Source organism: Rhinichthys klamathensis, unplaced genomic scaffold (assembly GCF_029890125.1).
Source record: "Rhinichthys klamathensis goyatoka isolate OS25496 unplaced genomic scaffold, OSU_Roscu_1.1 h1tg000373l_1, whole genome shotgun sequence".
NCBI classification, from domain to species: domain Eukaryota; kingdom Metazoa; phylum Chordata; class Actinopteri; order Cypriniformes; family Leuciscidae; genus Rhinichthys; species Rhinichthys klamathensis.
In genome coordinates this window covers 35,517-160,000 of record NW_026606880.1, presented here as the reverse complement: position 1 = coordinate 160,000, position 124,484 = coordinate 35,517, and the positions used below count along the sequence as shown (strand labels likewise).

At 37.6% G+C, this 124,484-nt stretch overlaps 1 protein-coding gene across 2 annotated transcripts; it reads right to left on the bottom strand.

The window, feature by feature from the left end:
• Positions 1–2,854: 2,854 nt before the first annotated feature.
• LOC130069640 (protein shisa-6-like) lies at positions 2,855–103,982 on the bottom strand. 2 transcript variants are annotated; one of them, XM_056233641.1, is made up of 9 exons: positions 103,909–103,981; positions 102,225–103,026; positions 87,285–87,433; positions 76,734–76,826; positions 72,761–72,829; positions 13,636–13,698; positions 11,230–11,250; positions 9,898–10,023; positions 2,855–4,057 (listed from the first exon to the last, which is right to left on the bottom strand). In XM_056233641.1, exons 2-9 carry the CDS (start codon positions 102,767–102,769, stop codon positions 3,384–3,386), a joined length of 1,740 nt encoding a protein of 579 aa, XP_056089616.1. In that variant the 5' UTR covers positions 102,770–103,026; positions 103,909–103,981; the 3' UTR covers positions 2,855–3,383. The 2 variants fall into 2 exon arrangements, with proteins under 2 accessions (XP_056089616.1, XP_056089617.1); XM_056233642.1 differs by lacking the exon at positions 11,230–11,250 and having other exon boundaries at positions 103,909–103,982.
• Between the last annotated feature and the right edge of the window lie 20,502 nt (positions 103,983–124,484).

The window sequence follows — 124,484 nt, the reverse complement described above, 5'->3', positions numbered from 1 at the left end:
TTTATCATCAGCCATCTGTTGATTATGTACGACACAGCGAGTTTAATCTAATATTTCATAAACAAAAAAAAAAGACTTAAGATAGAACATCTGTGTGTGAATGTCAGAAAATCATACATTTCATTAAAACCTTATTTATTGAGAACCAACACAACAAAACAAACAGCACAAATCCCCTTCAGAGTTGTGCAGACTATCATTGCCGTGGCAAAGCATCATGGGAAATCCTTGATAGACTGATAGTAAACATCATAGACAGAAGGCTGTTAATTAACATCCTTCTCGAGGGTATACGCAATTTGATTGTATATAATAGCTTATTAAAGGCATATCTTCCATTATCATTAATTTTCCGTCACTCATTTTCTTATATTGATTGCTTTTGATTGCCTTTGTCTGCTTGTTCAACATGTCAGAGATCTTGAAAGCAAAGGGAAAGATGATTCCTATTCAAAACTAGCAGACAATACGTACAAATGGCTGAATCAACCAAATTTATTCACCATTAGTCTACAAGTACAGTTTAAAAAACACACACACACACACACACACACACACACACATACACACACACACATGTTACTGTACACATTTGTGTCATCAAATATACTTCGGGTGGGTTGATGCTAGAAAATGTCCGAACAGAAGCAATGAAAACGCAAAAAGCAACCCATAATAACCCACAAAGCGAACTCACTGTTTAACTGCTGCTAACCGAGTGTATATTTACAATCACCTACGCAGAAGGAAACGACACAGGTCCACTGAAAAAATACATGAAACTGAGAAACCAAACAGAGATAATGCGACAAAGGAAAAGGAAAAGAACGTCAGTTTTATTGTGCTTTTAAACCCTTTCCCCACTTCGGTATCGAAGCGGGACGTGTTTTGAGAAGAGGCACTCGCTAAAGTGCTTACACAAGTTTATATTCAAGAAGAATCGCTATCGCTATGTTTAGGACTCAAGTTAGAAATCATAAATCTATAAACGCTACCACTCAAAAATGTTTGGAAAAATTACGATATTTCCATGTTTTTTGAAAGAAGTCTCTTCTGCTCACCAAGATTAAATAAAGCTGCCTTTATTTGATAAAAAATACAGTAAAAACAGTAAAACTGTTAAATATTATTACAATTTAAAATAACTGTTTACTTTGGAACCTTGTTTCCGCCACGGAATAAAACAATTTAAAAGGTAATTGTAACTTTTTATCTCACTATTCTGACATTTTTCTCTCACAATTGCAGGATATAAACTTGCAATTGCGAGTTATAAAGTCAGAATTGCAAGATATCAACTTGCAATTGTAAGTTATAAAGTTAGAATTACGAGATATAAAGTCGCAATTGCAAGAAATAAAGTCAGAATTGCGAGATATACATTTGTAATTGCGAGAAAAAAGTCAGAATTGCGAGATACAAACTTGCAACTGCAAGAAAAAAAGTCGGAATTGCAAGAGAGGCTTGAAACTGCGAGAAATAAAATCAGAATTGTGATTTATAAACTTGCAACTGCGAGAAATAAAGTAGGAATCGCGAGATATAAACTTGCAACTGTGAGAAATAAAGTTGGAATTGCAAGAAATAAAGTCAGAATTACAAGATATAAACTTGCAACTGCGAGAAATAAAGTTGGAATTGCCAGATATAAACTTGCAACTGCGAGAAATAAAGTTGGAATTGCCAGATATAAACTTGCAACTGCAAGAAATAAAGTATGAACTGCCAGACATAAACTTGCCAGACATAAACTGCGAGAAATAAAGTCAGAATTGCGAGGTATAAACTTGCAACTGCGAGAAATAAAGTATGAATTGCCAGATATAAACTTGCAACTGCAAGAAATAAAGTCGGAATTGCAAGATAGAAACTCAGAATTGCAAGAAATAAAGTTCAAATTGCAAGATATAATCTTGCAACTGCGAGAAATAAAGTCAGATTTGCGAGATATAAACTTGCAACTGTGAGAAATGAAGTCGGAATTGCAAGTCAGAAACTCAGAATTGCGAGAAATAAAGTTGGAATTGCGAGATATAATCTTGCAACAGTGAGAAATAAAGTCTGAATTGGGAGATATAAACTTGCAACTGCGAGAAATAAAGTCGGAATTACGAGATATAAACTTGCAACTGCGAGAAATAAAGTCGGAATTGCAAGGTAGAAACTCAGAATTGCGAGAAATAAAGTCGGAAATCTGAGATATAATCTTGCAACTGTGAGAAATAAAGCCAGAATTGCGTGATATAAAGTTGCAATTGCAAGAAATAAAGTCAGAATTGCGAGACAAACTTGCAACTGTGATTTATAAAGTCAGAATAGCGAGATATAAACTTGCAATTGCGAGAAATAAATTCAAAATTGCGTGACATTAACTTGCAACAGCAAGTTATAGTCAGAATTGCGTGATAAAGTTGCAACTGCGAGAAATAGTCAGAATTGCGTGATATAAAGTTGCAATTGCGAGAAATAGTCAGAATTGCGTGATATAAAGTTTCAATTGCGAGAAATAGTCAGAATTGCGTGATATAAAGTTTCAATTGCGAGAAAAAGTCAGAATTGCGTGATATAAAGTTGCAATTGTGAGAAATAGTCAGATTTGCGAGATATAAATTTGCAACTGTGAAAAATACAGTCAGAATTGCGAGATATAAACTTGCAATTGTGAGAAATAAAATCAGAATTGCGAGATATAAACTTGCAATTGTGAGAAATAAAATCAGAATTGCGAGATATAAACTTGCAACTGCAAGAAATAAAGTCAGAATTGCGAGATAAAAAGTCGCAATTACCTTTTAAATTTTTTTATTCAGTGGCAGAAACAAGCTTCCAGAGTTATCTTTGTGAATATATGTTAAAATGTAATTTATTCCTGTGATCAAAGCTGAATTTTCAGCATCATTACTCCAGTCTTCAGTGTCACATGATCCTTCAAAAATCATTCTAATATGATGATTTGGTGAGCCTCGGTGTGCAGAAGAGACTCTTTTCAAAACCATAAAAAAAATCATAATTATTTCAAGCGTTTGAGCGGCAGTGTAGGTTTTTTGATAATGAATGTATATAAAGTCAGTGCAGGTTCGCAACAGTTCAGTACTGATTCTGAAAAAAAAATAGTTTCAGGCCTCTGTTTCTAGTCCGGCGTCCGCGCGCGAAGCCCTTGCGTTTGCTCTACGTGCGAGGAGATCCGGGTCGCTCCGGAAAGTGTGGATCCTATCCCAGCTGACCCAGAACCGATGGAGTGTAAAGCTTGCGCTGGAAGCGGGAACAGGTCAAGGTTGGATGCTTAAAAAAAAGAAACCTGTCCACGTGGGACGCCACACATTTCCCGAGCCGGATTGTTTGTTGACATCATTCGTTGACTCTCCCGTCTTCTCCCGTCTCTCTCAGACAGTTACTTCGGTCTTACTCGCGGTTCTGTACTGATGATGGTGGTGTCCAGGTATATACTGCAGGTGGTCGACTGTGTGCATCCGTCGGTTGGCGAACGCCTGCCGTTTGTTTCCCACCTGCGCGCTGTTAACAGTCAGTGTGTTGTAGGACTCGCTGTTGCCGCTGCTGGGGTGCGAATGCATCTTCATCATTTTGTAGTGCCGGTCCATGACCGGCGTTGTCGGGATGAACATGTCCGTCTGGGAAAGCGCCCGCGACATGGCCTTCTCCCGGAAGTTGGAGCGCCGCAAGGAGAGCATCTTATCAGGGGAGAGCAGCGGATCCTGGGAGAGCAGTCGGTCGGCCGACAGCAGCTGCTCCTCGGAGAGGATTCGGCCGTGGTACGGAGACAGACCGCCGGCGCCCCCCGTGTACGAGGACAGGCCGTAGTCCCGGTGCGGCTTGGAGCGGGCGGGCGAGAGCACGTGGTCCTGGGACATGGCGCGCTGGACGCGTTTGGGCGAGAGCACGTGATCTTGAGACATGGCTCGCTGGACGCGCTTGGGCTTCTGGCGCTGCGCGGGCGGATCCACGTTCAGCTTTATCATGTGCGTCTGCAGGTTTCCCCCGCGAGGCGTCAGGTCGGACAAATGGTGCTTCCGTATGTAATACTCGTCGTCCTTGTCACCTGAGAACGAGATATCAAAACGGTTCTGTTATACCTTGAAAATAAAACTAACACTAGTTTAGGGTTCAATTCTCATTGTTAACTAGTTGCTTACACAGGTAAATCCCCAGAGTTAAATTAACTACTCTGCTCAGAGTACATATGGTCCCACTTTAAAGAGTGTTAAAGTAATTCTGAATCAGAGTTAAAGTTAATGAGATAATTAAGTGATTAATTAAGTGATGATTGAGTATTAGTGATGAACACCTGCTGTCAACAAGCAGAATCACGGAAGGAAAGAGAAACAACACGAACAGAAAAAAAAAGAAAAACATAAGAGCTAAAACTTACTTAAGCCATAGCCTTAGATGAAAAAACTAAAAACTAAATGAAACAATTTTTTTTATAAAAACAACAAAAACACAACAAAATGACTAAAACTGACCTTTCTCAAAGTAAAATCTCAAAATTTTAAATATAAATACATACTACAATGCTGTACTGGATCAGAGTAACATCAGCAGAAATGAAACGGAACAAAATCGGACTGATAATAAAATTGGGTTGTGGGTTTGAAAAAACATGAAACCCCCTGAAAACTGCAACTGATGGCGAAGCTACAGGTCCTGCAGAGACTATTCTGCTGATGTGCAATGGGGTTCTAAATTGTGTTTTTATGTCTCTGTTGCCTCGCTTTCTCTATTTGTATTGCTCTGTTAATCTTTTCTTTGTTTTTCTCAACAATGGCACAGGAAACACAATGTTTGGAATGAAACCGTTGAGACTATATGATTAGTCTCTGTGGAACAGGGAAATGTGTGTGGGTGTGTGTGTGTGTGTGTGCGTGTGTGAGAGTGAGTGTGTGTGTGTGTGTGTGTGTGTGGCCCATTTTGTAGTGTTTGTTGAGCAGCAGATGAACTCAAGGATAGGGCACTTCTCCTGAGATGCTGCTCTAGTCTTGTTAAAGCTTCTTTCTAGTTCCTCATGAAGCAGTAGGCGTCTGTGGCAGATGTTTGGGATGGTATCCTTTAGGGGTCTAACGGTAAATGTATTCAATCCTGAACTATCACGGCACGGACGTTACAGTTTGGTTTATACAGTCAGACGACGAATACGGTCAGTCACAGGCGATCCACACCCCAATCCAGAAGGGGGCGGCCGTAATGCAACACTGTTTGCTAACCACCACAACAGGAAAAAGTGCAGAAGAAGAAGAGACGATCTACGCACCAACCCAAAACATGGCTGAATCCAAAAATTGAGGGGACAGCTATTTGTAGTGGTGTCCCAAATCATAATGGATGTTATAAAGTGCACTCATTCAATCCCACATTGCACCGCAATAACGAGTGTACAACTGATGTATGCTCAACAGCTGTCCGAATTCCCTCACTCGTTTTGGATCGTCCTTCAAGTGACCTGTAGTAGTGGACTAATGTAGGGAATAGTGAATGAGGGTTTAGGGGGCTATTTCGAATTCAGCCCAGGAGTTGTACCACTGTCTGTTCAAAATAAATGAAAAGAAACATAGCATTGGGGATTTTGTTGCTTTTTCCTGTTGTACCGAAACTTTTCTAAAAGGGTAGCTTTAACAAATTAAAACGATGACAAGCTGCAGTGTTCTAGTAGATTCCCCACAATCCCTCGCCCGTTTCCTTTCTGAACAGCCTCGGACATAGAGCAAAGTTACGAGATACATGAATGTGTTTCAGTACAAGCCTAGATATCGATTCAGCACTGAACTGTTTATCTTTGAGCTAATGAAGACAGGCTTGTGTAGTTCAGAATTACCATCACTGACACGGCAGGGTTTTGGCAGACAAACTGATTCCAAAGGCCGAATGTGCCGATGCGAGGGCGTGACATTAGAGAGAAAAGGTCAGGTGAATGGGCCTAAGGCCTCGCGCTGGCTAACGGTCACTCCAGGACCCCAGAGCTCAATTACACACTCACATAAGAGCGAATCGAATGCCACGGGCTTCAGCCGAGGAATATGAGCTACGGGCCATCCCGCACTCTTCAAAATACAAGTTATTTATCGGAATCGATGGTTCCATGAAGAACCTTTAACATCCATGGAATCTTTCCATTCCACAAAATTCCATTATGAGCCTCTTTTTGTCTTTCTATTTTTTTATCATGCCAAATATCTTTGCATTTATATATTTTATATATATATATATATATTAGGGCTGTCAGTTAAACGCGTTATTAACGGCGTTAACGCAAACCCATTTTAACGGCGTTAATCGTTTTATCGCACGATTAACGGTCTTTTTGGCCTAGCAAACTTTGTAGTTTTTTTAACATGCTTTTGCAACAGGACGCGGCATGCGCGGCGCTATGAAACCCATTCATTTTGGCTTGCGCCGCGCAAGGATGTTTTGTTGCTTCGTTGACCAAAGCGCAAGCGGATCTAGCTAGACCGGAAACAAAACAACAGGCACGATGCCACACACACTTGTTTGGGCTTGCGAGCCGATGTTTTGAGTGGATGACGAGGCGCGAGACGCCGAAATGGATGCCAATAAGATTCTGAATGGAAAGTTTACTTTTAAAAAGTTGCCAAATGGTTCCATTGACAAGACCAAAGTGAAATGTGTGTTTTGTCGTTGTGAACTGAGCTATCATCATCGCAGCACGTCCAGTCTGAATACCACTTGACGATGGCCAAGCACACACACACACACAGCTGATGCGAATTCTCCGCCCCCTCGTCAATATCAGGACCTCGTCAGTATTTCTTTCACCCTTTTATTGATGGACAGTGTTACAGTGTGTGAGAGATTATTTGCTCCAAGTGAGAATGTTAGTGTAAAATTGAACACTGTATATACCAATGTTGTTTTCAATAAAAAAACATTTGCACAAAGCAAGCCGATCCACTTTTCCATGTTGATAAGAGCATTAAAATGAGAAAAAATAATGGGACAAAAAGAAATCAAGAGACATTTAGAATAGATAAAAATGTGCAATTAATTGCGATTAATCGCGATTCAATATTTTAATCGTTTGACAGCACTAATATATATATATATATATGGAACCTTTAGACAAAATATTTTATAAAAATGCCCCCCAAAAAGTTGCATATGTGTTTTTCTGTTAAGTATCACATTTGATATTTTATGGCTCATATAGTTAGAGATAATATATTGAGAATATGAAGCTCTCACTCTAGTATGAAAAACGCCTCAATTTTAATCAGAGGCCCAAACTGAGCGAAAAATATGCAATTTGTTGCAACTGCTGATATTTATATGGCCAAAAAGATAGATGAAATTCTGCAATGTAAATCACTGAGATCTTTATAGCAGTCTAGTGATTTACATAGTCTAGATACTTACATAGAAATGCATATAAACATCAGTCGTCACTATATATAGCAATAATGTCTTAGTAAGATAATACTTGAATGTTTAGTTTTATGATCAAAGCTCCGTAGTTTTAAAACATATAATGCAATACAATGATGATTGAGAGATGAACGAATAAACCTTCCTCAAAATCAAGATGATCATGTGTGAAACTCATAGATTTTTCTACACAAATGATGGATAATGAAGTAACCGAAGTTGCTTCAGTCTAGTAAGTGTTCATCTTGAAACATTATTAACAAATAGAACAGTTATTCTATACGTTTACTTTATACAAATCAGTAAAGATTTCACAGCAAAAGACACATGAACCACGAGCTGAAGGTTTTTACAATTACACTAAAAAGTTCTTTTCTTGCTAAAAAACTATCAATCAGATGAAAAAAGTAGATTATGTTTTGATCATTTAGAGGCCTTATAAATTTCTGTATCAAAATACGATATAGTGGGATTTATTGGATTAAACTTACGACAAAGATCCCAAAAAATTGCATGCCATCTTTAAATTGAAGTCATGCCAGCTCTCTCTCTCTCTCTCTCTCTGCCATACGAAGCGCCCCCCTATTAAAAACGAGACTAATTGTTCTTCATTACTGCTCATTACTCTCAGGTCCGCCTCACAGCAGGTGAAGTCCGAAATGACTCAAACCACACTGCAAACAGGGCTTGTGATTTAAGACACCCGAAGCACCATTATTCACTCCCCACTGGGAACAAAACCACGTCTGAAGCACTAAAACTGGGTTTGGCTCGCTTAGTATTCAGTAATATCATTGATTCGACTGCTCTGACACCATCAGATGAGAACAAAACTTCAACTGACTCGAGCTGAATAATGACACTATCGTCTTCTGTTTATTTGCTCCAGAATAGACTGATTTTGTAACAGTGACTCGGTTATTGATCCGAACTGAATCAACACTGAACCGTCTTGAGCTGAATAACAACACTATTGTCTTTTTAGAGCTGCTTTACAGCCGAATATGGATTTTTTTCTCATATAATGAAGTTTGCATAATTGATTCTGCTATTTTCCGGTTTATCACTGCGAAGCTGCTTTGAAACAATAGTGAAATAAATAGCAATAAAGGTGACTTGATTTTTCTTCTCTGTCATGGCAAGTTTGCTTTTGCGATCAGTGTCCGTTTGCACTTCAGAAAGAAGCTTCATTATTAATTCTTCTTGGTTTTCGATTTTGAATGTCATTCATTTAGGAGCCGTACAGTGGCATCCATCTGATCATAATGGTTTTGGACTATGTTAACGCAGCATGTCAATACTTTAATGTTTCATTTATCCTGCCCTTTATATTTAATGAAAGCCGTCCGGTTATTTGTCATTTAGCAGGTGCTTTTATCCGGAGAGATCCGCAGTGCGTTTATTAAAAGCGCAGTCCCTGTGGAGCCGAGCGTCCCGCACAAGGTCACTGGAGTGACAGGAAAACTTACTCATTTACTCAGAAATCATTCTGATATGATACATGATATATAAAATGCTTTGATGATTAAATATACAATTTTCCAACATTATAAATGTCTTTACCGTCACTTTTTTGTCAATTGAATCCATTCTTGCTGAATTAAAATTTCTTCCTTTAAAAATGTCTTTCTTACCCCAAACTTTTTAACTGTATTATATATATTACACATCAAACTGGGTTGCTAATGTGAATGTGAATTTACATTAGTGGCATAACCCAGAATAATTCATAAGATCTCCTTAAGAGCTTGACTGCTTCTCCTAAATATAATTAGTATATCTCCATATGATTTCAAACATGTCTCCAAAATCAGATAATCTTGAGCTGCTATGCACATCATTTTTTTATAACTCTATATGCTTACTGTATGACAAAACATTGTGTCTGTTTTTATCTCTCTGACTAAATGTGAATAAATATATTTATTATGCATTTATAACATGCCAATTAAAAACGCTTCACTATTTGTCAGGCATCGCGCTAAAGTCACCTTTTTTTATTCACGCAGTTTTAACTGCGTATCAATGATTCATAATGCATTTGTAAACGAGTCATAAGTAATTAATGAACACCTTTATAAACCCTTTACCAGAACAACAATTACTGAGGAACAAAATATTGCAGATTGCAGCCAATATGGAAAAATATTTCTACCTGAAAATATAAGCACTAATAAATGATCATACTTTAAACAAGTGTGCGATCAGAAATTGTGTTAGTTATTTGAAGTATCTCTCTTGCTCTATATATCTATACTTCCTCATAACCATAAAAGGAAAGCATAATTTTCCTTTACAGTACACTTTTATATTAGGGTGATTGATTCAATGATGAGTAGACATGTATGAAACCTACAGTAAGATATATGGCAAATCATATACAAATCCACCATCTTATATGATTCTGGTCTCATTTTTAAAGAGAATTCTGCTCATGAAAGTATGAATCTCTCTCTCGCTCACACTGGAAGTGTTGTGTACCGTGAGGAAGGGACGAGTAGTTACCTAAGTCTGCTTTCAGGGCCATCTCGTAGGACGGCGGGAGGTGAGCGAGGTTCTGGAAGGAGCGGGAGAACGACAGCTCGTACGGCTCTGTCTGGGATGTTAGGATGTTGTTCATTCTCGGCTTCTCTGCGGGGTGGGAAAGAAAAAGAGGCAGAGAAAGATGAAACGCATCCGATACAAGCTCTGTGTTTGTGCAGGCCACCGTGGCATCTGTCTGAGTGTGTGTGTGTGTGTAATCTTTTTTGAAGAACTTGTTGGGAATGTCGTTCCCTCATTTTAATTGTGTGCTTATGAGACTATGGACTGAGGCCTGGGATCTCCAAACTATTTTCAGTGGCATGTGTTTCTAGACTCGCATACATGACATATAGACACACATATGTCAGACCAGTTATACACCGCAAAAAAAAAAAAAGAGATTCTTATTTGGTATTACTCAGTTTTTAGACAAATATTTAAACATTCTTAAAGCAATCGACTTGAGAAGTCTGTTTTCTGGAAAAAATATCAAAATTAAGGGACTTTATGCTTAAAACAAAATCAAATATCTGCCAATGTTTTCTCTTTTTTTATTAATTTAATTTTCTGAGCCCATTGGCAGATTTTTTCCCCTCTTGTTTTAAGTATAAACCCACTGAATTTTGATAGCTTATTCAGAAAACAAGACTTAATACCTTAAGTAAATGTGTGCCTCACGTAAATGCATCTTGATTTAAAGGGGTCATCGGATGCAAAATTCACTTTTATATGGTGTTTGCATATAAATGTGTCTTTGCAGTTTGTGGACACAACCACCATACAATGGAAAAAAAATTAAACTTTTTTTTTAATCCTCAAAAAGTCAATCAGGCCGAGCACTATGAGATGTCATAATGCTCATGCTCCGCCCACGACCGCTGACGGACTGTCCCGTATTAGCATATTTCTGCCCTCAGCCATTCGACACGTCCCATGGAAGAGAGGGGTGGGGTGAGCAGTTGCTCATCATCATTTAAAGAGACATGCACCGAAACAAATGTGAACAAAGCTGTTCTTGAGGAGGTAAAAAGGGTGTTGTTTTACACAACCATTGAGGAATTTTAACCAAAGTATGTTACAAAATTTACATGAACACCCTAAAGAATCACACCAACTTGTGGAAAATGGGCATCCGATGACCCCTTTAAGAAAAATAAGTCAAAAATACTTAGAAAATATATATATTTTTTTGCAGTGTATATACCAACATAGACATTGTACAGTGACAAACACAGAACGATTGAACACCAACACTGGGAGATTATACATGAGAAATGAGAAATTATACACATGTGAAACATGTGTACTACTTACCATAGTGCTCTATTCTGTGTCCTAACAAACCCAAGTGAGAAAAACAAAATCAGTAACTTTTTTCTGCAGAATTTTAATTCACGGTGTCACATGAGAATGGTGCCATTCTGTGTCAGATCAACCACATTTCAGAAACTTGACTGGATACAATTTTTGATTTTGTTAATATTATTTTCTGAAGAAAGACCAACATAAATAGAGATGAAAGCCAACATATTAAATGTCATATTTATATTTCCTGACTGATCCACTATTTTGGAGAGGGCAGTAAAAAATGGCACTTTTATCATTTCAAAATGATTTTTTTTCCAATTGTATGCGGTTACATTTGGTTTTCAACCATTGAAAAAATTGAACATGGAGCCGCATTGAGATCCCAATATCTCTGGGAATGAACCATATTGGACCTCCACTCTAAAAAATGCTGGGTTATTGTGTCAACCCAAATGGACAAACCCAGCAAAAAAATCCGGGTAAAATATGTACAAACCCAGCTGTTGGGTTACATTTTTTAATTACATTTTTAACCCAACGGTTGGGTTTGTCCATATTTGACCCAAATTTGGGTTAAACAACCCTGCATTTTTAGTGTATTAAAAATGAAGCGTCCAAAAGAAAAGTTAGTTGAGAGGGAAAATCTAAGAGGACATGTTTAAAAGATATCTTTGATATTTCTTGAGTTACAGGCTTGCTAACTTTGGTATGTTGTATGCAATTGTTTTGATAGAGGGAAACAAGATACATTTCTAATTTCAACATTATTTGTTCTTCAGACATTCCTCTTTAAAAGGAAAAGCATCAGCTGTGTGCAAAAGCGCCTGACATTTGGATTTGGACCACTGAAAATGGATAAAATTCAACAATTTTAACATTGAGCCGCATTAAGATCCCAATATCTCTGGGACTGAACCATCGAGGGCCTTAAAAATGAAGATTACAAAACAAAAGCTGGTTAAGAACCAAAATCTTAAAGGATATTGTGATATATTTAATGTCTAGAGTTACAGGTGCATGTGCAAACTTTGGAAAAAGAATATTTTTGGCAGGAATGTTCTATTCAATTGTTTTGATAGAGGAAAACAAGATCGATTTCTAGTTTCAACACTATTTGTTCTTCAGACATTCCTCTTTAAATGAAAAAGTATCAGCTGTTCGCAAAGTGACCCACATTTGGTTTTTGACCACTGAAAATGTGTACAATTTATTCATGGAGTGACACTGAAATCCTTGTATGTCTAAAATTGAACAATATAGGGCCTTACAAATGAAGACACCAAAAGAAAAGTTTGTGAAAAACAAAAATCTAAAAGGATATTAAGATATCATTAATATTTCTTGAGTTACAGACATGCAAAATTTGGGGGAAAAACATGAAAAGATCTTCTCCCCATTTTTTTAAACTGTCACCGTTGGCATATAATGAGACAAATATTGCAAAAGTCACCAGACCTACCAATCTCTTTTCTAGTATTACCAAAAATACTTTCTAATCATTTTTACCCCCCTGTAATCTGGCTCCAAATCACAGGTGAAAATGGTCATTTTGACACCCTCAACAGAACGGTGGATTACTTGCTAAATTTTCAGCCTTGACATTCAATATTCTGGCTTTCTTCTCCATTTATGGACTTCTTTCACCAGAAAAAAAGAGAGGGATTAAAATCAAAATTTTGAGCTGTGGACCTCAGGTTGATTCGACACAGAATGAGCCTTCATTATTATTGGAGTGAGCTGATATTAACTTCCTCCAGACCAGTTCATTTTCAATGACAGCTTTAGCAAACAAAGTTAATTTAATTGAGTACAAAAGCTAATGGTATCGCCGCTCCAAAACGAGAGATGTGTGCTTTGCAGTCTGAAAAGCTTTTTCACACAAAATCAAATTTGGGAATGCAAGACATAGTCAGAATAATTACAATTGTGGCTTTTCAATAACGTCGGCAAACTGTGCAGATCCGATTAGCATACTGTTTTGTTACAGAAACCTCCCTGCTCGCGGGGCCATTTACAGGCTAAGCTTTTAATTTCCTGTCAAGAGACCTTTTTTTTTTTTTTTTTTTTTTTTAGTCAAAGCCATGCTTTTTTCCCCAATCAATTTTTCTGGTGAAAGCCGTCTCTGATCTTGAGGACTGCCGGGGAGTTAAGCATCTTGAGTAATGGAGATTATCAGTGCTCATTTGATGAGGCTAATTATGAAAATCTTTTCTGGAGATAAAATCTAGCTCCATTAATTTCCCAAATCTACACCGCACTGATATTATCCACCCTGTTTTTCACACTTCAAACCATCTGGATGTGGAAGACACTGGTGTCGTCATAAATCAATTAAACTCGGAGCGTCGTTTCATAACTCCGGACGGAATGAATGAATGAGTTACCTGCAAGCAAAGGTGTTAAACGACTCACCGATTTTAGGTGTGTGTGACCCAGTGAGATCCAGATGGCTGGTGTAGTCGTGTGGATGGTTATCTGTCAAAAGAAAACGAGGGAAAAACTGGTGTGGTTTAATGTATTCCATATTAATTAATCTGCGTGACGGAGCCGGTGCCATTTCTACACGGAAAACACAGCATTCCTGACACTTTATCCAGTCGGCAGATGCTTCTGGAAGACAATATGTCTTTGTTTACAGCCGAAAACATCTGTACTGCACTCAGAAGAAGAGCAGAAATCCCTCAAGACTTATCAAGAACACGTATAGAAAAGTTTTAGAGGGGAAAACAGGATGAAATCGAAAACTAAACTGTAAGAACTGCAGCTTTTAAGCTTTAAATAAACACAAAATAATAAAAACCAATTTTGCTCCATTTCTGCTAGACGTCAGCATTTACTCTTGAAACTAAAATTAAACTAAATGATCTCAGGGATACGGGGTTGATGAAAGGACTGCATGAAAACAACCAGATTTCTACATTTTCTGAAGAAGTGAGTGATGTTTACCACATAAATGGTTGGAATATTTAAAAAATACATTAATGTTTTTGAACAAAGTTTCTTCTGCTCACCAAGGCTGCATTTATTTGATAAAAAATACAGTAAAAACAATAAAATTCAGAAAAGTAACAGCTTTTTATTGTAATATATGTTAAAATGTCAATTATTCATGTGATCAAAGCTGGATTTTCAGCATCGTTACTCCAGTCTTCATTGTCACATGATCCTTTAGAAATCATTCTAATATGATGATTTTATGCTCAAGAAACTTTTATGATGATTATCAATGTTGAAAACAGTTGTGCTGCTACATATGTTTGTGGAAACAATTACAAACTTTTCACCGGTATAGTGCATGTGATGCAGGAAGAGTTACAAATGTCAATACTTTGAGCGAAAGCAATTGACCTTTTGCCAGGAGTTTGATTGACAGGTGATCTGACCAATCATAACGCTGAATCCGCCATTTTGTCCGACAGACAAACCAGACAGGAGAGTTAGTAGATTAACGTCAGAGGACTTGAACTTGAAAAATGGTGTGTAATGTGTATTGACGTCTTTCTGCGGTCGAAACAACATACCTTCTGATGTTCATTCATGTTTATTTTGTGCTATAGCTAGTAGTAAAGAGGAAGAGATATCGGTTCAAGTGCTGAACATAATCTGAACATTAAAGAGACACAAACGGTATGTATTGCTTCATTTCGTAAATAATGACAACATTTGATGGCTGAGACTTTGTAATATACCAAAAGTAACCTGCTCTGTCTTGTCTGTTGGCGTGTTGTCAGTGTCCCCTTTGCTCTTTGTGTTTTGCGAAGGCTCAATTGACATACTTATTATTACCACAGCAGGTAAATCAAATAATATTCAAAATTACTGAGCGTTTTAATGTTCTGAGGTTTGGAATCACACTTGCTCATTTTTAAGGGACTCATAAAATGGTTTTATGTAATGCTCAGTAGGCAAATAAAAGGTTACACGATTTAGACAATTATATCTCATTAGCCAACGAGATCACCGATAAAAAGAGCATGAAAACCCAGCGTGTTTATATGTGATTAACCTCAGCGGATTTGACTGGGTTTAATTACCCCACAATGCTGAAGCAAATCAGCAATGGCAGATTATCTGGTTACACCAATCCTCTCAGAGCAGTTAGAGTGAAAAAAGCTTGTAAACAACAACAACAACGTGACATTAATGAGAAGGCTCACTGAAAATCAGTCTAAAACAAAGATTTACTCTTCTCTCTGGATGTCCCGGCCATGCAACTCAAAACACAAAGAGGAAAAAAACAGGTTGTGTTTGGTGTAATCAGTGTGCAGCTTTCAAACATCACAGAGCTTGCGCGGTCTCTTCTGGTTTGTGGATTTGAGGGTGAAAGCAGAACAGACAAGCGCAGGTGATTAGGTGCATTTTCACAGCAGAAAACACAGTCCAATTACACAATGTAGCGCTGCATGCTAAAGCGCCAAGACCGCTAGCTGCTGTCCCACTCGAACATCCCGCTTTGATCAAGGGACCAATTATCCCGTCTCCACTCCGCTGCGTAAATTAACTTGTTTGGTGCTTTCAGACAGGAAACAGCTTTCCTTTGCTTCACACGGACACACACACACACACACACACTTTTCAGCTTCACTACACCAACCGAAAACTGCTTTTCATCCGAAATGATAATGAAAGTCAGGAGAGCGTTTGAAAGAAAAAATATCTCTGCATGGAACATTGCTGAAACAAACAAAAGCTTTACATGACGCCTGAAAACAGTCAGCTAAAGTCAAGCTTTCCGAATGCACGGAAGATGAGATGGGATCAATTAGCTTCAAATGGAGATCCAAAACATCTTCAGCTCAACGTTGACAGGACAAAAACACACGCTGTCAGACCACAGCAGTCCCTACATGCAATCTGTGCCAATATCTGCAATGCCTTTCAGGGTTACTGGATAATACACATCAAATGAAGCACTACAGGGACTGTCCACTGAAGTCTTTTTTACCACAGATTTTTTTCCACAGAGGGGGGAGTAACAGTCTGCAGTCTGTAACTTTTGGCACAACACTAGAGCAACTTTTGTAACTGCATGCGTCTTGCGGAAGAACATTGTAGCCGGATCTACTTCTCTGTGTTTATGAAGAACATTGTAGCCGGATCTACTTTTCTGTGTTTATGAAGAACATTGTAGCTGGATCTACTTCCCTGTGTTTATGAAGAACATTGTAGCCGGATCTACTTCCCTGTGTTTATGAAGAACATTGTAGCCGGATCTACTTCTCTGTGTTTATGAAGAACATTGTAGCCGGATCTACTTCCCTATGTTTATGAAGAACATTGTAGCCGGATCTACTTCCCTGTGTTTATGAAGAACATTGTAGCTGGATCTACTTCCCTGTGTTTATGAAGAACATTGTAGCCGGATCTACTTCTCTGTGTTTATGAAGAACATTGTAGCCGGATCTACTTCCCTGTGTTTATGAAGAACATTGTAGCCGGATCTACTTCCCTGTGTTTATGAAGAACATTGTAGCCGGATCTACTTCTCTGTGTTTATGAAGAACATTGTAGCCGGAATCTACTTCCCTGTGTTTATGAAGAACATTGTAGCCGGATCTACTTCCCTGTGTTTATGAAGAACATTGTAGCCGGATCTACTTCTCTGTGTTTATGAAGAACATTGTAGCCGGATCTACTTCCCTGTGTTTATGAAGAACATTGTAGCCGGATCTACTTCTCTGTGTTTATGAAGAACATTGTAGCCGGATCTACTTCCCTGTGTTTATGAAGAACATTGTAGCCGGATCTACTTCCCTGTGTTTATGAAGAACATTGTAGCCGGATCTACTTCTCTGTGTTTATGAAGAACATTGTAGCCGGATCTACTTCCCTGTGTTTATGAAGAACATTGTAGCCGGATCTACTTTCCTGTGTTTATGAAGAACATTGTAGCCGGATCTACTTTTCTGTGTTTATGAAGAACATTGTAGCCGGATCTACTTCTCTGTGTTTATGAAGAACATTGTAGCCGGAATCTACTTCCCTGTGTTTATGAAGAACATTGTAACTGGATCTACTTCCCTGTGTTTATGAAGAACATTGTAGCCGGATCTACTTCCCTGTGTTTATGAAGAACATTGTAGCCGGATCTACTTCCCTGTGTTTATGAAGAACATTGTAGCCGGATCTACTTCCCTGTGTTTATAAAGAACATTGTAGCCGGATCTACTTTTCTTTGTTTATGAAGAACATTGTAGCCGGATCTACTTCTCTGTGTTTATTAAAGAACATTGTAGCCGGGATCTACTTTTCTGTGTTTATGTCTATGTCGAGTCACGCAGGTACTGGGCTACTCCTCAGTGGTGAGACCCATACCAGTCTAAAATAGTCCAAATATAAACACTTATTATAGGTGTATCATAGTGATTCAGGATAGGACAAAAACACGGTTTGGAAAATGGATTCATGATGTAAAATTTTGTACGTTTTGAACACACACATACAAAAAAAAGTTACGGACTGCAGCTTAAATATACAATTTCAGAAAACCGGTTTTGATACTGGGGTAACACTTTACAGTAAGGTTCATTAGTTAACATTAGTTGACTACCTTAGTTAACATGAACAATAGGTCTGCAGCATTAATTAATCTTAGTATTAATTTCAACATTTACTAATACATTATCAAAATCAAAGGTTGTATTTGTTAACATTAGTTAATGCATCATGAACTAACACGAACAAACAATGAGAAGCTGGATTTTGCTCATTGTTAGTTCATATTAGTTAATACATTAAAGTGTTACCCACTGTTAATCACCTGGGGACTTTATGGTGATCTTTATTAGTTTCTTTTATTACTTTATTACTACTAATTCACAGTATTGAATTGAAAGGGAGATCATTTTTCAGTCCAACCCTGATAGGTAGAGTAGTGTTTAATGGGGAATTAAACTCAATTCCTAAGGACAAATAAGAAAAAGGATATATCATAACTTAACAACCTCGCAACTTATGGTAGGTGAGTCTATGAAACATTTGTTAAAAACCAATAAAAAGTTAAATCTCAAATGTTGTCTGTTTTTTCCCAACTTTTGGTTGCTTAATAAATGTATCATGTCTCACAAATACATCAGAAAACAAATTATTTCTACAATGACGATGAAAACAACTCATTTTGTATGATGCTGTATCCTAGACCAGTGCTGTAATGCCCACCGAAACATATAAACATTAATCAATTATTGTCACACATTTAATTAATGTGCCCTCCACCAGACATCAATTAAAGAATGGTGCTCTTCGTTGAGTCCTTTAAGTTGCTTTCAAGCGATGCATTCTCTGAATTAACATTTTTTGATGAAGATTCCCAGCCCTGATGTCAAAACCAAATGTCAAACAGCCCCTCAAGCGCTGGAAGTTATTTCTCCTAAAACCAGGGTCACAAACCTCGCCCTCCAAGTCAATTATGCGACACACATGGGTGTGTGTCCTCATTATACGATCACGCAGAGAAATTAAAATGATCCGTTTCAACGCCTTGTTATTATAGTTAACAAAAAGCACCATAGTAGTTCACATTTGTGCACTATATTGCAAGTCTTCTGAAATCATTTGATAGCTTTATAAGAAACAGACCCAAATTTAAATAGTTTTTGGCGGCTTTTTGGGTAAGAACAGCATCTCATTTTGTGAAAGTACGAGTTTGGGAAGATATGAGGGTGAACCTATTCCTTAAATAAAACACACAATGCTATTTTGTATATAAATATTACATTAATTGTGTGAATCATTCACTGAATTCAGTCTAGCCAAATGAATCTGCTCCTAAAAAGGCAGAGTTATTCAACCGACAGTCACAAAATTCCCCAAGGCTTGAACAAAGCACTTTCTGAAGTGTCCTGTGTGTGGCAAACACTTGTGGATGTTAATCAAACGCCGAGAGATCTCGGAGCGGACACTGAACAACACACTCCAGCTGACCTGATTAACATCAGCCTCGTTTCTGCATGGGGAATTTATTCATTTCAATAAAACACACAGCTGAAAATATCACTAAACGGCTCTCAGACATGATTCTGAAATAGTCATTTCTCCATCGTACTGCAATAGAACTACGGATACTTGATATTATCTAGCTATCATGGATAAATGATTTATTTTTGCTATAATGCCTGAATAATTATGCATCACATATTTCACTCTATTCGCTAAAAAGAAAACCAAGCAAGCAACCAAATAAATAAATAAACATTTTGGGCGTTACATTTTTTTTTTAGGACCAAGCTTTTTCTTATGTTTTTTTTTTCACCAGAATAAAGCCAAAAAAAAAAAATGTAATTAAATTAATAATAAAAAAAGTCAATAAATCAGGGTTATTATATTTAACTAAAAATACAATTATGAAAACATTTTTATTACTTAAAACAAATAAAACAAACATTAACTGAAATAATATATAAATAATAAAAATATAAAAATAGTTCATTTTCAGCTAGTTGCCAAAGCAGCATTTCTCATTTTCATTTCGTTTAAGTTGAAAAACTAAAATAACTCAAAATGAAACAAAAATACAATCTTAATAAAAACTATGCAAAAACAAATGAAAAAACACAACAAAATTACAAAAATAAAATTGCAAACAGAAAATATATAAATAAATTCTAATTTAAAATATTAACAAAAACTACAATACTATGCTGCGTTCACACCATGTCGTAATTACCATAATTTCTTAATCACAACCTGACGTTCCACTCAGAGCTGTTCACATCCTCGGGATTATGCGTTTCTATGGCAAAATGAATCTGCTGTGGTCCGGTGGTACAAGTCGGAGCACTCGGAAAATGACCAGTTTACAAGTTGTAATGACAAGTTTACAGGTGTAAACGGGGTCTCAACCGTTTAGAGCTTGTCCACTTTTAACCACTTCCAGAGGAAGTTGAAAACACATTCGACCGGATTGCTTTCGTAATGTAAATGCTCATGTGATCGAATGCCTTCGAAAGGCGGTCTACTCTCCGCCAACTGACCTAATGCGTAATCATTACGGGAAGAGCACTAGCCAGACGGGATTTAAACTGTCGGCTGTAGACCCAAGTTTGGTTTGAGTTGAAAAACATACCAATCACAATGTTCTCTCACCATTCCTGATTTCTAACACACACTCATTGCATTCAGCTGGGTTCGTGGCTTTCAGAGCTGAAACTTAAACTGCTGCTCTCCATAGGTTTTTCCGTCATCTCCCGGCACGTTCATATGTAAATTACGCAAGCTTATTTTGTCCATTAGACAAAACATCTGAAAAACGCATACATTCACCCGCACATAGACCCTCCCCTCAAAGAAATCAGGACAGAAGTGGTTAAAAGTGGACAAAAGAGACGGATTAAAACACCAGGTGTGAACGGGAATGTCTCCCTCGTCCACTTGTGATCCGATCGTCCAAAACACATCTTAACACCAGGTGTAAACAGGGGCAATGACACTAAAATCAACCACTATGCAAAAGAAAACCCCTAATGCTCTTAGGCTTCATCTTCTTAATGCAAAACATTTTTCTACATTTATCTATATGATTCTGGGGTGAAAAATAGATTTTTCATAAGCTTCACCCACATGTTTGATCATATGTGTTTAACTTTATACGACAACAACAACAAAAATTAATAATACCAAAATTCTGGGTAGAAATTCAAAGCTATTTCTAACATAGTCTTGAGTGTGTTGCTATGTGATTGCTAGGGTGCTTCTTACTGGCTCAAGTGAATCCTGCGCCCTTAAGTCTCTATGATATTCTATCTGTTTGCTTAATGAGTCAAATTGCTCATAAAACGAATCACACACCTCTCGTAAACAGGTTAGATTTCATATTCATCAGAGAACTGCTGGGGGAGGCCTTTACAGCATCACACTGGCACAGGAACCGCATCTGTCTGTTGCTTTAAGAGCGAGAGCTCACATCCAGGCCGCTTTCTAAATGTAAGTGCCCTACATTGCCGGTCTGCAGGGGGAACGAGCCATTTCGCAGCTCTCAGCTGGCAATGGGGATCAAACTGCTCTGTGCGGCTTTGCCTCCATCCCGCCAGCAGCCCTTTCAGAGGAGCTCTAGTTTCTGTCCAGAACAGATGGAGGAATCAACTTGCTTTAGTGTCAACACCAAACCAAAATTGACCCTATTTACTTTCTAAATTTCACATTCCTGGTCAACATCATGCACAATTCATCAGCGCACAGTATTACGAAGGATATGGTAGACTTTCATGAAACCATAATAGCGAGCTCTGTATCTGAAACAACTTTTATTTACAACATCATATGTTTCAAACCCACCAATCCGACCAATCAATTCCTGTACGCAACTCCCACTTCTGACAATCCAAACAATTCCTGCAGGATCAAATCTGATTACAGAAGAAATGGTTTGCAAATGCGTTTTTTTTGTTGTTGTTGTTTTTAGATGAATACTTTATACACACACAGAAATACAAGATATATCCAGTACCATTCAACGGTTTTGGGTCAGTAAGATTTTTGAATGTTTTTAAAAGAAGTTTCTCTGGCCGTCTGTCGGAAGCTATTTATTTTAGTTCATAAAGTTTTAAATATGGATATTTTTCTTGCTTGAGGGTGAGTAAATCATGGGGTGAATCCCTTTAACAAAGCAAATCTCTACCGTGAACTGCCAAAATACAGGCAGTAACATGTCCCAGTATAGTTACATGTCCCACCAGAGACAGTAATACACTGTTACACCACAATAAAGGATGCATTTTACTCTGTCCCGGGGCTCTCTGATCACTGTCTGGTTCATCTTATACGATTACCGACCTACAGGCAGAAACTGAAGTCAGTTAAACCTGTAATAAGGACTGTTAAAAGATGGACTAATGAAGCAGAGCAGGATATACAAGCCTTGCTTCGATTGCACTGATTGGAGTGTTTTTGAAGCTGCTGCTTTCGATCTAGATGAGCTCACAGAGATTGTAACATCATACATCCGTTTCTGTGAGGGTAATGATAATGATAAACCATGGTTTACAGCAAAACTCGAGACAGCTCCGTCATGCCAAAGAAGATGCTTACAGAAGTGAGGATGACATCTTGTACAACCAGGCCAGAAACAGACTAACAAAGGAGATCAGAGTGGTTTAAAGAAGCTACTCTGAGAAGTGGACAAAACAGTTCTCATCCAACAATTTGGCGGCTTGAGGAACATGGCCAAGTACAAGGCACCACCCCCTCGCTGTGGAGATTCAACAACTGGCCAAGGATCTGAATGTGTTTCACTGCAGGTTTGGAAAGCCCAGACTCTCACTCCACACCCTCTCTGATCTGCACTTCACACATAAACCGCGCGTTTCCACCGAAATTACCGGGAACAATTTGTCCCAGAAAATTTTACCCCAGACCTGTTGCTTTCTGCGTTTTCACCGCGGTCTAAAGTACCATGAAGATTAGGCAAATTAATCCAGTGAAGTAGGACTGCATTCACCGCAATTTTTATAAATGGTGATTGACATGAAATGGTGCGTGCACTCAACCAATCAGCATGTTCAGCGCTCAAGTCCCACCCCCGAAAGTTCCTGAACTTTTAAAAAGTACTACCTCGCAAGCAGGGACTTTCTGAAGGGGACATTTTTTTTTACCCAGAAGTTCATTTAGATCCTGGTTCCTGCGGTCGAAACACACAGACAGAGTCCTACCCCAAAGTCCCTAGTTCCTGGGGAAAGTTCCTACGGTGGAAACGAGGCTATACACTAACACCTCCTGTAACCCCCCCTCCTCCCCCTCCTGCTATTCAACCTGTGCTTAGGGTCTGTGTGGAGGACGTGAGCCGGTTTTTTAAACAAACTGAAGACTAGGAACGCTCTAGGCCCAGACAGTGTTTCATGGGACTGCGCTGACCAACTGGCCCCAATCTTCACGCAGATCTTCAACAGATCACTGGATCACTACATCACTTCAAACGCTCCTCCATGATCTCTGTACCCAAGAAACCAAAAATCATTGGACTAGAGGACTACAGACCTGTCTCTGTCACTTCTGTGGTCATGAAGTCATTTGAGAGACTGGTGTTGGTCTACCTGAAGAACATCACAGTTTGCATAGAGAGCAAACAGGTCAAACATTCACCGCAATTTTTATAAATGGTGAAATGCTGCGTGCAGTCAACCAATCAAAAATGCGGCAAGAACTCAACCAATCAGCATGTTCAGCACTCAAGTCCCACCCCCGAAAGTTCCTGAACTTTTAAAAAGTACTACCTCGCAAGCAGGGACTTTCTGAAGGGGACATTTTTTAGCCAGAACTTCATTTAGACCCTGGTTCCTGCGGTCAAAACACACAGAGTCCTACCCCAAAGTCCCTAGTTCATGGGGAAAGATCCTACGGTGGAAACGCGGCTTTACACTAACATCTCCTGTAACGCTCTAGGCCCAGACAGTGTTTCATCTCTCTGCTTAAAAGCCTGCGCTGACCAACTGGCCCCAATCTTCACGCAGATCTTCAACAGATCACTGGATCACTACATCACTTCAAATGCTCCACCATTACCCCTGTACCCAAGAAACCAAGAGGACTACAGACCTGTCTCTGTCACTTCTGTGGTCATGAAGTCATTTGAGAGACTGGTGTTGGTCTGCCTGAAGAACATCACTGGACCCTTGCTGGAGTTTGCATAGAGAGCAAACAGGTCTGTGGATGGTGCAATCTACATGGGAATGCACTACATCCTGAAACACCTCAGCAGACCTGGGACTTGTGCAAGGATCTTATTTGTGGACTCTAGTTCGGCCTTCAATACCTGATCTTCTCACAGCCAAACTGACCCAGCTCTTATGCCAACCCCAATCTGTCAGTGGATCACCAGGTTTCTGACAGATAGGCAGCAGCAAGTGGGACTGGGAAAACTCTCACTATCAGCACTGGTGCTCCCCAGGGTTGTGTCCTCTCCCCACTGCTCTTCTCCCTGTACACGAATGAGTGCACCTTTAAAGACCCCTCAGTCAAGCTCCTGAAGTTTGCAGGACACCACAGTCATCGGCCCCGTCCACGACGGTGACGAGTCTGCATACAGACGAGAGGTTGAAGTGTAGTCTGGTGCAGTCATAATAACCTGAGCTGAACACGCTTAAAACAGTGGAGATAATCGTGGACTTTAGGAGGAACATCCCAGCAATTACCTACACTCCCCATCATGGACAGCACTGTGGCTGCAATGGAGTCATTGAGGTTTCTGGGAACCATCATCTCTCAGGATCTGAAGTGGGACGATCCCATTGACTCCATTGTGAAAAAAGCCCAGCAGAGGTTGTGCTATATTGCCAGTTCTCTCGTTAATTATATCCCACCAAGAACCTTAAGATCATCTAATGCAGGTTTATTGGACGTTCCCAGCTATAAAGGAAAGAACATCTGTGATGTGGCCTTTGCAAATTATGCTGCAATATGTTACACACTACCATCAGATATTAGGGAAGCCAGATCACTTAGTAATTTTAAAAGAGAGTTAAAAACATATCTTTTTACTCTGGCATTTAATTAGTTACTCGATTATAATTGGTCTCTTATATGTTTTAGTATTTCCTATTAGAAGTACTAATTTTTCCTTTTATGTTTGTCCTTCATACGTTTTAGTATTTTATCCCATGTTGCATTTACATTTTTCTCGTTTGATGTATGTTTTTACTAAATGTGATGTCACTGTTGATATTTGACTATATTATTTTTATGAAAAGCACTTTGAACTGCATTTTATGCCTGCAAAGTGCTATATAAATAACGTTTGTTATTATTAATATGTTTTTTTAATAGAAAGTTCAAAAGAACAGTATCTGTTTGATTTTTTTTACATTATAAATGTCTTTACTGTCACTTTTGATCAATTTATTGCATCCTTGCTGAATAAAAGTGTTAAAAAAATCTTACGAACACCAAACCTTTGAACGGTAGCACAAGTACATACATACAGGCCTAAACATGCATGTTATGAACATGTAGATAATAACATGATTTATATTCCACAGTGAGAGAAACAGAATAAGGTAATCAGACAGGGGTGTTGGGCTGTGAAGCGGGACTAAGCCCCGATCCAGCCGTGTTATCCGTCATTGGCAGGTCTTGGCGTGATGCGGCTGGGATCCGGGTCTCATTTGCTTGCTTGTAGAGATAAGCACAGATTTAATTGATGTCTTCCTCAATTTGAAAGAAGTAACATCATTCAAAACTGTCTTTATCTCTACGCAGTGATTCCTCCGACCGCCGAGGTGCAGCGTGAGCCGACGTGACGGGACGTCCTGAAGGAGCTTGAGAAGAGCTGAGATCGTGTTGTGCAAAACACAGCAAAAAAAAAGGAAACTCATAAAAGTGTGATATGATTTTCATGCACTTTTTATGTGGCCTCACACTGTAAGTTTCACATTTCACAAGTGAACTCGAGCGATTTCTACGACTGTCCATGTCAAACCTCTCTCATTCAAGCCGAGAGTCTCTTAAAACGCACGGCACGCAGAGCCGTAAACTCAATCTCGTCCTCCCAACCCCTGCTTCTGGGAAAAAAATGGTCAAAAGATTGCAAAGCGAGTGAATGAAACTCCCGAGCAGCAGGGAATGATAAACTACTTCTGTGCGGCTTAATCAAAACTTTCCACACTGACACAACAAGCTTCATGTTTGGCTGGAGGTGTGTGTAATGGCACGAGAATTTAAAAATGCAAAGTGGATTATTTTCCTGAATTCTCATTGGCCCTAATTTTTGTTTGATTAATTGCTTTGCATGTTTCCTCCCAATTAGGCTTGTGTTTGTGGCACGGGGCTGCGGAGAACAGGCACGAAATATAAAACAGTCTAATGAGGGAGAAATGTCAGGCTTTGTGAAGACGCTGCAAACTGGAAAATTGCACCACAGATCTGTAAATGACTTGGCAATTATGGATTGCCTTTGACTGTGTACTGACATTTCACTGACTAGACTTGAATGCATAATTTACATGCTTAATACGGCAGTTGTTTATCCTGCGATAATCACACGAAACCTGTCAAGAACATGTCTGGGTTTTATTACACAGCTCTTAGGAATACTTCATTCTGATTGGTCAATCCTGACACTCTCGGGTCAAGTTTGCTTCTTAATGTTTTTGAATGGAGTCTCTTTTTCTCACCAAGTCTGCATTTATTTGATCAAAAATACAGAAAAAAACTGTAAAATTGTGAAAAAGTATTACAGTTTAACAGAAGTGTTTTCTATGGTGAATATATATTAAAATGTAATTTATTCCTGTGATCAAAGCTGAATTTTCAGCATCATTACTCCAGTCTTCAGTGTCACATGATCCTTCAGAAATCAGTCTAATATGAGGATTTGATGCTTAAGAAACACCTCTGATTATTATTAGTGTTGAAATGTTTTCATATCTTTGTGTGACACATTTTTCAGGATTCTTTGATGAAAAAAACGTTCAAAAGAACAGCTTTTATTTGAAATTGAGAACTTTGTAAATGTTTTTAATGTCACTTTTGATCAATTGAATGCGTTCTCATGGCAAATATTGGTTTTGTTTAATGTTTTTGAATGAAGTGTGTTCTGTATTTATTTGATTTTACTTAAATAAAGCCTTTCAAATCAAAAGAAAATGCACTTTTTAGCATTGATATGTGCCTCTTTAAATGCCACTGTTTCTAAAAATCTCTCAACCACCGAAGAACTATATACCTCTCACAACACGGTCTTCAATAAAGGTCACATCGCATTGGAGACTCAATAGATCCATACTAGTATTGATCACACCTTTGATGACATCACTCCGACATCACTTGACGTCTTGCCTCAAGAGATGGACACACACAAGCATATCTCCTGACGTATCGATTATTGAATTTACAATCAATGAGACATCCAAAACAACACATGACGGCCTGGACAACACGGTGATCTGTCGTCTCTGGAAACGTTGAATAGTCTAATTCAGTTCAGGAGAGAAACTGGAAGACCTAATGGGTTTAACCTAATTTGTCAAATTAACACCTTCAACCCAGGAGCTTTATGACAAAAAGAGCAAGATGTGTCATTACTGCCAGGACGCCTAAAAATTAATCACTGAGTCCTTCTGATGAGAACTGGTGGTGTTAAAGATCTGTACGTGTGAGAAAGACAAAGGAAAGTGTTTTCTGCCCTGATTCAGTCCACCTCCGATCCATTTGTTCTTGTTTCATGCCTACACAGTCCATTTCCTGTTACAAACCTTAAAGTCGGCATGAAACAGCTCTTTTCTTCCCTATTGTGACGTGCGTCAAAGTGAAACGGCGTCTGGAACAAGAACAAATGTAGGGCGGGGCTTGACTTTGTGGTGAATGTAAAATTCGAATGTAAAACAAATACGACTGATGGACCGACAACGAGGTTCAGGCTTTATTAAAGTCCCCCTGTGGTGAAAATCAAGCTTTTAATTTTGTTTATATGTCTATGTGGTGTTTTTAATATGCTTTAAGACAAACCAAGTGCAAATTCATAAGTCGACAGCATTGCTGAGTATTTCCTCCTTAAAACTGCAGTGAATCAAAGACAGTCTCAAAAACACGGTTTGAAATCGCTGGTGTTTCTGACGCCACAAACTACCTTGTAACCAATCAGATCAACGTGTGATCGTCAACCAGTGGATCTCTGAGCTGAGTGAGTGAGTGGAGGCGGGGCTCATTTGCATATTCATAGAACTGCGAATACTAAATGAGGCAAGGGTGTAGAGTTACATTCAAGCTATTTTAAGGCATGACGAATGATTATTTTCAATGAAAAAACGTTAAAATATGTAATTTTGGTGATCAAAGATGAGATTTATGCCTGGTTCAGATTACACGATTTTAGCCCGATTTTGGCACGATCCGTTTGACGTAGGGTGTCGTGGGGATTCGTAAACGACAACAGGCGTCGGGACGCAAGATTCGATCGTATCATCTCGTATAGTGTGTCATAGTGGGCGACAACCTACGTCGCGGCTGCGATGCTTCACGACATCACGACAAAAAGACTAGCATGTTTAATTTTTTTAACGGTCGTCCACGATGGGTTCCGTCACATTTATGAGGTTGACCAATAGGAGAACAGAAGCTTTTCCGTACACAACTTTCAAAAATGGCGAAACGAAAGAGAGACGATGTTGCTACTAGGTGGAGTTATGACATAGAGGAAAGGTTCGTGCACTGTTATAATTGACGTAATTTTTACAATAAATTTTACAACAACATATTGTATTTATGTTTTTATTGTAAATGCAAATGCATGATGGGAAATGTATGGACAGTCCTGTAATTTTATTGTAACTACACTGTAGAAGCATTATTTTACAGCCACCGCATAGCATTGTGGGATCGCTGCTGTTTGAATTTTGAAATTGCGCGGCGGCTGCCAACGGTACCAGAATCAAACATTTTAGGAAGAATCAGGTATGAAACATTAACATGAAATCTATTTTATAAGTCTATGGATATCCAGTCACAGCCTTAAAATCAGATAAAGATAAAAAGAAGACATTAAATCTCTGAAGATCTCAGCAGAGGAGGATTAAACAACTCCACAAACAGCATTAAGCGCTTCACTTATTACTAACCAGACTGACTTTATTTCAGTCATAAGTCTATGAACGGAGGTTAGATGTTGATGTTTTAAAATGTTTGGTCATCATTATGGTGATCAGTGTTTACTTTAGTTGGGCAGTTTGACTCTTAGCATTTTAAGTTAAATTTTGGTCTTTGTAACAGTGTTTACCAAAGCACATAATTTGTTACATAGGAAAACAAAACCAAAGGTGTTCAGGTGTTATAGTTTACATTATCAAAAAGGAGAATGATTCACTAATCTTATCCTGGACCCTGACCAAAAGTTGTAACTTGTTATTAATAAATAACTTTGACCTTACTTGACACAGGGCAGACATTCTGAATTTTTGTATACATTTTTTTTTTTTTTTTTAAACTATTTTTTTTTAGAAACAAACAGACATCAAGAATCAGCATATGAATCTCAACAATGGTGACATGCTTCATGCTACAATGCATACTGGGAGTTTTAAACTATGTAGCCTCCCAGAATGCATTGCGGCATACAGCATGTCACCATTGTTGAGATTCATATGTAGATTCTTGATGTCTGTGTGTGTGTCCAAATATTACATTCCCAATTTTAGGAAAAATATCAGCTTGATGTCTGATCTGTATAAAAAAAAATGTATGTTGTTGAAAAAAAATCTATTAATAACAAATAACCACTTTCGGTTGTTTTTTGTATTTTATTATGTTGTAAACTATACGCCTATCACTAGACCACTTTTGTTTCTGACTTTCTTTGCAACAAATGATGTATGATGACCATAAATTCACATAAGAAGTCTAGAGACAAATTGCCCAACTAAAGGCAACACTGTTCACCATGATGGTGCCAAAAATTGTACAATGGTAAATTTTTACCATTGTTGTGTTTTTAATTGGCTAATACGGAACTTAGTAAATATACAGTAAATTGTAATAAATTACAGCATTTTACTGTAATAATGCTTCTATAATCACAGTAGCACTGCTGTATAAATACAGTACTTTATTGTACTTTTTTTTTACTGCAAACAGTAAAAATCCTGTATATTACTTGCTGTAAATTTACTGCAATTAGTTGCCAGGAATTTCCTGTAAAATTACAATAAATTGTTAACACTGTGGAGCTGTGGCAACAGTAACAGAAAACAATATTTTACCTCAAGTTCTCTTTGGAGGATTTGACAGCCCATACTGTCCTCTTCGAGCAATCCAGGAACGTGTCCATTGTCGGGTTTTCTTTCTTTTTTTACGTTTTTCTGAACACAGGACAGCCAACACTCACCGCTTCATCCATTGTTTGTTTACGTTCGTTTCTAGAAGTCACTCGCTACTAGTTTCGCCTTCTCGATGACATCACGCGCGTCGTTAAAGACGGCACACGATGACTGGTCAGGAAGCAACGTGTAGTCTGACATGTTTCTTGTCCACGACACGACAAGATTTTAGGAGTCAAAATCGCGTAATCTGACACAGTGACTATCGTAACAGACAAAAAAAATCGTGTAATCTGAACCAGGCATTAAGGAACACAATTATTGACTACAGGGGGACTTTAAGCTCAAATGCGGAAGACGAAATCCAGCGGGAACTGGAAAGTCGTGTACAGTCCTACGCTACGTCACCGAACTAATTCGCCTAATCTTCCCGGTACTTCAGACCGCGATGGAAACGCAGAAAGCAACAGGTCTGTGGGTGAAAAAAGTTCCTGGGACAATTTACTCCGGGTTATTCCGGTGGAAAGCGGCTATTGAGATCTTTCTGACCTTGAATGGAGCGCAGCATTAAGTTTATTAACATCAGCTGTAATTGATTGCTTGGGAAATTCTTTTAAAAGCACTTCCCAATAGCTTGCCAAATGTAAAAGCTTTTTTAAAAGCCCCTCACATTCCTACACGACCTTCCCGTTACGTGCCTTTCCAAAAACAGGTCCTTTTAAACAAGCAGGTTATGGGTCCGGCGATTGATTCGGCGATACCTAATCAAGTGTCTCCACACACACACACACAAACACACACACACGGGGGAATGGAGCCAATTAACTCTGGCATGGGAACGTTTGTGAAATCTGTGACTGGCAGAAGCGTCCAGCGAGCGTCTCCGGGCATTTATTACAAGGCGTTTGATTTATGCGGCACTATCAGGCTCCCCAGAGTGTGTGTGTGTGTGTGTGTTTCCATGGCCTCTCAAACACGCCGTGATGGACTGGGAGTCTTATTGATTATCTGCCCGTATCAGCGCAGACGCCCAGAGATGAGAGACTCTTAGCGCTTCCCAAACACACACAAGCACTCCAGCACAGGTAATAGCAGGCATTAATTAAAGCCTGGTGACACCAGACAAAGACTTTAGTCTGAGAATGGGCCGCTAAAGCACCTTTATTAGCATATTGGGGGAAATAATTGGCACCTTGCACCGTGGAGAGGCGAGGGGCGCAGCAGCTTAATGCGATTAACAAACTGTGTGCTTTATTTAAAATAATACAATTATTATAACTTTATTTTTTTAAGGAATATCACACAATTTTTCTTCCTTGTTTTAATTAATGTTGTGCAGCACTCTGTTACATTTTCCGTTACATGTATGTTGTTACATTTTCATTTGATTATATTATAAAAGATTAATTTAATTGTTGATGTTATGTCTTTGTTGGATTACCACCGTTTTTGATAATAAATATGTTCTAAATCATAAGATCCAGAAAAATAATGGGGAACCCATATAGGGTCTAATAATGTAAAACAATTAATAATTAATTAAATGTTTAAAAATGTATGAATTTAATTAACTAAATATTTTAATATTCAAAAACCATGAATAATTAATTAAATGTTTAAAAATGTATGAGTGTAATTAATTATGCATGTTTTTTTATTGTTAAAATATAATTAAATAATTTAAATGACAGAATTTCTGAAAAGTAAAACATTTCATAGGGTGTTATTAATGTAAAAAAAATAATAAATATTTTTAAGGTTTTATGAATTTGACTGATTAGACATGCTTTTTGATAGTTAAAAGGTAATAATAAAAAAACAAGATTTCTGAAGAAATTAAATAGTAAAAATTGGAATTTGGAAAAAAAAAGAGAATAAATAAATATAATAAATAAATAAAATGGATTTCATAGGACCTTAAAATGTTTGTTTTTTCTAAAACATTTATTCAATTGTTGTTAAATTGTATTAGTTTAAAGATTTCAATAAACATCTACATAGACTAAAATGTAATGTAACCATTAAAACGGAATGCAAAAAAAAAAAAAAAGAATCCAGAAAAATTCAAACGAGAAAATGGAATTTAGGAAAAAATAAAAGAATGACGTCATTCAGACAAGTGTTTGCCAAAATAAAAACAAATGATGATTCTCCTTAAGCAAACAATGACAGCTGCTGGGCGGTCTGCGCTGAAACAGATGTGTGTGAAACGTGTCAGTTTGTGTGCAGACGAACGGCGTTTAACTGCATAAAACCGTAATCAGCCGCTAAACACTTAATTAGCCCCCAGCGGACGCTCGCATACACAAACAAGCACCGGCGTTTGATTTAACGTGACTACAGCCTTACACACTCCAGCGAGGGCTTTGATGTGGGAATGGACACATTCATGATTGCATGTGATGCTGATAATTATGTTAAATAATGATAAATACACCGATAATTATGCATAATCATCAATAATGATAAAAGGAATAATTCTAGTTCCACATGCTGATTGATCAAGCTGTGCAAATATACAGGATATAAACCAGCTGTGATGTGAGACACCTGTTATTTCACCCCAATACAAACCTTTGTTTGAATAAAATACAGCTGTATGACAGTGGACGTCTTAGAAGCGTCACAAAAACTTTTTGCTCCAAGATGCTTGAAACCACAAAACTAGTGAGAAGGGGAAAAAATGCTATAAAGTGAGGAAAGCAAACAAGTTTGTATTAGTTACAGAGGCCATATGCCCTTTTACAAAGTCTCAAAACACATTTTTTTCACACATTCTCCATTGTTGCGGCTCCTCTCTTCCCAGTCTGTCAGTAACGCTCGGTTTAGTTCCTGTCTCTATGAAGCCCCTCCTTCTGAAAAGCACAATGTGCTCTGATTGGTCGACTGGACTGGTGTGTTGTGATTGGCCAACATTTCGAACATGTTTGGGAAATGTCCCGCCCCTAATTACCATAACCACAAGTTTCAACACTAACTCAACATAACCAGGCCACGCCCCTTTATTTACATATGCCTTTGGCTGGAATTATTTAAATGAGGAATTTTGTGACGTGTTCGTTTCCGGAAGAAAACTCAAGACTACAATGGAGGCGTTTCAGGGAGTTCAGAAACAGAGACACTGATATAGAGAATAACTCCGGTTTGTAACTTTGCAAACATTTTTCATGCTCAAACAGCAACATTACACACTAAAGAAAGCTGAACGTTAAAAAAAGCATAGTTCTAGAAAATCGAATCAATATTTGGATTACCTTTAAAACAGCGTGTGCATCATTTTTATGGTGGTTTCTTCGATGCATTCATGCTTTAGTCTAAATTGCTTCTGTTTCTTCATGAATTCCCAGATGGATTCGATGACGGTGAGATCAGATCTCTGTGTGCTTCACATGACTTCGTTTCATACAAACATTTTTACACAATCTTGATTAGCACAACAATTGCAAAGGGAATGTAAAAGATTAAAATGTCCTGACTGATGTCGTCATAAATGAACAATAAATCCCCCCCCCCCCCCCCAAAAAAAAAGTAGGAAAACTCCCTGGTATTAAAAAAAAAAAAAAAACATTTGAAAGATATTTTCCATAAAATCATATTAAAGGACTCAAATGATAAACCTTTTACTTCTTTCCCTGTGGTTTAGTTCTAATATTAATCAAGACTTTTACTGTATTATTAACAATAAACTCTTTTATTTCAAAAGATCCAAAAGAAGGTTTGGGGTTCTCATGATAAAAGTGAAGAGATTTCTGAGTGTCTGTGAGAGACGTTTAATTCAGAAAGTCCATCTCCATTTACTGATCGTCCACTCGAGCTCATGATACAGAGACGCGACAGGAGTCAAAGAGCCAGAAAATGAGAAAAGCTCTGAAAGCGATGACGCGTGACACAGATGCACGCAGGTTTAGGAAGCGGAGAGGAGGACGCTGCTTATGTTTGGAAAGAAACTAATCAAAAGTGAATTTATGATGCTACCCAAAAAAATGACCAATCAGATCACCCTAGCAACAGCTTAATAATAGAACACCCTAGCGATGCCATAGCAACCACCCTAGCAACACCTTAGTAACCACCTATCAGAACATTCTAACATCTGCCCAGCAATGCCCATCCAGAATATCCTAAAGGAAAAGTTCACCCCGAATTAAAATTTTTGGTTAAACTACCCCTTTAAAAGTTACTACAACTGAGGACACCTCAACAACCACTTGGCAACACCCTAGTAACAACACAAAACACTATGACTTACCTAACACATCAGCAACATGCAGCACTCAACAATAATATTTTTTACTTGCTCAGATTTATACTTAATAAAGCTTGCTCACTCCAAGGATGATAACTACAGCAATAATGCTTTAATAATAGTTATAATTTGTTTTTATATATGCATGTTGAGATTTTCATAAAACAAAATATTCTGGGGTTTTATTATCAAAAACGCTGGTGGTGGCAGGCAATAAAAATGGGTTAGGGTCAAATATTTCAAATAGTCTCAGAAAAATACATTTATAAGTTTCATAAACCATTATTTTTTTTAAACTACAATATATTTACAACAAATAATTTATGTTTTCAGCAGCAATAGCTGGAAAATGTTATAGCACTAAAATCGACACTTGTGCCCATTCAAACTGATGCTTCCAAACTTCATGCGGATCATCATACACACTCTTTTATTTCAAAGCGGAGGACAGAAACCCTTGTTTGCACGACACAAGCCGCCTAGAGCGAGCGAGGACCCAGATCTGAGATGAATCGATGAGCGCCTCGCTCTCTCTGTGTGATGTGCTGTTCATTTGACCAGGACTCAAACAGCTTCGCCGGACACAGCGTGAAGCTCAGGCCACGACTCACGACACACGACACACAGATATATCAGGCCCAGAGCACACAACAGCAGCGTGTCCCTGATAAAGCCTGGGATTTCAGCCTGGGGCTCAGGAGGGACGGCGTGCGGCGAATGGTAATGCGTTTTATCTGTGCCTTTCAGAAACAAACATCTCAGAGGCAAAGCTGGACTCCTGCAATCTCCAAGACACGTTCAGACGTGGAACGACAGCGGAGGACCCGTTTAAGTTTCATCGAATCGGAAAAGACACTCCAGTGAAGCAGAAAAATCACAAATGAGATCTCTTTAATAATTCAACTGCTTCTCAGACACCAATACGATTAAATGGAAGGAAAATGGAGATGTCTACTGAGAAAAAAGATCTCATATTCCTCTCCAGTCTCAGACTGAATTTGCCAAGATGGTGAAATCTGTAATCAAAAGTCTCCGCAAACTCTCCTCATGTGAATCAAACAGGTTGGTGCCAATAGAATATTACACTTCAATAAAAAATATGCGTATTAGTCAAAGGTATCTTACAAAAATCCCATTCTTTTCACCTTTCAATAAAAAGATGTGTACAAGTCTTGAATAGGGATTATTTACGTTATTTAAACACAATATATCCAAGTACTCCCTCAAGTCTCCTGAGCTGTGAAAGAAAATCTCTAAGCAGTAAAAGTTGAAATACACCACACACACACACACACACATCTCTATACGGGTCAGAATAATCTGCAATGCAGAGGCTCTGAACTAGAATCCCGAAATGCAGATACTGGGGCAACTTCACACACGTCTGAAGGGTAAACACACCTGCATAACCGCACAGGTTAACATGCGCAGGTGGCGTCGCATAGCAGCGCGTTCCAGTTAAACACAACCGAGTGATGATTTACTTACAAATGGGAGCATACGACAGAATAAACACACACACCTGCCGGAGAGAGCAGCACTGAAGACAAGACTGACTCTTCATTCACGAGAAGTGCTTTGTGTTTTATGTTCAGCTTTACAAAGTCATAAACATCACTTCCAATCAAATTCCTTTGGTGAAACCCTGTCATTACCGAACGGACGATATTGTGTGATTATAATCAGCTCGCCGCGTGTTAGCACACATCCTAATGAACACACAAGTGTGATGGCACGACCTCCCGGAGCAAAGCTTTTCTCCTTCACTTAAATGCTCCAGGCTGTTAGACTGCAGCCTTTCTAACACCAGAAACACAGGCGACGCGATAACAACCTCATTACTTCAGACCTTGAGCTTTCGCTGGAGAAGATGGGATGTAAATCAAGCATTTATCGCCTGTAATCTCTCTGAAAGTGTAAGAGGGTGAACATGAGATTCAGCGCGAGCCACAGCTGCTCTATATATGATATGATACGCTCTTCTCTTCTATATGCGGAGATTTGACGCGCGTGTCGCTGCTTTAGGCTTCTAAGACTCTTTGAGGTTCGTGTTTAGATGATGATGAAATCGAGAAGGACACCAACGGGGGGGAAAACATGCACATCAAGTCTCGTTTGTGGTCTAATAAATTGCATAGCAATAAAATCAGCTTTGATTGTCCAGTGACAGGAGCTATTTTTCATGTTTTCATGACTAACAGGGAGTGTAAGTGTCTTTTTCAAGGGCACTACATTTTATATGCACACACAGCTCTCCCACGAGTGTTTATGGGTACTTGAAAAGCCAGTTAAAAACATCACAACAATATTTGAAGGACTGACCTGAGCCTTAACTAGAGGCAAGAATACCATAGAGACGCCTTAGCAACCCCATAGCAACACCTTGGCAAACTGACAGCATCCTATAGTAACTTATTATTAATGTGTTTTTATACATGTCAAAAAATTATATGAAGGGTATCAAAAATTGCATATATATGAAAGATAGATTAGATTTGAATCATAACTAAAGACCAGAATAACATAGAGACACTTTAGCAACTGCATAGCAACACCTTGGAAACCTAACAACATTCTAATTTATTTTTTTGCAATCTACATATGTCAAACAATCATATATATTTGCATATATGTCAAAAATTATATATATTTGTATATATGTCAAAAATTATATATATTTGAAGGATGACAAAAAATATATATAATTGTATATATGTCAAAAATTACATATATTTAAAGGATGACAAAAAATATATATATTTGTATATATGTCAAAAATTATATATATTTGAAGGATGACAAAATTATATATATTTGAAGGATGACAAAAATTATATTTGTATATATGTCAAAAATTATATATATTTGAAGGATGACAAAAAATTATATATATTTGTATATATGTCAAAAATTATATATATTTAAAGGATGACAAAAAATATATATATATTTGTATATATGTCAAAAATTATATATATTTGAAGGATGACAAAAAAATATATATATTTGTATATATGTCAAAAATTATATATATTTGTATATATGTCAAAAATTATATATATTTGTATATATGTCAAAATTATATATATTTGAAGGATGACAAAAATTATATTTGTATATATGTCAAAAATTATATATATTTGAAGGATGACAAAAAATTATATATATTTGTATATATGTCAAAAATTATATATATTTAAAGGATGACAAACATTATATACAAATGTATATATGTCAAAAATTATATATATCTGAAGGATGACAAAAAATAATATATATTTGTATATATGTCAAAAATTATGTATATTTAAAGGATGACAAAAAAAATATATATATTTGAAGGATGGATTTGGACCATATCTAAAGAACAGAATACCATAGAGGCACCTTAGCAACCACATAGCAACACCTGGGCAACATCACAACATCATTAAAGATATTTTAGTAACTTTTTTAGGAACATGTCAGAAAAATACATCAAATGCTTAAAAAGTTATAGTAATAGCTTGAAATATGAGCATTTTACATAAAAAGCTGGTTAAAGTACGACAGTGACATTTGAAGGACAGACCAGAATATCATATCACACTTTAGCAACCGCATAGCAACACCTTGGCAACCTGACAACATCCTACCATCACGCATGGGCAAACACCACTCACATTTTCTTCACAGAACATCTAGTTTTCTCATCCGCGCGTATGATTTGCATGTTTAATATAAGCGCACACGAGCTTTGGTGATTGGAACCGCGTTGGTCTACAGTTAAACTCCCGGCCCGATCGCAAACGGGCATCTCTAATTGCAGTCAAGCGATGCAGTAAACCTCTCCTCCCACTCCTGACCGTCACGTCACATTTAACGTCCCGCTGAGAGGGGTGCAAAAGACCCCCGCCGCCCCCAGGGGCCTGAGTCGGCACAGTTCGCCCTGCTAAATTGGATTTTAAATGCAGATAATTGTTGCTCGGTTGAGAATGGAGCTATTTCCAAAGATGCATCGTCCACACAAACACCAGACAGTGATTCATGATCATCTTCTAGGGGTTTGCAATTAACCGAAGGTGGTCCTGGCGGAGACGCGGCACTGTAAACCACTGTGTACTTTAGTTAATGCGCTCTACTTTCAGCATTGGTACGCTGTTGCCATTAGAAAGGCAAGCAATAAACATGGTAGATCACAAATAGGAGAATCGTGCCTCTCATCATATAAAAATGTACTATTACAGCACGACACAAGGAAAAGTGCAGCATTGCAGAGAAAACGTATTGCATTCGTATAGAACAAAGTCTGAATTTCTTTGTACTTTAAAACAAGGCTGCTTTTCCAGTTTTGCATTTGGAAGATATGGAAGTGAATATATTAGACATGCCATAATCTTTCTCTAACAGAACTTATTCAAATCTCTTAAACGAATCCGTTCTTATGGCTGAAAGGCAGGATTTGAGCAGGTTTTACTCCTGAAGGTGTTTAAGGTGCCAAGACTCAGAGCAGTTGAGAACGTAACCTTCATATTTCGCAAAAGAGGAATCTCTGCAATATTACCGATCAATAACGTTGGCTCTCTGGCTTGAGATCGACCCCTGTGCGTTTCTACAGACAAGGACTACTATAAAAGCAACTACATATTTTCCAGATTACTGGTCCTGAGAGAGAGAGAGAGAGAGAGAGAGAGAGAGAGAGAGAGAGAGAGAGAGAGAGAGAGAGAGAGAGAGAGAGAGAGAGAGAGAGAGAGAAATCTGCACTTGCTTTGATGGAATTTATTGGCAGAATAAGGCATTTTGCGTTTAGTGAACAAACAAATTAAAATGGACAAACCAAAGTAGTGTTATTTAGGATAATCATTGAGACAACCTAAAAATCTGAATGCGCATCAGGTTGCGTTGAAGTTTTAAGTTGTCTCAACAACTCCTTTCTTACAGTGTACAGCTTTCTGACACAAAAACGAGGGAGTGGAGAGGAAATTTACTGCTAGAGCTGTTTATTTAACACCCGACCTCATTTATTTGGCCTGAACAGTGAGTTCAGCGGTGCTGTATTGCTCTCTTTCTGAGAGACCAACCTACATGTTTACGGGATAGTTTACAGCACTGTTAATCTGCTAACAGAGATCTACCAGTGTTATGCTATTTAAACACACTTTCTGTTTTATTTCACTCTAAAAAATCTTGGGTCATTTTTTTTTTAGTATTTGGGTAGATTTCATGTTACCCAGCTCCTGGGTCAGATGTAACAACCCAGTGTTTGGGTAGTTTTTGTGTTACCCAGATCCTGAGTCAGACGTAACAACCCAGTGTATGGGTAGTATTTTTGTGCTACCCAGATCCTGAGTCAGACGTAACAACCCAGTGTATGGGTAGTATTCTTGTGCTACCCAGATCCTGAGTCAGACGTAACAACCCAGTGTATGGGTAGTATTCTTGTGTTACCCAGATCGTGAGTCAGACGTAACAACCCAGTGTATGGGTAGTATTCTTGTGTAACCCAGATCCTGAGTCAGACGTAACAACCCAGTGTTTGGGTAGTATTCTTGTGTAACCCAGATCCTGAGTCAGACGTAACAACCCAGTGTTTGGGTAGTATTCTTGTGTAACCCAGATCCTGAGTCAGACGTAACAACCCAGTGTATGGGTAGTATTCTTGTGTTACCCAGTTCCTGAGTCAGACGTAACAACCCAGTGTATGGGTAGTATTCTTGTGTTACCCAGATCCTGAGTCAGACGTGACAACCCAGTGTATGGGTAGTATTCTTGTGTTACCCAGATCCTGAGTCAGACGTAACAACCCAGTGTATGGGTAGTTTTCTTGTGTTACCCAGATCCTGAGTCAGACGTAACAACCCAGTGTATGGATAGTATTCTTGTGTTACCCAGATCGTGAGTCAGACGTAACAACCCAGTATATGGGTAGTTTTCTTGTGTTACCCAGATCCTGAGTCAGATATAACAACCCAGTGTATGGGTAGTATTCTTGTGTAACCCGGATCCTGAGTCAGACGTAACAACCCAGTGTATGGGTAGTATTCTTGTGTAACCCAGATCCTGAGTCAGATATAACAACCCAGTGTATGGGTAGTATTCTTGTGTAACCCAGATCCTGAGTCAGACGTAACAACCCAGTGTATGGGTAGTATTCTTGTGTTACCCAGTTCCTGAGTCAGACGTAACAACCCAGTGTATGGGTAGTATTCTTGTGTTACCCAGATCCTGAGTCAGACGTGACAACCCAGTGTATGGGTAGTATTCTTGTGTTACCCAGATCCTGAGTCAGACGTAACAACCCAGTGTTTGGGTAGTATTCTTGTGTTACCCAGATCCTGAGTCAGACGTAACAACCCAGTGTATGGGTAGTTTTCTTGTGTTACCCAGATCCTGAGTCAGACGTAACAACCCAGTGTATGGATAGTATTCTTGTGTTACCCAGATCGTGAGTCAGACGTAACAACCCAGTATATGGGTAGTTTTCTTGTGTTACCCAGATCCTGAGTCAGATATAACAACCCAGTGTATGGGTAGTATTCTTGTGTAACCCGGATCCTGAGTCAGACGTAACAACCCAGTGTATGGGTAGTATTCTTGTGTAACCCAGATCCTGAGTCAGACATAACAACCCAGGGTATGGGTAGTTTTCTTGTGTTACCCAGATCCTGAGTCAGACATAACAACCCAGGGATTGATTTATTGAGGTCTGAAGTTAGAAGAGATCCAGCGCCGTTACGGTGGAAACGGGACAACAGAGACTGGTCCATTACACTTGAATTACTTATAAATGTTTAATTTTTTACTTCTAATATTTGTTAAACAAGCTTAAATGTTGGCATTATGTATTAAAAATTATATAAAATATACTATACTGTAAAATATGATTGAAAATAAAGGAATTATCATGCAAGCCAGTGGTTGTATCGATTATTTTAAAAAGGTTTAGAGGATTTAAGTTAATCAGCAAACATTACATCAACCCATTATGCTGGGTTAAAAAAACAACCCAACATGTGTTCTGTCCTATATTCATCCAGCCCTTCGATTGAAAACAACCCAAATTGGGTTGTTTTTAACCGAGTTTTTCAGAGTGTTCATTGAGTGTGTCTTTCGGTTGGGGTTTCATTGAGACGGGTGATCCAGGTTTATATCTGTCCCCGTTTGACGAACGACACAATATAAAGCATGAGCTGTGATAAAAGATCAGGGAGATATTGGACCTTGTGAGATTAATGTCAAACTTATTTCGGAGCTCCCGAGTGCTCAGAGAAGTTGGGATGAAACGGCTCTCGGTAGGGCCATTACCACATCCCGCCAGGATGAAGTATTTCTGGATTTGGGTTATTCCACTCCTCCAACATTAATTTAATGCGTCTATCCTTCTGTTCTGTTAACATTGACACAGTATTTCATTTCTATTACCTTTCTGTCAGAGATAAATTCAATCAATGGAGGAAATATTGTCACAAAGCAGATTTTTGTCCTTGAAATATTGCAATTTTCTGAGATGTCTTTCTTTACGGGAAATAAAAACAGAAACACACGAGAGCACATTGTTGACATAAAGAGCGATAAATATTGATCATGATTACGTGTCATTGAGAATTCCTTTTGAATTCGAATTGAATTCCGTAATTCTAATTGAATTGGAATTTAGGGTTGCAAACTGGATTTATGAAATTCTTAAGAATAAAATTCCTCTTAACTACATTTTTCTTTTTATTAACAACACTTTATTTTGATGGTAGACATTCTATAAGTAACTTTGCAACTACATGTCAACTAACAGTCATTAGAGTATTAGTAAACCTTCTGCTTATTATCTGATAACTCTTTATTTTGTGTTATTTTGTCCTATTAGGATATACAGTCAGACAACATCATAGACTGTCGTTTTATTCTTTACTAAGCTTAAAAAAATAAAAGATAAGATAAAATATTTGAATTAAGAATTGGACTTAAAAATCCTTAATGAACATAGAATGTCTTAATTATTCTTTTCATAGAATATGTTTGTCAATCTGGCCAAAGGATGCAGAATTGCAATTTGAATGTGAATGTAAGGAAGTAGAACTGAAATTAAACGAAATTCTAAGAAGTTACACTTATTTGTAACTTAATAAAAAGTTTGTCAATGTAAAGTTATAACTGGTTTTACTGTATATACGCACATATTGGCAATACAATCACTTTTTGTAATTAATTATAGTAATTGTAGTTTACTTACACACACACACACACACACACACACACACACGCACACTCATTTACTCACTCACTCGCACGCACGGACACGCACACACACGCACACGCACGCACACGCACACACACGCACACTCATTTACTCACTCACTCGCACGCACACACACACACACGCACACTCAATTACTCACTTACTCGCATGCACACACACACACACACACACACACACACACACACACGCACGCCCCCGCACACGTACACACACACACACACACACACACACGCACGCCCCCGCACACGTACACACACACACACACACACACACACACACACACACACACACACACACACACACACACACACACACACACACACACACACACACACACACACACACACAGGGGAAAAGAAATTAGAATCTCGATTGTAAAACTTTTCAGATTCTCTCCACCAGAACTCATTGAATCTCTCATGTCTGAGAGTCGAGACTCGTCTATCAGTGAAGGTGTTCATGTTCTCAATATCACCCGACAAACCTCAGATCCATTCGCCAGGAAGTTTTCATAGAAACTTTATGACACAGTGGGCTGGAAAAGATGCAGGTCTGACGGGATTCATATCTGCACTATATGAAACAGCAGAAGTCTGGCAGCAGAGATACCAAATAAACACTACAGTGGGAAGGAAACGGGACGTCCTGTGGATTATTCCCGCTGGCGAAGTTGTTTGCACCTCCTATAGGCTGTAACCGCTCCGATTTCTCACAGCTTGCTATAAAAATGGACAGATTTACATAAATAGCTCCACATTTCGAATGCCCCAAATAAAACTCGCAGTTGTTATCATAATTGCTGATTATAGAGGACGAGTGTTCAGTGTGAGCTTTACGAATTTCCACAAGCGATGGGAGGTGTTTCCCTACGGCCAGTTTATGATTACACTCCTTCACCACCTGCTTTCTCCACTTCAGTCTGTGACTAACTGATAAACCCTCCCGAAAACACGCTCATCCCGCCCGGAAGGACCCCTGTTTGAAGTCCTGCTGTAGCACTTCATCCTTTCGTCCCGTAAGCGAATGTCCCCGCTTCCCTTATTTCCCAGCGCTCCGGGTCCCGAGACACACACATCTCGTTTAAAGCAAGCGTCCCAGGTGAAGGTGAAAGCATTATGAATACCAGTTTAATTTGCTGGGAGCTTCCCCGCGGGATCCGCCTGGGAAGTGCATGTCGGACAAGCAGTGCATCATGGGTAATGAAGGCTTTTACCTCCTGCCTGCCGGGGAGAGTTTCATAATAGAGCTTTTGATTTGAATAAATGTCTCTCGCCCGCTCAGTCTCTCTCTCTCCTCGACTCAAAGAGCAGCATTCGTCTCGTCGCGGTCGTGAGATATTTGGTAATGGTGACGAATGAGGTTTGACTCGTACAGCGTGACCACGCAGTTCTGCTTTCTTACACACACACACACACACACACACACACACACACACAGTCCAACGCACCTGCTCGTTTGTCTGAAATATTACACACTTGTGGATGCTGGAAGAGCTAGTTTCTGTCAATGGGGTCCAAAATCTATATAAATCTCTGTTCGAAAGCCCGGAGAGCTGAAGTTTAAAAGTACAGGTCTGCATGACTAAGAAAAATCAATGATCAGTTATTTTTTTGAGCTACTGTAATTATTATTTATAAAAATATATATTATTTATGTAATGGTTCCACTGATCTATATAGAATGACTGGATAGCTCATGACGTCATAAACAGTGAAGCCACCGCGCCGCCATATTGTGATTCCCTAGTGAGCTCACGCGTTCTATTGAATCAATAGGAAATTGTATGATTTGACTGAGAAAACATTGCATAACGAGACACCGTCTTTAAATCTAAAGTCTCCCTGAACAGTCTTACAACGCAAACATCCTAAGCATTTAAATGGGTATTTGTTTAAAGTCGGAAATTATTCCTGCTTAATAAAAATTAAGTATATGTGAATTGTGAACTTTTAAAATTTAGCTCTTTCTGATTGTGTTTTACAGATAGATCAGTAGTCTGTTCAAGTATTTGATTAGTTAGCAAGAACATGTCCAGGAAATGCATAATACAAATTGTATGGGTTAATGTACACCTGTTTCACCTCTTATTTACACCTTATTTACACTGCACACGTCTGCGGCGCGTTTACAGCTGCGACACGGCTACCGGAGCTGATCGCGCCCACAAATCGGCAAATTACGTGGAAATGCTCCTGGTGTGAGTTGACACCGCGTGAAGGTAGGAATAAAACATTGTCGGAGCCATAATGCGCCGCAGATGTGTGCAGTGTAAATAAGGGGTTTACACATAGGTCTACTCCGTTTGCAGTGCATATTTTTTACCATACCCATGTCAACAGGTGGAGCTTTCACTGCACGCGGATGCCCGTTTGTGCTGCAGGCGCTGAATTAAAGTGACAGTTCGTGGTCAAACTGAGCACGGATTGACATGAAAATATTAAATATATGCATTTAATTAAATTTATAATAAGTAATGCATTGAAAAATACGTTTATTGGGTTTAAAATTGAATACGTCTGTGAAAGAATGCATAGTAGGCTATACATTTTTTTTTTAAACAACACGGAAATAGCGACAATTGTGCATATAAATTACTATATATGGGCTTAAAGTACAACCTGTGAGCAGTTTTTCAAGATCCTTTTGTGATCTTCGTTTTACACTTGTTGATGCGCAGCGGGTCATCTTAAAAGTGCCGTCGGAGCTACCGATCTCGGTATAACGGCCGTTGGAGCCCTCTGCTGGTAGGGAATCGTAAGATGGCCGCTCGAACACTTCCGGTGGCTTCACTGCCTGGTGGCAGTTTAGAACGTCATGAGCTATCCAGTCATTATATAGATCAGTGAATGGTTCTGATTATTATTTTTGAATAATAACATTACATGTTTACTTATTACAGAACTAAAAAAAAAGAGGTCCACACGATCTTAATTTTTTGTAGACATTGTAATTATTTTTATATAAATAATTATTTATATAAATAATATTTTATTTATATAATTATGTGATTATTAATTTGATTGATAACATTATGTTTTTACTTGCGTCCAGAACTTTAAAAATAGGTCTGCATGATTGTAACAAAAAATAATAATTTTCAGTTATTTCCTGAGATATTCTAATTATTATCTATATAAATTACATATTATTTTTAGAATTGTGATTTTTAATTTTTATTTAGATTAATAACATTTCATTTTTACCCACAGTGCTTTAAAAACAGGTCCGCACGATTGAAACAAAAATAATAATGTGCAGTAATTTCCTGAGATATTGTAATTATTGCTTATATAAATTACTATTTACATAATTATAACGTCGTTGTTAATTTTGATTAGTAATATTACATTTTTACATACAGAACTTTAAAACTTTAAAAATAGGTCTGCATGATTGTAATAATTATTTATAAAAATCAAATATATAATAATTATGTGACTATTAATTTTGATTAATAACATTTGATTTTTCCTTACAGAACTTTAAAAATAGGTCCGTAGGACTGTAACATATCATCATTTTTGGTTATTTATTGAGATACTGTAATTATTATTTACATACATTACATATTATTTATATAATTATTATGTGGTTTTTAATTTTTATTAATAACATTACATTTTTACTTTTGTTTGCGAGTGGAATTTTGATTATTTTATGACTATAATCAAAGAATATAGTATATTTCTATATATACAAAATATATAAAAGCAATAAGCAAAAAATAAACTCAATTTTAAGTCAAGTCTCTCATGAGCTTTACATAAGGAGCAATATTTATGTAAAGTTGTTGCCTATATAGGGACCATAAGCACACTAGGGTTTGGAACAGAGTTAAATCTCTGTTTGTCCTGCTGAGAAGAAATGCAGCATATTTACGCTTCTGCTGCTCTGTGTTTAAAGCGGGCCGCAGGGTGTTAAACCCAATCTCAAACTGTTGTTGTATCTTTGGCCAAACATTACACCTTTCAGATGTGACACACATCACGATGGCCCATAGAGACGAGGGGAAATGTGTGTGTCTCAATCCTCACACACATTCACTGCCTTCAATCCTACAACAATAACAATAAATGATAAAAATAAGTAGAGATGCACAGATATTACATTTCTCCGCTTATACCGATAGCTGATTATTCAGAAAGGTTACTGAATCTGTTACTGTAATATCTGAGGTTAAAATTAGCAATGCAGTCCAAACTATTATATTAAACTGCTGTTTATTTTCAGATAGGGTACAGCGGGGCTTAAAGGAGGTTAGATTCAGATATCATATATTAAGTTGGGTGCCCAGCTAAGAGATAATCACCATTTTTATAATGAAACCATCATATTTCAAATATGATATTAATAATTTCATATAATACAATATTATTTACTGTTACTACTGTAAATCTATATTAAATTATTATGGGATCTCATTCGATGCTTTCAGAATTTTTACTTTTTTAAATCATTTTGTTTTTGTAATTTTAAAATAAACATATTTTAATGACAGTATATGTATTGAACAATGAATTATGTTTTTAATTAAAAAATAAACCCAATATAGTGCAAACCTCCCAGACAGCAACATAGCGTCGGCCCAGATCCGGCCCACATCTGGTACATTAAGTATTTTCTTAAACATTATTAAAAACATTTTATTTTAGCAAAAGCATAAGAATCAATAATGTGTGTCTTTTGCCCCGTGCTGGTTTCAGTGCATGTTATGTCCTTGGCAGCTCAGTAAATCTGTACTCTAAAAAACACTGGGTTACAAACAACCCAATTTGGGATGTTTTCAATCCAAGGGCTGGGTAGATGTAGGACAGAACACATGTTGAGTTAATTTTACCCAGCAAATTGAGTTGTTTATTTAACCCAGAATACTGGGTTGATTATTTTTTTCTAAAGTACTAGCTGCTTCCATTTTTTTTTTTAAATAACTCAACCCCTGGGTTGTTATATCTGACCCAGGATCTGGGTAACACAAAAACTACCCAAACACTGGGTTGTTACGTCTGACCCAGGATCTGGGTAAAACAAGAAAACTACCCAAACACTGGGTTGTTACGTCTGACCCAGGATCTGGGTAAAACAAGAAAACTACCCAAACACTGGGTTGTTACGTCTGACCCAGGATCTGGGTAAAACAAGAAAACTACCCAAACACTGGGTTGTTAAGTCTGACCCAGGAGCTAGGTAACACAAACACTACCCAAACATTGGGCTGTTACGTCTGACCCAGGAGCTGGGTAACACAAAAACTACACAAACACTGGGTTGTTACGTCTGACACAGGATCTTGGTTACACAAAAACTACCCAAACACTGGGTTGTTACGTCTGACCTAGGATCTGGGTAACACAAGAAAACTACCCAAACACTGGGTTGTTACGTCTGACCCAGGATATGGGTAACAAAAGAAAACTACCCAAACACTGGGTTGTTACGTCTGACCCAGGATCTAGATAACACAAAAACTACCTAAACACTGGGTTGTTACGTCTGACACAGGATCTGGATTACACAAAAACTACCCAAACACTGGGTTGTTATGTCTGACCCAGGATATGGGTAACAAAAGAAAACTACCCAAACACTGGGTTGTTACGTCTGACCCAGGATCTAGATAACACAAAAACTACCTAAACACTGGGTTGTTACGTCTGACACAGGATCTGGATTACACAAAAACTACCCAAACACTGGGTTGTTATGTCTGACCCAGGATCTGGGTAAAACAAGAAAACTACCCAAACACTGGGTTGTTATATCTGACACAGGATCTGGGTTACACAAAAAGTACCCAAACATTGGGTTGTTACGTCTGACCCAGGATCTGGGTAAAACAAGAAAACTACCCAAACACTGGGTTGTTACGTCTGACCCAGGATCTGGGTAAAACAAGAAAACTACCCAAACACTGCGTTGTTACATCTGACACAGGATCTGGGTAAAACAAGAAAACTACCCAAACACTAGGTTGTTACGTCTGACCCAGGAACTGGGTAACACAAAAAACTACCCAAACACTGAAAAAATAACCTCAAAAAATGTCCCCAAAGGCTCAACCCAGGATTTGGGTAGAAAAAATAACCCCAGAATTTTTAGAGTGTGTGAGCGCATATGAAATCTCAGTCCTACAGAACCAATAACCCACGCAAACCTTCTCAAACTGTCCCAGTTAAGAGAATATTTTAAGACCTCCCAGACGGGTTGGTTTACCCGCCACATCAGGACAGTCTCTCTCTCAAGACGTCAAGCACACGAGAGAAGGAAGACTTACAGAAGACTGAGTGAGCTTCAGTCTGGTAAATATCAGCTGAATGAGAGATGGTGTTATATATCCATTAATAACGGCTGGAGCAGAAACAGAACAAACTGCAAAATGACACCGGAGAGGAAGAGCTAAGTGATGAAGTCGTAACAGAAAGGGCTGTCAGGATGTCGTTGAAGATCTTTGCTAATGCGCTAATAACTCACGCGACACATTTAGCTGATGGCGGCTCAATGACGCATCTCACAACGATCCGGATGTGAAAACAACATATGCTCAAATAACTCGAATCATGATTCTACGCTCAGCTTATTTCGTGGAAACCATTTCAATAGAAATCTGCATAATAACCCCAAACAAACAAACAAACAAACAAACCAACTAATAAACAAACAGTGTTGATTATTCCAGCAGGAGGCAGCGACGCTCGCCTCCCACAACCAATTACTGATAAACAATCTTTGAAATGCTACCTACAGACATTTGTATTTAATTTATTTATATTTCATTATATTTAACTTGCAATTTAAGGACCATAATGGAAGATTACGTAGCTTTCATAAACATGCCTTAGATAAAAGAAACATTATGGGTGTGCATCTTGAGACAAAACTATGACACTGACATATTTACAAATTAAAAACATGCATTGTAGTCTGGGACTCGACTTAGGCCTTGAAACCGGCGGTTAATTTCTCATAATGCTCTAATTTCCTCAAAAGTTGCGTTTTATTTCACATACTTATGCACTATTTTATGTTCTAACTGAAAATTGCAGCAAGAAGTAGTGCTTATTTTACTGAAAAATAAATAAAAATGTGTGAATGTTGGACACTTCATGCATTCTACTGTAAAGTGTACAGTACTTCATTTGGTATGCAACTGATATATTCCAAAGAATAAAAGTCTTGAAGTCAATATTTATTTTAATAACAAGGTGGTGAATATTTTCTGCATGACTACATTCAAATCTGTTTTGATATACACAAACAGTTGGGATACAAATATCTATTTATTCTTCTAGAACTGATTAGTTAAAATCGATTATGCAATTTTTTATGCTGTTGGAACAAATCTATTTTCCTGTAATTCCAATGCATTAAATAAATCTAATTAAATTAATTAAAAAGGAGTTTGTGAGGTGCATGATATGCATTTTAATATGATATACATTTTTTGTAACAATTTATTTAAATGTATAAATAAATATATAAATACATGTATAAATGAATAAATAAAAGATGAATAAATATTTGTATTTACCCCTAAAATTATTTGAAAATATTTATTTATTTATTTATAAATAATAAAAGATGCATACAATATGTGTAATTACTAATCCCTATAAATGTATTAAAAATAAATGTATTTATTTATTCATAAATAAATAACAAAAGACGGTAACACAATTTCTATTTACTTGCCCCTAAATTAAATAAAAACAAATGTATTCATTTATTTATTAAAAAAAATAAATAAAAGATGCATAAAATATTTTTAATTACTTGCCCTTATATTTATAAAAATAAATGCATATATTTATAAATAAATACAAGATAAATAACATTTTTATTTACTCACCCCTAAAATTATAAAAAATATTATTAAAATATATATTTATTTATAATTAATAAAAGATGCATACATTTTTTTTTTTTGCATAAATGTATTTATTTATAAATAACTAAACAAATAACCAATTAATTTCTACATCTAAATGAGTGGTCATGTTACCACAATAATGTGGACTAAACTTTACATTTTCTCAAAGCGTGTAGTTTAGCATGACCGGGCTACTGTCAAAAGTGTGTGAGCAGAGTTTTGATTTGGTTTTGCAGTGTGTGTGCCACAGTCCGCAGCTCCTGACGCTCTTGCATGCATCAATCATCTTCCCCTAATGACAGACCTGTCTCAGAAAGAGAGCATTGTTCAACAGCGTCCGTGAAAGCACCCGCTCGTTTCATCACACACAATACGAGCTGCTGTAGTGTTTATTACTTACACTACAGACGTCATACTGGCACCATGAATAGAGATATTCTTCAAACAGACTAATAAAGACAGCTCTGCTAATGAGGCGCATGTTTTTCCTACAGTGCGTTCGGAGCATTAGGGCTTTGCTTTGGACTGTAATCTGCCTTCGGGAACGCCGGAGAGCCAATCCAAACCCCGCAGGCCCTTTTACGGACGTAATTTAGTTGTGTTTTCTGCACGGCCTGTGCTTTCATCATGGTTCTGCTCATTGTGGATATGACTTCAAGAGGGAGCTGGTCATTTCACAAGGTGTTGCGCTTTTAACTCCCCGCGCGCTGAATGATATACATGTACTGAGCTGACATCTGGAAACATAACACTGTTGATTTCAAAAGGATAGTTCGTCATTTAAATCACCCTCGTTTTGTTCCGAACTCAAATGTTGCTTTCTCTGTGAGACACAAAAGAAGAGCATTTACTGTGTTGATGTGGCACTTTTGCATTTTGAACATGTAAATATGTCTTTGATCTAGGAAAGTGGTCCGTTGTAAGAGGTATAGGAATGTGTCAAGAATCTGGAAAGGAGATAACGGATTCTACTGAGCACCAAAAGCAGAACAATAGGAGATGGGATGCTTTTGCATTCTTTCATAATTATATATTTGGGCAGAGTTGGAAAGAGTAATAAAACATTCTACTCAAGTAAAAGTACTACTACTTCAATGAAATTTTACTTAAGTACAAGTAAAAGTACTGGTCTAAAAATCTACTCAAGTAAAAGTAAAAAGTAGCTCATTTAAAATGTACTCAGAGTAAAAGTTACTGAGTTACTTTTTTAACAGCGGGTGGGGGAATCCCCCGTGTAGGGTTGTATTAATGGTATGAGATTTTCACAGTATGATAACGTCTCAGAAAATATCACGGTTTACAGTATTAATCAATTATTAAAGGTGCTATATGTATTTTTTAGCGGCCTCTATAGGTGATGTTTCAGATTGCAACCAATTTTTACAAGAGCGCGCGTGCTCGAACACAAGAGCGAGCACTCATGGTACCGGCCACACTGAGACTTTCAACACACCAGAGAAAGCATCACACAACATGCTGGAAACTCATGTAAACTCCCACTGCAACGTTACAATAATAGGCTACTTTTATCAGCTTGACGTTGAACTAATGCTCCATGCTCGTACCATGATAACGTTACATTTGTGGTGTTATCTAGCATAAGGCATTTCACTAACTATTCGTGTATCTTTCACAATCAGCAATGTCAACATAGATGAATGTATAATATGATAACGAAAACGGTTAGTGAACTAGACTGAACAATTTCAGTGTAAAAGTAAGATCGTAGGAAGTAACATTACTGTACTGAACGTGTCTGGAAATGTGTATTATAAAGAATATGATAGTAGTGGGATGAGTGGCGTTAGACAGTAGATCTAGTACATAAAATAAAAGTTACATCCTAAAGCACCTACTTTTTGTTATCCTGGAACAGTCTTTTGAATTAATTTCATGTCTCATGTATGTTGTAGTTTACCTTGCTATTTCATTATAGTTTAACATTATTTCAGCATATCTGAAAACTTGTAATTTATCACAATAAAAATAGCGGAGGTCTCTCCATAATTCAAACGCTCTGCCGATGTTGATCCGTGTTTTCGTCCTAAGTCGATCCGATTCACGTTTGGCCTGACAAGCTTCAGCAGATACATTTTTGTTTTGTTTTGTTTTTTATATTTTTGTGGAGTTTGTGTTGGAGTGTGTGTTGTGCTGGAGGCAGGTCGTTTGTTGGTGTTATCAGACTCCATGTCGTCAGCTGCAGTGCCGTCGCATAGACTGTATATAAAAGGAGAGAGGCTCGGGTGCGCGCATGCACGTCACATCCGATGGATTTCGCAGTAAATCCGACCCGGAGACTTCACACAGAAATAGGAATACTGGCCTTCAGAGGTAATAGCTAAACCCGACAAGTGGATCATTGTAAAGTGTGATTACAACCCCTTCACACACAGGCAATAAAAAAAGGATTCATTTTAGAAGAAAAGTTACATATAGCACCTTTAAATAAATAAACGGTATTATTAAATTATGGTTATTATTATTATTATCATTAGTTAAAATGGCAGTTAAATTAATGAAAACTGGGTTTTTTTTTGGTTGAACAAATGCTTTTACTATAACAAACTTGAAACTATTTGTTTGTTTTGTTTATTAAAATTTTTTAATAAAACATGTCTAATCAATTAAATTCAATAATTGATAATGAATTAGATTGACAACTTATTTTTAACATTAATAATTTATTAAAATGTTTAAGAATAATATAGTCCTATGAAATGTATTTTATTCAGAAAATTAATGTTTCATTTTTTGATTTAATCCAAATATATTATCAAAAACGGTGGTAATCAAATGTAAATTTAAACTTTGTGTCCTTTTATTTTTTGGGGAAGCGCTGCAAAAACAGATTTACTAAATTAAACCATGGACAAAAAAATGTGTATTCCTTTAAATAATGTTTAAATAAAATGTATTATTGTTGTTATTATTATTTTGAGAAGTTCGTTCTATTGTAGGCATATGCCCAGAATTTCTCCTTAGTAAAACCGAACTTTTATTTTGACAGGTTGTAGTGAAGACCCGTTTCAAAGTGTATTTGACAATGGTTTTTCTCAAATAAAATTATGAAAATGCTCATTAGGCGTTCTCTCAGAGCAGCTCTGGAAATATATTCATGTCCTCAAATTGTTTGTGAGACGCTGAAAACACCATGAACGTCACGCGTCCTTGAGTATGTAACGTTAGTAGACAAAGCGGCGCAGCTCAGCAGAACAAATATGTTATATATTTACATAGCAGTATTTTTGTGCTTAAATATTCACAGACCATGTCGCGATTGGATTTATTGCACAGTTCTACTTTCCATGTATTCATCCATCCATTATTTTGCGTGTTTTACGTGACATCTGCGTTATGTAAATTCCATTTTCATGACTGGATTCCGGGATTCCCTCTGCATCACGTAAGTCATTCGGCCTTAAAGGTTCTCTAAGCGATCCTGGGTGACATCACTTCTTGTTGACGTTCGAACTATTGTCAAACAAAACGGAGGCTAGCTAGACCCTCCCTCCTCCTCATCCGCACACTAACCCCCCAAACCCTTCTTGTCGGTCATTGGCTGGAACAGTTTGTTATGTTTCGGGGAGCGGGTCGCTGCAGTTTGTTTTTGTTGCTGTTTGTGGAGCCTGGGCTGTCTACAGAGATCGCGTTTCTTTACAGTGTGTTCAGAGGACAGGCAGCCCAGCGGATAGTGAGGAGATGTTTGCTGTATGTGACAAAAAATGTTTTGGCCAAAAAACGCGCGACATCGCTTAGAGCACCTTTAAGTTACAATCATCGGGACATACCTTTATCTGCAGGAGGGATGGTGTCCTATGTATCCTCCTTTTGCAGCCACTTTGCGTCCACATTTTTTGCAAATTGGATATCTATCCTCGAGGACAACCACTCGTTTTTTCTACAAAGTATTTCCATACTGGCCATAATTCGCTTCATAAGAATTCGAGGGCGCTTTCAGCTCAGCTGGGTCTGCGTCACCTTTCTTGCGCGTTTGTTCTCCCGCCCTTCAACCAATCAATGCAGTAGTTTCCGGAGTGTGATTTTTTTTTTTCTCCCTTATTATTTTTTACTCAGTAACGGATATGATTTCAAATGTAGCGAAGTACAATACTTCAAACAAAACGTACTTAAGTAAAAGTAAAAGTACAGATTTTAAAAACTACTTAAAAAAGTAGAAGTACACAAAAAAACTACTCAATTACGTAACGCGAGTAAATGTAATTCGTTACTTTCCACCTCTGTATTTGGGTGATTATATTGTATATAACTTGCGGGAATCAGGAAGCCGCCATCAGTATGTGGAGTATTGGAGACGTTTTTGAAGGCGCGTTTGCTTTTTACTTTCACTTTCTAATTCGCGATCACGAGTACTCTGTGTAGGGACTGACCGCACATTTTACACGATGAGATATTTGTCAATGCACCAAATCCACCAGCCACTGTGACTAGTGGTTTTCCAAAGTTAAGAGCCACTCAGCATTTTCACTGGCCACAATTTTCACATCAATACCATGGGGAACAACTGCAAAATAGATATTTTTAATATTATCTCATGATTTGGCAGCAGGAATATTAGGCTGCTGTCACTTTAAGAGTTGACGCACTGATCCATTATACTGTTACACATGCGTTTTCTTTCTCAACTGTTTATGTTCATCTAAAACAACTGGCTGTTTACATGTGAATACTCGCCAAGACCAGCATTGTGGCATTATTTTGTGTGTATTTGACTGTTTAAGAGCAATAAGCAGCAAAAAAGAGCTCAATTTAGGGCTGAGAGGCGGCTTTAAGTGCGCACGCTTTGAGTGTGAGCACAAAATCTGCGGGAATGAGTCAAATTATGCGCAATACATGCAATCCCACGCTGAAATTCTAGCCCTGTAACAGCAACAATATTTAATCTCTCTGCTGTCTAAATGAAACAATTGAGATTTTAAAATGCTTTTTCTTTCCCTACCTTTGAAAGGTTTGGGGTCAGTAAGAAACGAATACTTTTATACAGCAAGGATGCATTAAATTGATCAAAAGTGACCGTAAAGACACTTATAATGTTACAAAAGGTTTGTATTTCAAATAAATGTTTAGATCATCATATTAGACTGATTTCTGAAGGATCATGTGACACTGAAGACTGGAGTAATGATGCTGAAAATTCAGCTTTCATCACAGGAATAAATTACAGTTTAAAATATATTCACATAGAAAACACTTATTTCATATTATAATAATATTTCACAATATTACAGTTTTTACTGCATTTTTTATCAAATAAGCGCAGCCTTTAAAAGAGTCGAAAACATTAGAAACTCTCAGAACGGTGGTTTATGTATTCCTGTGCTGAAAGCTCGGTGTTTGTTCAGTATTTGGGTCGGCACAGATTGTGTCTGTGGGGTTTCGATTTGTGCTCAAGTTCTCCGAGCGCTCAAGCACATCCTCCTCTCCGCATGACTATCCTCTTTCCTAACCTTTCCACTCTTTTTATTTTTTCATCAGAGTTATTAATAAGCGTGTGGGAATCAGTGTTGAGGAGTTACTAACTGACAAGTGATACATCACTCGAAATATTTTAAAACAATGGAAAATAATAATAATAAAAATGCTCTAATCTGATATTTTTAAAGATATTGTTCCATTAGATAGCTCTAATGCAGTTCGCTGGCTTGTAGTGTATAGCTACAAGGACTGACTCTGGTTTTAAATTACATTTTGAAGTAGCTTCTTCAACTTTGTCTCTCTCTATCCGCTCGATCTCATTTCTTTAGCAGGTCAGCAGAGATGTGCTGGGTTATTTGCAGCTCTTTCTCAGTTTCAAAGGAATAAGGTAGAAGGCGTTCTGTGATTGATCTGTAACATAAGCACGAGAGAACGAAGGTAAGTTATGAAACGGACAAGAGGAAATGATGCTTCTGAGGATAAGAGGCCTTGGTCGAACTGTATGAATCCAACACAAACCATATTCATTCTTGCAACAAATGATACAAGTGAAGTCTGGTTTAGGCTCAAATCTCAAAAAAAAAAAAAAAAAAACTTGCAGAAAAGACCACAAAACGATGAAGGAGGTAGATGGCATGTAGGTAAAAAAAAAAAAAAAAAAAAAATGGATGGCTGACCCCTGAGATCGAGGGATAGTATGTTTCTGAACACTCTTCCAAGCAAGCTGTACATGTCTTGAGGAGTTTTCACACCATAAAGGACAGGAACGTTTCACAGCCAGAATGACCTGGTTTGGATGGCCAGCACATGCAGGCAGTCTCAGACCTCAGGCCCGCTCCTCAGACCATGAGCTCAATTCATTTCACAGCGGGACGTGCTCAGGGCTGTGGGCGGAAAACAGCTTCCCACCGGGGCCAGATCTGTTCAGATTAACACCTCCTCACCACATGCATGCAGAACAGCACAACACAAACCACTCTTACAAATAACTGTTCCACAGACATTCCAGAAGAACCTTTTTTTTTGGTTCCTCAAGAACCTTTCAGTTAAAATGTTCTTAGAACATTTTAAAAAAATCTATAAAGAACCTTTTGTGCAATAGAAAAGTTCCATGGATGTTAAAAGGTTCTTCATGGAACCATAGATGCAAATGAAATTAAATAAAAACAATCTAAACAAAAATAAACTAAAAGATGTGTTTTTTTTTTTTTGGAAACAAACCAAACTAAACCAAACCAAACCAAAAAACAAAAAACAAAAAACAAAAAAACAAAACAAAACAAAACAAAACAAAACAAAACAAAACAAAACAAAACAAAACAAAACAAAACATTTTGCACCGATGCCGTAAAAGAACCATTTTTGGTTCCCATGAGTAGGTTCTTCATGGAACCATATATGCCAATAAAAATAAAAATAACTAAAATAAAGACGAAGTCTAAACAAAAATAAACTAAAAGGTGTGTATTTTTTTAACAAACTAAAACTCAACTCAACTCAACTAAACTCAACTAAACTAAACTAAACTAAACTAAACTAAACTAAACTAAACTAAACTAAACTAAACTAAACTAAACTAAACATTTTGCAACGATGTCATAAAATAATCTTTTGTGGTTCCCAAAAGAACCTTTGAGTAAAAAGTTTTAAAAGAGAACCATTTTTTTTTCTCAGTGTGAAGAACATTTAAAAAATTCTAAAGAACCTTTTTCCACCATGAAGGACCTTTTGTGGAATGGAAAGACTCCATAGATATCAAAGGCTCTTAACCAACGATGCCAATAAAGAACCTTGCTTTTTAAGGGTTTACCAGAGAAACTAGATCAATGGATCAATGGACACTGCAGATGTGATCTAGATGTGAACTGGAACAGCAGAGCACATCATTATCAGTGACGTCACCTCACCGCAGTCTCAAGGACACTTCTAACAGAAGATCCAGCATTATCATCATCAAGAGAAACACATCCCAAACACATTTGTAAAACTATAGTGCTGTAGCCATTGATTAGCTCGTGTTGTGAACTGTGGGGAAATATGTGTGAGAATGTCATTCTAATTGGTTGTCTTTGACCTACAGAAATGCAACACCTTTGAAAAGGCTCTATTTACTTCCCTTTCCTAGTCCCACACACAACTACTGAAGCAGAGCAGATTTCAATTCCATGCTTAAATCCTCCCAACATCCTATGAGAGATGTTTTGTCAGGCCATTTTGGGTTCGTTTTCCCATCGTTTCCCTCGTTTTTTGATTTTAAATAAAAAAAAATGTATAAAAAAAAAATATATATATATAATAATAAAAAAAAAAAAAAAAAATTATAAAAAATAAATAAATAAATTACATTCTGCATTTCTGCACATTTGTTACTGTCAGGAATGTCTAAAAAAAATGAAAGAAAAAATTCTTGTTGGGAGGAACTGTAAATGTTTTTAACAACAAACATAATTTGAGAAATCATTCATGTCACAAACGCTTCAGGACGAGATTGTAGTTTGTTCAACTCACTAACTTACATAAGCAATAGCTTCTTGCCCTAACAAATACTCCTAATTGCATAGAAATTCTAGTTGTTATTTACATAATAAAGTGTTTGATGTTAAACATTGATAACATAGTTTGCTTCTTTTCATTTGAAAATATACCAATTCCACCGGCTTCATCCTGAAATGTTACTGATGACTAAAACTCAAGAAGGCAGGCTTTCAAAACGCCTTTTAGATTGCCAACTTTCTCTTTTAAAAAGTTCAGTTTAGTGCTCTTCATCAGAAAGCTGTCTTCATGAATAATTCATGGGTTTATTAATGAGCTTATGGAGCATAGTAAAGTAATGCAGCCCTTGAATGATGCTCTCCTCTTCTAAAGCGCACGAAATAAGCAGCCCTAAATGAATGCGTGTATGCCTGCACTCTGAATTAATAATTAAACCACTGACCTGTACGACTTTGAAACCAAACATCCCGGATATAGAACCAGACCGTATTCAGAGTACATTATGCCAAAACTTTCCAAAGAAACAAACAAAAACAAAAAAGCCCTGTGATATCATAAAGACACTCAAAAGGACCAGTAGAATGTCATGCACCATTGTGACTGTGATTACAAAACCACGAATCTTAGAATGTAGAACCCTGTTATAGAGCATCTGGTGATGATGTCACAGAGGCACACTGTCCTTGACCTGAACTCCTCTGGAGAGTTCTAGCAGTGATGTCACCTCTCAGCAGTCCATTTAAACGGGTCACGGCAGGGATTTTTTTAGTTCCTTGAGGTTCACTTATGTTAATAGTGTTTTTTTTGCACACACACACGGACAAAAGTTTCTTTATGAACTCTTCCATAATCTGTGCCTCGTTTACAAATCAAAATGTTCTGAACAAACATAAAATCCTCAGACGCAATTCAGGATGCTATTAAAATCAAGCATCTACTTGTTTCCGACGCTAAAATCTTTCTGAACAGAGAGACGCAAAAGAGCTGTTTAAACTGAACGTGTTTCAAGCTAACGTTCTTTCACTGTTGAAAGACTCTGAACTGAAGACACATCTGTATACTGTATCCAGTGTAGACAGCGTCAGGGATTATAATGGCTTTATTACTCACATGCAGTGTAGGCAAATATCAGCCGTAAATCGACCGATGATGCGATGATATATAGCTATTCATCGATGTCTTGCTCTGTAGGCAGTCATATGCAAATGTATTTGCCCGTTGTGACCCGCAATATCCAAACGAGCCTGATTAAATAAATGCTTTTTTAAAATGGAAAAATTGCTTCAGAGCAAAAACCGCTTTGAATTATGCAAGAATAATTGAACACAAAAACGCAACAAATTATGAATCTCACTGGACTGAGACGTTGCTTGATAATATATATATATATATATATATATATATATATATATATATATATATATTTCCAAGTTGTAAATTTAAAAAGATTACTGGAGTATGTTTTACAAGAAAATACTTTTTTATTATTTCTACTTCAAGATTTCAGGTAATTCAATGTATTACTTAGCCTGAGAAAAACCAGACAACTTCCGGCAAATTTAGATTTGCTCTGAAAGTTAGTCTGGCAAAGAGCTCATTCAAGCCCATTTCCAATCCGTCAAAATCGAGGCACCAATCAGAAACGTTGGGGCGGGCTTTACACGATGACGACAGCGCTGGGATTTTGAAGCAGATTTTGTAGCCTACATTACAAAGATGGATGCCGCCGTCGAACATCACTCGTTCGAATCAGCTATCGCGTCTGTTTTAAGCGATTTGAACGTTTCCTTTTTGTTAAAAACCGAGCAAAGAACAACACTCGGAGATGTTTTTCCGCCGCTCTGCATACGTCATCTCCTTCATCGCTCTGATTGGTTTTAGGTCTATCTGCGACGTCCGTTGGTGACGCCCCTCTGGAAATGATTTGTCTATGACGCTTTGCCAGACCATAACTCAGTTACAACTGAGAATGGTCTGGTTTTAACCAGGCTATGTATTACTTGCTGTTTCCTTGCAATTACTTGAGAAATTTACCAGCAAATTTCTTAGGAAATCTAACACTATCTCACAACAACCAATTCGTACGAGTGATTAAAAGGTGGCTAATTCATACGATTTGTCGAAACCCATGTGACGGTTAGGTTTAGGGGCAGGGTCAGGGGGTAGGTCATTCGCCGGAATTGGGCAACTCGTAGAATATGTACGAATTGCCGTGAGATCGGGTTGGTAAATCCCACACCAAATGTTGTTTGAGTGTAGTAAACAGCATCTGTATTCAGCAGAGAATCACGCCGCAGTGCTTTATTTGAAGGGTGCTGCACCTGAGAAGACTTTTCTGAATTCTGATCGCATGCTGCATTGGTTTATGCTTCTCCTTTCGGTCCATAACGCAGCATGCTATCAGAATTCAGACGGCATCAGAGGCCAAGCATGCACCGATACACACGCATGCATGCATACAAACACAGCCTGATGAGCGGTGGGATATAATAACAGTGCGCTTTCACTGAGTAAACGCTCATCTCACCGCTGAAAAATGCAGCAACTCTACAGTGCAAACCTAAGATTAATTATTCTAAATAGATTAAAAAAATTAAACAAAAACGATTCAAAATAGAGTCCATACAACAACTATAACAAAAGCGACAAAAACAATAGCTGTGTTTACATGGACCCTAATAATCCGATAGTACTCGGAGTACTAGCACTGTCAGAATAAAAAAAAAGTCACATGTCAATCGGAATGAATCCGATTAAAATTCATTTGGATTGTAAGGGGTGATTTAAACTTTTCTAATCTGATCGAGAGGACATGTAAACACTTGATCGGATTGAAACCCGAAATGGGAAACTTCTGCACATGTGCAATGATAGAAATAGTGTAATGACGCATGGAACGAGCAGTTGTTGTTGTTGAATGCAGTGTTATAAATGACTGACGTGCTGTTGTAAAACTCTCCTTCCACTCATCGTCTTTGAAGTGGAACAGGACAACGTCCCACCAGTCCTTGTTTCGGGCTCTCATCCACAGACGCCGTGTTTTGGGGCGAGGGAAGGGGCGTTTTTGCTGTGTGATAAATATAAGCAGCACGGCACAATGGTTCATGCACTTGTTGTCTCCTAATTACAGACATCCCAACCTGCAAGAAGTCATTTCAGGAAGGTATATCTTGGTGACTGGATTGTTGAGGGGGGGGGGGACTAGCTTTCGTGAGGCACACTCGCAAGGTCTCTCGCTCTCTCCCTCTCTGCCTTCCACGCGCCGCGCGCTATGTATGTTATGCGCGCACTAGATTCCGGGATATTTGAACTAATTTGCTGGGCATCAGGGAGACGCTAGCAATATGCGGGAGACTCCCGGAACTTCCGGGAGACTTGGGATGTCTGTAATTATTGCCTTGAAATAGATATATATTAAGGGCCAGATTTACTAACAGCTTGCGCCAGTGCAAACCCTCTTTTGCGTTGAAAAGTTCCTGTCAGGATTTACTAGACACGCTGAAAAGGCGGGGACAGGGTTATTTTTGTTGCCTATCTTTTTGCATATGAATTTGTAGGAGTTTCCCTTTCAGTCGCTAAATTTATGTGAGGAGTTTATTTCAATGTACTAAGGTTTGCGCTCGTCAATTTACTGGTGTTTGCACTATTATTTACCACCCTAATAAAGCATGTCTTAAACCAGACGCTAATTTGCGCTGCTCTTGGTAGATTGTGTTGGTCATTGTGGAAATGATACGGCTGTGTTCTTTCATTTGCGCGTCGTCAGTAGATCACGCCCTGAACTTTCCACGCAATTATGGGATTGCGCTCTCGCGCTAATTTGTTTAGTAAATCTGTCCCTAAGTCTGCTCTTTAAAACAAAGAGATAAAGCAATATGGGAAAATGGTTAGTATGAACAAACAGCGGTAAACTGAATTCGTACAGTGTCCGCTTGTCAAAAAATCAATTCCAGTTTGAAGCTTGTGACAAATAAACACACATATCAACCAGATTACTTTATTTAGCGTTCATGTACACACTTCATTCGGATTCATCAACAAAATGTGTCCATGTTCCCTATTTTAACATTCTAAGCACATGGTCTAAAGCACACAGCGCAAGTGCACTTAGTATCCACTTAGAGTCTGAATCCACATTTGCTAGTTTAACGACGGGAAAAATGGTTGGTGCGTCCGGCGCATGGTCTAAAAGGGTTGTCCCTATTCTCTTAATGAGTAATGGGTGTGTTTTGGGCGTAACGTGCAATAAACCAATCAGAGTCTCATCTCCCATTCCCTTTAAATGGCAGTTAGCTCGCGCCATGGCGGATTCGCTATTTACATGGGGGAATTTGCAAGCGGAAAAACTGAACGCGTCTCCAGAGAGCAAACAGATCTGTTTGTGCAAGCAGACCATCTACGCGACAAAGTGTACACGCGTTGTGGACCCGCCTATAGGCGCACATTACTAACGTGCTCTTTAAAAAACAAAAAAAAATATTGAAAACGAGGTATGTTCAGGTTCACCTGAAACCTGGTCTAAAGTCAATTGCGCAGTCTATTTCACTCACCTCAAAATAGCAACGCGCCAACAATGCGCCTGAACACACCTCGTTTTCAGACCAGCACACCCATGGGCGCACAAATGTTCACAAATCCATTCGCTATTTAAACAAAGTGTCGCAGGACATGAAAATGATAACTGCGTCGGGCTGAAACTAGCAAAAAACACTTACGCCTGGCGCTGCATTGCATATGGGTTCCCCATATGACAGCCAATCAGAATCCATCCTGCTTTAAGAGGTGGAACATTTAAATCGGCAGACGACATAACCACAGTGCTCACTTAAAATAAACAGAACACAGTTGGTGTGTACGCTAATATAGTTATCTTATAGTTATCATTATTGGTGTGAATGGGCAGGAAGTATACAGATTCAGGGAGAAAAAAGAAATAGCAAAAGACAAGAAGAGGAAGAGAGTAAAGAGACATACTGCTGAAATCATTTGCACACCATAAGAAAACCCTTTGCATTTGAACTAGGTCCTGCAGGGGTGCTTTATCTGCGCTCTGCACGATCCCAAAGGTACGGGGCAGTAATGATGACACAGGGCAGAGAAACCTGCTGTCCTTCGGACATATTTTCAGACTGAGCTCCCTCTGCTGTCATTAAACAGGTCATCTGCCATGAGGAGCCACTTCAAGTGTCACAAGTGTCCAGAGCAAGTTTTCCAATATGACCATTTCAATCTCAACCTTCTGACCTGATACTAACCAAGCAAACCGTTAAAGCAGCTGACCGAGAAAAGCAGAGCCGGGTTCCTTTCCAGTGCCATTTATGCCAATTATACAATGGTCAAAGGCATTCCCAGGTGATTTTCACACTGCAATCTGCCTCTCAGAATTTTTTTTTTTTTTTTTTTTAAATGTCCTGTGTATGAAAGCAGAAAGTACGTTTTGGTTTGGAACGATGTGAGGGTGGCATCGGGTAAATGATGACCGAATGTTCATTTTTGGCCGAACGATACCTTTAAGACCCAGTTTGGCACATGCTTGAAAAAGTCAATTCTTATTCTAAAGTCAATATAAACAATGCAGAATCACTGTGAATAATTCTGATGTTTATTATTCAGCATGTCACTGTTTCACAAATGAGCTGGATATTAGAAATCGGTCTTGCGTGAATGTCAACACAAACCTCACAGTTTGTTTCAGTCTCTCCTCCTTTTCAAGGACAATATTTCTCACATTGTTTTTAAGTATTTTTCTTTTCCACCCATATGCAATGTGCAAATATAATATACACTACCATTATTAGTTTGGGGTCAGTAAACTAGTCAGTGAAACTAGCATGAATATTTCGCCACTAAATGCACTAGCCTCTGCATTGCAGAGATACAGACTCGTTTTTGGCATCATGCCTCAAATTTGTTGATGCTGTAAACGAAAACGGTTTCGTCTGTCAACACGTAATCCATAACTTTTTTTCAGCAGTCTGAAGATGATCTGACTCAAATTTGGTGAAAATCGGACAAACAGTCAAAGAGAGTTCGAAAAAGTAGGTTTTTAAAGAAAAAAAAATGGCAGACAGGAAGTTCGTCCGACTATGGCAAAATCGATATATATGTTCTCGACATGACCCAAGGAGTCTATTAAGACCAGTTACATTTCATTATTACTTCTGACCACAAGTGGTCCCTGGTGGCCCCGAGTTTGAGTACTTTCAGGGCATGGTGCTGAAGACACATACCAAGTTTCGAAACGATACACCAATGCATTCGTAAAATATAGAATTTAACAACAAAATAAAAGATTTGGGCCGATATGGGAAAATTGGGTACCGTTCAACTCTGCATGCTGAACCAAATCAAATTTGTGATAACAAACAGAACACACACCAATTTTGTTCAGAATACGCTAACGAATTGCAGTGATATAGCCTCACATTCATTTTGGCGGTCACTTCGTTGAATTCGTTGAAAAAAAAAAAAAATTGTCAGCACAGTCTGAAGATGATCTGGTTCAATTTACGTGAAAATCGGAGCAATGGCCAATAGGAAGAGTTCGAAAAATGTAGGTTTAGCGGGAAATAAAAAATGGCGGAAAAAATTTTCATGACAGAAAATAACGTCATATAGGGAAATCGAATCGAAGGGAAAAAGATCCCTTAGCATAAACATGAGTGCAAATTTGGACAGTTGGTGGCGCTAGAGGATTGAGACTCAAAATTTGCTATAGTGACATTTCAGACTGTCCTCTATCCGTGTGCCAAATTTCATAACTTTCCCACAAGCGGTTTTATGGCCTGTCATGGATAGAGAATAGTAGAAACGCCAACGGACGCAATAGGTGCCTAATTTTATATTAATTATAAAATGTTACTACCATTTAAAAGTTTGCGGTCAGTAATAAATTCATAGTTCTATCCGGCATGGATGCATTAAATTGACCAAAAGTCACAGTAAAGACATTTATAATGTTACAAAAGATTTCCATTTTAAATAAGAAAGCTGAAAAAGTATTAAAAATTATTTTTAAAAAAGAGTCAGAAAACTAAATGTTCAAACGGAAATCAAGATTTTGGTTACACTTTACTTCAGTAAGTACTGAGTAATAATAACTTACTTAAAAGTACTTATAGGGTTTAGGATTAGGGTTAGTTGCATGTAATTATGCATAATTTACAATAATTACCATACAAACTACATGTAACGTTGAACAAGGACACTGTAAAATAAATTGTTAACCTTGTTTATTTTTCTGACCCCATCGGCTGATGTTTATTCTTGTTTTAAGCATAAAGTGACTTAAATTTGATGCATTTTTCAGAAAGCAGGACTTAAGAAGCAAAATGATGTGAGATAACAATTAAACTTGATTTATGAATGTTTAGATATTTGTACTTGTTTTTCTGCACCCAAAGAGGGAAATTCTTGACATTTATGAGGTGTTTAAAAACATCCAAACTAATCAATAAACCTAATCAATCACTCAGGAAGCCGGACCGCCGTTGGTCCCTGGTGACATATTTCCTGTTAAAATGATTTTCGGATGTGGCGAACAACATCAGAAAGACCACACAAAAGCTCTCGGGCCGCGGGCGAGTAAATCAGCGAGACATGATAAACAGACGCTCTGTCTGACGGAGAGCTTCTTGATCTCTCCGCTGTGTCATTTAGACGGATGGCTCGGATTGGCCCAGGTCGTTACCACCTGACGTCTCTTCGGCAATGCTGTCAAATAAATCTCCAGAAGCCCGCCGCCTGCCCCAACGTCCCGTAAATCACCCCGATGATGAAGTGACAGACAGGTGGAGGTGTCTCTCTGGTCAAAGGCTACAGAGACACACAGCGTTTACCTGGAGTCTCACACTCTATACAGCATCTACTGCAAGTCTGATGTATCAAAATTCAGTTCACGTTTATCTGAATTCACCTTGCTTTTAATGAAAGATCCCAGACGGCAACAAAGTTTTGGCCCAGATCCGGCCCACATCCGGTGCATGTGGATTCAATGCTTACTATCAAAATGAAGTGTTTATACTTAAAAAAATAATAATAGTTATATCTTCCAATGGGGTCAGAGAAATAATTCGATTCAAAGGGAAAACAAGTTGTATTTTTCAAAACTTTATATCCTGAAAAAGTCACTTTGCTTCTCGGGCAAATGTATATTGTTTTAATAACTGGATTGTCTTCTGTAGAGTTGCTTTAAAGCTGAATCAAATTAGTTCATAATTGACAGATTTTGCAACATCGACAGTGTTATTGAACTCAACTGAATCAATATTGAACTGACTTGAGCTGAATAGTTACACTGTCTTCTGTTATTTCATAATAGACTAATTTTGCAACATTGGCTCAGTTATTGAACTTAACGAATCAACTCTAAACCGTCTTGGGCTGAATAATGACACTATTGTCTTTTTAGAGCTGCTTTACAGCAAAATATGAATTTGTCTCATATTTTTATGAAGTTTGCGTCATTGATTATTTTCCTGTTTATCACTGTGAAGCTGCTCTGAAACAATCTGTATTGTATAAAGCGCTATAAAATTAAAGATGACTTTAAAGAAAAAGCATGTTACATTGTTACAATTATGAAGTATTCTGTTATCAGCCAGAGATGAGGGTATCATAGTAATGTTCATGGCAGTGTTATACATGTTATGTTACTCTGCTCTGATTGGTCAGATGGCTCAGTCTGTTGTGATTGGTCTACTCTGCTCTGATTGGTCAGATGGCTCAGTCTGTTGTGATTGGTCTACTCTGCTCTGATTGGTCAGATGGCTCAGTCTGTTGTGATTGGTCTACTCTGCTTTGATTGGTCAGATGGCCCAGTCTTTTGTGATTGCTCTACTCTGCTCTGATTGGTCAGATGGCCCAGTCTGTTGTGATTGGTCTACTCTGCTCTGATTGGTCAGATGGTTCAGTCTGTTGTGATTGGTCTACTCTGCTCTGATTGGTCAGATGGCCCAGTCTGTTGTGATTGGTCTACTCTGCTCTGATTGGTCAGATGTCCCAGTCTTTTGTGATTGCTCTACTCTGCTCTGATTGGTCAGATGGTCCAGTCTGTTGTGATTGGTCTACTCTGCTCTTATTGGTCAGATGGTCCAGTCTGTTGTGATTGGTCTACTCTTCTCTGATTGGTCAGATGGTCCAGTCTGTTGTGATTGGTCTACTCTGCTCTGATTGGTCAGATGGCCCAGTCTGTTGTGATTGGTCTACTCTGCTCTTATTGGTCAGATGGTCCAGTCTGTTGTGATTGGTCTACTCTTCTCTGATTGGTCAGATGGCCCAGTCTGTTGTGATTGGTCTACTCTTCTCTGATTGGTCAGATGGCCCAGTCTGTTGTGATTGGTCTACTCTTCTCTGATTGGTCAGATGGTCCAGTCTGTTGTGATTGGTCTACTCTGCTCTGATTGGTCAGATGGTCCAGTCTGTTGTGATTGGTCTACTCTTCTCTGATTGGTCAGATGGTCCAGTCTGTTGTGATTGGTCTACTCTGCTCTGATTGGTCAGATGGCCCAGTCTGTTGTGATTGGTCTACTCTTCTCTGATTGGTCAGATGGCCCAGTCTGTTGCGATTGGTCTACTCTGCTCTTATTGGTCAGATGGTCCAGTCTGTTGTGATTGGTCTACTCTTCTCTGATTGGTCAGATGCCCCAGTCTGTTGTGATTGGTCTACTCTTCTCTGATTGGTTTAGATGGTCCAGTCTGTTGTGATTGGTCTACTCTGCTCTTATTGGTCAGATGACACAGTCTATTGTGATTGGTCTACTCTGCTCTGACTGGTCAAACGGCCAACTGTTGTGATTGGTTAGTTAATATCATGTATTCAGTTAAACAGACACAATGAATATGTCAGGCAGCAACTACAACATAACGCTCATAACGATTACAATACAAGGATAATATTTGAGTTTCATATTCGATCCAAAGTTGGCGTCATCTGAGGTCTTCGCAAGTGTGGCGTTGGCTGAAATCAATCAATATTAGTCAATAACGGTAGCGCCAACTCTTGTGGTCTAATATTATTTTGGGATAAAGGCAAATTTGACACCTTAAAGAGCTTGATGTACTCAGTGCAACAAGACACTGTTTTGAAACCAAGCTGCAAAAGCGGCTGATTGGATTTCCAAAAACACATGATCCTGGGATCCAGTCACAATGCAATGGAGATTTGCAAAAAGGCTGTTAGTGATCAATGGAGGGGTTCAAAACTACATTTGGCACATTGGCAAACCCACAGCCTGTGGTCATGAAAAACTTCTCAGCTAACATTATAACAGGACTTCAGGGAGAAACATTAAAGCATCAAATATGTATGATATGACCCCTGGTTTGCCACTGTGAGCATATGAGCATATACATTAGGAGATGTGCTTTGAAATTCTTACAGCTAAAGAACTGAAGTAACATTACAACACATTAAACTTTACTTTTAAGTGTTTAGATGTGCTAATTGTTTCTACTCCAGAGGCATTAAGTGTGTTATTAAGATCTTGAAGTACAGCGCCTTAAGTGTTTGGTAGCTACCAGTGCAACATTCAGCCATTAAAAAAAAGAGTTGTTCAGGAACTAGATGTGTTAACCTGTAGGACATCAGAGGAGTTGAACGTTTAGGGATTAATAAATTAAAGTGTTCAGGGTTACGGATTTAGCGCAGTAGAAGTCTTTAGTGTTTATGCATCACATCATGTAGGCAAGAAAAAAGAAATGAAATCTCTTAAACAGGGCTCTGGGAAAAGCTTTCTGTTATGTTTTTGGAAGTGTTTAGGGTTAAGAGTTTAAGGGCGTTCGTGGAGATTAACGGCATGCGTTTGATGTGTAAATCGTTAAGACGTGTTGCCTTCACAACAGATGATTGATGCGAGCGGTATTACACGGTTAGGCAAGGTTATACTACTTTACACAAACCCTGTCAGTCACATTGGCGTATCAGTCTGCTGTTCATCATGACTGGCAGCTGTTTCTGTCTGACGTCTAAGTGGATCTGACCGATCCTTGGCACTGCTCTCCAAAACGCCAGACTCTGTTTGGACGTCAAAACAGGTGTGAGACTTCAGCTGCTGATGGCATCAGAGCTGAAACACTGCCAGAGATTTTACCTTTCTGCTCACGGGGCGGCTGGAAATCTGCTGCGATTACACACGGGGTCCTTGCGGACGGGAATAAAGCTTCTACCAGAGAAATTAAAACACAACACAGCAGCTGTATCACAGTCTATTAGCTCTGACAGGACCAATGGGATTTCTTTGACCTGCGCGTGAACACATGCATGCCAGGGTCACTATAGATAACTACAACCAAAACCAGTCACTTGAAATAAAATACATTTGATCTGAAACAGATTAAAATGAATAATAATAATAATAACTTTTGAAATTGCTTTAGGTCTCCTACAATAAGTTTGCATGCATCCAAGGTCAAAAAACACTTTTGATTTTCTCATAATATACATTGCAGCATCAGCTCTTTGCTTACAGTGTCTGAAACAGTTTGATAAAGAATTCAGTCTCTCTAAACCCCTACTTTCTGAGAACCTACTCTCTGATTGGTCAGATGGTTCAGTCTGTTGTGATTGGCATACTCTGCTCTGATTGGTCAGATGGCACAGCCTGTTGTGATTGGTCTACTCTGCTCTGATTGGTCAGATGGCCCAGCCTGTTGTGATTGGTCTACTCTTCTCTGATTGGTCAGATGGCCCAGTCTGTTGTGATTGGTCTACTCTGCTCTGATTGGTCAGATGGCACAGCCTGTTGTGATTGGTCTACTCTGCTCTGATTGGTCAGATGGCCCAGCCTGTTGTGATTGGTCAACTCTTCTCTGATTGGTCAGATGGCCCAGTCTGTTGTGATTGGTCCACTCTGCTCTGATTGGTCAGATGGCCCAGCCTGTTGTATGGTCTACTCTTCTCTGATTGGTCAGATGACCCAGCCTGTTGTATGGTCTACTCTTCTCTGATTGGTCAGATGGTCCAGTCTGTTGTGATTGGTCTACTCTGCTCTGATTGGTCAGATGGCCCAGCCTGTTGTGATTGGTCTACTGTTCTCTGATTGGTTAGATGGCCCAGTCTGTTGTGATTGGTCTACTCTGCTCTGATTGGTCAGATGGCCCAGCCTGTTGTGATTGGTCTACTGTTCTCTGATTGGTTAGATGGTCCAGTCTGTTGTGATTGGTCTACTCTGCTCTGATTGGTCAGATGGCACAGTCTGTTGTGATTAGTCTACTGTTCTCTGATTGGTCAGATTGTTCAGTCTGTTGTGATTGGCCTACTCTTCTCTGATTGGTCAGATGGCCCAGTCTGTTGTGATTGGCCGACTGCTTGCAGCATGTGTCAGAAACCAAACACCCATTACCATATCCGAATTTCAGCTCTGGATCTTCATCAGCGCTTGATACACAGTGATTTCAGATACACAGCGTCGGTTTTACCATATGAATTCAAGCTCGAGTCCTCATCCTTTGGAAGGGCATCAAAGTGGATTTGCTTTTGCATCACAAAAAACAGTGTCTTCTCGACACGACGGCAACACGAACCAAACTCTTCCAGTCTCAGCTACAACTACAGTATTTGAGGGTAAAAGTTGCCAATGCTGTAGGTTTGTGCAGGAAGTGAGACTGGATTTACTGACAACTCGTTTTGGGAGTTCACATTCTATTCTTTCTTTTAGGACACAATAACTTAATTTGTCATGTGTTTTGATCTCTGAAACTTTGCAGAACTTTTACATTCACAAATAGCTATATTACACACTGCATGAAAGGAAATATCCAAAAAAAGCATAGTAGGGGGACTTAAAAAAAAACCCAATATAATAATAATAATAATAATTATAATGACAAAAACTAAACAAAACTAAATTGAAAACAGAAAATGTAAAAAATAAAAACAAAAACAAACCATTGATAAAAAATATATAATGATACTAAAATAGCACTGGTGCATGAATGCATGTATGCATTAACTACTTTAGAACATTGTGTAAAATCAAAATTGCATTCAGTGTTTCCAAAACAACAGTTTGCAGCACAAACGATACTTCTGGGTTTGTTCCAATCATACTCCGAATATGAGCAATAGTAACAGCAATGCTTGCTAGTGAACAGCACTGATAATGTTTGTTGAAAGTTCGCAGTATAATTAAAGCTGTGATTAGTGCAGGTCAGCTGAATAATCCCAGGGTTTGAACAAAGAGGGATTTAAGCTGGTGTAGACCCAAACGTTTTTCTAGAATTATATGGCACAGTGGTTAAAAGGATCACCATGGTAACAGCGAGGAGAAAATCCGCAACAACAGTCATTAATAACCTAGAGATACTGTTCTGGGAAAACGGCTAGAAATGAACCAACACTAAACTGGCTCCTGCTGGTACGGGAGGTGAAATGAATCAAAAAGTTAATTTACGTGAAGCACAGGGGAGCACATTAAAGCAGAACCGCTGCACATAAAAGCCGTTTACCCAATAAACACCTGCATTAAACTATGGAACTATAAATCACTACATATAAGTCAAAACACACTCACGTACGGACACACAAACTCACAACCCAACATTCAGTTGAGCAAGATTCAAGTCTTTCCTCGAACTGACATTTGACAGAACATGTTCTAGACTGACCACTATTAATATAGCAAAAATGTCTTAAAATCGAGCAAAACTATCCTCTTAATGCATGGTAAAAATGACTAAAACTAGCATAATAGCATAATATATTTAGCCACTAAAAATATGAATACTGTAGTCTAAAAACTAGGGTGGGGGGGGGGGGGGGGGGGGGGGGGGGGGGTATATTGAAGGGTATATTGAAGGGTATATTATAATACCCTTCAAAAGAATGATTTTTAAAAATATTTTCATAAAGGATGCATTAAATTGATCAAAAGTGACAGTGTTTATAATGTTACAAAAGATTTCTATTTAAAATAAACGCTGCTCTTTTGAACTTGGATCCCCCCAAAAAAAAATTCACCGTTTCCACAAAAAATGTGAAGCAAAGCAACAACGTTTTCGACACTGATAATAACTGAGCATCAAATCATCGTATTATAATGATTTCTGAAGGATCATGTGACTCTGAAGACTGGAGTTATGATGCTGAAAATTCAATTACATTTTCAAATAAAATAAAATAGAAAACGGCTATTTTAAAATGTAATACTTTTTCCAAAATTTTACTGTTTTTACTGTATTTTTGAACAGTAGTGAATATAATATAAAAAAATTATTTTGAATTAAATCTTGAATTTGCATTGTTTTTCTTTAAAAAAAGGAAGAATACAACATAAGACATTCTAAGCTTGAATTTGAAAAGATCCACTAAAAGTGTTGTTTCTAAACCAATTAACTTGCATAATGTTGCACGATTTTTGCTATAAGTTTTCCTCTTCTCAAGAGGGGCGTTTAGCGCAGTTGTTTCATAAGCGTGGCTTCCAACAGATCGCAGAACATCCCAACATCAGTCAGGACTCAGGACACAAAGGTCATCCGCGAGGAACACGTGTGTGTGTTGTGTTTTACGTGCATGAATGAAGCACGATACATACTGTAGGACATAGGAACGTCCAGCTCGCCCTGCCACGAAAGCTGCCCGAGATCGTCCACAGAGTGCTGCGCTGCAGAAACACAAACACACACACACACACACACATCAACATATTTCATGCACAAACACTGAGGACTTCACGCTCTGTAAACATGAAACGCTCCTAAATATCAATACGAACACTTTCTTTGACATCGACCCGTGTTGTTATTGTAAACACTAAAACTGAAAACAACAACATTGCTGTTACTTAAAGAAATAAAGCTTTAATATCAATAATTAAAAAATATATATAAACCTTGAAACTAAAACTTAAACGAAAATTAGAAATGGTCCTTTGGCAACTTATTTAAATAAGTTTAAGTTTACACTCTAAAAAATGCTGGGTTGTTTCAACCCAAATTTGGGTCAAATATGGACAAACCCAAATGTTGGGTTAAAAATGTAATTAAAAAATGTACAGTTGAAAGTGAAAGTTGAAGTTGGGTTAAAATTTTAAATTACATTTTTAACCCAACATTTGGGTTTGTCCATATTTGACCCAAATTTGGGTTAGAACAACCCAGCACCGTTTAGAGTGTATGTAAAATGTTGTAAAACTAAGGGTTGGTTTACACTAAAAATTGTTTTATGCGTTTTGGCCATTCATTTAAAACATCAAAGTACACGTTTTTGAAAATTATAGCGTTATCGTCTCCGTGTAAACTACAAAAATGCGATTTTGTGATAACGGTGATGTCATGCGCATGCATGTCACGTGTTCAGTCTATAGGTGAGGAGTGTTTCTTTACAAAGTGACTTCGCCATACACCATCTACTGGCCTGACATGAACAATACAGTGTTTTAATGAAGGAGGATTGTTTTGACAACATTATTTTCCATAGTACACAGTTGTGGTGTAAATGTACCCTCAAACTGAAACTGAAAGCTTCAGTACAAAAATTACTAAAACTGAAAGTTAAATGTAAATATTAGCTAGAAAACGAATAAAAGTGACACAACGTCAACTAAAATTTAAATATAAACTAAACATTTTAGTGACAAATACATATGAAATTTAACAAATAAAAGCTAATTCTAAATATTAATAAATACTACAATAGTGTATAAATCATACTAAAATAATATTTTTTATCAACAAGATGTAGTGATAAAGATATTTATATACCCATTTACTTTTGCAATGCAAACTGAACAGTCTAAAGTCTAGATATTTGGTGTCCAGGTAACATAAATTTAAAAAAATATCCATCTAAAAAGTTAAGTTGTTTCAAGTACCTATAAAATAAATGACTAAAACTTAAAATGTTAAACAAAAATGTTCAAATAAAAACGAATAAAGTAATGCGATTACTGAAACAACGAGAATTAAAATGCAAACAAAAGTATTAAAATAAAAGCAAATTCAAAATATTATGAATTACTACAAAGCATATAAATAAATAAAAGATTCTTCAAAAAAATGTTAATGAATATATTCATAGATTTGATTGCAATATTTGAATGAACGTGTGCACAATGGACGTCCGCGGATGAATCCTTCACAACACGGTGCGTTAGGAAAGTAAAGTCAGATTTGATGTTGACTCTCAGTTTGAGTTCGAGGAGCAGAAAGAGCGGGCGAGCTTCACTCCTTCGCCTCCGGAGAGAACCGAGAAACAAATTCAATCAGGTGGAATTAAACAGGGTGAAGATTAAAGCCAATTTGCATGAACCGCAGGGGCTTCTGAGAGAAGTTGAATAAGCAAAAAAAAAAAAAAAATACTTAAGCAACTTATTAAACTCTTTCACCTTGAGGAAGTGTAGGGGTATTAACTTTATCCTCTTTTACAGTCACGTCTGAATCACACGGCCAAAATCTGCCTATAGTGACGCACAATTAGCTTTATCAAGAGATGATTCAACCAACTGACATTCTTCATTCGCCAAGGAAACTGTGTGTCAAAACAATAGCAGCAATCATCCCGTGTGACGAGTGATGTCATAGGTGAGAACGCTGATGTCACGGATGCTCCTCAGACGGCTATTAATGTAAATGTCCCTGTTGTGTGTGTGTAAGCGGGTCGATTATGTTGTTGTAGCGTTAACAATCGCGTGATTATGTGGGCCGCGGTGATTCACTCAGGAGAACAATGAGGAGCGCAGACGCTTGGCAGATGTTTTCTTTCCTCGGCTGTTCATTAGCTTCAGGAAACGTCATTATTGCACTGTCAACAGCTCAATCTCCCCACAGGACACGCACTCCACAAATGAAGAACAACTACACGTTTGGGGGCTTTTCTTCGGTCGTGTATTTTTTTTTTTTTTTGGAGTTGAGTAATTGAAAAGGGAAGATCCGTAATATTAATATAAATAGTTTTACAGTAACATGTATTTAAGCATTAACAATTGTTTTTAAATGACATTGAAAGTGTCGTTAGTGTAAACAGAATCTAAAACTTAAAAAAAAAAAAAATTCATACTTCAAATAAAGCTGAAATGAAATAGTCTAAATATTAGGTCGAAATAAAATAAACCTTAAAACCAAAAACTAAAAAAAAATTTTTTTTTAATTGAAATGATCCTTGGCAACTTACGGAAGCGTATTGCATTCACTTGAGGAAAAAAAATCTACTCTGTTTTTCTGAATTAACGAGTTAATTATCTCAGAATTACGAGATATTTTTTCATGGAAAAAAAGTTTTTGCTCTTTTTTTTCTGAATTAACGAGTTAATATCTCACAATTATGAGATACATTTTTCTTGAAAAACATTTTTTCACTCTGTTTTTATGAATTAATGAGTTACTCATAATTCTGAGATAATTAAGTCATTAATTCAGAAAAACAGAGCAAAAAAAATCTAATATAAAAAATAAAGTTATTTTATTTCAACTTATCACTTCAATTTAGTTTAATAGTGATGTACTAAAAAAACTAAAACTAAAAAAAATTATACAAATTCATAAAAAACATATAGACATAAAAAAAAGAAAAAGAAAACACTAAATGAAATGTCAAAAATGCACCACAAAATTACTAAATTTTTTAAATTGAAATAAAAATGGAAATTATAAAAATAAAAACTATGATGGTATCTCAACGATTTTAAAATACCAAAATACTAAAATTACTAAAACTGAAATAAATAAATAAATAAATAAAGCTAAATAGGAATGCTGTAAAAAATAGAAGTAACAAAAGCACATATGATTTTTTAAAACAGACTAAAGGCCTGTTCACACCGGGACGAATTTCGCGCGCGATATTCGCCGACGTTTAACGCCTCGTGACTAAACCAAGGGCGCCAATGTGAGTGTGCACACCGACGCGAAAAACGCCACGCGTAAAAGCGTCATTTTTTAAAAAACGCCTCGGGTTCGTTTTTATAGTTTGACGCACCGCGTCAAAAACCATCCGACCAATGAGATTGGCGCTTTTGCTCACGTGTCTGGAGCTTCTGAAGTTACAGTAAAACACAACTTGGGGGCGCTCAAACACAAAACGGTCTTGCCGAGCACACATACGTAACGGCGAAGAAGAAGATATACGCCAAGTAGCGTCTACACTGCCGAGGAGAAATAAGACGAGGAAGATGCAAGGCAAGATGAATGTAGAGCTGCTGGTCTCGTTGGTGTCGGAACATAAAGAACTATATGGCAAACGGGACAGCGACTACATCTAAATCTTAATAAAAGAGAATGTTATGGAGTGGTATTGCAGAGCAAATGGGCGCCATCTAATGTCAGGGAATGAATTCATGTTCACTCGGCTCATCGTCAGCGGAAATCGCTTGGGTGTGAACACAAAAAACGCGCAGAAAAACACTGACGAATAACGCGCGCCGATATTCGTCCCGGTGTGTACGAGCCTTAAAACTGAAACTATAAAAAATAAAAGCTAATTCTATATATTAATAAATATTCCTGAGCTCAAACCTGAGCTCAAACCTGAGCTCAAACGCCGCTCAAGCTTAACTTATTCTGTGTGGTTACCTTTCAGGTGACTCCTGCCGAGGGTCACGAAGCCAGAGGAGATGAAGTTGTGCATGTCTTGACCACTGCGGAAGTTTTCTTTCCCATAATGCCCTGCAAAGACAGACACACAGCATGTGTTATTACATGAAAACAAATCGCAAAAATAAATTGTCCCTAAAAAAAGCTTGTGTTTTACTAAAACCATGTAGAAATGATTCGACTTCCTTTTGAATAAATCATCCAGCCTGGGTAAAAAAGCGTAAAACTTAACTAACTAAAAAATGATTTACTAATATTGTATACAGTATACATATATAATCACAGGACATTAAGACTAATGTTTTGTATCATGTTCATGTTTTCTGAAATATTATGTTTAAACAAATGAGGCATTGTCTAATAAAATATGCACTAATTTAATATATTTCATACACTATATATATATATATATATATATATATATACAGTATATATATCAGAAATCTTGTTTGATTTTGTTGACACATTAGAGTTAAAGGTTTTTACAGAAGAGGGATTGGATATCTACTTTTATCACTCAATAAATCAGAAAATACTGTCAACAGCAAGGACAAAATACCATGTTTTTATGAATATAATCAGTTGAATGAAATATGAAGAAACCCCTCAGTAAAAACCTTCAGAATATAGACAGGTGTAAGACTGGACATGTTGGCGTGTGTGTGTACAGTAAGTGCTGCTGAAGTGGAGGAAAAATAATATTTTAAAGATGCGTATTGTGTTCAAAATCTACAGAGGCGAATTGATCAAAAGCAATAAAAGAAACACTTAAACGTGTACTTTGGATTTTCTTTCTTTCTGCTGATCTAAAAGAAGACGTATTATGAAAGCAAAAATAGATCAAAATCTCAAAATTGACCAGTCCTCAGACTCTGTATCGGCCAATAATATGTCCTCGATGATATTTAAAGTTGTATGATCAAATCTCTGTAAGTTTTAAAACGCATAATGCAATGCAATGCAATACAACGATGATTAAAAGAAGAAAGCCTGATGGATCATATTTGATACACCTGAACATGGATAATCAAGCTAGCTTCAGTCCAGTGTGCACATTCCTCATGTGTGGCATTACTCGTCTCAGCTGGTGAACGGCGTCCTGAGACAGAGGTCAAGACAAGGTGCTGCATTAAGTATTAATGGGGTGTGTGTGTGTGTGTGTAGCGGGGCAGAGGTTCAGTACAGGGACTCGACACACACACACACACACACACACTCAGCTCGTGTTCAGCCCCGCGGGGTTAGAGGACACTGGCTGTGATGGGAATCTTGCACTGGCCGGTGAATCCTCCATCTAATTGCACAGTTATTGACGTCCCTGACCAGGACGCTGACCCGAGGTCAGGAGACGGGCGAGTTGAGAGCTTTATCTGTGTCATTGCTCAGCTCTACAGACAGCCAAGGCAAGACAAGGCATCGAATATAGATCATTTTTCAATTTTTTTTTTTTACAGCTGAAGTGTTTAGAAGTATAAAGCCCACTGCATCATATTTGATACACACATTTCTTAAAGGGGTGATGAACTGAGAAACAAAATTTTTGGTTTTTTTTTAAACCAAAATTGGGTAGAAAATAGCCTATTACTTATTCATTTTGATGTTTTTGAATGTAAAAACCAAGCGAACGTCATAAGTTGACCTCAGACAACTATATAAAACAATTTAAAAAGCCAGTTCATGACCCCCTTAAGGCCTCTAAATGAGCAACATGATCAAAGCTTTGCTGAAAAACTTCACACTTACACACCTTCCGTCTAATTGATAGTTTTTAAGACCTTTTAGTATAATTGAAAAAATGTCCACCTTCAGCTCACAGTTCACATGTTTTTTTTTTTTGCTGTGAAATCTTTACTGATTTTTAGAAAGTACATGTAAGAATAACTTTTATTTGTTCACCTAGCAATCATATCATTATATGTTTTGAAACTACAGAGCTTTGATCATAAACTAAATATTTAAATATTATCTTACTAAGACATATTACAGCCATACATATAGCGACGACTGAAATTTATATGCATTTTATGTACAGTAAGTATTCTATTATCTGTTATAAAGATCTCATTGATTTACATTACAAGCCATCAGAATTTCATCGTACTTTTTGTTCATATAAATATCGCAAAAATATGCAATTTGATGCAGATGTTGATATTTTTCCTCCTGAGCTCCATATTCTCACTATATCTAAATACTAAATATACAAAATGAGCCATAAAATAATGATGCTCAACAACAAAAAAACATGTAGCCATATGCAAATATTTTGTCTAAATGTTCAATACACTGTTCTATCTAAAAATAATATATATATTTTTTTAAATCCTGACTATTATATATGTCAGGGATGAAAGGGTTAATATTTATCAGACTTCTCAATGCTAGTGAAAAGTACTTTTCATAACTGGAAAGTCACTCATTATGTCTTTTTTTTTTCTTTTCCTCAATTCAAAGGAAAAGCTGAAGAGAGATGCACACGTTATTGCTCCATAAATCAATTGTGTGCTGTGTAATTGTGTTGAGATATTTCTCTGTGAAGTTTATAGCGCTGAAGTTCAGGGTTCTGAGGTGGAACAGAGATTACGGTCAATACTAACAACAATCGAGAGAGAGAAAACATTTTCAGGCGGTCTCTCATTTTGAGCCCTATATTCCCATTTTGTGTTATTTCTGGCACACAAAAACCGTGCAAGGCTTTGTAAAAAGATAGCCACCATATGCGTCACGAAACATAAGCTCCTTTGTTTCAGTATTTCAATAATGCTCATTTTTCTTTATCTCCAAAAAATATCCCTACCAGAAGAGGTAGCAGAGCAGAGTAGACCAATCACAACAGACTAGGTCATCTGACCAATCAGAGAAAAGTAGACCAATCACAACAGACGTGGGTCATCTGACCAATCAGAGAAGAGTAGACCAATCACAACAGACTTGGGTCATTTGACCAATCAGAGAAGAGTAGACCAATCACAACAGACTGGGCCATCGGACCAATCAGAGAAAAGTAGACCAATCAAAACAGACTGGGTCATCTGACCAATCAGAGAAGAGTAGGTTTAGAAAGACTGAATCTTTAAACAAACAAACCGTTTTCAGACTCTTTAAGAAATTAGGTGATGTGCAATGTAGGCTATATTATGAGAAAATTAATGTGACGTTTGATGCATGTAAACCTATTGTAGGAGACCAAGACAAAACTGTGAACCTTTAAAATAGCATAATAGGGCCACGTAAAAAATGTATTGGAAAATTAAATGATCATTAAGATTAATTGATCCTGTAGAAGCATTGTTCATGTTAACTAATGTAGTTAACTAATGTTAGCAAATGAAACCTTATTGTAAAGTTTTGTAAATCTCAGATCTTTTGACTTCGGTTCAAGCATACAAGATTTTTCAATCAGATATAAGGAATCACAGGCCAATGCCTCAAGTAACCAGAGCACAATTAAAATACCCAGTGTCCTTTTCTACATGAAATCAAAGACACGGGTGTCGAGATGATCCGGGAACAGACAGAGATCAGATTACATTAAGGAAACCATAATGAGAAAGGCAGATGCGACCATTTGCCATCTTCATTACTCCGTCTCTCTCTTCATGTTTTCCTCACAGAGGCCGATCTGTCCATCATTGTGATTTTGGTACATTGCTGCATGAAGAAAGTTAATATTTAATGATTGTCTTTTATTAAAACAAGACCTCATTGGACCATTTTTTTCTCATCAAACCGAGTAAAACTGATGCAACATGCATGCTAATGTGTTAATGTGTTTCATTTGATAGATCTGCTTCATCTTGGCTTCTGATGTGCATCAAATCCTCATATCCGGGTTACAATAGCCTGAAGCAAGGCACAATTTTGCTATTTAATTTTCTAATCTGGTGTCCATTTATAACACCAGCACTAAAAACATCATAATTTAGTATTTCATGACTATTTTCCACCCCTGTGGTTGTTAAAATGAAATACGGTAGGCGGTTTTTGCTACTGTACCTTTAAGACTTTTAGGCTGATTTGCAAATGAGCTCTATTGTGATTGGCTAACCTCTGCATACTGATTTCTAAATTTTGAGTTGTGACGGCAACAACACATCAAACCATGAACAAGTCCAAATATCAACAAGTGAAAATGGAGTGTGACTATAATAATCCTGTCAGCTTATTTAACATTGGTTGCAACAACTGCAACCATAAATGACATTTCATTCAGTGTTTCCTGGAATCAAGTAAGTCCCAAAAACACCCTTTTAAATAAGCATGTAATGCGCTCAACAACAGGCATAATTATACGCTGTAAATCACTGAATACAAGGTCTCAGACTGTGTCATGCGACGCTCAAAAAAGAGAAAAGACATCTAATACCGCACGCCTTGCCACCATTTAAAAGCTTAAACTCAGCTAGGTTCAGAAAGACAAAAACCTGGCGTTGCTAATACTATTTTCTCCTAGTTGCACAACATAAGCACATGCGATATAATTGCGATTGCTTTTGGTTTGTTTGGAAATGTGTAAATACAGTTTGAATATTGGAACGAATGTCAGTGTAATTCATTCATGAATCCATTAAAGCGTCTAATTAAATTGAATGCATCAATTACAGGTATATACATTATGCATCATAATAGCGAAACGCTAATGGACAGAGCAGAGTGACGGGAGGAATGGAGGTCACGGAGGTCGAGCAAACGGAGAGACGGACGACCAGAGAAATGAAAGAAAATCTCAGCATGGGGAGATCAATACGGGAGGCAAAGAGATTGAATTTCTTTCAGCCAATTAATCAGGGGAACAAACATTCAAATTTCTTTTGGGTTTGAAGGCTTTTTATGAACTTTGTGCCCAATTTAAAGGCATTTAATCAATCACATCGGACATTTTATAGATCACAAGAGCACTCTGTCACCGGTTCTCAGGGGACGAGAGAAGATCAAACGCAGCATGTTCCTCTCATGCGGTCACAAGCTTGTATGTTGTACAGATTGTATACGCTAGAGAAACAACTTCTGTTTTTTTAACGATAGCTCTGTATATTTCTATGGCATCGCTGTCGAAGGGTGAAGTGGATTTACTTATTGTAGAGTTAACGATGAGCATTGAAATGTTTGAATCGAGTGTCATAACAAATGTCAGCAGACTGGGAAGATTTAGAAACGAGTGGCTCATTCATAAATCCATAAGATCTTACCTTCAAAAATGTAGTATATATATATATCGATCGGCCAGTGATGCATCTTCACGGAAGTCGATCATTTGCGCAGTTTTAAGCCTTTCCGATTTAAATATTCAAGCGCACGAACACACAAAAGTACTCGGGTCTCTCAGTTTTGTACTTGCGAGCTGTGTGATAAGTTTTGTGTGTGCAGCAACACACATCCAAAGTGCGCGGCAAGAACGCCGCGTCTCACAGCTCGCGAACACTCTTTCACGTCTTCATGAGCTCGAACAAACAAATTCATGTTGAGTATCATCGTAAACATAGTCGGTTATGTCTTAAGTGAACGTAAACGCGAGATAAGACGGATGTGTAACAGTATATTGGATCCGTGCAGCTCGCTCTTAAAGTGACAGCAGCCTAATATTCCTGCCGTTGTCTGTTCTTATACGTTAATCGAACAAAAGACAGAAATAATGCTCTCGGGTTAATCTATAGTTCTACAGTGAAGACTATGCAGTGATATTTTACATTTGATTTCTATTTCTGTATCTGAAAATCTAGTTTAGACCTACATGAAAACCTGAAAAGAACTATTTATTTCATTTGTATGTTTGTTCTGTTGTATTTATTTGTGCTATTGCTCATGGTTTGATTTTTTGTTCTTATTTTATTACTTATTACCTGTAATAATATTTAAAATTTATAGTTATTTTTAGGCTAGTAGTTTTTGGTGTCATAACCTTATCTATTAAGATTACATGGATCAAAAACAACTAAACCGATAAATAGGCCTACTTTATTCATTTATTTATTACCGTACTTTATTTGTGGTGGGACCAGTGAAAATTTTGGCAGGGAAAATAAAAATTTGAACGAACTAGAAAAAAATCCTTAGTGTTAAGCCCGCCCCCACACACACACATACACACACACACATATATATATATATATATATATATATCATGTTTTAATACATGTTTTCTTGGGAATACATATAAAATATATACAGATATTGACATTTACTAATTCAGTATCTATCGTACATATACATACATACATATGCATACATAACATATTCTAACATAACATAAAACATGACTGGGACATGAAAATATGCCTCAACATAGGAATGACCCACATTCAGTCTGGTGCAGCACAGATATCAAATTCATCAAAGGGTTTGATTATCAGTCATTTATTGCTGCCTTTTTACTGTACTTTATATGAAACGATGGGACAAACTTTATAAATGTCATTTTATAGGTTTGTATCCTCCTGTAAACTAAACTAGTATCTCACTCAGACAAACAGTAACATCCAGAGCTAATCCCAACCGCTGACCTCATTCAAACACAGCTGCATTTAGTTTATTCAGTAGCGCTTTGAATATTGATGTACAACAAGCCAAAGCACTGATTAGCTCAAACACAAACGAGACAGTACATCTGCATTAATGCTAACACTGAACTGGAGTCAGCAAAAGAGCATCAGGAGCGTGTCTCGATGGCTGCTTGACTGCTGCGCTCTGTGTGAATGGGGAATTCATTCAGATTTGATTTCTGATATTATGTTGTACGGCGTGGCGGCAAACAGCGTGTTGCTGAGCTTTAAATATGAATCAGAAAACACGCTCAAGAAGTGCTGTGGGAGAGATGTCACAGCAGATGTTTCCTCAAACATATCGCCGCAAATAAACTCCTGAGCATATGTACAACACCCACACACAGATGCACACACATATAACTTTTGCATTTATGCATTTTGGAGGACACTTTTATCCAAAGAGACTAACATTGCATTGAAGTTATATGTTTTATCAGATCATGCATTCCCTGTGAATCGAACGCATGACCTTAGTGTTGCAAGTGCAAAAGACTCCCAAACTTTTTTTGTTAGCCCTTTGACATAAAATATTTTTACACTGAGATTTTAAATTCATATTTTAATAATTTAACGACACATTTACATGTTCATGGTTCTCAGATGTCGGTTAATGGTCCACTGACAGGCAGAAAAACAAATAAAATATTTAATATTTTTTACTAAATGTTTTATTTGAGTTTTTTTTTTCATTTTAAATTATTTATTTACAATATAGGGCTGCACAACTTGGTGAAAAAAAAATGGGATTATTTGGTCTAAAATGTGACAATATGACCTCATCTCATTAGAAAACGTCTCATACTGCTGCTGAAACATCCGGGCCAAAGTTTTAATTATATTTATATTTTATAATATTTATAAAATTTGTATAATACATACTTTTATTTTACACAGGTGTGAATGACAAAAACTATAGCAATTTTTATGGTAAAATACTGTAAAAATGCTATGGTAAGTTCATTTACTCTGTACAGTGAAAAACTAATAGGTACATAGTTTTATTTTACACAACAAGATACTAATAATTCAATCTGTTCATCGTATAAAGCGATCATGCCTCTTCAGAAGCGTTCAGTCTTTCCGCTTGCTAATTCCTCCATGTAAATAGCGAATCCGCCATGGCGCGAGCGCAACTGGATTTTAAAGGGAATGGGAGATGAGACTCTGATTGGTTTATTGCACGTTACGCCCAAAACACACCCGTTACTCATTAAGAGAATAGGGACAACCCTTTTAGACCATGCGCCGGACGCACTGACCATTTTTCCCGTCGTCAAACTAACAAAAGTGGATTCGGTCAAGTGTCAGAAAGCCTGTCCTAGGAACTATTTGTTTATTGTTTCCTGCACGTCCCGTTATTAGTGACGCACCCCGGTAGAAGATGACATAGACAGTATAAGAAGTGGACAGAGCCATCTCATTGGAACTCAGTTGAGACAGTTGAAGCCCATTTTTAGCGATTTTTGAGCACTTCCGTTCCTGACGCGCAGACTCAAACCGACTCAAACTAAGCTTGATGACGTGAGCAACCTGTCTGACAGACGTTAATCTTCTAGTAGCTGTGCGTGAAAATTGCCAACGTTAATCTTGCAGAGACGGGGAACTTGAGCAAAGAGTTCTTTGGCGTGAGTGAGCAGGAGTAAGTATTCCGTTGCTTTTATGGACTCATTATCTATGGGCTTCTCCCTTGACGGGACGTCCCCCCGATTGCCTGCGAGCTTCTCCTCCTGTCTGTACGGTAATTTCTGTACAGCGCGACAGAGAGTCGAGTGGTTATGACGCAATCGTTATTTTTACTAAATCTGTTTCTACGGGGCCATAATGTAACAGAAGGTAATGGAGCCCTTTATACATTGTCGTGTTTCTTTAGAAATAAATAATGGACAAATGGAGTCTTTAAACGCCTCAGATGTAAAGTTATTCGCTGTCAAAGTGACGCCAAAATGAATGGGAGTCAATGGAAATGCTAACGCAAGTGAAGTTCTGCTACAACATGGCGGCACCCGGCCGGCTTCAACTTCCGGTCGATGGATTACCCCCTTGGAAGATGACAGTAAATCATTGTTTATGCTGTTGGTTTTGTTCTGTGTAAATGCGTCCGTTCATGCAATACATGTAAGTGCATATATATTAGGGGTGGAACGGTACACAGAAGTCACGGTTCGGTTCATACCTCGGTTCAGACATCACGGTTCGGTACGATTTCGGTACAATGGAGTGAAAAGCAAAGCAAAAATGCAGAAGGCATTTTTATAAATGTCTTAAACCTTGTATTTTTTTAAATAAGTTTTATTAATAAAGGCATAGAACCAGTTTATTTGTAGTGCACTGACAGTAGTTTTATATAATTAGTTTATTAATTAAATTATTAAAAAGGCGAAAACCTTGAGATATGTTTGGTAATTGTACCTGAATGAATTTAAAATTAATTTGCTATTTCAGATCAAGATATTTGTTTTCCTTCATTTTAATTAACTAACTTTATTCTCATCTGAATTATAAATAATTGATTTCCGTATAAAATAATACTACCATAAAAACTTTTGTTAACAGTTGTAGGTTACAGTTTGACAAGAGTTTAGAGTGTGACAAAAGCACAATGTTGTGTTTTATTGCCAGTGTACACAAATATAAGTAAACAATTTGCAGTTTTAATGATGTCCTGTATGAAAAAAATGACGGAGTATGTTTTTACGTTTCCACTGTTCGATCGCCCGTGCCTCTCTCTCTCACACACACACACACACACACACACACACACACACTGTTCATCGCGCGATTCGCGCCCGCGCCTCTCTCTCTCTCTCGCACGCGCGCGCACACACACACACTGTTCATCGCGCGATTCGCGCCCGCGCCTCTCTCTCTCTCGCGCGCGCGCACACACACACACACACACACACACACTGTTCATCGCGCGATTCGCGCCCGCGCCTCTCTCTCTCTCGCACGCGCGCGCACACACACACACACTGTTCGATCGCGCCTCTCTCTCTCGCACACACACACACACTGTTCATCGCGCCTCTCTCTCTCTCGCGCGCACACAGACACACACACTCCTGCATTGCAATCTTGATCGCAGCCTGTTCATTGCTGCGTTAACAGTCACACCAAAAGCGAATAGAGCGAAATTTATCGCTATTTAAGAGTTTGTTTTTTTTATTTGTACCGTGTATTCTGCGTGCAAATTCGTGCACCGAACCGTGACGCCCGTACCGTTTCGGTTCAATACGAATACATGTACCGTTCCACCCCTAATATATATATATATATATAACTATACCTTAATAGTATGTGTCGTGCATGTGATTGGTAATTCCCTATGTTTATATTGCTTGGATTTTACCGTTTATTTCGGCTGTAATCTGCCGAACTAATCTGATGAGTCATCACCAGACACGCGAGTGTTTTGCTCCGATAAAGCGCGAGTGTTTGTTTACAGCATTGTATTATGCTGTGTAGTGTACTACTGTATTTTCCTTAATTTCATGTGTTTAATATTGACATTTAAGTGGAATATTATTCTAAATTATTTCTCTTTATTCTTTTCTGTAGACCATATACAAACACAGATGCATACCCCAGCCCAGATGCATAGTCAAGATTGTAAATAAATGTCTCATTATCAAGAATCTCTTCTCCACTCCTGAAGTCTCTAATCGGAATCTGATCCATATTTGGCCGCCTCAATCAGCTGAAATTTCAATTGTAGTGGGACTTCGCTACACTAAGTGCACTTTAGACCATGTGCTTATATCGTTAAAATATGGCGCTTAAGCTTTAAAATTTACCACATTATCATAGCAACTTATTTCACATTTTTGGAATGTTCCAAAAAGAATTCCATGTCAAAAAAAGAACTCATCCTTTCAAGACCACATGGCATTTACACGGCAGAAAACGCCACTTTAATCGTGACCTCCAAAATAGCAAATAGTACAGTTTTGTTAGTGAGTAAAAAGAAGGCAGAACTGCCAGCACCTACCATGGTTGATTTTGTTGTGCACAGGTGTGTAGTGGTTCTTGGACGTCCGTACTGGGGTGTTCTCTTTGGACGAGGCGTCTATAGCAACGACGTTTTCATGCTCGTATACTGGAACGGACCCCTGCTGTCTCAATATGTCCGCCAGCGCTCTGTGAAAAACACACAAGTCCAAGATCTTTTCACTACTTTCCAGAAACAAAACCTGTCCAAGTGCGGTTCGGCTTTGAAATAAAAGCTTGTTTAGCATTTCATCCAGTTTAAAGATTCAAACACACCGGCCCCCAAGAGGTTTAGTCAATTGGCCCCGTTTATGCTATTGTTTCTGTTGTTTTCCCATTCGCAAAGGTTCATGCCTCTTGGAACTCACACACACACATACACACACACAACTTTAATTGCGCTTTGTGTTATAATGAACAGTCGAGGTTTAGTCTCACAGGTTTTCCAGACCTCAGGCCTGTGAGCTCTACAGGAACAAACACAAGCCATTAATCAAAGTTTGTCCGCAATATAGCGTTGGAGCAACACACCCCACCAACACCAGCCTAATGGGATTCAAATTCTATTAATGTTTTTGCTCTTTGGCCCTAAGGACACGGTTTCTGACTCGAGCCCCAACCGCCTCATGGATTTTCAACGCAGTTGAGATTCTGGTCGCTGAAGTTAATGGTGTTTCTTCACTAATGCAGTTTTCGGAGCTTGTGCAGTTATACGGGCCTTAACTTTTTCACTGCAGACGAACTTTGTAAGTTTGGGATTGTGTTGCCTAGTGGGTAAACATCAAAGTTGGTGATTAAAAGGTTGCAGGTTCCTTATTAAATTTTGCACATATTCGGTAGCACTTTATTTTACAGTCCTGCTCCCATGTATATAGTAAGTACTTATAGTAATTATAATAACTGGGTACTTAGGCTACCCTTAACCCACCTTATATTACCCAGTACTTTCTTAGGTAAGAACACGTAAGTGCACATACATGTACTGTAAAATAAAGTGCACCCCATATTCAATCTTGATGTGTGAAGATGCACCGGTTTTGACGTAGATTGTAGTTTTAACTGGTTGCAATGTGCAGAGTGTGAATAAGCACAGGTGTGAATGACAAAAACTATAGCAATTTTTATGGTAAAATACTGTAAAAATGCTATGGTAAGTTAATTTACTCTGTACAGAGAAAAACTAATAGGTCTACTTGGACATTCCATATAATTTTACAGATTAACAGTTTTTGGGAGTGAAAAAGAACAAGTCATTTTATAATTTACACTGAAAACCCGTGAACTGACATTCAGGCTTCACACTTGATGGTTTTTCATTGAAATAACTTTCTTCTTAGTTTTTTCAGTATCGGTTATGTACATTATGGTTTTATTCTACATCTCATGTTATTAAATGAATGTTAATAAAAAAATGACCAAATACTAAATAACTAAATAAATAGTTAGAAAGTGTATTATATTAAAGGTATATTATAGGTATATATTAAAGTCATAGTAACATTATTGCAGTTAATGAAATAAATATACAGTAAAAATGTACAAGTATTTAAATAAATATACATATGTAAAAAAAAAAAGATTTTAGAAATGTTGTTATTAACAAAATTTCAGTTAAAATATACATTTGAGTGTAAATTTAAGTTCATAATTAAATTAATAATAACATAAAAAACATTTGAGTAATTTAATTTGGTAATTAATATTCCTGTAATGATATATATATCTTTTTATTTTTTTTTTACTGAAAATTTAAGTTCAATATGTAAAACTTAAGTTTCCTACTGTTTTTTTGTTTGTTTGTTTTTTTACTGTAAAAGTTCTGGCATCCACAGCTGTAATTTTTTAAACGTAAATTTTACTGATTTTTATTTTATTTTATTTTTTTACAGTGTACAGCCGAGGGTAAATTACTTAAATCACATCCTCACAAACATATGGCTTTCAGAAGACTTGGAATATTGTGCAAAAGTCATTCCCACTACTTATGTGTTTATTAGAACCGCAGAGAAACTGTCCCCCCAAAAATTAATAAATGCTTATTCAGAACCAGTAAAAAAAAAAAAGGTTGGATTCGGTCAGACCATCAGTTCTCATGGCCAGCGATCTGAAACACGGCAATAGATCCAGCAGACCCGGAGGCCATCTTTCCTCACATGAGGAGCCTGAAATGGCGTCTTAACTGTGTCAATGTCAGCGTATTCGCTCTGCCTCACGGTCCACATCTCTGAGTGTGCGAGAGACAGATAGAAAGAAGGAGAGAGAGAGAGAGAGAGAGAGAGAGAGAGAGAGAGAGAGAGAGAGAGAGAGAAGTGTGACTTTGGAAGGATGTATAATTAGTCTTTCCCTTCCAGGAGAAGGCCTTTTTAACAGAAGTTGTTCTCACGTGGGGGCGACCTGGTTTCACTGGCCCAGTTGGCTGTAAGGCTCTGAGCTCAACTCTTCCGTTCCACCTCTTTCAGCTCAAACAATTCAGGATCGGTGAAACTTTCAGGCCCGTACGGCCTGGCTACATTAATGCACTTCAGTGGGCTCTTTTACTGTAGTTTGTGCATGTCACTTAGTCTTTAGGTTATTGCTGTAGAAAAAAAAAGGTTCAATGGGGTTCTATAAAGAACTCTAGGGTTCTCGACTCATTTTATGCCAAAAAGGTTCAATGGGTTTTTTATAAAGAACTCTAGGGTTCTTGACTCATTTTATGCCAAAAAGGTTCAATGGGGTTTTTATAAAGAACTCTAGGGTTCTTGACTCATTTTATGCCAAAAAGGTTCAATGGGGTTCTATAAAGAACTCTAGGGTTCTCGACTCATTTTATGCCAAAAAGGTTCAATGGGGTTTTATAAAGAACTCTAGGGTTCTTGACTCATTTTATGCCAAAAAGGTTCAATGGGGTTTTTATAAAGAACTCTAGGGTTCTTGACTCATTTTATGCCAAAAAGGTTCAATGGGGTTCTATAAAGAACTCTAGGGTTCTCGACTCATTTTATGCCAAAAAGGTTCAATGGGGTTTTATAAAGAACTCTAGGGTTCTTGACTCATTTTATGCCAAAAAGGTTCAATGGGGTTTTTATAAAGAACTCTAGGGTTCTTGACTCATTTTATGCCAAAAAGGTTCAATGGGGTTCTATAAAGAACTCTAGGGTTCTCGACTCATTTTATGCCAAAAAGGTTCAATGGGGTTTTATAAAGAACTCTAGGGTTCTCGACTCATTTTATGCCAAAAAGGTTCAATGGGGTTTTTATAAAGAACTCTAGGGTTCTTGACTCATTTTATGCCAAAAAGGTTCAATGGGGTTCTATAAAGAACTCTAGGGTTCTTGACTCATTTTATGCCAAAAAGGTTCAATGGGGTTTTTATAAAGAACTCTAGGGTTCTTGACTCATTTTATGCCAAAAAGGTTCAATGGGGTTTTATAAAGAACTCTAGGGTTCTCGACTCATTTTATGCCAAAAAGGTTCAATGGGGTTTTATAAAGAACTCTAGGGTTCTCGACTCATTTTATGCCAAAAAGGTTCAATGGGGTTTTATAAAGAACTCTAGGGTTCTCGACTCATTTTATGCCAAAAAGGTTCAATGGGGTTTTTATAAAGAACTCTAGGGTTCTCGACTCATTTTATGCCAAAAAGGTTCTATGGGGTTCTATAAAGAACTCTAGGGTTCTCGACTCATTTTATGCCGAAATGTCTTAAATGATTGCATAATACTTTCACGCTTAAAGGTTTTTTTTACTTTTTCCGAGTGTAAAGTATGTTTACGAGCTGCTTAATTCATAAAATGTAATGTTAATACAAATTTAATTCATTTAAACTAAATCCATAAAATTATCCCATGATGGAAAGGTTCTTTATATGATGCGCCTGACAGAACCTTTTAAGGTTCTATAACACCTTTTCTTCTAAGAGATTTAGAACAGTTTTACAAAATCCTCGTTTCCATCCATCTTTAATATCCGATTTTATCTGATAAGAAGAAATGCGCATAAACCGTGATTGAAACACATCATTACCGAAATTATTAACGAATCAATCCCTCAATGTGCAGCAGAAAACTAACATGACTTTGCCTCAACAGAGGATGTGACTGGATAACTGGACAAACCAACGGACCAATCACATTGTACAGGATCTCAAATGATGGTTTGGTCGTTCTGAAAAGCCTGAACCAAAGAATCATCAGAATGATTCGGTTTAATTCCCTCTCAGAGGTCTCTGCGTTCCCAAACACCAGACATCCGAACGAGAGATAACCTTTTATTGAGGTCTGAGACACATTTATGACGTGTAGCCAAATTTAGGATGTACTGTACAAAAAAAAAGAGCCACAGTGGCTTCCTTGATTGCAGCAACTTCCATTTTTATTACAAATACAGTATTTTGTGGCAACTTCCCAGTGACTATTCTGTTCTCTTGAACACATGGAAACGCTGCTTTATTCACAAATGTTTAATGCAATATATTCCAATTTTGGGCATAAGTTAAATTCGCAACTTTGGATGGAAATATAGCTATATACACCCCATATATCAAAATATAAAAATTAAAAATCACTGCGGACAGTAACACACTCACAATGAAAGTGGGCAAAGCAAAGAACGCAGAAGTCTGGCTACAAGACTAGTGTGTAGAACCGTTCAACAATCTTTGTGAAGTGTGTGTTTAGTGATATTCAGTCTTCCAGCAAGTTTCACATCTCATGCACAACCTAAAAAAGCATGATTTCGACGACTTTACAGATAAAATTTTTTAGATTTTTATTACTAAATAATGAACATTATGAGCTGCACATTTCTGCCTTTAAACCCTTTAAAGTCTATGGCTTTGTTAACATTTTAAGTGCATTACTGACACTGTCATTTTTGCCTAAATAAATAAATGACCAAATACAAATAAATACTAAATCAATCAATAAAAATGATCTTTTATGGTAAATCAACATTTCCCAAAAATGTTTTTTCATAAGTATTAACAATCTTTTAAGAGGCCGTTTATGGTCAAGTGACACACACACACACACACACACGCAGGTGATGCATCGCCACACAAACATCCTTCCCTGTTTCGCTGGATCCTCATCAAAAGCCATTCAATTGTCTGGAGTTAATATATGCAAGACGCTGCTAAAGGTAATTTGGGCCTGAGTGCTACCCTGTTTGCTCTAAAGACACATCCAAACACCAGCGTTAGTTAATTACATCCTCACAAAACACCCTGATGCAGCCTCTGGGGACACACAAGCACCATTTCTGAACAAATCAAGGCCAATTTCCCTCATTCCATCACCTGGATTGGGTTGAATGGTGAAACATATGGTGGCTTTAGAGACTCGATGTTGCTAGAGTGCGAATTAGACACTTAAACTGCACACTCACTCAAACACACTCTCTTACGCACTCAAACTCTGGTTGCATGTTTAAAATGCAAGTAAAAGCAGTGATTGAAACTGTGATGCATTCGATTAGAGGTCCAAAATGTACTTTGGCCACACTTTCCAATGGAGAGTGAATTGACATTAAACTACATTTTATTACATTAATACATTTTGCGGAAGCTTTTATTATTTATCTAAAGTTTTAAATGTAAATTCATGTTCCAGTTGCACTTAATGTTGACACATTTTTCAAGTTAAACAACAATAACCATTACTTATACTATCAAGAAAAGAACAACAACAACCAATAGTTCTATTACATTACAACAACGTAATGTTGTTTATTCAAACGAAAGGATTTTCTCTTCAAGTTAGTATTTTTTGATCTAATCAAGAAAACCAAAACAATAAGAACACAGTAACATATGTCATATTTCATGTTCATTTTATTTGTTAACTGATGTTCAGCTGTTTTATTAGTTGCCTTACTTTCACAATACGTGTGTCATGATGGTCACAGACATGGAGATGGACTGTATCTTTTATTTCACCAATCCTATTGTATATTAAAATATTATTATTAAAATGTTTTCAAGTCATTTGAAGTTTGATTGTGACGCGGCAAAGCAGTGATATCAAGTGAGCGAGTTATTTACTTTTTAATTCGTTTTTTCACTAACCATTATTTATGAATGCAGACCGATTTGTTGATGCGGATTGCGCCGGAAAACGAGAGGCGGGATTTATCGTCAACATTGTAATAGGCCAATCACAGCGCATGTGACTTTTCCCGATTCATTCTTAAAGAGGCCATGTTATATTCGTTTTTGGGCTCTACTCTATAGAGTTTTTAATGCTTCAATGTTCAAAAAACAAAATTATTTTCTACATATTCTCCATTGTTGCAGCTCCTCTCTTCCCGGTCTGTCAGTAACGCTCTGTTTAGTTCCTGTCTCTATGAAGCCCCTCCTTCTGAAAAGCACAATGTGCTCTGATTGGTCGGCTAGAGCAGTGTGCTTTGATTGGTCACACGTCAAATTTGCGCCCCTTACCATAACCTTACTAACTACCAACTAACTCTGCTAACTATTAACTAACTCAACCAGTCCCTTTTTTCTGCGTATGCCTTGGGCGGGAATTATTTAAATGAGGAATATTGTGATGTGTTAGTTTCCGGAAGAAAACTCAAGACTACAATGGCGGCGTTTCAGGGAGTTCAGAAACAGAGACACTGATATAGAGAATAACTCCCGCTGGAGGGACTTTGCAGAACTCGAGAGAGACTCTGCTTCACTGCAAAAGAATGCTTTTCTTACTTAGTATTTTTGTCTTACTTTGCCCAGTCCAAAATAGAAGAAGAAGAAAAAAATCTTACATCAGGAAGCATTTACTAGATAAGTAAAATTACATAAGAAATGATATCTTGTTTTCTCAGAAAAAACAAACAAATTCAGTAAGTTTTTGCTTAAAAAACAAGCAAAATGATCTGCCAACGGGGGAAGAAAAATAATTTTAATTCAAATGGAAAACTAGAAAAAATAATCTTACTTTAAATGGAAACCCGAAAAATAATCTTAATTCAAATGGAAAACAAGATTTTCTTACCCAATTGGCACATAATTTAGCTTATGTCATTTTACTTATCTAGTAAATGTTCTTGATATAAGATTTTTTTTATATTTGGACTGGAAACAAGCATTTGTTGCAGTGTTCCCAACGTAACTTTAACCACTGGCGTCACCACTGAACAGTGTCACTTTAGAAAAATGAATAATTTATAGCTTTCTAATGTCATGTTTTGTAATATTTGCGTGGTCTTATTTTTATACTGATTTTATATATTATTTTCCTCATCCAATTTTTTGAAGAGACAATGCCTCCTCAGAGGAAACAAGCCCCGGCCAAATGGGTCAATCAAAAGACGAGTTTATTTCCACAGCGTTCTTTTTAAGGCACTGCAATTGAGAACAACAAAGTGGTCTGTCTGGGTAAAAAAAAAGTCCTCCTCTGACGTCAGAGTGAGCTCGGATTGCATCGGAGCGTGTTCCCGAGGAGACTGATCAATAAAAGCACTCGGATCACCCGCGGAGGCTTTCGAAACGCGGCCTCTCTGTCTCGCTGAAGGTCACCGGTGAATCTGCATGTGCTGAACACAGCTGCCACCTCTTTTAACCTCTTTTAACCTCTTCCTCTTTTCAACTGCAGCTCACGGAGACCTCGGATGCCATGGGGAGCTGGGAAATTATCCAAAACCACTGAGACGCGTGGTTAATCGCGTGTTCCACTCACACTGCTAATGTACGGCTGTCAGGTTATAGAGCGTTAAGCTTTACGCCATTATCGTCACTGGTAAACCAGCTCCAGGCAATCTGATTGGCTGGAGTAAACACTCCCAAAGTGCTTTTTACCGGATACAATAGGCATGTTTGAGTTCTCCCCGCGGTCCGCTCCGGACGAGCCATGACAGTGATGTGAGGGTTTAAAACGCTCTAAGGTCAGAACTGAATCATTATTTGCTTACAAAGTCACTTTGTGCTGAGTGCAGAGTGTGAAAAACATCTAAAGTCTTTTCAACAACTGCTAAAGCGGATGGAGAGGACTCACTTCGGCATTAGCCGTTATGTTTCCAGAGAGTTCTTTAAAAAAATGACCGTTTGGTCGTCGTTTACTCACCTTTCAAAAGCCTTAAAGGAGTAGGTCACTTCAGAATGAACATTTCCTGATCATTTACTCACCCCTCACGTCATCCAAGATGTTCATGTCTTTCTTTCTTCAGTTGAAAACAGAAATTATGGTTTTTGAGGAAAACATTCCAGGATTGTTCTCCATATAGTGACTTCAATGGGGTCCAACGGGTTGAAGGTCCAAATGTGAGTTTCAGTGCAGCTTCAACAGCTCTACACGATCCCAGCCGAGGAATAAGAGTCTTATCTAGACAAACCATCGCTCATTTTATTTAAAAAAAATAAACATTTATACACTCTTAACCTCTTAACCGCCGGCGGGCCCATTTGCCATTGCATGTTTAAAACAATAATATCTTAGTAAAAACCTAAAGTAATATTGCCAAACTATATATCATTTGAAAGCTTAAAATCTCTAGTTTTCATATTTGGTGGCTGTTATCTAAAATATATTACAGAGGAGCAGAAATGTATCAATTTGCAACAAGAATATTTCATATTCATTAGGAGTATTTAGGCCTTTATTTTGAAATAACAATAAACATGAAAAATCATGAAAGATTGGTAGAAACCTCAGTTTGTTTTCATGCCATGAGTTCAAAAGATAACACCAATTCCATTTTATGAGAAAAAAAGGTCTGAAAATGTTTTAAATATAAAGAAAAATGTATGGATTCTCGATTTGTAATGCGGCTGCGAGCTATAACGCTATAACGTAGTCTTTATGCATTTATTAGAGGTTTAATTCAAATCAAATACTGCCAAACTACCCATACTACTTCTGAATAGGATGTCTACTTCATAAATTGTATGAAAATTATGGAAATACATGGTTCAGATCACTCAAAACATATGAAAATGGAGGCGCCCTTATATGGGCAGTAATGGAGTCTGGTGTTCACCTAGTGAAAAAGTTGGGTACTGTGCCCGAATAAAATCTTACTGAAAGCTCATTTTTTGAGATATCAACCTAAAATTTGGAATACAACTTGTTCAGATTTTTGACTTTAATTTTCTTGCAGTTTTAGAGTAAAATATATTTTGTAATATATATATTTTATATAAAATATTAATCATTATATTTTTACATTACACAATTTCATAAACTCAAACTTATATAACTTTTTTTCTGTTTCATTTTTTACAATTTCTAGACTTCTACAATAATCTGGAAAATGTCTTCTTTAAAACAAGACCAGCCATAGGTCTATATTCCAAAGCATTCCTGAATTACAACCATTTAAGTTTGGATAGTGATTTTTATGTCTGTGCAAGAAAAAGGGGGGTGACAGTTAACAGGAACCACAAATGCTCGTCTTGCACGTCCACGACTCATGTTGAAAAGTCACGCGTCATATAGGCGGAAGTACCGACTAAGTGTTTACAAAGCGAACGAGCAAAGACTGAGTCAAACACCCTTAAAAAAAGTTTTTCACCCTGTCCTACATTTTCCGCCCCACGTCAGGTTACCGCCTGACCTTTCCAACATGATTACGTAATGCGTGTGACGATCATTTGTGGTTAAAAAGTATATAAATGTGTGTTTTTATATAAAATGAGCGATGGTTTGTCTAGAGAAGACTCTTATTCCTCGGCTGGGATCGTGTCGAGCCGTTGAAGCTGCACTGAAACTCACCTTTGGACCTTCCACCCGTTGGACCCCATTGAAGTCCACTATATGGAGAAACATCCTGGAATGTTTTCCTCAAAAACCTTACTTTCTTTTAGAGTGAAGAAGGAAAGACATGAACATCTTGGATGACGTGGGCGTGAGTAAATTATCAGGAAATTTTAATTCAGAAGTGAACTACTCCTTTAAATTTTACAAACAAAAAACATCTTACTGATCGACTGATTTATGTATGAATTTTGCATGTAAATTCCAAGACCGTCCGTGATCATTTATTCATGGCATTGAACTCTCATTCATTATACTTTTTAGCCAAGTCATGTTCTTTCTGTCTTAATTCCTGACTGGTGAATCTCTCAAGGACTTTTCTTTATTCTGCTGTTTTCTCCCAGAGGCTGTCCATTCCCTGGCCATTTCAGCAGGTGTCTGAAGCAGCACAGCGCCATCAATATTTAAACAAAGAGAGACAACACGCTGAGACACAGCAGGGGGTTCTGGGTAGCTGAGAGATGGAAAGTCATCACACGGGGATGAAGAGATCGGACAGGACTGCAGCTGCTCGCCCAATCACAGTCCTCATTATGTCATCACCACGAGACAATCAGACGGCATTATGATCAGAGACACGTCTCAATACGTCACTCACTGTAATACCACAGGTGAAAAAGATTGAAGACTCGATTGATTCAACACATATGTCTGTGTTTAAGGCGAAGAATTAAACTCTTGGCTCGCGTAGAAAGCTAAATGCAAGTTGGTGAATCTTATGAAGACATTTTCAGGTCATATTTCACTCAGGAAGTATATTGTGTGTTTAAAGTTAAGTTTGTTCCTAGGGTGTTGTAAGATTTTAAGATTCCTGGTTATTTTTACGACATTTAAGCACTATTTTCCCAAAGAAATCGAATAAATGAATATTTTATAATGCTGGGCAACGATTAATCGCGTCCAAAATAAAGGTTTGTCTTTACATGATATACAGGTGAAACTCGAAAAATTAGAATATCGTGCAAAAGTTCATTTATTTCAGTAATTCAACTTAAAAGGTGAAACTAATATATTATATAGACTCATTACATGCAAAGTGAGATATTTCAAGCCTTTATTTGTTATAATTTTGATGATTATACAGCTTATGAAAACCTTTTCACAATATTCTGATTTTGACTTTGTGGTTTTCATAAGCTGTATAATCATCAAAATTATAACAAATAGGCCTAAAGGCTTGAAATATCTCACTTTGCATGTAATGAGTCTATATTAGTTTCACCTTTTAAGTTGAATTACTGAAATAAATGAACTTTTGCACGATATTCAAATTTTTTGAATTTCACCTGTATGTGTGTGTGTGCTGTCACTGTGTATAATTATTTTGTAAATACACACACATGCATATATATTAAGGAAATACAGTATTTGCATGTGTATATACTGTATATATATATTTATACATAATTTATATTATATCTAAATATAAATATTTTATATATAGGCCTAAATAAATAAAAATGATTAAATATATACATGCATGTATTTATATATACAAAATAATTTCACACAGTACGCACACATATATTATGTAAACACAAACTTTTATTTTGTATTTGATCAATCCCAATTAACCGTTGCCCAGCACTAATACTTTATTACAATTACCATTACATTTAGTTTCTAGCAAATTCTACGATGCAAACGCATTCAAATAATGAGAGTTGAGAATCGCATTTGTGATATTCACCCAAGTAAAGCTTGGGGAAAATATAATTATGTAACACAATAGTAGTTGGACTCTTTCTCAGCACAAAAGAGTCGAAGTTGGCTCAAATTAAAACCCATTATCCATTTGAGCTAATCCATCTTTTACCCAGAATGAGGTCATTAGAATACTTTTGCCATCACTATATCGTCAGTCTCCAGTATAACAATAAATGATGAGGTCAAACCACAACCTGCCCTTTATAACTATATGAACTCCATATTTTTGTGATCAATTCATTAATGAACCAGCCCGAGACGAGAGAGACAGATCTTGTCCCTTATTGACCGAGTCAGAGACGTTCTGCTCAGAGAACCCGCATTTCATTTGCCTATGCTCTTCAAACACACTAAAACACACACTACATCAAGAGCTTTCCAGCCCTGAGCTGTTTTACTACACATCTGAGCTGCTGGGTAAACACACACTCATCATATATTTAACTGTATTTCTGCTGCAAATCACCAGCCTCCACACACACACACACACAGTCTAAATGAAGCAGAGCAGTTTCAAATGGTGCCGGTTAAAACAAATGTCCTGGAACATTCTGTAATACTAGAACGAAACGTGTTGTCTCTATGAGGCACTGTGAGCAGCAGGGACAGTTTGTCGAGTAATGACGGAGAACAAGACTGATCTGAGATCTGAGTTTAGCCACAAAACCTTCTGAGAAATGTTTAGGATTGTGTTTAGGACACATTTCATACTCTATACCTCGTAACAGTATAGCTTGTTCTGACATGAATATAAAAATGCTCAAGGTGTCTACTCTAAATGTTACATTTCAGTTTGATAATCACAATCGATTAAGTGATTGACTGATTGATTTGTGACCATGCGAATTGTGGTCTATATTTCAAGACTTCTACAGCCATATGAGAGTTTTAGATGAGAAACAGACTAAATACCTTAACTGACGTCTTGAAATATAACGCAAAAGTCCTATGTACTTATTTTATGGTGGTTTTTTTTTCCTTTAGGGGGATCATCATAAGACAAATCAAAAAATATATCTGAGATAAAGTCCCCCTGTGGTGAAAATCAAGTGTTTAATGTTGTTTATATGTCTATGTGGTGTTTTTAATATGCTTTAAGACAAACCATGCTTAAATTCATAAGTCGACAGCATTGCTGAGTATTTTCTTCTTAAAACTGCAGTGAATCAAAGACAGTCTCAAAATCACGGTTTGAAATCGCTGGTGTTTCTGACGTCACAAACTACCTTGTAACCAATCAGATCAACGTGTGATCGTCAACCAGTGGATCTCTGAGCTGAGTGAGTGAGTGGAGGCGGGGCTCATTTGCATATTCATGGAACCACGTATACTAAATGAGGCAAGGGTGTAGAGTTACATTCAAGCTAGTTTATGGCATGAAGAAACATTTTTCAAGGAAAATATGTCATTTTGGTGATCAAAGATGAGTTTTGAAGGATAAAATGATTGACTAACAGGGGGACTTTAAAGAAAAAACTAGAGCAAGTAGTATGAAAGTAAAATGAAAGTAAGCAAATTTAAGTTTTGAATCTCATTAAGAAAATTTCAGGTCATATTTCACCCCAGAATTCAATGAAGTTATTTTGAGTAAAAAAAAAAAAAGATAGGATTTAGGAGCTGCACAATTTTAAGATTCTTGATTATTTTAAAGACAATTAAGCACATTTCAATCATGACAACTCTGAGAATAGCTTTAGCATGTATTTGATGTTTATGTATTTGGTATTGGCGGACTAGATATGTTACGCTACTGCTTTTGCAGAGCAAATATAGGCTTCTACTGCTAAAAGACCCACAGAGACGCTGCTGTGAACATGTAAGATGAATAAAGACACATACATCAATCCTGTAGCAGATCTAGGCAGGTGGAGCTGGGGAGGTGGAGGGGTTCAGAGGAACTAGCTTACAGCAAACACTGAACCAGGCTATTTAAATGTTGAGCAAGCAATCTCATTGGCTGCAGGATAAGCGCAGGCCAATCAGCTTGTGCCATGCGGTGATGATGTGATTGGTTGCAGATTGCATGTAAAGGACCGATCAGACTGCGCCCTCTACAGTTTCAGGACAGGAAGGAACTATATACATATATATTACATTAATATTTTTTATAATAATGTTTTTAAATTATTTATTTTGAATAATATCAAAATATTTGTATATATTTCGAAAATATCATACGGGTTTGGAAAGACATGAGTAAATAACCACAGACTGCTCATTTTAAGTATGCTGCTCACAAGTGTCAAGCAGCTGTAGAGAATGCCAGTCTTCACAAATCCAATAAGCCTCATTGTGAGCACCAGCCAAACTCTTATCAGACTGTCTGAGCTTGCCTCATATTTGGTACATGTATCAGTTCGATAAGAATACAGCAATGTGCCTTCTTCAATACTCTCCACAGCTCTGACTGCACAGGAGCGACTTCTTGCAGAGTGACTGTCTAAAACGGCTATGTCAGTGTTACTTCATTATTAATATGAGAATTCATTGTTCTCGGTTAACATTGTCTGACACAAATCTAATAAATAAACAATTCAGATAAAACATAGAACAGAATTTGACCTTGCTTTTTGAAATTTCTCCTCCTTTTTGACAATGACGAACCACAGGACTATAAATCTGTCTTATTGACAAACTGCACCATGAAGACCTAGTTCTCCTAGTACTACGACGGTTTCCAGTTGACCTCCATCTCAGCAGAAGACTAATGAAATCCAGAATCAATCCCTCCTAGACACAGATGAGTCCTAGATTTAATACAGTATGCAATTAACTATTAATATTCCATCTTAGCCCAGAACCCAGCGCTTAATTTGAGACCGCACAGCTTTCACTCACGGTCTAGTTTATGTACTGTATGTTCCAACTGAGATGCGTTTCATTCAGTTCTCATATCCTCATTCAGTCTCATGCACTAAAAATGACAAATCACTCTTTTTTCGATATGTAGTCAGTGCTCTTTAAACTGTTTTGGTGTTTAACACTCCTTAAGGAGTTTCTCTAAAACGTATTGCGTGAAAAGGGTTCTATGAATATGCAAATGAGCCCCGCCTCCACTCACTCACTCACTCCAGCTCAGAGATCCACTCATTGACGATCACACGTTGACCTGATTGGTTACAAGGTAGTTTGTGACGTCAGAAACACCAGCGATTTCAATCCGCTTTAAGAATGATCTTGTAGTGTGTGATGCACCGCAATTTTCAAATCTGGTAGTATGTGCAGATCTGAGGTTTGAAAGAAAAAATCTTTGAAGATTCTTCCTATGTGCGTGATGCAACCAGATTTCACAATCGAGCCCCGGCTTTAGTGTGAAGAACATATAAAAAAAAAAACTTAAGAAGCTTTTTTCACTATAAAGAAGAAGGAATTGAAAGGTTTCATTGATGTTAAAGATTCATGGAACCAGGCTACGCCACGCCTTAACCTTCAATACTTCTTTCTAGTGATGCTTTAACCCAAAGTTTGCAGAGTAAGTACATTTCCAAAGAGTTTTCTCAGACTTACCTGTGGACATTCATCTCTTGAGGCGGTCTGGTGGCTTTGTCATAGGCCACTTTGGCAGAAATCCCCAGGAAAATAATGAGTGTGATGACCCCGCAGGTGATGTAGACGGTGGTGTTGGTCTGGTCCAGCGCGGGGTCATACGTGTCCCCTGTGGGTGCCGGTGAGGGCGGCTGTGTTTTGATCCAGTCGGGCGTGTTGTAGTTGGTACAGACTCTCTGATCCACTCGCTTGGCTTTCACGGGGCAGCAGAAGCGAAGGAAGCAGCTCCCGCAACAGTACCTGTGGTCGGTGTTGTTGCAGGCGAACTCTTTGTCGAACTGACCGCTTACGTCGTAGTACCCTAGACAGATGTCGTGATCACCGATGATGGGCGCCTGGACTTGTGTGGTCCGTCGGGGAGCCACCGTTGGAGCAACAGTGCTGTTGACCTCCTTCAATTTCGGGGGTCTCTTTGAAGGGGGTTTGCTCCTCTTGGTCGTGGATGCGCTCAGGACGCACAACGGGTCTAGATAGACCAACAGAAGCAGGAGATGTCGTATCCCCATGGCTTCAGGTGGTGATGTGTGTTTCGCCTCGATTTAGGATTTCTTCAAACCGACCCTGACCTGCTTGTCACGCACTTTTGCGGGTCCTCCACTCTCCATCTCCGCGTAGCATCATTTCAACAGTCCTCCTCCCTCAAGACTCTCATTCTTTAAGGCATAAGCGCTTACAGAGTCAAGACAACAACTGCGCAATGCCCATTTCACCTTGAGTGAATGGAGAGAATAGGTTCTCAAACTTACTGAAACATTATCTTCGTCTGTAAAAGAAATATGAGACGGAAAACAATTAACAAACACAATTTGGGACAGTTTCTCTTCTCAATTAATGTCTGAAACACTACAGCAGTGGTTTTCAATACTGGCTCTGCACGTCTCTCTTAACCGACATACTTAGTTCAGTTGGAGATCAGACCAAATGAGCTGATGATCTGAATCAGGTGTGATAAATACGGGGGACATACAAAATGTGCAAAGCAGAGGGTCTTCAGGACCAGGGTTGAAAACCACTGCACTAGAGTCTACAAACATTTCAGCACCATGGACAGCACATATAATAGTTCATTTATGTTCTTGACAGAAAAAAAATCATGTTTTAACACATGAAGACTGTCAACGCTTACAAAGCTATGAATAGTGAATCTATTGGTGTGAATCTACTGTATAATCCAAACAAAAATCCAAACAAAGCTTCAGAGTTTACACACATAAATATATAAGAATAAATACATTTAAAGGTAAATTAATTAAACACATGACGATATTAACATACAATAAAATGAATAATTTACTGTGTAAAAGGAAACAAACTTCATTTATTTCCCGTTCCCATTTACACTGATTCCCGTTAAGTAAACCTGAACATGTGCTACATGTGGTAACATCCAAATTAACAGGTTTTAAAAACATTATTTAACATGACCGAATCAACCTGACAGGGTGTCTCCAACTAAAGTCATTTTTAAAAGCCAGATCGGTTAGACATTGCTCGGTCAGACACATTTTCACTTTTACATTAAATTAAACCGAATAAATATTCACATTTTAAAACACAATCTCCTCATGTTACCTCCGACGTTCCACACACAGTCATGAAGAAGCTAAAAAGTGGATTTAACTCAGCAAAAATGAGCAGAACTTACGCGTTTGGTGCGCTCGACTCCGGGATGTCCGTCACTGCGTCTCCGAACCGAACAGAGCTGAGGAAGAGAGAGAGAGAGAGAGAGAGAGAGAGAGAGAGAGAGAGAGAGAGAGAGAGAGAGAGAGAGAGAGAGAGAGAGAGAGAGAGAGATTCTCCTCCGCTCTGACCCGCCCTCTCTCTCTCTCTCTCTCTCTGCTCTCTCTCTCTCTCTCTCTCTCTCTCTCTCTCTCTCTCTCTCTCTCTCTCTCTCTCTCTCTCTCTGTACTTGTAAACGTCAACAGCGAGTCAGGTAATTACAAACCCGTCTCGGGTAAACGCACGCCTGCTCATTCCTCAGGCGTTCCTTAACAACCTACACCTCTCAACAACTGCATTAGTGTCATGGACAGCCTTTAAAAACACACAAGACATGTTGGTGGATCAACATTCCTGTGAGGAAAACATACGTTTCTTAGAACTGTACTTTGCTTACATTACTTTATACGATAGTGCAATGTTTTTGAAAAGCAACATTATTACCAGGCAGTGAAAGGGCATAGAGGGATTTTCTCCGCGTCTCTATTTTTCTCTTACGAACAAGAGAATGTGTTGGGTCTAAATAATAATTTATTCGTCAAGAAATAAGAGATCTATAAACTAAGATGGCCGATATGACCGTTAACTTTTGAATTTTGCGAGCGCGCGGACATCAGAGGCATGGACTAAATCAATAACCAAACAAACGGCACGGCTTTTGTAGGCTACATTGATCTAACATTATCAGCTGTGAAATTTAAGAATTAACATTGTTCTAATATTACAATGTTTTGACACTATCAATCCCAGATGCCCGTAAAATATGTAAACTGAGTAGGAGATATCAAAGTACTCCAGTAGGTAAACAATATCTGTGATGTGGCGTCACAAGGTCTGCAGCTTATTTTAGGCAAGAACCAGCCACTGACTGACATGTAAAGTGGTCAATCATGAAATGTGGCATTTATGGGGAATCGGATATGTTTTGGCCTTGACAACCTCTTCAGAGTGACTGGTCTGGATGATAAATTTGAGAAAAATCTAGGGAAGGAATTCATTTTATTGTGAAACGTGCACATTGCCAGAATTGGCAACACTTTCATTATATCAAAATATTTGTTTGTTTTTTCTTTTCTTTTTATCCTGTGATGAAGTATGAATGGGGCATTTTCTGGCAGTTTTTTAGGATATTCACTCAACCAGTTAACAACCCATAAAATCAAAATGATAAATTGTTAAAAGTGTTGTGAAACCCCTAACCCTCAGCCTTTTCCAATTACTAAAATCTGAAAAGTTTAACGTAGCCTAATGTCGTTCCTGTGCGCAGGAACAGTATGCAGTTTGGCACATCATGAAATCTGATTCTCGACTTGTTCAATATGCTGTACATAGAAGTTCAGCTGAGATTGGATACTATGCGATAACAGAATAATTAAAGACTTAAGAAGTCAGAAAGTTCAAGAAAAGATTACGGAACCCTAACTCATCGTTATTGGGATGAGTCTTGAACATAGATGTTTGGACAGCAAAATTATCAAAGGTAAGAACGTTATGAAGAGAACCTTAAGATGAATTTCAGATTTTGCATTTTTGATGTCTAAAGGAGTGAAACAGACAAGAAGAGATAAAGAGAAAGAACAGATTAATATAGGAATAATAATAGTTCACGTGCTGTTGGTAGCAGATTGTAAAAGGAAGAATCTCTTTCTGTCTTTCTATATCCATAAAACAAGAGTCCTTCCATGATCTTCTATTAAGTGTTTGAAAAGCTTATATATATATATATATATATATATATATATATATATATATATATATATATTGCTCACTAAAACTTAAAAATACTAAAACATGTGATGGCGTATTTTCTTAAAATGTAAGAGTATGCATTTTTACAAATCCATATAGCCAGTAATAGAAAGTCTTTCAAATAATAGTAGAGCTTTCATGTCTCTCAAAAGTAAAGTGAGGAAGTAATTTGCAGACAGTGTTAAAACAGGAAGAGTTTGAGGAACCCGTCTGGATTTATGAGCTCTTTGGTTCGGAGGTTCGCAGACGAGTGCTGTATCCTGTCAATCAGCATGTACAAGTATGACAGATGCCCAGTGGGAGGACAGATTGTCCATTAGATTTTAACTGCTCCCACCTCAGAACTGCGACCTCAGCAAAGAAAGAAAGAAAAAACTTTCCCTGACAGGTAACGTCAGCGCTGACATTGGCTTAGGAATTATGAGGCAGAGATTTCAGCTCTCGGAAAAGACGTAATTAATCACAGAGGAATATTCAGCTGTGAAGACGGGGCGTCCACACAAGCTGTTCCGACACGGGACCTCCTATAGATCTGCATACACCACTGGACTGTAAACATTTCAGCATGGATAACTTATTATCGCTTGATTGATAAACTGAGAACTGCTGATTTCAAACTTCAGTCTTGTTGGCGACATAACTTCTAATTAAAGCAATGAGTGCTCTATTACATTATAATTTAGTGCACATAATTTAATTCCACTCATAATTGGCCAGTGTTAGTTACATTTTGCAACCTAAAATTGAGAAGATCAGATCCCCAAAATTAAAGTCCCCCGTAGTCAATAATTTTATACCTTAAAACTCATCTTTGATCAGCAAAATTATATATTTAAACATAAAAAAAAATCTGTGTAACTCTACACAGAATGTAACTCCACACCCTTGCTTCATTTAGTATACGTGGTTCTATGAATATGCAAATGAGCCCCGCCTCCACTCACTCACTCAGCTCAGAGATCCACTGGTTGACGATCACACGTTGATCTGATTGGTTACAAGGTAGTTTGTGACGTCAGAAACACCAGCGATTTCAAACCGTGTTTTTGAGACTGTCTTTGATTCACTGCAGTTTTAAGGAGGAAATACTCAGCAATGCTGTCGACTTATGAATTTACACATGGTTTGTCTTAAAGCATATTAAAAACACCACATAGACATATAAACAACATTAAACTCTTTTTTTTTTTTACCACAGGGGGACTTTAAGTACTTGTAATTAGATTATATTATGTTTTAAAATATCCGTAATCGTACAGTTACTTTTCTACTGATTACATGATTACATATTTACACAACGGCAGTAAATCATTCGTAATTTATTGATTCTCACTAAATCTTCTTTTTCGTGTTTTAAATGTTCCGTTGTAAAAAACATATCGCTTATATACATTCAGAAAGTCTTTTAGTTTTGTGAAATTGCCCACACAGAACAGACACTTACTAGTCAGGTGGCTAAAATTACATGGAAAACCGAGATGCCACAAAGCATTTGACCACTGGATTTACAGAAATCATTTCACTTTCAAGGAGCGTTTTCTCAATATGCATATCAAATCAAATCTGACTAACATTATTATTTGAATTTTCACTTAGTGAGCCATTTAACCATGTATTACTGTCTTTAGAAGGCTTTTGTCTTCAAACTCATTTTTATTATTTTAGTTTGACATTTTTATTATTTAATTATTAGCTTTTCGTTAAATTCACAAACCCTCTGCAGTTTCTTCACAAACCACATTTACATTTATTCATTTTAGCTGACGCTTTTATCCAAAGCGACTTACAATTGCTATATACTATGTCAGAGGTCGCACGCCTCTGGAGCAACTAGGGGTTAAGTGTCTTGCTCAGGGACACATTGGTGTCTCACAGTGGATTCGAACCCGGGTCTCTCACACCAAAGGCATGTGTCTTATCCACTGCGCCATCACCACCCCACATACTAGAATAATCTAAACTAATTACCTAAAATGTGTAATGTGATAAACAAGGTTAAACGTAATCTAAAAGTAATCCAAAAGCAGTCAGATTATATTACCAAAAATGTGTACTGTGATAAACAGGTTAAAAGTAATCTAAAAGTAATCCAAAAGTAGTCAGATTATATTACCTAAAATGTGTACTGTGATAAACAGGTTAAAAGTAATCTAAAAGTAATCCAAAAGCAGTCAGATTATATTACCTAAAATGTGTACTGTGATAAACAGGTTAAAAGTAATCTAAAAGTAATCCAAAAGCAGTCAGATTATATTACCTAAAATGTGTACTGTGATAAACAGGTTAAAAGTAATCCAAAAGTAGTCAGATTATATTACCTAAAATGTGTAATGTTATAAACAGTTTAAAAGTAATACAAAAGTAATCCAAAAGTAGTCAGATTATATTACCTAAAGTGTGTAATTTGATAAACAGTTTAAAAGTAATCTAAAAGTAATACAAAAGTAGTCAGATTATAATACCTAAAATGTGTAATTTGATAAACAGTTTAAAAGTAATCTATAATACCTAAAATGTGTAATTTGATAAACAGGTTAAAAGTAATCTAAAAGTAATCCAAAAGTGGTCAGATTATAATACCTAAAATGTGTAATTTGATAAACAGTTTAAAAGTAATCCAAAAGTAGTCCGATTATATTACCTAAAATGTGTAATGTATTATAATGACTAACTATATTTTTTGTCATGTAATTTGGAATATTTGATGAGTTCATATTGAAATCTCTTGATTTTGATGGCAAACTTCTCTCATATTTCATGTATGTTTCCTTTCCTGAGTCATTGTGCATTTGAGGAAGACAGCAGATGTCCTCAGAGGAACCAGCGCATTAGTCAGTGAAGTTTTAAAATCACTGTGTGAATAAAAAACGTCAGTTACATGACAAGCAACTAATTAAGCATCAACTCAACCTAAAGACTCTATTAGGAAGTCTTCTGAAAGCTGTGAATAGAGGCTTCGGTTCTACAGTACGTTTTTGGCCTTACAGTTTTATCAAGGACGCACACACTTACATACATGTAAAGAGATCAAATGTGGACACGAGTTGTTTGGTATCTTGTAACAGCAATGAGCCAAATCCACCGCAGAGTCCTCATGAGATAAGACACGGGAAAATTAGCATGGTCTTATCATGCGGTTCCCACTCATCAGCGCTCTGAAACACAGCGTGTGGTCTAAAGAAAGATCACAGTGCTGGATTCAAAGAAGTTTAATGCAGCTCTACAGATCTGGGATCTCTGACCCATCATCCCCAGGGATAATGAGAAAATGGGGAATGGAAAATGACACTAGAACTAGACATCAAAAATGCCTCATTTTTCTTACATATTGGAACACCAGTGCACTGCTTATGCAATATACTGTATTACCTATTTCAAACCATATGGGAAACAGTATGCAACAATAAACATTGCCAGCCCACTTTTTCAGCAGGCTTGGTGTCAGAAGTATTTTTCCCACAGGTATTTAAAAAAAAAACATGTTTATTTAAGAGTTATAAGTCATGAAGCGAACAAATCTATGGAAGCTTGTTTCCACCACCGAATACAATAAAAAAAAGATATAAACTCGCAGTTGTGAGTTATAGTCAGAATTGTGTAATATAAACTTGCAATTACGTGTTATAAAGTCAGTATTGCATGCTATAAGCTCACAATTCTGACTTTTTCTCGCAATTGCGAGTTTATATCTCGCAATTTTGACTTTATTACGTGCAATTGCGACTTTATATGCGACTTCATTGTGAGACAAGAAAGTTTAAATTACTTTTTTTATTCCTGGGCGGAAACAACGTTTGACAGAGGGCGTGTCTGAAGCTTGGTGCTGGCGCGACCGTCATAGTGACAACAGCCAATCACATCACTTTTCCAGTGTTGCATGAACGCAATTGGCTAACGTCTGCGCTTGGGTATTTGCACAGGCAATCTGATTGGCTGAAGCCTGCTTTGGCGCTTAATAAGTTAAAAAGTTTTCAACTTCTGCCACGAGCGAAGGCAGTGACGCGACGCAACGGAACCCAAAATTCAGTTCATCAGATATAGATTTTCAACGCTATCTCACAACCAATTCGTACGAATTTGTACGATTTGTCTAAACCCACGTGATGGGTAGGTTTAGGGGCGGGTTCAGGGGTATGTCATTCGTACGAATTTATACGAATTTGGCAACTCGTAAAATATGTACGATTTAGCAAAAATCTTACTAATTCGTACGAGTGAGGTCGTACCAATTGTTACGAATTAGCCACCTCGTAAAATTCGTACGAATTGCTGTGAGATCGGGTTGAGATTTTAGAGGTACTTGCCTGTGCAAAATGTGGCGCCATGATGTCAATGTCATTCAGGTCTCTAGACTCAGTCAATGCCGGTCTGTACGATTGTGTCACATGCATTATCGCCCACCAAATCTAGACAGGTTGCATGCTGAAGTGTAATAGTTAGGTTAGAAGTTTGTCAAAGAATGTGCAATAGCAGTGCTAGCAAACACATCTAATAACCAGAGCGTGTGAAAGCATCTTCAGAAACCCCGCGGAGGACAGTCTTCACAACATGAATCAATTACCATTTCTGTCTAAATGTCACTGATCTGGACACTAGAGGAGGGACAGGGAGAGCAAAACAGAGATCAAGGGAGCAAAGCAGTTCTGATCCCACAAGGAGAGAGATTTGCAGTGTGCAAATGTTGAGCCGACGCCGTTCCTGGATCATCAGTGCGTCAAAGAATCGCACCAAAACACGTCCTGGTCACATTTCACTGCAAAACCAGAAGAAAGAAATAACACGAAATCTAATTTTGCATGCATAATATATATATATATATATATATATTTTTTTTTTTTCAGCATTGGGACAGTATTTAAAGTAGATGACAATTAATCACTGTTATAATTATTATAGTTGGCACAATATAAGTCTAATATGCTTTCATTTATATTGATGAATAAATGTTTCTGCAATCTACAATCCCATGAAGCATTGCGAATGCAAATTAAAAACAGCCTAAATATGAAACTTCTGAACTAAGGAGGTTGATTATATATATATATAGAAACAACATATTTTATGTTTACTGCAAAATATGCATATGTATACAAATGTTGTAATAGGCTAAAGCGTGTATGGAGACTATTGCATCGTTGGCAGTGCTTCTGATTGGTGGATTTCTTAGCAGAATCATGGGTAATGTAGTTATGTTAAACATGATTGTTAAAAAAATAATACGTTGAAATAATGCAGAGTGGCGGATTCAACAAAAGCATATACCATCAATTAACACCTTGTTGCTGTCTTTAGGTCTGTCTTATACATAACTCTTTAAAATAAATCATATTCATTAAAATATTTCGGTAACGCTTCCTTTTACAGTCCTGTTACCCATGTACATATGTACTTATTATAGTAATTACAATTACTGGGTAACAACTAGGTACTAACCCTGAACCTACACCTAACCCATGTACTTACCTTATATTAGCCAGTACTTTATAGGTAAGTACACATAAGCAGGGCCGCATTAAGAGCTCACTGGGCCCCGGGGCTATGAGTTACTGCAGGGCCCCCCACCACTACAGGTCACCAACTACATGAGCTAAATGTTCTATCATTATGAGTCATTTTATCCATCTATGATATACTTCACAGTTAAGTTATATTACTTTTAAAACGATTTTTTATCATATCAAAATTTAATGGGACTAACATTTCATAATTCTTGTGACCAATTTCAATAATAGTAACTTAAGAAAAGAATCTCAAGCTTACCGATGACAAGAGTCACAAATAACAATAGAACAAAGGCACATAAGAAATCGACCTTGAAAAATTTAAAGCACTGAATAATATTATATTGTATAAAGTAATCAAATATACAAAACATAGTTTTCAGTATAAATTCAACATTCATTCTTATTAATTTTACAAAAGTGATTCATTCAAGGGCAGTAAATTACTTTCTTTCTGATGTTTGATTAACATTACACAAATGGCGACAGTAGCTTTATTAGCAGCTACTGTCACTTTAAGACCTCAGGGTCGGAACTCAAGTGCGCTGTGCAAAACCGCCTCAAGTTATCATTTAAAATAATTTGTATCCTTCCAAACCACAATTATTAAAAACGTGTTTAATTTATAAACTTACATCATGATGTCTCAGCAAAATTTACATATTTCTACCGGATATATTATCGCCAGCCCTTTAGGCGAATATTTGATCAAACACAAAAAGCAAGATCAAACATCCATCAAGTTAATAATCAAACTTACCGAAAATTTGTGGGGTCGACGATGACGCTGTGTTTTAAAAAATAGTCTAGACTCTAGAATGAAGTGAAGGGTGGAGGCGATTTATTGGTTGATGCGTAGCTATATTCTTATAAGGCGCAGGCACTCCAGGCAGCCATCTATAGGCCTATGTGCAGCAGCAGGTCGATCGTTCACAAGTTAAATATAGAATAAATGTATTATGTTAAATTAAAACGTGACGTTTCATTTCACCATGCCATGTCCTGCTGCCCACGGGGGTTTGATTGACAGGCGACCTGGCCAATCATAACGCCGAATACGCAATTTTGTCAGACAACAAAGCTGTCAGTAGATTAACGTCGGTGGACTTGAACTTGAAAACGGTATGGTTTAAATTATTTAAATTACAATATTTGAAAGTTGAGACTTTGTTTCATATCAACAGTAAGCTGCTCTGAACTCTCTCTCGTAGTCAATTGTGTAACGTTAGTCTTTGCCCCGCGATGTATTTTTCAGTGCATGAGTGAGAATGTGCGTGACTCGTGAGAGCCGCCTGGCTTGTCACACAGTAACTAAAAAAGGCGGGTCTTTGCGAACGGTCACTATAATATTAATGATAATGATTCCATGATAATGCATGGAATATTCGGCAAAGCGCTACTAAATAACAGGGCTAATTTGTGGGGGGCGTTGCGTGGTAAGGCTTTGGCAATCAGAAGGGTAGTAGTATCTGCTCCACAGCCAATCAAGGGCCCCCTCCTTGTTCGGGCCCCGGGGCTTTAGCCCCGCCTAGCCCTATTGTTAATGCGGCCGTGCACATAAGTACTGTACTGTAAAAGGAAGCGTGACCAATATTTCTTGGGTCGGTTCCCTGTAAGACAAGATCAGATATCAATCTCTGTATCTTATATCTCTGTTTTTTTGACCCTCGAGAAGTTGCTGTAGGTCAGTGATGCACTAAACCTTCCTAAAGCCGTCCATTCTCCACCTTCCATCCCTCTCTCTCTCTTTTTAACAGCTCCTATGCTGCTCATTTGGTATCTCTCTCAAAGTAATTTATCAAAAGTGCAAGCGCAGTACTTCCTCTAATCAGCCCAATCAGGCATTAAGACCCAGCCTCTCTCTCTCTCTCTCTCTCTCTCTCTCTCACACAAACACACACACACACACACACACACACACACACACACACACACACATACTCAGTCTCTCTCTCTCTCTCTCTCTCTCTCTGTCTCTCTCACACACACACACACACACACACCTGTCAAATGACACTTTTATAACTTAATAATAATAATAATTTAAAATGTACTTGCGCTGTTGATATCAAAATCTCATCATAACATAAAAACCACAGTTGTATTTGTGAACTAAAATTATTCAATCATACTAAAGCTGAAATAAAATACATTTTAAATATTAGATGAAAAACTTAAACTTAAAAAAACAACTTTTGAACTTTTTTGGTTGTTCTGTCCTAGTCTGAAATACATGCTCCCCTTTCAATACATTCACAGTTTTCACTGTTTACTTCCCACTTTAATGCTAACAACCTTGTAAAATCGCCTTTCCGTGACTTTATCCGCAAAACTTTTGGCGCGGAGGTCAAAAGGCTCGTTCACACAGGACGCATCATCCAGGGCTGCTGAATGGAAAAACACACAAGGTCTCAAGATGCATTTTTAAAAAGTTTAACTTTTAACTGGAGTGAGGCGTTTTTAAAATGTTGCGAGAGACCCTGAAAAAGTGCGATGGTCATCTAGCGCAGTGGAAAAGCAGCACAGTGGAACTCAAAAACACATTCTGTGTCAATTATTCAATAATTTCATACTAAACCATTATGATTCTCCTCATATATGCACCCAGTTCCCAGGTGAGTTTTATATCGAGATGCGGTTCAGAGTTAGTTCTGCTCATATTGAGGGAGATGTGTGTGTTGAACCTTGTGACACGCAGCACAATTACCCTTAATTAAAAACACTACATGAATAAGCACTCCACTGATCACCAATCACAGCTTGAGTTAAAGTAGGAACATTCTCTAAAGTGCATCAATGCGAAGGCTTATACTTGCACAAGCTCTCTTTATTCAAAATAAAAGCTTCTTAATTGGCATTGACGGTTCCATGAAGAACATTTAACATCCATGGAATCTTTCCATTCCACAATATGTTCTTTGGAATATTAAAATGTTCTTCAAAGAAAAGAACTGATCACTGAAAGCTTATTTGGGGAACCAAAAATGGTTCTTCTGTGGAAAAGGAAGCCTTTATTTTTTTAAGAGCGTATGCAAAAAATGTTTTTTTTTTCTTCAGTACAAATATCTACGTATTCTTAAATAAAGATACATTTAACTTTATTATTTTTCTTCTTAATAAACATAAACTCACTTCATTTTGCTTCTCAAGTAAAATGTATCTTGATTTAACCCTCTGGTGTCCTTTGCGTGTCGGTCAAAAATTACTTTTTTTTTATTTATTTTTTTTATGAAATGAATGTACTATATATTTTAGTTTGATGTTTTTTTTATAAAATTTTATACTAAATTATATTTACGCTGTATTTATAATCCATTTATTAACTTTTTGAGCATTGACCTTAAAATTAAGTTTGATCTCTTTTCAAAGACGACACTTGGCAGATTAGTTCTGAAGTTGACAAAAGTTGTTTAAAAAAGTGAACTTAAAAAAAAAAAGTAACGGAATTTTAAGTGTATTATTATGAAAAAATGCACAAAAATACTATTTTCAATTTTTATATGAAATATATATTTTCAACATCAAGTTTTACTCTAAATCTGAAAGAAAATCAAAGCCATAAATATAAACAAGTTGTGTTCCAAATTTGAGGTTGATATCTAAAAAAATGAGCTTTCAGTCAGATGTGGTTTGGCCGCAGTACCGAATGCTTCCACTAGATGAAATTCGTCTCATTCATTTCCAATGCGCTCATTTTTGACCGCGAGGAGCACAAGTGTGACTTTTTTATACAGGACCATTTAACCTGTTCAAATCATGTCCATGATTGTGTGTGTGTGTGTGTGTTCACAGCAAATGCCAAAACCTTTACCAATTCCAAAGTAAAGAATAAAAAATAAAAAAAACTTCAATTTTTTCGCGTAAAACCGAAGAGCATCGGAGGGTTGAAAATGTTTAGTTTTGCAGTGTACAAAATGTGTCAGGATGCACATTATGAATTTTTGATGTTTGCTACAGTATATTTGTCATTCTGTTTCATTAGATAAGCAACTAAAAAAACAAAACAAACTTAACAACTTAGATTGTCTGAACACTTATAGCGAGCGACTTGAACAATAATGCAACTCATATTTTGACCGTCAGGTTTGTTAATGCCAAAGTTATGCAAAAAATGCTGGTATTTTCAATAAAACTGCATTTTTCCTATATCATCTCTCCCTTCAGACAACGCAGTCTACGAGAGTGAAGTGAGAGCAGATGAATGGAAATAGAAGAGGTGGAAAAAGCTTTTGATTCGGCTCTGAGCTCAGAGTTCGGTTCTCCGGAGGCGTGAATTATGAAACGCTCGGGCCGGTTTAAACAGAGAAGGAGGAGAGGTGAAGGCCCAGAATGCAATGCTCTGCCCCAATTAACTAAGACAAATGGGCCGTATGTATTAGCCTGACGCATCAAATAAGAGGGCACGTCACTCCATGAACCGGGATACCGGATGAGCTGCAGGAATGCTGATTATTAGTGAGGAGTGTTTCTAGAGAGCAGAAGAAACCCTTCAAAGTTTGGGAGAGCGCCCTCATCGCCAGCCTCGGGTGAAAGCGTGAAAAGCCATGAAAGGCCTGATGGGAGGAAGAACAGGGGAATTAGAAGCCAACGCAGAAAAGAGGGATGGGAAAATGTCTAATGACTCCGGGGGTCTTTGCAAGGTTATCGTCAGTGAAATATGAATTGATTAATATTCAGCCAACGAGTAGAACGAAAGCTGACTCAGGATGAAGCCAGAAAGAGAAGGATAATGAAGAGAGTCGAAGACAAAATCTCAGCGTCTCTCCGTCTGAAGTCACGTCCAAAGGGAAGTAGAACAGACCCGTGCTGGAAAACACACTAACGGTAATATGATGGAAGGAATAAGAGAAAGTCCACTAATGCTGAATTCATGTCATGGTGGAGTTACCGGAATTATGAGTTTCTGAATCTGTGAACTGTGAGAATCACTATAACTATATCGAGTCCCTAAATCCCTACAGCGGTGTTATTTTATACTCAAAAAACAAATTAAGCCTTTTTTTTTTTCAAGATTTACGAATTTCTATTGTATAGTAAAAATTCCATCAAATTGAATTGAATAATCCTTATATTATATAAAAAAAAGGAGCTTAATAAAATATGTTGTATACTGTAAATCTTAATGGAACAAGGGAATGGGCCATTTAGTTTATGTGATTCTTTTTGCATAAATTTAAACATAGTATTTATTTATTTGTAAATGTAGGAATACGAATTAAATAAACTGAAATACAATTGAATGGCATATGCAACTTTACTATACAACTGAAATTCGTAAATCTTAAAAACAGGCTGAAATATAAAGTTTTTGTTAATTTTATTTTATCATACATTTTATTTTATATTTTTATTATACTAGTAAAAGTTTTGATTTTTATATTTTCCACAATTTTATTTGGGTTACGGTTAAAGTTTTAGAGATTTGTCGTGTTTATTTAAGTATTTAGCTTTTATACATTTTTTAATCGAGTTTTAATCGAGTTTTAATCGAGCACATTAAATTAAGTGCAAATGAGAAATGTTGCTGAAACAAAAATGTATTTTTTATATGTATTCTTTTTTTATTTCAGTTAACGTTTATTTTATTTGAAGAAGTGACATTTTTTATGGTTTTATTTTTAATAACCCTGCGCTACAGTAAGTGTTAAATGTAGGTGCATCTATACAGACATGAATGATAGCAAAAAAATGTGCTATTATTAAAAATGGGGCAAAAATGACATTAATTTAGGTGATTTTTTTCCAGTCATGTCAATGACAAAAAGTGTCTCAATCAACCTGAATTCACCCTACAGTACGACTCCGAATCAAGAGACAAGAACATCTTTTCTTATGTTTGTATTGTTTTATTTTAAACTCACTTCAGTATACACTAGGTCAAGCTTTACTTTAAGTCTTCAAAAGAGTCCCATATCTGAGAAGGGATGAGAATATAGAGAGAATGAATGAATAAACGAGGCTGACCGTGATAGTGTGTGTTTGTTTCAGAAACCCCTTTTGCTCTTTTCTCTTTCCTTTCATCTCTACCTCTTTTCCTCTCATCAGTCTGCTGGTCTGAATTGGGTCACATCTGCATGAGACTAAAGCTGTGTTCTCAAACGCACTGAGCTACAGTACATACTGTACGCAAGCAGCACTTACACCATCATATCTGTGCAGAACAGGCTGACCAGCTGACACGTGCCCAAACCCCTCTAAAACCAGCAAACCAGACCAGCTAAACACCATAGGCTTGTTTAAGCTGTGCCTTTTCTACAGTTTAGACACACTTCCTTTTGGCTAAATGCATCCATTGCAAATGCAACTCAGAAAAAGAAGCCACAGCTTAAACTAGCCGGGCCAAATAAAAAGTCACTGTTTGGATTGAAATAGGCAAATGCTTAAGAGTCTATGACTGGATCATTATTGCAGTGATTATTGTGTTTCTAGATACGTTTGGGAACAGTTCTTCTAACCCTAATTGATGGAGTGTGTAGCTTTTCATTTCATAAACAGCCATGTAGGGAGACACATCATGGCCATATTCGCAATATCAAGATTCATCAGGCTTAAACTGTGAAGGAATGGTTGTGAAGAGCATGAAGAATCATTATCACACATGAATCAGCTTCTCTGAGTCCTGATCTTAAACTCATTGAAAGTCTTTGGGATGTGCTGGAGGAGACTTTACAGAGTGCTGGACTCTTGCACTGTCAATTCAAGATTTTGACTATCTAATCTTGATGGAAATAACATCACAACATTTATTTAAATTTCTGGTCAAGATGTTGTATTGACAATGCGAGAGTCAAGCACTCTGTAAAGAAGCGCTATTAGGATAGACGTACTGCCTATGTTACCTATGAACAGCCCGACGCAGTTATCATTTTCACGTCCTGCGCCATGTTGTTTAAATAGCAAATGCATTTGTGCCCATCTGTGCGCCCATGGGCTGCTGGTCTGAGAACGAGTGTGTTTAGGCGCATTGATGGTGCGTTGCTATTTTGAGGCGAGTGAAATAGACCACGCCATTGACTAACTGAAACCTGCTCGAAAGTCAATGGCGCAGTATTTTCTTTGTTATTTGAAGAGCGCGTTAGTAATGTGCGCCTATAGGCGGGTCCACAACGCACGTACACTCTACTTATTACACACACAGGGACATGCAGCAGCACACAAACATGACAAATATTAAAAATAAAAGGATTACAATGTAAAAGATTAATATTGTGTCCGCTTGCTAATTCCTCCATGTAAATAGCGAATCCGCCATGGCGCGAGCACAACTAGCTTTTAAAGGGAATGGGAGATGAGACTCTGATTGGTTTATTGCACGTTACGCCCAAAACACACCCATTACTCATTAAGAGAATAGGGACAACCCTTTTAGACCATGCGCCGGGAGTGCCGACCATTTTTCCCGTCGTTAAACTAGCCAAAGTGGATTCGGACTCGCCCTAAGTGCACAATAGACCATGCGCTTAGATCCTTAAAATAGGGTCCATGATGTTTCCTTTGCTTTAGGATGCTGACTTTGAAGGCTGAACGCTGTGTTTCGAACATCTCATTTTCTGAATGGGAGACATCATCATTTAACCATCAGCTCCTAACATTTTCCTTCCATGTCTTACATTTTGTATAGCCTAAATTCTCGCTCTATTCCTTTATTCTCTTTCTTTGTTCTCTTCTCTTTCATGCAGGTACAACCCCCCCCCCCCCAGTTACGCGGTTCTGTTTGACTTGTGGGACTCAAAGCTCAGAGGAACTACAGAAGAACGTCTCAAACCACCCGCGGCGTCCACAAAAGACGAGCCTTTCTTCCGTTTCGGGGAAACCAGGCAGGCGAAATGCAAAGGGAGGATGAAGAGTCAATGGGTCACGTCCCCCCATTGGACCCTCCATTCATCACGAGTGTCAGGATTGGCCGGCGCAAACGTCGAGAGCTGCCCGTTAGTGTTGAGAGACCATCTAAAAGGACAGATTTCTATCTCCTCTCATGCGTTACACTGAGCGAGAGAAAGCGAGAGAGGCTAGTCCTAAAGATTGGCTGAGGTTATCCTCGGGAGATTGCTGCCACAGACACAGACTAGATGCGATCGATACGGCCATTTAAAGAGAGAGTGTCAGTGTCCCTGAAGAAAGACGACACATTCAAACTCTGACAAATGATAGCGGCCGGTCCGTTTACACACAAACCCAGAGCTCTCGCTAATTACACGTAATTGGGTTTTAATGGGAGATTGTGATTTGCTTGCTTCACATTTTTAATGCTCTCTGGACTTAAAAGTCCATAAAGGCAACAGCATGATTTTCTGAATCGCACATTAAAACAGCCCAGTCTCACAATGCACACATGCCATCATTTTCCAGTGAACCACCAAAATATGGCCATTTTAGCCTCAGTTCGGAGGAGTGCCGGGAGGGTAAAAACCAAAGCTAGTTTAAAATATGAAGAAATACTATTATGGAATATTAATAATACTAAAATAAAACTGTGTAAAGTCAACATTGGCAACTAATTCTTTAAATCAAAAACCAGATCATCCAGAGAGAGAAACATGGACAAAAAGAGAGAGAAAAAGTTAATTAGTTTAGTAAAGTGTTCAAGACTTACCTGTGACGTATTGTTGCTACACCTTCAAATAACCTTCTAGAAATAAAACAACAAGTTAGTCAGTAGTTTTACATCAGTGTTCATCTTCCCAGCAGGGGCATGCAAAATTCTCAATTAAAAAAAGAAATTATCTTTTTAATTAATGTGATGGAATTTGAAGTGGCCACAACACAGACGGAGATGAATGGGAATCACAGGAAGTGGAAATTAACAAATTGCAATAAGAGGTGAGAGATGTATTAAATATAACACCAATATACTTTTTTAAAAATTATTTAATTTTTTGGATATACAAGGAAAATATATACAGTGACCAAGATTGGCATAATTTCTACAATTATTTAAGAAAATCAACATGGTTACACAATTGTTGCCAAATATGCATGTCATCGATCCTGAATACAAAATTCCGAATTTTCCAATTCCAATTTAATCAAATTCCAAAATGTCATCAAACTTCCAAAAATTTTCCAAATTCCGATTCCAATTGGATTTTTCCAATCAAGTCAACAATTGAACCTTGCCTTGACATACTTTCATAAGCTACATTTCCATTTTTTGGGATTTCGCATAAAAAAAACTTCAATGAAAACGCAATGCAGCACATAAATTCAAAAATATTTTTGCACCAATTTTCCAGGAAGTGACGATTTTTGTTTTCTCAACACATGGGATGGAAACACTGCTTTATTCGCAAATGTTTTATGTAAGATTCCAATTTTGTGGTGTTAAATTCGCAACTTTTAATACTATTTTCTATACATTTCTTAGAATTTCAATTCATTTTTTACATCCATCATGAACTGGAATTTAAAAGACTTTCTTAAATCAATTCTGGATTGTGCACAATCCTGTTACCCAGACATATATTCTGCCTGACATATCAATCACTGCTCTCTACACCATTGGAAAGAGAGGCAGAATCTAGAGGATTGGGAAATACTGTACACACGTGTGGAAAAGAACTGCGACGACACCAAGACTTTCATCTGTTTCCTTGTGCAAAAGCTTTGACAGGTTGCATCACACACCCTGAAAACAGCTGCTCCGGATCATGACAGTCGATTCAACTGATAGAACCGGCACATTTTTGACCCTGGTTCACTTCATCTCTCCGGCTTTGTTCTGTCTTACTATCTATCTGCACTCTCACCCCTTTGGGAATCACTTTCATTTCAGAAAACCCAAAGCATGATGCTCAGAGTGAATGCGGTGAGTAATACATTTTTTAATAAACGATGGAACTGCATTCATCTCAACAGTCCTTGAACGTTTGTTATGTTTTCAATTGCTTTTGGTTTCACAGCCTGGAAGGGGTTTGTCCAAAACTACAAGGGAGGAATATTCAATCGGAAATGAAGTGAGATGAGTTTGTAAATGAATGTCGCAGCTATTGAATGCTCCTTGAGGTCAAACATTCAATTTATTCTCTCTCACAATAAGCACACCAGTAAAGAATGTGTGCGTGTTTGTGAAAGAGATTATATGTCAGATCTCAGACCACTTACAGGCAAACTAGACAGTTGAAGTAGCAGTTTTAACCAAGATAAACAGCTTTAAGAGGCTTTCTTAGTGTCGACAGATCAGTATCTGATGTGGAAGTTCAATCTCAGGTAAGCTGTCCCCAGTTTCATCACTTTCGTGGATCGTCTGATGAATATTGCACACAGGAATGGCAAGAGGCTCCTCAAACTGGCTTACGCAATGTTTGGGAGTCAAGAGTGCACGGGTTTACAGGTCACTTGTTCTGAGTTAGAGGAAGAACAAGTCACTGCATTTGACAAAGTTTGCAAGGATGAGTCTTTGAAAGATATTTGAGTTCTGTTCGAGAAGCGCTGAGACTTCATACTATAACATATTCATTCCCTTTTCAATCATCTGTCCGTCCAACCGTCTATCTAATAAAGCTACCAAATTCTAAACTTTCTACACTTTTTTTTAAACATTCAAACATGTTATTGTCAAGCCAACATCTATGTGCCCTATTTTAAGGATCTAAGGCAAGCACATGGTCTAAAGTGCACTTAGGGAGTGTCCGAATCCACTTTTGCTAGTTTAACGATGAAAAAAAAGGTCATAAAAAGGGTGTAACGTGCAATAAACCAATCAGAGTCTCATCTCCCATTGCCTTTAAAAGCCAGTTGCGCTCGCGCAATGGCGGATTCGCTGTTTAGATGGAGGAATTTGGGACATTTAGGATTAAAAAGCATGTGAATGTTATTCCTGCAAGAAAAATAAATGTTAGTTATGATTAATTATAAAATCCATCACACATGTATTGTGGTTGGTCACTTTACATGTCGGCCAGAACCTCTCTTCATGCGTAAAAGATGCTCCTTTGCCAGAATAAGCAGCATTATAGACAAAATCTCCTATTACAGAGTTGCTCATGTGCATCTGTAATCAAACTGGCAGGTGCCGTGGTTCAGTTGATATGTTTTATTCTGAATGAATCTGAAGCAAGGAGTTAAAAAACATCTTAAACGGTTGGATCTGAGCATCTGGCCCTCTGAGGCATGATCGCCCGAGCGAAGAATGCTGAAGTGGTGAAGGAAGATCTGTTAGCAATTACTCAAGGCCTGAGAGCTCCTCTTGACATCGTGAACAAAGTTGCATGTGTTAAAGTCTGGAACAACATCGCTAAACATCTAAAATACTGGACACACAACTTAATTGGTGCAATATTACCTGGGGGATTTGCCGTTGACACTACCCTGCTACTTAAAAGGGATTACATCATTAATTGTTGACTTACCACCAAAATCTTTTCCATGATTTTTCAATCCAAATCAAGTACCCGGATTAGCGCTCATTAGAATTGCTATTGACGACGGTTGTTTTCTGGGAATAATTGACCTCGAAATTCCCCTTAAATTAAGTTTGGCAGATATTTTTGCTTATTTTAAGCATCAAGGAACTTAATTTTGAGCAAACTTGACTTAATATCTTAACCCTCTGTTAATATTTTGTATTTTAGGGGATTTTGTGATACTTCATTATATTTATGTAGTAATTATAATCCATTTATTCACTTTAGACCTGAAAATGAAATTTCCCAACTTCTCTTTTTAGAGACGACACTTGGCAGATTACTGCTAAAGTGCACTCAAAAAAATGCTGGGTTGTTTCTGTAAACAAATTGTTGGGTTGATTGTGCTGGGTCAAAATGCTGGGTTGTTTGGGGCACTGTAAACACATTATTGGGTTGCTCATGCTGGGTAAAATGAGTTGTAAGGGGGTAATTCACAAATAAACAGCTGGTTGGGTTATTTTGACCCAGCAACCGGTTTATTCTTTGCGGAACTTTCTGGATTCTTCACTTCTGACTCGAGGAGGACTTCACTCGGAGGTCGGAGCAGGCAGTGTTTTATGGTAAGTTAATATGTTTACTAATATTTTTAACATTAATAATTTCACTGTTCAGCATACAGTCTTTGATATGGAAGTGCGAGGGGTAGGCTATAACGTATTTATTCTGTAAAACATTAGCTAGCCGGTTAGATTTTTTGACAAAATGCCACATTAAACCAGCTATATCAGCAGCCTTAATGAAATATGTAGTTTAAATTGTAATTTCATCACGTAAATATCGTATTTATTGTGGACGTTTAGTAATTAAAAGTGAGAAAAGCGTTTTTAGTTTCCGTGCACGCGCAGTAGCCTATGTTTATGTCCCTATAGGGCTCGTACGTAAAAACTGCGGGAAAAAAGCTAGTCTGTGTGGAAAGTCTGCTGCTGGCACATTTAAGAAATTCTCGTCAGAAGAAGCGACGGGGGTAAGTTCCAGCACAGTCTGAGTGTTTCTTCTGTAATGTCTATGTCGGAACCAGGATCGTTTTTACCCAAAAAAATCAAATAATAACTGTATGACGTCTGACCATAGACTGCGTCTGACGTGCAAACTTTACCAACGGCGACTGAGGCAATGAGAGATAAATCGATTTCATATTTAGCATGTTCTCGCCCTGAACCCATTATAAGTTGTTAGGACCTGAGGTAGGCCTACTAAGAATAATTTAGTACTACTAAGACAGTGGTCATGGATCAAGTGTGCGCGATGTTGTGCTATAATTGTCACAACAGCGCCATTTTAAACACCAGGGCAGAAAAGTCAGAAATGCTACTTTAGAAATATGAATTGTTATATACAGCATACTATTTAAATGATAATGCAACTTTATGTATTATGCTCATATTGTTTAGCTGCTGGCTTTGAAGGTCCTGCAAACTCTGCTTCCCCCATCCATCTAACGTTACAGGAGAGGAGGAAAGGGCTTCAGACCCACCACAGAGGCTCAGAGGTCCTTGACATGCAACCTGTAAGTTTGATATGCTTGATAACTATGAAATTAATTTAGGTTTAGAATATTTAAAGGTGCAATCTCTGTTTGCAACATAAAATTGCATTTTTTTTTAAATATATTTTTGTTCATTTTTAAAGCTGCAGTCCATAACTTTTTTTGTGTTCAAAATTTACAAAATGTTTATAATGAGCGAGTACATCATGAATCCATTTTCCAAATCGTGTTTTTGTCTTATCCTGAATAGACTGCTAATTGTCTATTTAGATGTGTACCGGTAAATATACATTTTGTTTGTTTTTCACATTTGGCCATATTTGGTAATGTTTGCAATAAAAAAAATATAAATACTTTCACA

What these genes read in the sequence shown, in the direction of transcription:
- LOC130069640 (XM_056233641.1), bottom strand. Translation starts at nt 102,769, where the DNA reads ATGGGGATACGACATCTCCTGCTTCTGTTGGTCTATCTAGACCCGTTG. An exon ending in GTCACACACACCTAAAATCG is followed by an intron (nt 11,251 to 13,635) that starts GTGAGTCGTTTA and finishes TGGGTTTGTTAG; the next exon opens with GACACAGAATAGAGCACTAT. An exon ending in GGCCCTGAAAGCAGACTTAG is followed by an intron (nt 4,058 to 9,897) that starts GTAACTACTCGT and finishes TCTCGTTCTCAG; the next exon opens with GTGACAAGGACGACGAGTAT.